Raw genomic sequence first — 144,179 nt, 5'->3', positions numbered from 1 at the left:
AATTCTCCAGTCTAATGAGTGGAATATTGAGAAGATTGTCTTTGAGAAATATTTGAACCCTAACCCTAACTAGCAAAACCCAAAGCTAGGGTTAGGGTTTTAATTCCCATACAATGTAGACAGTTTTTGATGGCATGGCTGTGTTTTAGGGCTGAAAAGATAGGTAGGAATATAGTCCTTTCAATGTTTTCTAAACATTTTTTTCTGACCTATATGGCTGTATACAGTGCTTTGCCCCAAAAAGGAATGGCGTCTAAATTGCGCAACAGGCAACAGTTCGAAAGAACCTGATTTAGCTTTCAAACTCTTGCCATGGACTTTGAAATCACAGGCATATTAACAAATAGAGCCAAAATGTATTAGTTGTTTCGGACTTTTAGGCCACTTGGGCCTTAAGAACATTCATTTAGCACTCCGTTCAACCCAAAATGTCCAATGAAAGAATAGCTTTCAACAATTAATTTGACCATTCCTGACACTCTTTTGGTTTTGGCAGTGTTGTATTGTCTTTTCAGACTCATATTTTGATTCAGAGAAGGAAATTTTCCAGTCTAATGAGTGGAATATTGAGAACATTGTCTTTGAGAAATATTTGAACCCTAACCCTAACTAGCAAAACCCGAAGCTAGTGTTAGGGTTTAAATTCCCATACAATGTAGACAGTTTTTGATGGCATGGCTGTGTTTTAGGGCTGAAAAGATACGTAGGAATATAGTCCTTTCAATGTTTTCTAAACATTTTTTTCTGACCTATATGGCTGTATACAGTGCTTTGCCCCAAAAAGGAATGGCGTCTGAATTGCCTGACAGGCAACAGTTCGAAAGAACCTGATTTAGCTTTCAAACTCTTCCCATGGGCTTTGAAATCACAGGCATATTAACAAATAGAGCCAAAATGTATTAGTTGTTTCAGACTTTTAGGCCACTTGAGCCTTAACGTACATTCATTTAGCACTCCGTTCAACCCAAAATGTCCAATGAAAGAATAGCTTTGAACAATTAATTTGACCATTCCTGACACTCTTTTGGTTTTGGCAGTGTTGTATTGTCTTTTCAGACTCATATTTTGATTCAGAGAAGGAAATTTTCCAGTCTAATGAGTGGAATATTTAGAAGATTGTCTTTGAGAAATATTTGAACCCTAACCCTAACTAGCAAAACCCGAAGCTAGGGTTAGGGTTTTAATTCCCATACAATGTAGACAGTTTTTGATGGCATAGCTGTGTTTTAGGGCTGAAAAGATACTTAGGAATGTAGTTCTTTCAATGTTTTCTAAACATTTTTTTCTGACCTATATGGCTGTATGCAGTGCTTTGCCCCAAAAGGAATGGCGTCTAAATTGCGCAACAGGCAACAGTTCGAAAGAACCTGATTTAGCTTTCAAACTCTTGCCATGGACTTTGAAATCACAGGCATATTAACAAATAGAGCCAAAATGTATTAGTTGTTTCGGACTTTTAGGCCACTTGAGCCTTAAGAACATTCATTTAGCACTCCGTTCAACCCAAAATGTCCAATGAAAGAATAGCTTTCAACAATTAATTTGACCATTCCTGACACACTCGTTTGGTTTTGGCAGTGTTGTATTGTCTTTTCAGACTCATATTTTGATTCAGAGAAGGAAATTTTCCAGTCTAATGAGTGGAATATTGAGAAAATTGTCTTTGAGAAATATTTGAACCCTAACCCTAACTAGCAAAACCCGAAGCTAGGGTTAGGGTTTTAATTCCCATACAATGTAGACAGTTTTTGATGGCATAGCTGTGTTTTAGGGCTGAAAAGATACTTAGGAATGTAGTTCTTTCAATGTTTTCTAAACATTTTTTTCTGACCTATATGGCTGTATACAGTGCATTGCCCCAAAAAGGAATGGCGTCTGAATTGCTCAACAGACAACAGTTTGAAAGAACCTGATTTAGCTTTCAAACTCTTGCCATGGGCTTTTAAATCACAGGCATATTAACAAATAGAGCCAAAATGTATTAGTTGTTTCGGACTTTTACCTTAACGTACATTCATTTAGCACTCCGTTCAACCCAAAATGTCCAATGAAAGAATAGCTTTCAACAATTAATTTGACCATTCCTGACACACTCTTTTGGTTTTGGCAGTGTTGTATTGTCTTTTCAGACTCATATTTTGATTCAGAGAAGGAAATTTTCCAGTCTAATGAGTGGAATATTTAGAACATTGTCTTTGAGAAATATTTGAACCCTAACCCTAACTAGCAAAACCCGAAGCTAGGGTTAGGGTTTTAATTCCCATACAATGTAGACAGTTTTTGATGGCATAGCTGTGTTTTAGGGCTGAAAAGATACTTAGGAATGTAGTTCTTTCAATGTTTTCTAAACATTTTTTTCTGACCTATATGGCTGTATGCAGTGTTTTGCCCCAAAAGGAATGGTGTCTAAATTGCGCAACAGGCAACAGTTCGAAAGAACCTGATTTAGCTTTCAAACTCTTGCCATGGACTTTGAAATCACAGGCATATTAACAAATAGAGCCAAAATGTATTAGTTGTTTCGGACTTTTAGGCCACTTGAGCCTTAAGAACATTCATTTAGCACTCCGTTCAACCCAAAATGTCCAATGAAAGAATAGCTTTCAACAATTAATTTGACCATTCCTGACACTCTTTTGGTTTTGGCAGTGTTGTATTGTCTTTTCAGACTCATATTTTGATTCAGAGAAGGAAATTTTCCAGTCTAATGAGTGGAATATTGAGAACATTGTCTTTGAGAAATATTTGAACCCTAACCCTAACTAGCAAAACCCGAAGCTAGGGTTAGGGTTTTAATTCCCATACAATGTAGACAGTTTTTGATGGCATGGCTGTGTTTTAGGGCTGAAAAGATACTTAGGAATATAGTCCTTTCAAAGATACTTAGGAATATAGTCCTTTCAATGTTTTCTAAACATTTGTTTCTGACCTATATGGATGTATACAGTGCTTTGCCCCAAAAAGGAATGGCGTCTGAATTGCTCAACAGCCAACAGTTCGAAAGAACCTGATTTAGCTTTCAAACTCTTGCCATGGGCTTTTAAATCTCAGGCATATTGACAAATAAAGACAAAATGTATTAGTTGTTTCAGACTTTTAGGCCACTTGAGCCTTAACGTACATTCATTTAGCACTCCGTTCAACCCAAAATGTCCAATGAAAGAATAGCTTTGAACAATTAATTTGACCATTCCTGACACTCTTTTGGTTTTGGCAGTGTTGTATTGTCTTTTCAGACTCATATTTTGATTCAGAGAAGGACATTTTCCAGTCTAATGAGTGGAATATTGAGAAGATTGTCTTTGAGAAATATTTGAACCCTAACCCTAACTAGCAAAACCCAAAGCTAGGGTTAGGGTTTTAATTCCCATACAATGTAGACAGTTTTTGATGGCATGGCTGTGTTTTAGGGCTGAAAAGATAGGTAGGAATATAGTCCTTTCAATGTTTTCTAAACATTTTTTTCTGACCTATATGGCTGTATACAGTGCTTTGCCCCAAAAAGGAATGGCGTCTGAATTGCCTGACAGGCAACAGTTCGAAAGAACCTGATTTAGCTTTCAAACTCTTGCCATGGGCTTTGAAATCACAGGCATATTAACAAATAGAGCCAAAATGTATTAGTTGTTTCAGACTTTTAGGCCATTTGAGCCTTAACGTACATTCATTTAGCACTCCGTTCAAGCCAAAATGTCCAATGAAAGAATAGCTTTGAACAATTAATTTGACCATTCCTGACACTCTTTTGGTTTTGGCAGTGTTGTATTGTCTTTTCAGACTCATATTTTGATTCAGAGAAGGAAATTTTCCAGTCTAATGAGTGGAATATTTAGAAGATTGTCTTTGAGAAATATTTGAACCCTAACCCTAACTAGCAAAACCCGAAGCTAGGGTTAGGGTTTTAATTCCCATACAATGTAGACAGTTTTTGATGGCATAGCTGTGTTTTAGGGCTGAAAAGATACTTAGGAATGTAGTTCTTTCAATGTTTTCTAAACATTTTTTTCTGACCTATATGGCTGTATGCAGTGCTTTGCCCCAAAAGGAATGGCGTCTAAATTGCGCAACAGGCAACAGTTCGAAAGAACCTGATTTAGCTTTCAAACTCTTGCCATGGACTTTGAAATCACAGGCATATTAACAAATAGAGCCAAAATGTATTAGTTGTTTCGGACTTTTAGGCCACTTGAGCCTTAAGAACATTCATTTAGCACTCCGTTCAACCCAAAATGTCCAATGAAAGAATAGCTTTCAACAATTAATTTGACCATTCCTGACACACTCGTTTGGTTTTGGCAGTGTTGTATTGTCTTTTCAGACTCATATTTTGATTCAGAGAAGGAAATTTTCCAGTCTAATGAGTGGAATATTGAGAAAATTGTCTTTGAGAAATATTTGAACCCTAACCCTAACTAGCAAAACCCGAAGCTAGGGTTAGGGTTTTAATTCCCATACAATGTAGACAGTTTTTGATGGCATAGCTGTGTTTTAGGGCTGAAAAGATACTTAGGAATGTAGTTCTTTCAATGTTTTCTAAACATTTTTTTCTGACCTATATGGCTGTATACAGTGCATTGCCCCAAAAAGGAATGGCGTCTGAATTGCTCAACAGACAACAGTTTGAAAGAACCTGATTTAGCTTTCAAACTCTTGCCATGGGCTTTTAAATCACAGGCATATTAACAAATAGAGCCAAAATGTATTAGTTGTTTCGGACTTTTACCTTAACGTACATTCATTTAGCACTCCGTTCAACCCAAAATGTCCAATGAAAGAATAGCTTTCAACAATTAATTTGACCATTCCTGACACACTCTTTTGGTTTTGGCAGTGTTGTATTGTCTTTTCAGACTCATATTTTGATTCAGAGAAGGAAATTTTCCAGTCTAATGAGTGGAATATTTAGAACATTGTCTTTGAGAAATATTTGAACCCTAACCCTAACTAGCAAAACCCGAAGCTAGGGTTAGGGTTTTAATTCCCATACAATGTAGACAGTTTTTGATGGCATAGCTGTGTTTTAGGGCTGAAAAGATACTTAGGAATGTAGTTCTTTCAATGTTTTCTAAACATTTTTTTCTGACCTATATGGCTGTATGCAGTGTTTTGCCCCAAAAGGAATGGTGTCTAAATTGCGCAACAGGCAACAGTTCGAAAGAACCTGATTTAGCTTTCAAACTCTTGCCATGGACTTTGAAATCACAGGCATATTAACAAATAGAGCCAAAATGTATTAGTTGTTTCGGACTTTTAGGCCACTTGAGCCTTAAGAACATTCATTTAGCACTCCGTTCAACCCAAAATGTCCAATGAAAGAATAGCTTTCAACAATTAATTTGACCATTCCTGACACTCTTTTGGTTTTGGCAGTGTTGTATTGTCTTTTCAGACTCATATTTTGATTCAGAGAAGGAAATTTTCCAGTCTAATGAGTGGAATATTGAGAACATTGTCTTTGAGAAATATTTGAACCCTAACCCTAACTAGCAAAACCCGAAGCTAGGGTTAGGGTTTTAATTCCCATACAATGTAGACAGTTTTTGATGGCATGGCTGTGTTTTAGGGCTGAAAAGATACTTAGGAATATAGTCCTTTCAAAGATACTTAGGAATATAGTCCTTTCAATGTTTTCTAAACATTTGTTTCTGACCTATATGGATGTATACAGTGCTTTGCCCCAAAAAGGAATGGCGTCTGAATTGCTCAACAGCCAACAGTTCGAAAGAACCTGATTTAGCTTTCAAACTCTTGCCATGGGCTTTTAAATCTCAGGCATATTGACAAATAAAGACAAAATGTATTAGTTGTTTCAGACTTTTAGGCCACTTGAGCCTTAACGTACATTCATTTAGCACTCCGTTCAACCCAAAATGTCCAATGAAAGAATAGCTTTGAACAATTAATTTGACCATTCCTGACACTCTTTTGGTTTTGGCAGTGTTGTATTGTCTTTTCAGACTCATATTTTGATTCAGAGAAGGACATTTTCCAGTCTAATGAGTGGAATATTGAGAAGATTGTCTTTGAGAAATATTTGAACCCTAACCCTAACTAGCAAAACCCAAAGCTAGGGTTAGGGTTTTAATTCCCATACAATGTAGACAGTTTTTGATGGCATGGCTGTGTTTTAGGGCTGAAAAGATAGGTAGGAATATAGTCCTTTCAATGTTTTCTAAACATTTTTTTCTGACCTATATGGCTGTATACAGTGCTTTGCCCCAAAAAGGAATGGCGTCTGAATTGCCTGACAGGCAACAGTTCGAAAGAACCTGATTTAGCTTTCAAACTCTTGCCATGGGCTTTGAAATCACAGGCATATTAACAAATAGAGCCAAAATGTATTAGTTGTTTCAGACTTTTAGGCCATTTGAGCCTTAACGTACATTCATTTAGCACTCCGTTCAAGCCAAAATGTCCAATGAAAGAATAGCTTTCAACAATTAATTTGACCATTCCTGACACACTCTCTTGGTTTTGGCAGTGTTGTATTGTCTTTTCAGACTCATATTTTGATTCAGAGAAGCAACTTTTCCAGTCTAATGAGTGGAATATTGAGAAGATTGTCTTTGAGAAATATTTGAACCCTAACCCTAACTAGCAAAACCCGAAGCTAGGGTTAGGGTTTTAATTCCCATACAATGTAGACAGTTTTTGATGGCATAGCTGTGTTTTAAGGGCTGAAAAGATACTTAGGAATGTAGTTCTTTCAATGTTTTCTAAACATTTTTTTCTGACCTATATGGCTGTATACAGTGCGTTGCCCCAAAAAGGAATGGCGTCTGAATTGCCTGACAGGCAACAGTTCGAAAGAACCTGATTTAGCTTTCAAACTCTTGCCATGGGCTTTGAAATCACAGGCATATTAACAAATAGAGCCAAAATGTATTAGTTGTTTCAGACTTTTAGGCCATTTGAGCCTTAACGTACATTCATTTAGCGCTCAGTTCAAGCCAAAATGTCCAATGAAAGAATAGCTTTCAACAATTAATTTGACCAATCCTGAAACACTCTCTTGGTTTTGGCAGTGTTGTATTGTCTTTTCAGACTCATATTTTGATTCAGAGAAGCAACTTTTCCAGTCTAATGAGTGGAATATTGAGAAGATTGTCTTTGAGAAATATTTGAACCCTAACCCTAACTAGCAAAACCCGAAGCTAGGGTTAGGGTTTTAATTCCAATACAATGTAGACAGTTTTTGATGGCATAGCTGTGTTTTAGGGCTGAAAAGATACTTAGGAATGTAGTTCTTTCAATGTTTTCTAAACATTTTTTTCTGACCTATATGGCTGTATACAGTGCTTTGCCCCAAAAAGGAATGGCGTCTGAATTGCGCAACAGACAATATTTCGAAAGAACCTGATTTAGCTTTCAAACTCTTGCCATGGGCTTTGAAATCACAGGCATATTAACAAATAGAGCCAAAATGTATTAGTTGTTTCGGACTTTTAGGCCACTTGACCCTTAAAGTACATTCATTTAGCACTCCGTTCAACCCAAAATGTCCAATGAAAGAATAGCGTTCAACAATTAATTTGATCATTCCCGACACTCTTTTGGTTTTGGCAGTGTTGTATTGTCTTTTCAGACTCATATTTTGATTCAGAGAAGGAAATTTTCCAGTCTAATGAGTGGAATATTTAGAAGATTGTATTTGAGAAATATTTGAACCCTAACCCTAACTAGCAAAACCCAAAGCTAGGGTTAGGGTTTTAATTCCCATACAATGTAGACAGTTTTTGATGGCATGGCTGTGTTTTAGGGCTGAAAAGATACGTAGGAATATAGTCCTTTCAATGTTTTCTAAACATTTTTTTCTGACCTATATGGATGTATACAGTGCTTTGCCCCAAAAAGGAACGGCGTCTAAATTGCGCAACAGGCAACAGTTCGAAAGAACCTGATTTAGCTTTCAAACTCTTGCCATGGACTTTGAAATCACAGGCATATTAACAAATAGAGCCAAAATGTATTAGTTGTTTCGGACTTTTAGGCCACTTGAGCCTTAAGAACATTCATTTAGCACTCCGTTCAACCCAAAATGTCCAATGAAAGAATAGCTTTCAACAATTAATTTGACCATTCCTGACACTCTTTTGGTTTTGGCAGTGTTGTATTGTCTTTTCAGACTCATATTTTGATTCAGAGAAGGAAATTTTCCAGTCTAATAAGTGGAATATTGAGAACATTGTCTTTGAGAAATATTTGAACCCTAACCCTAACTAGCAAAACCCAAAGCTAGGGTTAGGGTTTTAATTCCCATACAATGTAGACAGTTTTTGATGGCATAGCTGTGTTTTAGGGCTGAAAAGATACTTAGGAATATAGTCCTTTCAAAGATACTTAGGAATATAGTCCTTTCAATGTTTTCTAAACATTTTTTTCTGACCTATATGGCTGTATACAGTGCGTTGCCCCAAAAAGGAATGGCGTCTGAATTGCCTGACAGGCAACAGTTCGAAAGAACCTGATTTAGCTTTCAAACTCTTGCCATGGGCTTTTAAATCACAGGCATATTAACAAATAGAGCCAAAATGTATTAGTTGTTTCAGACTTTTAGGCCATTTGAGCCTTAACGTACATTCATTTAGCGCTCAGTTCAAGCCAAAATGTCCAATGAAAGAATAGCTTTCAACAATTAATTTGACCAATCCTGAAACACTCTCTTGGTTTTGGCAGTGTTGTATTGTCTTTTCAGACTCATATTTTGATTCAGAGAAGCAACTTTTCCAGTCTAATGAGTGGAATATTGAGAAGATTGTCTTTGAGAAATATTTGAACCCTAACCCTAACTAGCAAAACCCGAAGCTAGGGTTAGGGTTTTAATTCCAATACAATGTAGACAGTTTTTGATGGCATAGCTGTGTTTTAGGGCTGAAAAGATACTTAGGAATGTAGTTCTTTCAATGTTTTCTAAACATTTTTTTCTGACCTATATGGCTGTATACAGTGCTTTGCCCCAAAAAGGAATGGCGTCTGAATTGCGCAACAGACAATATTTCGAAAGAACCTGATTTAGCTTTCAAACTCTTGCCATGGGCTTTGAAATCACAGGCATATTAACAAATAGAGCCAAAATGTATTAGTTGTTTCGGACTTTTAGGCCACTTGACCCTTAAAGTACATTCATTTAGCACTCCGTTCAACCCAAAATGTCCAATGAAAGAATAGCGTTCAACAATTAATTTGATCATTCCCGACACTCTTTTGGTTTTGGCAGTGTTGTATTGTCTTTTCAGACTCATATTTTGATTCAGAGAAGGAAATTTTCCAGTCTAATGAGTGGAATATTTAGAAGATTGTATTTGAGAAATATTTGAACCCTAACCCTAACTAGCAAAACCCAAAGCTAGGGTTAGGGTTTTAATTCCCATACAATGTAGACAGTTTTTGATGGCATGGCTGTGTTTTAGGGCTGAAAAGATACGTAGGAATATAGTCCTTTCAATGTTTTCTAAACATTTTTTTCTGACCTATATGGATGTATACAGTGCTTTGCCCCAAAAAGGAATGGCGTCTAAATTGCGCAACAGGCAACAGTTCGAAAGAACCTGATTTAGCTTTCAAACTCTTGCCATGGACTTTGAAATCACAGGCATATTAACAAATAGAGCCAAAATGTATTAGTTGTTTCGGACTTTTAGGCCACTTGAGCCTTAAGAACATTCATTTAGCACTCCGTTCAACCCAAAATGTCCAATGAAAGAATAGCTTTCAACAATTAATTTGACCATTCCTGACACTCTTTTGGTTTTGGCAGTGTTGTATTGTCTTTTCAGACTCATATTTTGATTCAGAGAAGGAAATTTTCCAGTCTAATGAGTGGAATATTGAGAACATTGTCTTTGAGAAATATTTGAACCCTAACCCTAACTAGCAAAACCCAAAGCTAGGGTTAGGGTTTTAATTCCCATACAATGTAGACAGTTTTTGATGGCATGGCTGTGTTTTAGGGCTGAAAAGATACTTAGGAATATAGTCCTTTCAAAGATACTTAGGAATATAGTCCTTTCAATGTTTTCTAAACATTTTTTTCTGACCTATATGGATGTATACAGTGCTTTGCCCCAAAAAGGAATGGCGTCTGAATTGCTCTACAGCCAACAGTTCGAAAGAACCTGATTTAGCTTTCAAACTCTTGCCATGGGCTTTTAAATCATAGGCATATTAACAAATAGAGCCAAAATGTATTAGTTGTTTCAGACTTTTAGGCCACTTGAGCCTTAACGTACATTCATTTAGCACTCCGTTCAAGCCAAAATGTCCATTGAAAGAATAGCTTTCAACAATTAATTTGACCATTCCTGACACTCTTTTGGTTTTGGCAGTGTTGTATTGTCTTTTCAGACTCATGTTTTGATTCAGAGAAGGACATTTTCCAGTCTAATGAGTGGAATATTGAGAAGATTGTCTTTGAGAAATATTTGAACCCTAACCCTAACTAGCAAAACCCGAAGCTAGGGTTAGGGTTTAAATTCCCATACAATGTAGACAGTTTTTGATGGCATGGCTGTGTTTTAGGGCTGAAAAGATACGTAGGAATATAGTCCTTTCAATGTTTTCTAAATATTTTTTTCTGACCTATATGGCTATATACAGTGCTTTGCCCCAGAAAGGAATGGCGTCTAAATTGCGCAACAGACAACAGTTCGAAAGAACCTGATTTAGCTTTCAAACTCTTGCCATGGGCTTTGAAATCACAGGCATATTAACAAATAGAGCCAAAATGTATTAGTTGTTTCAGACTTTTAGGCCACTTGAGCCTTAACGTACATTCATTTAGCACTCCATTCAACCCAAAATGTCCAATGAAAGAATAGCTTTCAACATTTAATTTGACCATTCCTGACACACTTGTAGCGGTGAGGCTTATTAATAAGGCAGAATTAAGTGTTTCTGAGCTTTCCCAAATTAGGCCTAATTTCTCTGTTCATCTCTGTGGTGCAGCCACAGAGAAAGAATTCATGCAAGCTGATTTAAGATGTTTTCTTGTGATAAGAAACCAGCTCCCAAAGGGGGATGCACTTAGCTAAGCCTGGCTATCATGATCAATGGTCATCCATTGGCGCCTATCTGTTTAGGGAGTGCGAGTTGGACATCTGGATTGCATTCCTAAGTGTCAGGAGTAAGTGACTCATATCTCACCTTGATCAACCAATCAGGGACTGGTAGGGCCGAGTAACCCACGTGGGACTCTGATGCCCATGGAACTTTCAGCCAATCAATGAGCTGAAGTTCCTCCAGGTAAAAACAGGCAACACAGAGATTCAACAAGATTCAGAAGGGATTCTGGAGAGGATTCTGTGGACTGTTCTAAAGGGAATTCAAAGGAGAATTCCAGGGCAGGACGGCCCAGGAGCAGAAGGCTCCCAAGGGCAGGACATCCTCGCAGCGCGCCTCCTGACCATCCTGAGACTCAGCCCGGACAACCACGGAACGGCCAGTGTGTCCGAGTGCCAGAACTTTCCTTTGTTCTAAGAGTCTAGAGTGGAGGTTGCCAGAGAGTAACCAGCAGCAGGCCTCGTGAACAGGTCGGAATTGTGGACAGCTGAATCACTATTCAGAACTAGCTCTTCATCAGGAACGAACCAGTCCTCTTCCTGACTTGCTGGGACCCACAGTCATCTTTTCTCCTGTGCACAAACTTTGCTAGTTAAAGCCAACACTAACTAGCCGGTCAGTGAGCATCAGCAGCGCACCGTCGCAAGCCGCACAGCACAGCCAGGCACCGAGCCAGAGAGCGCGGATTGGACAGCAACAGCCTGCAACTGTTTCTTTGTGCCCGCAGGAGATCTGAATCCCCAAAGATTGGATGAGTATTCAACTTCAATGCATTACAGCTCAAGAATTCAATTGTTTCCCAACCAGTTGATATCAATTTAATTCCTAAGAGTTATGTACTTGTTTCGAGTATCTAATGTAGAAGTTATAACCAAGTTCATTTATGAAACGGTCTTAATGAATGATATACTGAACGTATGTCCTCTTGATATATGTAACACTTCGTAACTGATTGAATATATATCTTTTGTATTCTGATAACCCTCTCGATAAGATCTGTTAGTTTAAGGCATATTCTATGTATTAATAAATGTATCCTCGTGTATTAGTACCTGTGTGTGAGCGTTGTTTGAGTTATGTCGCATGGTTGGATTCTAAAGCCATCAAAAGAATCAACTTTGTGATTTACTGCTACAATTAATAATTGTCTCAGTAAATGCCCAAACCCTACAGAACTGGTGCCTTCAGAGAGCCAGTTTTCTTACATATTTGGCGTCCCTGAACGGCTATGAATCACTACACACTCTTTTGGTTTTGGCAGTGTTGTATTGTCTTTTCAGACTCATATTTTGATTCAGAGAAGGAAATTTTCCAGTCTAATGAGTGGAATATTTAGAAGATTGTCTTTGAGAAATATTTGAACCCTAACCCTAACTAGCAAAACCCGAAGCTAGGGTTAGGGTTTTAATTCCCATACAATGTAGACAGTTTTTGATGGCATAGCTGTGTTTTAGGGCTGAAAAGATACTTAGGAATGTAGTTCTTTCAATGTTTTCTAAACATTTTTTTCTGACCTATATGGCTGTATGCAGTGCTTTGCCCCAAAAGGAATGGCGTCTAAATTGCGCAACAGGCAATAGTTCGAAAGAACCTGATTTAGCTTTCAAACTCTTGCCATGGACTTTGAAATCACAGGCATATTAACAAATAGAGCCAAAATGTATTAGTTGTTTCGGAATTTTAGGCCACTTGAGCCTTAAGAACATTCATTTAGCACTCCGTTCAACCCAAAATGTCCAATGAAAGAATAGCTTTCAACAATTAATTTGACCATTCCTGACACACTCGTTTGGTTTTGGCAGTGTTGTATTGTCTTTTCAGACTCATATTTTGATTCAGAGAAGCAAATTTTCCAGTCTAATCAGTGGAATATTGAGAAAATTGTCTTTGAGAAATATTTGAACCCTAACCCTAACTAGCAAAACCCGAAGCTAGGGTTAGGGTTTTAATTCCCATACAATGTAGACAGTTTTTGATGGCATAGCTGTGTTTTAGGGCTGAAAAGATACTTAGGAATGTAGTTCTTTCAATGTTTTCTAAACATTTTTTTCTGACCTATATGGCTGTATACAGTGCTTTGCCCCAAAAAGGAATGGCGTCTAAATTGCGCAACAGGCAACAGTTCGAAAGAACCTGATTTAGCTTTCAAACTCTTGCCATGGGCTTTGAAATCACAGGCATATTAACAAATAGAGCCAAAATGTATTAGTTGTTTCAGACTTTTAGGCCACTTGAGCCTTAACGTACATTCATTTAGCACTCCGTTCAACCCAAAATCTCCAATGAAAGAATAGCTTTCAACAATTAATTTGACCATTCCTGACACACTTGTAGCGGTGAGGCTTATTAATAAGGCAGAATTAAGTGTTTCTGAGCTTTCCCAAATTAGGCCTAATTTCTCTGTTCATCTCTGTGGTGCAGCCACAGAGAAAGAATTCATGCAAGCTGATTTAAGATGTTTTCTTGTGATAAGAAACCAGCTCCCAAAGGGGGATGCACTTAGCTAAGCCTGGCTATCATGACCAATGGTCATCCATTGGCGCCTATCTGTCTAGGGAGTGCGAGTTGGACATCTGGATTGCATTCCTAAGTGTCAGGAGTAAGTGTCTCATATCTCACCTTGATCAACCAATCAGGGACTGGTAGGGCCGAGTAACCCACGTGGGACTCTGATGCCCATGGAACTTTCAGCCAATCAATGAGCTGAAGTTCCTCCAGGTAAAAACAGGCAACACAGAGATTCAACAAGATTCAGAAGGGATTCTGGAGAGGATTCTGTGGACTGTTCTAAAGGGAATTCAAAGGAGAATTCCAGGGCAGGACGGCCCAGGAGCAGAAGGCTCCCAAGGGCAGGACATCCTCGCAGCACGCCTCCTGACCATCCTGAGACTCAGCCCGGACAACCACGGAACGGCCAGTGTGTCCGAGTGCCAGAACTTTCCTTTGTTCTAAGAGTCTAGAGTGGAGGTTGCCAGAGAGTAACCAGCAGCAGGCCTCGTGAACAGGTCGGAATTGTGGACAGCTGAATCACTATTCAGAACTAGCTCTTCATCAGGAACGAACCAGTCCTCTTCCTGACTTGCTGGGACCCACAGTCATCTTTTCTCCTGTGCACAAACTTTGCTAGTTAAAGCCAACACTAACTAGCCGGTCAGTGAGCATCAGCAGCGCACCGTCGCAAGCCGCACAGCACAGCCTGGCACCGAGCCAGAGAGCGCGGATTGGACAGCAACAGCCTGCAACTGTTTCTTTGTGCCCGCAGGAGATCTGAATCCCCAAAGATTGGATGAGTATTCAACTTCAATGCATTACAGCTCAAGAATTCAATTGTTTCCCAACCAGTTGATATCAATTTAATTCCTAAGAGTTATGTACTTGTTTCGAGTATCTAATGTAGAAGTTATAACCAAGTTCATTTATGAAACGGTCTTAATGAATGATATACTGAACGTATGTCCTCTTGATATATGTAACACTTCGTAACTGATTGAATATATATCTTTTGTATTCTGATAACCCTCTCGATAAGATCTGTTAGTTTAAGGCATATTCTATGTATTAATAAATGTATCCTCGTGTATTAGTACCTGTGTGTGAGCGTTGTTTGAGTTATGTCGCATGGTTGGATTCTAAAGCCATCAAAAGAATCAACTTTGTGATTTACTGCTACAATTAATAATTGTCTCAGTAAATGCCCAAACCCTACAGAACTGGTGCCTTCAGAGAGCCAGTTTTCTTACATATTTGGCGTCCCTGAACGGCTATGAATCACTACACACTCTTTTGGTTTTGGCAGTGTTGTATTGTCTTTTCAGACTCATATTTTGATTCAGAGAAGGAAATTCTCCAGTCTAATGAGTGGAATATTGAGAAGATTGTCTTTGAGAAATATTTGAACCCTAACCCTAACTAGCAAAACCCAAAGCTAGGGTTAGGGTTTTAATTCCCATACAATGTAGACAGTTTTTGATGGCATGGCTGTGTTTTAGGGCTGAAAAGATAGGTAGGAATATAGTCCTTTCAATGTTTTCTAAACATTTTTTTCTGACCTATATGGCTGTATACAGTGCTTTGCCCCAAAAAGGAATGCCGTCTAAATTGCGCAACAGGCAACAGTTCGAAAGAACCTGATTTAGCTTTCAAACTCTTGCCATGGACTTTGAAATCACAGGCATATTAACAAATAGAGCCAAAATGTATTAGTTGTTTCGGACTTTTAGGCCACTTGGGCCTTAAGAACATTCATTTAGCACTCCATTCAACCCAAAATGTCCAATGAAAGAATAGCTTTCAACAATTAATTTGACCATTCCTGACACTCTTTTGGTTTTGGCAGTGTTGTATTGTCTTTTCAGACTCATATTTTGATTCAGAGAAGGAAATTTTCCAGTCTAATGAGTGGAATATTGAGAACATTGTCTTTGAGAAATATTTGAACCCTAACCCTAACTAGCAAAACCCGAAGCTAGTGTTAGGGTTTAAATTCCCATACAATGTAGACAGTTTTTGATGGCATGGCTGTGTTTTAGGGCTGAAAAGATACGTAGGAATATAGTCCTTTCAATGTTTTCTAAACATTTTTTTCTGACCTATATGGCTGTATACAGTGCTTCGCCCCAAAAAGGAATGGCGTCTGAATTGCCTGACAGGCAACAGTTCGAAAGAACCTGATTTAGCTTTCAAACTCTTGCCATGGGCTTTGAAATCACAGGCATATTAACAAATAGAGCCAAAATGTATTAGTTGTTTCAGACTTTTAGGCCACTTGAGCCTTAACGTACATTCATTTAGCACTCCGTTCAACCCAAAATGTCCAATGAAAGAATAGCTTTGAACAATTAATTTGACCATTCCTGACACTCTTTTGGTTTTGGCAGTGTTGTATTGTCTTTTCAGACTCATATTTTGATTCAGAGAAGGAAATTTTCCAGTCTAATGAGTGGAATATTTAGAAGATTGTCTTTGAGAAATATTTGAACCCTAACCCTAACTAGCAAAACCCGAAGCTAGGGTTAGGGTTTTAATTCCCATACAATGTAGACAGTTTTTGATGGCATAGCTGTGTTTTAGGGCTGAAAAGATACTTAGGAATGTAGTTCTTTCAATGTTTTCTAAACATTTTTTTCTGACCTATATGGCTGCATGCAGTGCTTTGCCCCAAAAGGAATGGCGTCTAAATTGCGCAACAGGCAACAGTTCGAAAGAACCTGATTTAGCTTTCAAACTCTTGCCATGGACTTTGAAATCACAGGCATATTAACAAATAGAGCCAAAATGTATTAGTTGTTTCGGACTTTTAGGCCACTTGAGCCTTAAGAACATTCATTTAGCACTCCGTTCAACCCAAAATGTCCAATGAAAGAATAGCTTTCAACAATTAATTTGACCATTCCTGACACACTCGTTTGGTTTTGGCAGTGTTGTATTGTCTTTTCAGACTCATATTTTGATTCAGAGAAGCAAATTTTCCAGTCTAATCAGTGGAATATTGAGAAAATTGTCTTTGAGAAATATTTGAACCCTAACCCTAACTAGCAAAACCCGAAGCTAGGGTTAGGGTTTTAATTCCCATACAATGTAGACAGTTTTTGATGGCATAGCTGTGTTTTAGGGCTGAAAAGATACTTAGGAATGTAGTTCTTTCAATGTTTTCTAAACATTTTTTTCTGACCTATATGGCTGTATACAGTGCATTGCCCCAAAAAGGAATGGCGTCTGAATTGCTCAACAGACAACAGTTTGAAAGAACCTGATTTAGCTTTCAAACTCTTGCCATGGGCTTTTAAATCACAGGCATATTAACAAATAGAGCCAAAATGTATTAGTTGTTTCGGACTTTTACCTTAACGTACATTCATTTAGCACTCCGTTCAACCCAAAATGTCCAATGAAAGAATAGCTTTCAACAATTAATTTGACCATTCCTGACACACTCTTTTGGTTTTGGCAGTGTTGTATTGTCTTTTCAGACTCATATTTTGATTCAGAGAAGGAAATTTTCCAGTCTAATGAGTGGAATATTTAGAACATTGTCTTTGAAAAATATTTGAACCCTAACACTAACTAGCAAAACCCAAAGCTAGGGTTAGGGTTTTAATTCCCATACAATGTAGACAATTTTTGATGGCATGGCTGTGTTTTAGGGCTGAAAAGATACTTAGGAATGTAGTTCTTTCAATGTTTTCTAAACATTTTTTTCTGACCTATATGGCTGTATACAGTGCTTTGCCCCAAAAAGGAATGGCGTCTAAATTGCGCAACAGGCAACAGTTCGAAAGAACCTGATTTAGCTTTCAAACTCTTGCCATGGGCTTTGAAATCACAGGCATATTAACAAATAGAGCCAAAATGTATTAGTTGTTTCAGACTTTTAGGCCACTTGAGCCTTAACGTACATTCATTTAGCACTCCGTTCAACCCAAAATCTCCAATGAAAGAATAGCTTTCAACAATTAATTTGACCATTCCTGACACACTTGTAGCGGTGAGGCTTATTAATAAGGCAGAATTAAGTGTTTCTGAGCTTTCCCAAATTAGGCCTAATTTCTCTGTTCATCTCTGTGGTGCAGCCACAGAGAAAGAATTCATGCAAGCTGATTTAAGATGTTTTCTTGTGATAAGAAACCAGCTCCCAAAGGGGGATGCACTTAGCTAAGCCTGGCTATCATGACCAATGGTCATCCATTGGCACCTATCTGTCTAGGGAGTGCGAGTTGGACATCTGGATTGCATTCCTAAGTGTCAGGAGTAAGTGTCTCATATCTCACCTTGATCAACCAATCAGGGACTGGTAGGGCCGAGTAACCCACGTGGGACTCTGATGCCCATGGAACTTTCAGCCAATCAATGAGCTGAAGTTCCTCCAGGTAAAAACAGGCAACACAGAGATTCAACAAGATTCAGAAGGGATTCTGGAGAGGATTCTGTGGACTGTTCTAAAGGGAATTCAAAGGAGAATTCCAGGGCAGGACGGCCCAGGAGCAGAAGGCTCCCAAGGGCAGGACATCCTCGCAGCACGCCTCCTGACCATCCTGAGACTCAGCCCGGACAACCACGGAACGGCCAGTGTGTCCGAGTGCCAGAACTTTCCTTTGTTCTAAGAGTCTAGAGTGGAGGTTGCCAGAGAGTAACCAGCAGCAGGCCTCGTGAACAGGTCGGAATTGTGGACAGCTGAATCACTATTCAGAACTAGCTCTTCATCAGGAACGAACCAGTCCTCTTCCTGACTTGCTGGGACCCACAGTCATCTTTTCTCCTGTGCACAAACTTTGCTAGTTAAAGCCAACACTAACTAGCCGGTCAGTGAGCATCAGCAGCGCACCGTCGCAAGCCGCACAGCACAGCCTGGCACCGAGCCAGAGAGCGCGGATTGGACAGCAACAGCCTGCAACTGTTTCTTTGTGCCCGCAGGAGATCTGAATCCCCAAAGATTGGATGAGTATTCAACTTCAATGCATTACAGCTCAAGAATTCAATTGTTTCCCAACCAGTTGATATCAATTTAATTCCTAAGAGTTATGTACTTGTTTCGAGTATCTAATGTAGAAGTTATAACCAAGTTCATTTATGAAACGGTCTTAATGAATGATATACTGAACGTATGTCCTCTTGATATATGTAACACTTCGTAACTGATTGAATATATATCTTTTGTATTCTGATAACCCTCTCGATAAGATCTGTTAGTTTAAGGCATATTCTATGTATTAATAAATGTATCCTCGTGTATTAGTACCTGTGTGTGAGCGTTGTTTGAGTTATGTCGCATGGTTGGATTCTAAAGCCATCAAAAGAATCAACTTTGTGATTTACTGCTACAATTAATAATTGTCTCAGTAAATGCCCAAACCCTACAGAACTGGTGCCTTCAGAGAGCCAGTTTTCTTACATATTTGGCGTCCCTGAACGGCTATGAATCACTACACACTCTTTTGGTTTTGGCAGTGTTGTATTGTCTTTTCAGACTCATATTTTGATTCAGAGAAGGAAATTCTCCAGTCTAATGAGTGGAATATTGAGAAGATTGTCTTTGAGAAATATTTGAACCCTAACCCTAACTAGCAAAACCCAAAGCTAGGGTTAGGGTTTTAATTCCCATACAATGTAGACAGTTTTTGATGGCATGGCTGTGTTTTAGGGCTGAAAAGATAGGTAGGAATATAGTCCTTTCAATGTTTTCTAAACATTTTTTTCTGACCTATATGGCTGTATACAGTGCTTTGCCCCAAAAAGGAATGCCGTCTAAATTGCGCAACAGGCAACAGTTCGAAAGAACCTGATTTAGCTTTCAAACTCTTGCCATGGACTTTGAAATCACAGGCATATTAACAAATAGAGCCAAAATGTATTAGTTGTTTCGGACTTTTAGGCCACTTGGGCCTTAAGAACATTCATTTAGCACTCCGTTCAACCCAAAATGTCCAATGAAAGAATAGCTTTCAACAATTAATTTGACCATTCCTGACACTCTTTTGGTTTTGGCAGTGTTGTATTGTCTTTTCAGACTCATATTTTGATTCAGAGAAGGAAATTTTCCAGTCTAATGAGTGGAATATTGAGAACATTGTCTTTGAGAAATATTTGAACCCTAACCCTAACTAGCAAAACCCGAAGCTAGTGTTAGGGTTTAAATTCCCATACAATGTAGACAGTTTTTGATGGCATGGCTGTGTTTTAGGGCTGAAAAGATACGTAGGAATATAGTCCTTTCAATGTTTTCTAAACATTTTTTTCTGACCTATATGGCTGTATACAGTGCTTCGCCCCAAAAAGGAATGGCGTCTGAATTGCCTGACAGGCAACAGTTCGAAAGAACCTGATTTAGCTTTCAAACTCTTGCCATGGGCTTTGAAATCACAGGCATATTAACAAATAGAGCCAAAATGTATTAGTTGTTTCAGACTTTTAGGCCACTTGAGCCTTAACGTACATTCATTTAGCACTCCGTTCAACCCAAAATGTCCAATGAAAGAATAGCTTTGAACAATTAATTTGACCATTCCTGACACTCTTTTGGTTTTGGCAGTGTTGTATTGTCTTTTCAGACTCATATTTTGATTCAGAGAAGGAAATTTTCCAGTCTAATGAGTGGAATATTTAGAAGATTGTCTTTGAGAAATATTTGAACCCTAACCCTAACTAGCAAAACCCGAAGCTAGGGTTAGGGTTTTAATTCCCATACAATGTAGACAGTTTTTGATGGCATAGCTGTGTTTTAGGGCTGAAAAGATACTTAGGAATGTAGTTCTTTCAATGTTTTCTAAACATTTTTTTCTGACCTATATGGCTGTATACAGTGCATTGCCCCAAAAAGGAATGGCGTCTGAATTGCTCAACAGACAACAGTTTGAAAGAACCTGATTTAGCTTTCAAACTCTTGCCATGGGCTTTTAAATCACAGGCATATTAACAAATAGAGCCAAAATGTATTAGTTGTTTCGGACTTTTACCTTAACGTACATTCATTTAGCACTCCGTTCAACCCAAAATGTCCAATGAAAGAATAGCTTTCAACAATTAATTTGACCATTCCTGACACACTCTTTTGGTTTTGGCAGTGTTGTATTGTCTTTTCAGACTCATATTTTGATTCAGAGAAGGAAATTTTCCAGTCTAATGAGTGGAATATTTAGAACATTGTCTTTGAAAAATATTTGAACCCTAACACTAACTAGCAAAACCCAAAGCTAGGGTTAGGGTTTTAATTCCCATACAATGTAGACAATTTTTGATGGCATGGCTGTGTTTTAGGGCTGAAAAGATACTTAGGAATGTAGTTCTTTCAATGTTTTCTAAACATTTTTTTCTGACCTATATGGCTGTATGCAGTGCTTTGCCCCAAAAGGAATGGCGTCTAAATTGCGCAACAGGCAACAGTTCGAAAGAACCTGATTTAGCTTTCAAACTCTTGCCATGGACTTTGAAATCACAGGCATATTAACAAATAGAGCCAAAATGTATTAGTTGTTTCGGACTTTTAGGCCACTTGAGCCTTAAGAACATTCATTTAGCACTCCGTTCAACCCAAAATGTCCAATGAAAGAATAGCTTTCAACAATTAATTTGACCATTCCTGACACACTCGTTTGGTTTTGGCAGTGTTGTATTGTCTTTTCAGACTCATATTTTGATTCAGAGAAGGAAATTTTCCAGTCTAATGAGTGGAATATTGAGAAAATTGTCTTTGAGAAATATTTGAACCCTAACCCTAACTAGCAAAACCCGAAGCTAGGGTTAGGGTTTTAATTCCCATACAATGTAGACAGTTTTTGATGGCATAGCTGTGTTTTAGGGCTGAAAAGATACTTAGGAATGTAGTTCTTTCAATGTTTTCTAAACATTTTTTTCTGACCTATATGGCTGTATACAGTGCATTGCCCCAAAAAGGAATGGCGTCTGAATTGCGCAACAGGCAACAGTTCGAAAGAACCTGATTTAGCTTTCAAACTCTTGCCATGGACTTTGAAATCACAGGCATATTAACAAATAGAGCCAAAATGTATTAGTTGTTTCGGACTTTTACCTTAACGTACATTCATTTAGCACTCCGTTCAACCCAAAATGTCCAATGAAAGAATAGCTTTCAACAATTAATTTGACCATTCCTGACACACTCTTTTGGTTTTGGCAGTGTTGTATTGTCTTTTCAGACTCATATTTTGATTCAGAGAAGGAAATTTTCCAGTCTAATGAGTGGAATATTTAGAACATTGTCTTTGAGAAATATTTGAACCCTAACCCTAACTAGCAAAACCCGAAGCTAGGGTTAGGGTTTTAATTCCCATACAATGTAGACAGTTTTTGATGGCATAGCTGTGTTTTAGGGCTGAAAAGATACTTAGGAATGTAGTTCTTTCAATGTTTTCTAAACATTTTTTTCTGACCTATATGGCTGTATGCAGTGTTTTGCCCCAAAAGGAATGGTGTCTAAATTGCGCAACAGGCAACAGTTCGAAAGAACCTGATTTAGCTTTCAAACTCTTGCCATGGACTTTGAAATCACAGGCATATTAACAAATAGAGCCAAAATGTATTAGTTGTTTCGGACTTTTAGGCCACTTGAGCCTTAAGAACATTCATTTAGCACTCCGTTCAACCCAAAATGTCCAATGAAAGAATAGCTTTCAACAATTAATTTGACCATTCCTGACACTCTTTTGGTTTTGGCAGTGTTGTATTGTCTTTTCAGACTCATATTTTGATTCAAAGAAGGAAATTTTCCAGTCTAATGAGTGGAATATTGAGAACATTGTCTTTGAGAAATATTTGAACCCTAACCCTAACTAGCAAAACCCAAAGCTAGGGTTAGGGTTTTAATTCCCATACAATGTAGACAGTTTTTGATGGCATGGCTGTGTTTTAGGGCTGAAAAGATACTTAGGAATATAGTCCTTTCAAAGATACTTAGGAATATAGTCCTTTCAATGTTTTCTAAACATTTGTTTCTGACCTATATGGATGTATACAGTGCTTTGCCCCAAAAAGGAATGGCGTCTGAATTGCTCAACAGCCAACAGTTCGAAAGAACCTGATTTAGCTTTCAAACTCTTGCCATGGGCTTTTAAATCTCAGGCATATTGACAAATAAAGACAAAATGTATTAGTTGTTTCAGACTTTTAGGCCACTTGAGCCTTAACGTACATTCATTTACAAGCTGATTTAAGATGTTTTCTTGTGATAAGAAACCAGCTCCCAAAGGGGGATGCACTTAGCTAAGCCTGGCTATCATGATCAATGGTCATCCATTGGCGCCTATCTGTCTAGGGAGTGCGAGTTGGACATCTGGATTGCATTCCTAAGTGTCAGGAGTAAGTGACTCATATCTCACCTTGATCAACCAATCAGGGACTGGTAGGGCCGAGTAACCCACGTGGGACTCTGATGCCCATGGAACTTTCAGCCAATCAATGAGCTGAAGTTCCTCCAGGTAAAAACAGGCAACACAGAGATTCAACAAGATTCAGAAGGGATTCTGGAGAGGATTCTGTGGACTGTTCTAAAGGGAATTCAAAGGAGAATTCCAGGGCAGGACGGCCAAGGAGCAGAAGGCTCCCAAGGGCAGGACATCCTCGCAGCGCGCCTCCTGACCATCCTGAGACTCAGCCCGGACAACCACGGAACGGCCAGTGTGTCCGAGTGCCAGAACTTTCCTTTGTTCTAAGAATCTAGAGTGGAGGTTGCCAGAGAGTAACCAGCAGCAGGCCTCGTGAACAGGTCGGAATTGTGGACAGCTGAATCACTATTCAGAACTAGCTCTTCATCAGGAACGAACCGGTCCTCTTCCTGACTTGCTGGGACCCACAGTCATCTTTTCTCCTGTGCACAAACTTTGCTAGTTAAAGCCAACACTAACTAGCCGGTCAGTGAGCATCAGCAGCGCACCGTCGCAAGCCGCACAGCACAGCCTGGCACCGAGCCAGAGAGCGCGGATTGGACAGCAACAGCCTGCAACTGTTTCTTTGTGCCCGCAGGAGATCTGAATCCCCAAAGATTGGATGAGTATTCAACTTCAATGCATTACAGCTCAAGAATTCAATTGTTATCCCAACCAGTTGATATCAATTTAATTCCTAAGAGTTATGTACTTGTTTCGAGTATCTAATGTAGAAGTTATAACCAAGTTCATTTATGAAACGGTCTTAATGAATGATATACTGAACGTATGTCCTCTTGATATATGTAACACTTCGTAACTGATTGAATATATATCTTTTGTATTCTGATAACCCTCTCGATAAGATCTGTTAGTTTAAGGCATATTCTATGTATTAATAAATGTATCCTCGTGTATTAGTACCTGTGTGTGAGCGTTGTTTGAGTTATGTCGCATGGTTGGATTCTAAAGCCATCAAAAGAATCAACTTTGTGATTTACTGCTACAATTAATAATTGTCTCAGTAAATGCCCAAACCCTACAGAACTGGTGCCTTCAGAGAGCCAGTTTTCTTACATATTTGGCGTCCCTGAACGGCTATGAATCACTACACACTCTTTTGGTTTTGGCAGTGTTGTATTGTCTTTTCAGACTCATATTTTGATTCAGAGAAGGAAATTCTCCAGTCTAATGAGTGGAATATTGAGAAGATTGTCTTTGAGAAATATTTGAACCCAAACCCTAACTAGCAAAACCCAAAGCTAGGGTTAGGGTTTTAATTCCCATACAATGTAGACAGTTTTTGATGGCATGGCTGTGTTTTAGGGCTGAAAAGATAGGTAGGAATATAGTCCTTTCAATGTTTTCTAAACATTTTTTTCTGACCTATATGGCTGTATACAGTGCTTTGCCCCAAAAAGGAATGGCGTCTAAATTGCGCAACAGGCAACAGTTCGAAAGAACCTGATTTAGCTTTCAAACTCTTGCCATGGACTTTGAAATCACAGGCATATTAACAAATAGAGCCAAAATGTATTAGTTGTTTCGGACTTTTAGGCCACTTGGGCCTTAAGAACATTCATTTAGCACTCCGTTCAACCCAAAATGTCCAATGAAAGAATAGCTTTCAACAATTAATTTGACCATTCCTGACACTCTTTTGGTTTTGGCAGTGTTGTATTGTCTTTTCAGACTCATATTTTGATTCAGAGAAGAAAATTTTCCAGTCTAATGAGTGGAATATTGAGAAGATTGTCTTTGAGAAATATTTGAACCCTAACCCTAACTAGCAAAACCCGAAGCTAGGGTTAGGGTTTTAATTCCCATACAATGTAGACAGTTTTTGATGGCATGGCTGTGTTTTAGGGCTGAAAAGATAGGTAGGAATATAGTCCTTTCAATGTTTTCTAAACATTTTTTTCTGACCTATATGGCTGTATACAGTGCTTTGCCCCAAAAAGGAATGGCGTCTAAATTGCGCAACAGGCAACAGTTCGAAAGAACCTGATTTAGCTTTCAAACTCTTGCCATGGACTTTGAAATCACAGGCATATTAACAAATAGAGCCAAAATGTATTAGTTGTTTCGGACTTTTAGGCCACTTGGGCCTTAAGAACATTCATTTAGCACTCCGTTCAACCCAAAATGTCCAATGAAAGAATAGCTTTCAACAATTAATTTGACCATTCCTGACACTCTTTTGGTTTTGGCAGTGTTGTATTGTCTTTTCAGACTCATATTTTGATTCAGAGAAGGAAATTTTCCAGTCTAATGAGTGGAATATTGAGAACATTGTCTTTGAGAAATATTTGAACCCTAACCCTAACTAGCAAAACCCGAAGCTAGTGTTAGGGTTTAAATTCCCATACAATGTAGACAGTTTTTGATGGCATGGCTGTGTTTTAGGGCTGAAAAGATACGTAGGAATATAGTCCTTTCAATGTTTTCTAAACATTTTTTTCTGACCTATATGGCTGTATACAGTGCTTTGCCCCAAAAAGGAATGGCGTCTGAATTGCCTGACAGGCAACAGTTCGAAAGAACCTGATTTAGCTTTCAAACTCTTGCCATGGGCTTTGAAATCACAGGCATATTAACAAATAGAGCCAAAATGTATTAGTTGTTTCAGACTTTTAGGCCACTTGAGCCTTAACGTACATTCATTTAGCACTCCGTTCAACCCAAAATGTCCAATGAAAGAATAGCTTTGAACAATTAATTTGACCATTCCTGACACTCTTTTGGTTTTGGCAGTGTTGTATTGTCTTTTCAGACTCATATTTTGATTCAGAGAAGGAAATTTTCCAGTCTAATGAGTGGAATATTTAGAAGATTGTCTTTGAGAAATATTTGAACCCTAACCCTAACTAGCAAAACCCGAAGCTAGGGTTAGGGTTTTAATTCCCATACAATGTAGACAGTTTTTGATGGCATAGCTGTGTTTTAGGGCTGAAAAGATACTTAGGAATGTAGTTCTTTCAATGTTTTCTAAACATTTTTTTCTGACCTATATGGCTGTATGCAGTGCTTTGCCCCAAAAGGAATGGCGTCTAAATTACGCAACAGGCAACAGTTCGAAAGAACCTGATTTAGCTTTCAAACTCTTGCCATGGACTTTGAAATCACAGGCATATTAACAAATAGAGCCAAAATGTATTAGTTGTTTCGGACTTTTAGGCCACTTGAGCCTTAAGAACATTCATTTAGCACTCCGTTCAACCCAAAATGTCCAATGAAAGAATAGCTTTCAACAATTAATTTGACCATTCCTGACACACTCGTTTGGTTTTGGCAGTGTTGTATTGTCTTTTCAGACTCATATTTTGATTCAGAGAAGGAAATTTTCCAGTCTAATGAGTGGAATATTGAGAAAATTGTCTTTGAGAAATATTTGAACCCTAACCCCAACTAGCAAAACCCGAAGCTAGGGTTAGGGTTTTAATTCCCATACAATGTAGACAGTTTTTGATGGCATAGCTGTGTTTTAGGGCTGAAAAGATACTTAGGAATGTAGTTCTTTCAATGTTTTCTAAACATTTTTTTCTGACCTATATGGCTGTATACAGTGCATTGCCCCAAAAAGGAATGGCGTCTGAATTGCTCAACAGACAACAGTTTGAAAGAACCTGATTTAGCTTTCAAACTCTTGCCATGGGCTTTTAAATCACAGGCATATTAACAAATAGAGCCAAAATGTATTAGTTGTTTCGGACTTTTAGGCCACTTGGGCCTTAAGAACATTCATTTAGCACTCCGTTCAACCCAAAATGTCCAATGAAAGAATAGCTTTCAACAATTAATTTGACCATTCCTGACACTCTTTTGGTTTTGGCAGTGTTGTATTGTCTTTTCAGACTCATATTTTGATTCAGAGAAGGAAATTTTCCAGTCTAATGAGTGGAATATTGAGAACATTGTCTTTGAGAAATATTTGAACCCTAACCCTAACTAGCAAAACCCGAAGCTAGTGTTAGGGTTTAAATTCCCATACAATGTAGACAGTTTTTGATGGCATGGCTGTGTTTTAGGGCTGAAAAGATACGTAGGAATATAGTCCTTTCAATGTTTTCTAAACATTTTTTTCTGACCTATATGGCTGTATACAGTGCTTTGCCCCAAAAAGGAATGGCGTCTGAATTGCCTGACAGGCAACAGTTCGAAAGAACCTGATTTAGCTTTCAAACTCTTGCCATGGGCTTTGAAATCACAGGCATATTAACAAATAGAGCCAAAATGTATTAGTTGTTTCAGACTTTTAGGCCACTTGAGCCTTAACGTACATTCATTTAGCACTCCGTTCAACCCAAAATGTCCAATGAAAGAATAGCTTTGAACAATTAATTTGACCATTCCTGACACTCTTTTGGTTTTGGCAGTGTTGTATTGTCTTTTCAGACTCATATTTTGATTCAGAGAAGGAAATTTTCCAGTCTAATGAGTGGAATATTTAGAAGATTGTCTTTGAGAAATATTTGAACCCTAACCCTAACTAGCAAAACCCGAAGCTAGGGTTAGGGTTTTAATTCCCATACAATGTAGACAGTTTTTGATGGCATAGCTGTGTTTTAGGGCTGAAAAGATACTTAGGAATGTAGTTCTTTCAATGTTTTCTAAACATTTTTTTCTGACCTATATGGCTGTATGCAGTGCTTTGCCCCAAAAGGAATGGCGTCTAAATTGCGCAACAGGCAACAGTTCGAAAGAACCTGATTTAGCTTTCAAACTCTTGCCATGGACTTTGAAATCACAGGCATATTAACAAATAGAGCCAAAATGTATTAGTTGTTTCGGACTTTTAGGCCACTTGAGCCTTAAGAACATTCATTTAGCACTCCGTTCAACCCAAAATGTCCAATGAAAGAATAGCTTTCAACAATTAATTTGACCATTCCTGACACACTCGTTTGGTTTTGGCAGTGTTGTATTGTCTTTTCAGACTCATATTTTGATTCAGAGAAGGAAATTTTCCAGTCTAATGAGTGGAATATTGAGAAAATTGTCTTTGAGAAATATTTGAACCCTAACCCTAACTAGCAAAACCCGAAGCTAGGGTTAGGGTTTTAATTCCCATACAATGTAGACAGTTTTTGATGGCATAGCTGTGTTTTAGGGCTGAAAAGATACTTAGGAATGTAGTTCTTTCAATGTTTTCTAAACATTTTTTTCTGACCTATATGGCTGTATACAGTGCATTGCCCCAAAAAGGAATGGCGTCTGAATTGCTCAACAGACAACAGTTTGAAAGAACCTGATTTAGCTTTCAAACTCTTGCCATGGGCTTTTAAATCACAGGCATATTAACAAATAGAGCCAAAATGTATTAGTTGTTTCGGACTTTTAGGCCACTTGAGCCTTAACGTACATTCATTTAGCACTCCGTTCAACCCAAAATGTCCAATGAAAGAATAGCTTTCAACAATTAATTTGACCATTCTTGACACTCTTTTGGTTTTGGCAGTGTTGTATTGTCTTTTCAGACTCATATTTTGATTCAGAGAAGCAAATTTTCCAGTCTAATGAGTGGAATATTTAGAACATTGTCTTTGAAAAATATTTGAACCCTAACCCTAACTAGCAAAACCCAAAGCTAGGGTTAGGGTTTTAATTCCCATACAATGTAGACAATTTTTGATGGCATGGCTGTTTTTTAGGGCTGAAAAGATACTTAGGAATGTAGTTCTTTCAATGTTTTCTAAACATTTTTTTCTGACCTATATGGCTGTATACAGTGCTTTGCCCCAAAAAGGAATGGCGTCTAAATTGCGCAACAGGCAACAGTTCGAAAGAACCTGATTTAGCTTTCAAACTCTTGCCATGGGCTTTGAAATCACAGGCATATTAACAAATAGAGCCAAAATGTATTAGTTGTTTCAGACTTTTCGGCCACTTGAGCCTTAACGTACATTCATTTAGCACTCCGTTCAACCCAAAATGTCCAATGAAAGAATAGCTTTCAACAATTAATTTGACCATTCCTGACACACTTGTAGCGGTGAGGCTTATTAATAAGGCAGAATTAAGTGTTTCTGAGCTTTCCCAAATTAGGCCTAATTTCTCTGTTCATCTCTGTGGTGCAGCCACAGAGAAAGAATTCATGCAAGCTGATTTAAGATGTTTTCTTGTGATAAGAAACCAGCTCCCAAAGGGGGATGCACTTAGCTAAGCCTGGCTATCATGACCAATGGTCATCCATTGGCGCCTATCTGTCTAGGGAGTGCGAGTTGGACATCTGGATTGCATTCCTAAGTGTCAGGAGTAAGTGTCTCATATCTCACCTTGATCAACCAATCAGGGACTGGTAGGGCCGAGTAACCCACGTGGGACTCTGATGCCCATGGAACTTTCAGCCAATCAATGAGCTGAAGTTCCTCCAGGTAAAAACAGGCAACACAGAGATTCAACAAGATTCAGAAGGGATTCTGGAGAGGATTCTGTGGACTGTTCTAAAGGGAATTCAAAGGAGAATTCCAGGGCAGGACGGCCAAGGAGCAGAAGGCTCCCAAGGGCAGGACATCCTCTCAGCACGCCTCCTGACCATCCTGAGACTCAGCCCGGACAACCACGGAACGGCCAGTGTGTCCGAGTGCCAGAACTTTCCTTTGTTCTAAGAGTCTAGAGTGGAGGTTGCCAGAAAGTAACCAGCAGCAGGCCTCGTGAACAGGTCGGAATTGTGGACAGCTGAATCACTATTCAGAACTAGCTCTTCATCAGGAACGAACCGGTCCTCTTCCTGACTTGCTGGGACCCACAGTCATCTTTTCTCCTGTGCACAAACTTTGCTAGTTAAAGCCAACACTAACTAGCCGGTCAGTGAGCATCAGCAGCGCACCGTCGCAAGCCGCACAGCACAGCCTGGCACCGAGCCAGAGAGCGCGGATTGGACAGCAACAGCCTGCAACTGTTTCTTTGTGCCCGCAGGAGATCTGAATCCCCAAAGATTGGATGAGTATTCAACTTCAATGCATTACATCTCAAGAATTCAATTGTTTCCCAACCAGTTGATATCAATTTAATTCCTAAGAGTTATGTACTTGTTTCGAGTATCTAATGTAGAAGTTATAACCAAGTTCATTTATGAAACGGTCTTAATGAATGATATACTGAACGTATGTCCTCTTGATATATGTAACACTTCGTAACTGATTGAATATATATCTTTTGTATTCTGATAACCCTCTCGATAAGATCTGTTAGTTTAAGGCATATTCTATGTATTAATAAATGTATCCTCGTGTATTAGTACCTGTGTGTGAGCGTTGTTTGAGTTATGTCGCATGGTTGGATTCTAAAGCCATCAAAAGAATCAACTTTGTGATTTACTGCTACAATTAATAATTGTCTCAGTAAATGCCCAAACCCTACAGAACTGGTGCCTTCAGAGAGCCAGTTTTCTTACATATTTGGCGTCCCTGAACGGCTATGAATCACTACACACTCTTTTGGTTTTGGCAGTGTTGTATTGTCTTTTCAGACTCATATTTTGATTCAGAGAAGGAAATTCTCCAGTCTAATGAGTGGAATATTGAGAAGATTGTCTTTGAGAAATATTTGAACCCTAACCCTAACTAGCAAAACCCAAAGCTAGGGTTAGGGTTTTAATTCCCATACAATGTAGACAGTTTTTGATGGCATGGCTGTGTTTTAGGGCTGAAAAGATAGGTAGGAATATAGTCCTTTCAATGTTTTCTAAACATTTTTTTCTGACCTATATGGCTGTATACAGTGCTTTGCCCCAAAAAGGAATGGCGTCTGAATTGCCTGACAGGCAACAGTTAGAAAGAATCTGATTTAGCTTTCAAACTCTTGCCATGGGCTTTTAAATCACAAGCATATTAACAAAAAAAGTCAAAATGTATTAGTTGTTTCGGACTTTTAGGCCACTTGAGCCTTAACGTACATTCATTTAGCACTCCGTTCAACCCAAAATGTCCAATGAATGAATAGCTTTCAACAATTAATTTGACCATTCCTGACACACTCTTTCGGTTTTGGCAGTGTTGTATTGTCTTTTCAGACTCATATTTTGATTCAGAGAAGCAAATTTTCCAGTCTAATCAGTGGAATATTGAGAAAATTGTCTTTGAGAAATATTTGAACCCTAACCCTAACTAGCAAAACCCGAAGCTAGGGTTAGGGTTTTAATTCCCATACAATGTAGACAGTTTTTGATGGCATGGCTGTGTTTTAGGGCTGAAAAGATACTTAGGAATATAGTCCTTTCAATGTTTTCTAAACATTTTTTTCTGACCTATATGGCTGTATACAGTGCTTTGCCCCAAAAAGGAATGGCGTCTGAATTGCCTGACAGGCAACAGTTCGATAGAATCTGATTTAGCTTTCAAACTCTTGCCATGGGCTTTTAAATCACAAGCATATTAACAAAAAAAGTCAAAATGTATTAGTTGTTTCGGACTTTTAGGCCACTTGAGCCTTAACGTACATTCATTTAGCACTCCGTTCAACCCAAAATGTCCAATGAAAGAATAGCTTTCAACAATTAATTTGACCATTCCTGACACACTCTTTCGGTTTTGGCAGTGTTGTATTGTCTTTTCAGACTCATATTTTGATTCAGAGAAGAATATTTTCCAGTCTAATCAGTGGAATATTGAGAAAATTGTCTTTGAGAAATATTTGAACCCTAACCCTAACTAGCAAAACCCGAAGCTAGGGTTAGGGTTTTAATTCCCATACAATGTAGACAGTTTTTGATGGCATGGCTGTGTTTTAGGGCTGAAAAGATAGGTAGGAATATAGTCCTTTCAATGTTTTCTAAACATTTTTTTCTGACCTATATGGCTGTATACAGTGCTTTGCCCCAAAAAGGAATGGCGTCTGAATTGCCTGACAGGCAACAGTTCGAAAGAATCTGATTTAGCTTTCAAACTCTTGCCATGGGCTTTTAAATCACAAGCATAGTAACAAAAAAAGTCAAAATGTATTAGTTGTTTCGGACTTTTAGGCCACTTGAGCCTTAACGTACATTCATTTAGCACTCCGTTCAACCCAAAATGTCCAATGAAAGAATAGCTTTCAACAATTAATTTGACCATTCTTGACACTCTTTTGGTTTTGGCAGTGTTGTATTGTCTTTTCAGACTCATATTTTGATTCAGAGAAGCAAATTTTCCAGTCTAATGAGTGGAATATTTAGAACATTGTCTTTGAAAAATATTTGAACCCTAACCCTAACTAGCAAAACCCAAACTAGGGTTAGGTTTTTAATTTCCATACAATGTAGACAGTTTTTGATGGTATTGCTGTGTTTTAGGGCTGAAAAGATACGTAGGAATATAGTCCTTTCAATGTTTTCTAAACATTTTTTTCTGACCTATATGGCTGTATACAGTGCTTTGCCCCAAAAAGGAATGGCGTCTGAATTGCTCAACAGACAACAGTTCGAAAGAACCTGATTTAGCTTTCAAACCCTTGCCATGGGCTTTTAAATCACAGGCATATTAACAAATAGAGCCAAAATGTATTAGTTGTTTCGGACGTTTAGGCCACTTGAGCCTTAACGTACATTCATTTAGCACTCCGTTCAACCCAAAATGTCCAATGGATGAATAGCTTTCAACAATTAATTTGACCATTCCTGACACACTCTTTTGGTTTTGGCAGTGTTGTATTGTCTTTTCAGACTCATATTTTGATTCAGAGAAGCAAATTTTCCAGTCTAATGAGTGGAATATTGAGAAAATTGTCTTTGAGAAATATATGAACCCTAACCCTAACTAGGAAAACCCGAAGCTAGGGTTAGGGTTTTAATTCCCATACAATGTAGACAGTTTTTGATGGCATAGCTGTGTTTTAGGGCTGAAAAGATACTTAGGAATGTAGTTCTTTCAATGTTTTCTAAACATTTTTTTCTGACCTATATGGCTGTATACAGTGCTTTGCCCCAAAAAGGAATGGCGTCTAAATTGCGCAACAGGCAACAGTTCGAAAGAACCTGATTTAGCTTTCAAACTCTTGCCATGGACTTTGAAATCACAGGCATATTAACAAATAGAGCCAAAATGTATTAGTTGTTTTGGACTTTTAGGCCACTTGAGCCTTAAGAACATTCATTTAGCACTCCGTTCAACCCAAAATGTCCAATGAAAGAATAGCTTTCAACAATTAATTTGACCATTCCTGACACTCTTTTGGTTTTGGCAGTGTTGTATTGTCTTTTCAGACTCATATTTTGATTCAGAGAAGGAAATTTTCCAGTCTAATGAGTGGAATATTTAGAAGATTGTCTTTGAGAAATATTTGAACCCTAACCCTAACTAGCAAAACCCGAAGCTAGGGTTAGGGTTTTAATTCCCATACAATGTAGACAATTTTTGATGGCATAGCTGTGTTTTAGGGCTGAAAAGATACTTAGGAATGTAGTTCTTTCAATGTTTTCTAAACATTTTTTTCTGACCTATATGGCTGTATACAGTGCTTTGCCCCAAAAAGGAATGGCGTCTGAATTGCTCAACAGACAACAGTTTGAAAGAACCTGATTTAGCTTTCAAACTCTTGCCATGGGCTTTTAAATCACAGGCATATTAACAAATAGAGCCAAAATGTATTAGTTGTTTCGGACTTTTACCTTAACGTACATTCATTTAGCACTCCGTTCAACCCAAAATGTCCAATGAAAGAATAGCTTTCAACAATTAATTTGACCATTCCTGACACACTCTTTTGGTTTTGGCAGTGTTGTATTGTCTTTTCAGACTCATATTTTGATTCAGAGAAGGAAATTTTCCAGTCTAATGAGTGGAATATTTAGAACATTGTCTTTGAAAAATATTTGAACCCTAACCCTAACTAGCAAAACCCAAAGCTAGGGTTAGGGTTTTAATTCCCATACAATGTAGACAATTTTTGATGGCATGGCTGTGTTTTAGGGCTGAAAAGATACTTAGGAATGTAGTTCTTTCAATGTTTTCTAAACATTTTTTTCTGACCTATATGGCTGTATACAGTGCTTTGCCCCAAAAAGGAATGGCGTCTAAATTGCGCAACAGGCAACAGTTCGAAAGAACCTGATTTAGCTTTCAAACTCTTGCCATGGGCTTTGAAATCACAGGCATATTAACAAATAGAGCCAAAATGTATTAGTTGTTTCAGACTTTTAGGCCACTTGAGCCTTAACGTACATTCATTTAGCACTCCGTTCAACCCAAAATCTCCAATGAAAGAATAGCTTTCAACAATTAATTTGACCATTCCTGACACACTTGTAGCGGTGAGGCTTATTAATAAGGCAGAATTAAGTGTTTCTGAGCTTTCCCAAATTAGGCCTAATTTCTCTGTTCATCTCTGTGGTGCAGCCACAGAGAAAGAATTCATGCAAGCTGATTTAAGATGTTTTCTTGTGATAAGAAACCAGCTCCCAAAGGGGGATGCACTTAGCTAAGCCTGGCTATCATGACCAATGGTCATCCATTGGCGCCTATCTGTCTAGGGAGTGCGAGTTGGACATCTGGATTGCATTCCTAAGTGTCAGGAGTAAGTGTCTCATATCTCACCTTGATCAACCAATCAGGGACTGGTAGGGCCGAGTAACCCACGTGGGACTCTGATGCCCATGGAACTTTCAGCCAATCAATGAGCTGAAGTTCCTCCAGGTAAAAACAGGCAACACAGAGATTCAACAAGATTCAGAAGGGATTCTGGAGAGGATTCTGTGGACTGTTCTAAAGGGAATTCAAAGGAGAATTCCAGGGCAGGACGGCCCAGGAGCAGAAGGCTCCCAAGGGCAGGACATCCTCGCAGCACGCCTCCTGACCATCCTGAGACTCAGCCCGGACAACCACGGAACGGCCAGTGTGTCCGAGTGCCAGAACTTTCCTTTGTTCTAAGAGTCTAGAGTGGAGGTTGCCAGAGAGTAACCAGCAGCAGGCCTCGTGAACAGGTCGGAATTGTGGACAGCTGAATCACTATTCAGAACTAGCTCTTCATCAGGAACGAACCGGTCCTCTTCCTGACTTGCTGGGACCCACAGTCATCTTTTCTCCTGTGCACAAACTTTGCTAGTTAAAGCCAACACTAACTAGCCGGTCAGTGAGCATCAGCAGCGCACCGTCGCAAGCCGCACAGCACAGCCTGGCACCGAGCCAGAGAGCGCGGATTGGACAGCAACAGCCTGCAACTGTTTCTTTGTGCCCGCAGGAGATCTGAATCCCCAAAGATTGGATGAGTATTCAACTTCAATGCATTACAGCTCAAGAATTCAATTGTTATCCCAACCAGTTGATATCAATTTAATTCCTAAGAGTTATGTACTTGTTTCGAGTATCTAATGTAGAAGTTATAACCAAGTTCATTTATGAAACGGTCTTAATGAATGATATACTGAACGTATGTCCTCTTGATATATGTAACACTTCGTAACTGATTGAATATATATCTTTTGTATTCTGATAACCCTCTCGATAAGATCTGTTAGTTTAAGGCATATTCTATGTATTAATAAATGTATCCTCGTGTATTAGTACCTGTGTGTGAGCGTTGTTTGAGTTATGTCGCATGGTTGGATTCTAAAGCCATCAAAAGAATCAACTTTGTGATTTACTGCTACAATTAATAATTGTCTCAGTAAATGCCCAAACCCTACAGAACTGGTGCCTTCAGAGAGCCAGTTTTCTTACATATTTGGCGTCCCTGAACGGCTATGAATCACTACACACTCTTTTGGTTTTGGCAGTGTTGTATTGTCTTTTCAGACTCATATTTTGATTCAGAGAAGGAAATTTTCCAGTCTAATGAGTGGAATATTTAGAAGATTGTCTTTGAGAAATATTTGAACCCTAACCCTAACTAGCAAAACCCGAAGCTAGGGTTAGGGTTTTAATTCCCATACAATGTAGACAATTTTTGATGGCATAGCTGTGTTTTAGGGCTGAAAAGATACTTAGGAATGTAGTTCTTTCAATGTTTTCTAAACATTTTTTTCTGACCTATATGGCTGTATACAGTGCTTTGCCCCAAAAAGGAATGGCGTCTGAATTGCTCAAAAGACAACAGTTTGAAAGAACCTGATTTAGCTTTCAAACTCTTGCCATGGGCTTTTAAATCACAGGCATATTAACAAATAGAGCCAAAATGTATAAGTTGTTTCGGACTTTTAGGCCACTTGAGCCTTAACGTACATTCATTTAGCACTCCGTTCAACCCAAAATGTCCAATGAAAGAATAGCTTTCAACAATTAATTTGACCATTCCTGACACACTCTTTTGGTTTTGGCAGTGTTGTATTGTCTTTTCAGACTCATATTTTGATTCAGAGAAGGAAATTTTCCAGTCTAATGAGTGGAATATTTAGAAGATTGTATTTGAGAAATATTTGAACCCTAACCCTAACTAGCAAAACCCGAAGCTAGGGTTAGGGTTTTAATTCCCATACAATGTAGACAGTTTTTGATGGCATAGCTGTGTTTTAGGGCTGAAAAGATACTTAGGAATGTAGTTCTTTCAATGTTTTCTAAACATTTTTTTCTGACCTATATGGCTGTATACAGTGCTTTGCCCCAAAAAGGAATGGCGTCTAAATTGCGCAACAGGCAACAGTTCGAAAGAACCTGATTTAGCTTTCAAACTCTTGCCATGGACTTTGAAATCACAGGCATATTAACAAATAGAGCCAAAATGTATTAGTTGTTTCGGACTTTTAGGCCACTTGAGCCTTAAGAACATTCATTTAGCACTCCGTTCAACCCAAAATGTCCAATGAAAGAATAGCTTTCAACAATTAATTTGACCATTCTTGACACTCTTTTGGTTTTGGCAGTGTTGTATTGTCTTTTCAGACTCATATTTTGATTCAGAGAAGCAAATTTTCCAGTCTAATGAGTGGAATATTTAGAACATTGTCTTTGAAAAATATTTGAACCCTAACCCTAACTAGCAAAACCCAAAGCTAGGGTTAGGTTTTTAATTTCCATACAATGTAGACAGTTTTTGATGGCATGGCTGTGTTTTAGGGCTGAAAAGATACGTAGGAATATAGTCCTTTCAATGTTTTCTAAACATTTTTTTCTGACCTATATTGCTGTATACAGTGCTTTGCCCCAAAAAGGAATGGCGTCTAAATTGCGCAACAGGCAACAGTTCGAAAGAACCTGATTTAGCTTTCAAACTCTTGCCATGGGCTTTGAAATCACAGGCATATTAACAAATAGAGCCAAAATGTATTAGTTGTTTCAGACTTTTAGGCCACTTGAGCCTTAACGTACATTCATTTAGCACTCCGTTCAACCCAAAATGTCCAATGAAAGAATAGCTTTGAACAATTAATTTGACCATTCCTGACACTCTTTTGGTTTTGGCAGTGTTGTATTGTCTTTTCAGACTCATATTTTGATTCAGAGAAGGACATTTTCCAGTCTAATGAGTGGAATATTTAGAAGATTGTCTTTGAGAAATATTTGAACCCTAACCCTAACTAGCAAAACCCGAAGCTAGGGTTAGGGTTTTAATTCCCATACAATGTAGACAGTTTTTGATGGCATAGCTGTGTTTTAGGGCTGAAAAGATACTTAGGAATGTAGTTCTTTCAATGTTTTCTAAACATTTTTTTCTGACCTATATGGCTGTATGCAGTGCTTTGCCCCAAAAGGAATGGCGTCTAAATTGCGCAAAAGGCAACAGTTCGAAAGAACCTGATTTAGCTTTCAAACTCTTGCCATGGGCTTTTAAATCACAGGCATATTAACAAATAGAGCCAAAATGTATTAGTTGTTTCGGACTTTTACCTTAACGTACATTCATTTAGCACTCCGTTCAACCCAAAATGTCCAATGAAAGAATAGCTTTCAACAATTAATTTGACCATTCCTGACACACTCTTTTGGTTTTGGCAGTGTTGTATTGTCTTTTCAGACTCATATTTTGATTCAGAGAAGGAAATTTTCCAGTCTAATGAGTGGAATATTTAGAACATTGTCTTTGAAAAATATTTGAACCCTAACACTAACTAGCAAAACCCAAAGCTAGGGTTAGGGTTTTAATTCCCATACAATGTAGACAATTTTTGATGGCATGGCTGTGTTTTAGGGCTGAAAAGATACTTAGGAATGTAGTTCTTTCAATGTTTTCTAAACATTTTTTTCTGACCTATATGGCTGTATACAGTGCTTTGCCCCAAAAAGGAATGGCGTCTAAATTGCGCAACAGGCAACAGTTCGAAAGAACCTGATTTAGCTTTCAAACTCTTGCCATGGGCTTTGAAATCACAGGCATATTAACAAATAGAGCCAAAATGTATTAGTTGTTTCAGACTTTTAGGCCACTTGAGCCTTAACGTACATTCATTTAGCACTCCGTTCAACCCAAAATCTCCAATGAAAGAATAGCTTTCAACAATTAATTTGACCATTCCTGACACACTTGTAGCGGTGAGGCTTATTAATAAGGCAGAATTAAGTGTTTCTGAGCTTTCCCAAATTAGGCCTAATTTCTCTGTTCATCTCTGTGGTGCAGCCACAGAGAAAGAATTCATGCAAGCTGATTTAAGATGTTTTCTTGTGATAAGAAACCAGCTCCCAAAGGGGGATGCACTTAGCTAAGCCTGGCTATCATGACCAATGGTCATCCATTGGCGCCTATCTGTCTAGGGAGTGCGAGTTGGACATCTGGATTGCATTCCTAAGTGTCAGGAGTAAGTGTCTCATATCTCACCTTGATCAACCAATCAGGGACTGGTAGGGCCGAGTAACCCACGTGGGACTCTGATGCCCATGGAACTTTCAGCCAATCAATGAGCTGAAGTTCCTCCAGGTAAAAACAGGCAACACAGAGATTCAACAAGATTCAGAAGGGATTCTGGAGAGGATTCTGTGGACTGTTCTAAAGGGAATTCAAAGGAGAATTCCAGGGCAGGACGGCCCAGGAGCAGAAGGCTCCCAAGGGCAGGACATCCTCGCAGCGCGCCTCCTGACCATCCTGAGACTCAGCCCGGACAACCACGGAACGGCCAGTGTGTCCGAGTGCCAGAACTTTCCTTTGTTCTAAGAGTCTAGAGTGGAGGTTGCCAGAGAGTAACCAGCAGCAGGCCTCGTGAACAGGTCGGAATTGTGGACAGCTGAATCACTATTCAGAACTAGCTCTTCATCAGGAACGAACCGGTCCTCTTCCTGACTTGCTGGGACCCACAGTCATCTTTTCTCCTGTGCACAAACTTTGCTAGTTAAAGCCAACACTAACTAGCCGGTCAGTGAGCATCAGCAGCGCACCGTCGCAAGCCGCACAGCACAGCCTGGCACCGGGCCAGAGAGCGCGGATTGGACAGCAACAGCCTGCAACTGTTTCTTTGTGCCCGCAGGAGATCTGAATCCCCAAAGATTGGATGAGTATTCAACTTCAATGCATTACAGCTCAAGAATTCAATTGTTATCCCAACCAGTTGATATCAATTTAATTCCTAAGAGTTATGTACTTGTTTCGAGTATCTAATGTAGAAGTTATAACCAAGTTCATTTATGAAACGGTCTTAATGAATGATATACTGAACGTATGTCCTCTTGATATATGTAACACTTCGTAACTGATTGAATATATATCTTTTGTATTCTGATAACCCTCTCGATAAGATCTGTTAGTTTAAGGCATATTCTATGTATTAATAAATGTATCCTCGTGTATTAGTACCTGTGTGTGAGCGTTGTTTGAGTTATGTCGCATGGTTGGATTCTAAAGCCATCAAAAGAATCAACTTTGTGATTTACTGCTACAATTAATAATTGTCTCAGTAAATGCCCAAACCCTACAGAACTGGTGCCTTCAGAGAGCCAGTTTTCTTACATATTTGGCGTCCCTGAACGGCTATGAATCACTACACACTCTTTTGGTTTTGGCAGTGTTGTATTGTCTTTTCAGACTCATATTTTGATTCAGAGAAGGAAATTTTCCAGTCTAATGAGTGGAATATTGAGAAGATTGTCTTTGAGAAATATTTGAACCCTAACCCTAACTAGCAAAACCCAAAGCTAGGGTTAGGGTTTTAATTCCCATACAATGTAGACAGTTTTTGATGGCATGGCTGTGTTTTAGGGCTGAAAAGATAGGTAGGAATATAGTCCTTTCAATGTTTTCTAAACATTTTTTTCTGACCTATATGGCTGTATACAGTGCTTTGCCCCTAAAAGGAATGGCGTCTGAATTGCCTGACAGGCAACAGTTCGAAAGAATCTGATTTAGCTTTCAAACTCTTGCCATGGGCTTTTAAATCACAAGCATATTAACAAAAAAAGTCAAAATGTATTAGTTGTTTCGGACTTTTAGGCCACTTGAGCCTTAACGTACATTCATTTAGCACTCCGTTCAACCCAAAATGTCCAATGAAAGAATAGCTTTCAACAATTAATTTGACCATTCCTGACACACTCTTTCGGTTTTGGCAGTGTTGTATTGTCTTTTCAGACTCATATTTTGATTCAGAGAAGCAAATTTTCCAGTCTAATGAGTGGAATATTGAGAAAATTGTCTTTGAGAAATATTTGAACCCTAACCCTAACTAGCAAAACCCGAAGCTAGGGTTAGGGTTTTAATTCCCATACAATGTAGACAGTTTTTGATGGCATAGCTGTGTTTTAGGGCTGAAAAGATACTTAGGAATGTAGTTCTTTCAATGTTTTCTAAACATTTTTTTCTGACCTATATGGCTGTATACAGTGCTTTGCCCCAAAAAGGAATGGCGTCTGAATTGCTCAACAGACAACAGTTTGAAAGAACCTGATTTAGCTTTCAAACTCTTGCCATGGGCTTTTAAATCACAGGCATATTAACAAATAGAGCCAAAATGTATTAGTTGTTTCGGACTTTTAGGCCACTTGAGCCTTAACGTACATTCATTTAGCACTCCGTTCAACCCAAAATGTCCAATGAAAGAATAGCTTTCAACAATTAATTTGACCATTCCTGACACACTCTTTTGGTTTTGGCAGTGTTGTATTGTCTTTTCAGACTCATATTTTGATTCAGAGAAGGTAATTTTCCAGTCTAATGAGTGGAATATTTAGAAGATTGTATTTGAGAAATATTTGAACCCTAACCCTAACTAGCAAAACCCGAAGCTAGGGTTAGGGTTTTAATTCCCATACAATGTAGACAGTTTTTGATGGCATAGCTGTGTTTTAGGGCTGAAAAGATACTTAGGAATGTAGTTCTTTCAATGTTTTCTAAACATTTTTTTCTGACCTATATGGCTGTATACAGTGCTTTGCCCCAAAAAGGAATGGCGTCTAAATTGCGCAACAGGCAACAGTTCGAAAGAACCTGATTTAGCTTTCAAACTCTTGCCATGGACTTTGAAATCACAGGCATATTAACAAATAGAGCCAAAATGTATTAGTTGTTTCGGACTTTTAGGCCACTTGAGCCTTAAGAACATTCATTTAGCACTCCGTTCAACCCAAAATGTCCAATGAAAGAATAGCTTTCAACAATTAATTTGACCATTCTTGACACTCTTTTGGTTTTGGCAGTGTTGTATTGTCTTTTCAGACTCATATTTTGATTCAGAGAAGCAAATTTTCCAGTCTAATGAGTGGAATATTTAGAACATTGTCTTTGAAAAATATTTGAACCCTAACCCTAACTAGCAAAACCCAAAGCTAGGGTTAGGTTTTTAACTTCCATACAATGTAGACAGTTTTTGATGGCATGGCTGTGTTTTAGGGCTGAAAAGATACGTAGGAATATAGTCCTTTCAATGTTTTCTAAACATTTTTTTCTGACCTATATGGCTGTATACAGTGCGTTGCCCCAAAAAGGAATGGCGTCTGAATTGCCTGACAGGCAACAGTTCGAAAGAACCTGATTTAGCTTTCAAACTCTTGCCATGGGCTTTGAAATCACAGGCATATTAACAAATAGAGCCAAAATGTATTAGTTGTTTCGGACGTTTAGGCCACTTGAGCCTTAACGTACATTCATTTAGCACTCCGTTCAACCCAAAATGTCCAATGAATGAATAGCTTTCAACAATTAATTTGACCATTCCTGACACACTCTTTTGGTTTTGGCAGTGTTGTATTGTCTTTTCAGACTCATATTTTGATTCAGAGAAGCAAATTTTCCAGTCTAATGAGTGGAATATTGAGAAAATTGTCTTTGAGAAATATATGAACCCTAACCCTAACTAGGAAAACCCGAAGCTAGGGTTAGGGTTTTAATTCCCATACAATGTAGACAGTTTTTGATGGCATAGCTGTGTTTTAGGGCTGAAAAGATACTTAGGAATGTAGTTCTTTCAATGTTTTCTAAACATTTTTTTCTGACCTATATGGCTGTATACAGTGCTTTGCCCCAAAAAGGAATGGCGTCTAAATTGCGCAACAGGCAACAGTTCGAAAGAACCTGATTTAGCTTTCAAACTCTTGCCATGCACTTTGAAATCACAGGCATATTAACAAATAGAGCCAAAATGTATTAGTTGTTTTGGACTTTTTGGCCACTTGAGCCTTAAGAACATTCATTTAGCACTCCGTTCAACCCAAAATGTCCAATGAACGAATAGCTTTCAACAATTAATTTGACCATTCCTGACACTCTTTTGGTTTTGGCAGTGTTGTATTGTCTTTTCAGACTCATATTTTGATTCAGAGAAGGAAATTTTCCAGTCTAATGAGTGGAATATTTAGAAGATTGTCTTCGAGAAATATTTGAACCCTAACCCTAACTAGCAAATCCTGAAGCTAGGGTTAGGATTTTATTGCCATACAACGTAGACAGTTTTTGATGGCATAGCTGTGTTTTAGGGCTGAAAAGATACGTAGGAATATAGTCCTTTCAATGTTTTCTAAACATTTTTTTCTGACCTATATGGCTGTATACAGTGCTTTGCCCCAAAAAGGAATGGCGTCTGAATTGCCCGACAAGCAACAGTTCGAAAGAACCTGATTTAACTTTCAAACTCTTGCCATGGGCTTTCAATTCACAGGCATATTAATTAGATACTGTATGTGTTTTGTGTATAGGAGAGAGGGCAAATTGAGACACTCGACACACCTAGACGTCCAGGCCAGGAGACTATGATGTGAATAAATGCAGAGCAAGCCACCCCAGTTCAACGCGCCTTGTCTGCACCCTGCACCTTACAAGCACTGGTTGAACACAGGACTTGAACACTCAGAGAAAAGAGAAAAAAGACAATTGCACTTTCCACAGTTCCATTCAAGCTTTTTTATCTTCTGGGGGAAAGGTGTTTTTTTGACACAATCCAATCCAACAATACAGCAAGGAAAACAAACATTACTAACAGAGAAGATGGCACAATAGTTGTTTTTTTACTTCTTTTAAGCTCATACAGTAGGTGTATACTCATGTATACTCTGCTGACAAGAAGACTACTGCATAAACAAGTCTCGCTGTCAAAGATGTAAGTTTGAAGAATATGCAGATCATGGCCAGGTCAGTCGTGTGCTGTAAGTGACCAGTAGTGTTGCCTGACTTGGTGTTTATTAATTAGGACATTGAAGCTGTTAATAACAGAAGCTTAGAATAGAACCGGTATGTGTATTCTCGATGTGGCGGTTAGGAAACCTCATTAGTGCACCCTGTATATGGATTATTTATATGTATAAATAATTTGTTTAGCATAGTTTCTGACCCAAGGTGATACAGATTAAAAATGAATAACCCCTACAAATGCTGGCAAAATACAGGAAGTGGAATAAATAAAAACAAACTGATTTGGACAATAATTCAACTTGCAATAATGCAATAACTTTTAAAAAACCATCCAAGTGCTCTTCTATGCCCACCCCCAAGGGAAAAAGACATATTTCCTATTATTTCTATTATTCCAGTGCCATTTCCTATTATTCTATTATTTCTGTTATTCCAGTGCTATATCCTTGAAGGCCCGAATATCTGTCATCCATACAACTACAACCACACAAGCTAACCAATGGGAACACTCTGCAAGAAAGAGGATAGGATTTTTATTGAATTCCCTCAACTATAACATACTATCACACGTGTAGTACATCTGGCCACGTGAGCCCTTTCTGCTACACTCAAGGACATTTTTTATGTGTGATCATATTGACCTTTAGTGTTCTTGGTTAAATAGTAGAAAGATCTGTATAAATCTTGTAAGGATATTGTTCTTGATGTTTTAAGTACCCCTAAAGAACTACATGCAGCACATAAATGTAGAGTGCTTAAAACGTCTGTGAGATTTGATCAATTCATTTAACTTCTAATCAAATTCTTTAAAAAAATGCCCTTGGAAAACTGGTTTACACAAATTTGGTTGCATAAATTCGATTATTTTTTGTGACCTAAAACGCAATGCTAAGATTTGGTTGTTCTTTTGATTCATTTTATGTTGGTTTTTTTATTACAATATATGTTGTATTACAATGTCAACTTATAATACAGTATGTACAGTACATGACCTTAACTATTGACTTTTCTTCTTCTGTATATGAAACAAAAAAATATTGGCACCAGTGTCCGGTAGAGGACGCACGCTGTGTTTAGCGCAGTCGGGTGTTATCTGTGGTGGTGCTGAAACAGGAAATTCAAAGCCGTTGTGGTGTTACTGTTTCCTTTAAAATGGAAGTCTGCTAAGAATCTTATTTTACTTCTTCCAACTCTAGAGCTACATTTTAAAATACCTGAATTAAATAAATAAAAAATACGTTTTAATCCGTGGTTTTCGAGTTTTGCCTCCCTACGGGCTGTTATTTGCCGATTCACTGGTTAAAAACAACAGCAAATTAGAGGGTAACCGCTTTAACATAATCCGAATGTACACGAAGATTTGTATAGATTGACAATAACAGGATTTGCAAAACCCAATAGCAGCGTATTCTCTTGAGAAGAAGATGGACTTAAACATCTCCGTTTCGTTGCTGAGAGACCAGCTGGGCTCCGTTATCGATCAGGCTGTCAGGACGGCAGTGGATACGGTTCTGGGCGAAATGGCGAATTTTGTGGGCTGCAAGCTAGAGGATGTGAAAAAAGAAATGACTGTCAAAGAAAAAGAAAACGAAAGCATGAAGGAAATGCTGGAAATCTCTAGGTGTCAGATGAAGACGCTTCGTAAATACATGAGTGCCGTCAGGAGTGGGAACGAGGAGCGCCGCGACAGGAGGGTTTGGATAGAGCAGGAATCAAATTTAAATTACTTTAATGCGAATGAAGTAGTCCCACTGGTAAAAAATGCCAGAACAGGCGAGTTTGTGACGGTCTTCTGCACGCAAGCGAAGGGTCAATCGACTGAGAACCACCCCTCCGTTCCTCACGGTTTAGCTGAAACCCAGCCCGGTTCGGACAGTATTTGTTTGTCAGATGTAACGCGGTGCATTGAACTTCTCAGAAATTCGGAAAACGCCCAGGATTTAGCCCATAAATCCGTCGTTGTTAAAACAGAAACGGATCTCCCATTCATTGCTTTAGATTGTGAAGCGACCGCATCACTGTCAACAGAATGGGCACCTGCCAAAGGTTTGTCAAAATATTACATTGGCTTTCCAGCTAGAAGGATACAAAGCAGTATACTCGGCGGTAGTATGCATGACGGTTTTTTTTTTATTACAACAAATTTACAGTAGTCTCCACCACACTGTGACGTTCTTAGGAGTAAATTGCAACTTCTCAGTTTTCAGAAAGCAACGTACTATTGAAAGATCAGTATAATCTAGTTTGGAATAATCCAGTTTTATGTCTTGCACTTTGTTGTAGAAATTGTATGAACGCAGCACAAAAGCTGTATGTTAAATGAACTTCTCAAACAGTATCTATGAATGCAGTTTGTACCCAGATTTAAGTATTTGAAATATTTTATCCTTGGTGTTGGAAATTGGTAAAACAGCAATAAACATTATGATGGTTACTTAGGTTTTTTTGGGGAAAATATTTCTGAGTCATGAAATTATACTAATGTATTTTTTATACTGCTATCATTAGTATGTGTACTGTGTCAAACTACACTTTACTATACTAAGTGTATCATGTTAACCCTGGAAGTGTGCCCAGGGACAATCCGAATCCAATTCACATAAATAAACGCATCCAGATTCAAATCCAGATCAGGGATTACCAATCAAAATATTCTAGCAATAAGAAATAAATTAAACCCATACATAACTGTTTGGCGTGTTTTAGTCCTGCCTTGACGTTTTTCCCCTAACCTCGGATCAACCATTTAATCTTTTGCTGCTGTCCTTCTTTACAGTGGAGAGCCGGGTTTCCCTAGATTTTGAGGAAGGAGCCCAAAGATCCCCCGGGAATCCGACTGAAGAACAGCTGGCACGCTGGGGTGGAGCTGTCCAAGTGAAAGAAGAGGTGGCCGAAATAAGAACTGCTCTCGTTAAAGAGGAACCTCTTGAAGGCCGGAAATTACCAGGCAGCTTCACTGTGGTGTGTGACCAGAATTGTGTGCCGGGATCTGTCAAGGATGAATGTTGCGTTCCTGGGACGGTGTATGGTGGAGAACTTAAAGAACCGACTGCTTCCGTTAGCTGCACTGCATGTAAGTACACCTCACTCCACAGCTGTCCTTAGTGAATTCTGCAGCAGACAAGAATAACATCTAACAGCAGTGTGCAGCATGGTAAATGTACTGCTGGGATATACTGTGTGTTATGAATTAAGGTATTTTGTTATGTATTTGCTTTCAGATGTACTAATTAAGAGTTAGTTCAGGTGGGGGGCTGTGTCAGCATGCGTAGGCTGTAAAGGAACAAGTAATAGGTTTATTCCAGGCTGAAAAAAAGAAGAAAGAGAACACAACGTTTCAGCCGTGGAGCCTTCTTCAGGTGTGAGAGAGACAAGGCAGTAGGCAAAAGAAATGTAGCGGGAGAACAAAGGCTGGGAGGGAGGAGGAGTGAGAGGCGGGAGCAGGGGACAGAAAGAGAGGCCAATCGAGAGGTGTGAAGTCAGAATGGGTGCAGAGAGGTGTGAAATGAAACTTCCAATGAATGGAGAAAATTTAAAAGAACAGTAGAGATTAGAGTGGTCGTGGCCGTCAGAGGTGAAATGAGAAACAATGGGCTTGGAGAGATCTTTAATCTTCACAGCCCTGACGTGTTCTCTAAAGCGGTCTCCGAGTCTCCTTCCTGTAACTAATTAGAGTTATAGTAGCTAACTCTGCTTTAGACTCACAGTATGAGAAAACTGAAACTGCTTTTTGCAGGACCTCAGTCCTCTTATGCTACTGTAGGAGTAGCAGCAACGAATGTAGCTCTGGAAGTAGGATGTTTTTCCTCGTGCGAATACCCTATAGGGGAGAAGGGTTTTAAAAGTAAATGTAAGAAACTAATTCACTAGGTAAGAGCAAAGCAGAACAGTGCTCATTTATCCTCAACACATGTAACCTTTCTCAGTGTGTATCGTAAGTTTCACCCAGTTTAATACTTATAGTAACCGCAAATACATTAGTTTCTCCTCTGAAAGAGACTCTCTCTGAAGAGAGTTACACGTGTATATTTTCAGAAAGATTTTAAAGTGCTATCTTTCCCAAAGGTTACTCAGTCATTTACCCCTTACAATTTCTAATGTACATATCTGCGCTTCACAGTTATAGAGCTTTCCTAGTACACTGTGGAGAAATCTCATCTTTGTAATATTGTTTTTAAAGAGATAACTACAGTAACAGCTCGGGGGATGCAAAGTTGTTAGTGGACAAAGGGATTACAGTGAAGAATATTGTGAATGGTCATGTAAAGGCTTCTGTATTTTTTTCAAGGAGTAAATACCTTACCAAAATGTCTTCTCCTTCTGTTTTTAAAGCTGTTGAAGAAGAGAGCCCACCAGCGGCTTCTCACCTCAAAATCACCTTTGATAGCAAGTTGACGGGAGAGACCAGCACTCAAAAGACTCCCCAGGAAAAAGATGAGCAGAATGCCAGCTCTGGATCTGTTCCTGAATCCCAAAGAGACACAAAAGGCCCCCCACAGTGTACGGAATGTGGTAAGGTTTTCAGGCATGCGGGATCCTTAAAAACGCACCTGCGGATCCACACAGGTGAGAAGCCATATTCTTGTCCGGAATGCGGTCGGAGTTTCAAACAGTCTGGAGACCTGAAGGTCCACCAGCGGATTCACAGCGGCGAGAAGCCGTATCACTGCACAGTGTGTGACAAGAGCTTCAACCGAAGAGGCTATCTGAAAACTCACCAGAGGACTCACACGGGCGAGAGCCCCTACAGCTGTGACAAATGTGACAAGAGCTTTGGGCGGATCGACATCCTGAAAGCCCACCAGCGCACTCACACCGGAGAGACCCCTTTTAGCTGCGCCGACTGTGGCAAAAGATTCAAGCAGTCCGGGGACCTCAAAATTCACCGGCGTATCCACACTGGGGAAAGACCGTATCACTGCCCTGAGTGCGGGAAGAGTTTCAGCCAGTTAACACACCTGAAAACCCACAGGAGGATTCACAGTGGGGAGAAGCCCTACCCCTGTCCCCAGTGCCGCAGGGGCTTCAGGGAACAAGGAGCAATGAGGAGGCACCAGCGCATTCACAAACACTTTTGACTTTGGACTCATTTGTGTTTGTGTGCGAATGTGCAACATTTCCCCCCCCAGCAAAATCACAAATCACCAGCATGTTTTTGTTGGCCACATGATTTTCCTGAGTGGAAAACCTAAAGTAACAGATTCCTGAAGTAAAAAGCGTTAAATCGACAAGCGTCAAATCGACAAATAAATCTAATGAGATTTATGTAAATTACATTTGCATTTAATGCATTTAGAATGAATTAAAAAATGGTAGCATTGAAGAGCATAAAAAAGTATGTGATTTGGGACAGATGCTTGTTTATTCTCACGTGTTTTATCCACATAATACAGGGTACTTCAAAACTTTATTGACTTTATCCCCCTGTGCATCTGCTGTAAAGAAAATGGTCAGTGTTTTTGCACCTCCGTGCAGGACAATCCTTGAGCATTTGTACTTTTTTCCCCTGTAGAACTGCCTGACACTTCATCTTGAACAGTCGGTGCTTCAAAAAAGTGAAAGATCTGAGAAATGTTAGTGAATGAATGGTGATGCTGGAAATTGTGTCGTTGTAAAGAACTCTCTCTCATCCTAGCGTTAATCCCGCACCAGCAGGGATCCGCTTGTCTCCATTTGGTGGTTTGAACCAAATCTTTGCGCTGACGTTGCCATTAAATGCGACAAGAATACTCCAACCGGCGCGTCGCTCCGCCTGCCGTCGGAGTGGGAAGGGGGGGAGGAGAACAAAGTAATGTAGCCAATTCATAGAGGGGGGGGGTTATTAGGAGGCAGAGGAAATTTGGCGAGGAAGCCGGGGTTACACCCCTACTCTTTTCGAGAAACGCCCTGGGATTTTTAATGACCACAGAGAGTCAGGACCTCGGTTTTACGTCTCATCCGAAAGACTGTGCTTGTTTACAGTATAGTGTCCCTGTCACTATACTGGGGCATTAGGACCCACATGGACCGCAGGGTGAGCGCCCCCTGCTGGCCCCACTAACACCTCTTCCAGCAGCAACCTTAGTTTTCCCCAGGAGGTCTCCCATCCAGGTACTGACCAGGCTCACACCTGCTGAGCTTCAGTGGGCTGCCAATTGTAAGTTGCAGAGTGACATAGCTGCTGGCCACGTGTAGTTGTAAAGAACTATTTTAATCTAATTCTGAACAGGTGTAAAACTTTATTTCAGAATGTTTTGTCCTAAAGCGAGATACTAATTCCTACTGAATATTTCTGCAGCTGCACTCAAATTTATACCATTTTGAAAACTATTACATGCTCAGTACTGACTCTGTATACTCATTTTCTTGATATACATTTTACTGTAAATTTGAACGGTCCTGACGTTTTGTATAGGAAAATGAAATGTCAAAACTCAGAAGTAAATGGTAAATTCACTTAACTTGAATTTATTGTAAAGGCAGTGCTACGCATACTGATGCTTTGTTGTGAAGTTAATAGAACAGGTCATTTGTGTTTAATGTGCCGTAAAGAATGAGTTTATTAAACGAAAACAGAACTCCCCTTTCTGTCACAGAAACCTCTAAGAACAACTTGCTTTTTTCATCCCCAACTCTAAGGAGGTTTGTTTCAAACAGCTTCAATTATATTAAAACAGTAATGTCTCTGTTCAGTATATTGTGGTAGTCTTCTATGTCAGCAGTAAATAAATATGCTAATTTTAACCTTGTAAGGTCTTGCTTTGCCCTTCAGGTTCTTATAAAACTTGCAATGTCTCTTTTGTTGGTGGCATGATGTCCAAAAGCTGAAAGCAATGATTAATAATAAGGTCTACCAATCCAGTCTTGCTACCATGCCTGTCCCAGAACCATCACTTACAAGTTCAGGATTCTGAGACCTTCAGTTCCTAATTACAGTATATATTTTCACATCTCTGTTGCAGCATAGTGACAGATTCCCACAGTGGTCCCTAGTTAAAAGAGTTAAGTTGAGCAGTGTTGTGCCTCGTCCCATATTTATTATTGTGCAATAGATATTATTTTGGAATAAAACTAATCCAAAACAGTATATATTATTTTAGCAAGTACATTAAACAAAAAATGTTACAGGAAACGAAAAACTCCATAAACTGTATTCCAATATTATTTTTATTTTCTGAGGACTACTGCTGAAGAAGACATTGCACTTCCAGCCAGAGAATGTAATCTCCATCCAATTTCCTGTCAATATATTAGGTTGCATAAGTGTATAATATATTTGTCTCACCTTTGATGTGTATGTCATCACATTTTGCTATTTATCCCAGCACAAATACATGTTCTTATACATCTTACAATTAAATGTCATGGTATGACAAGCTGTTAAGATGATCAGCTTCCAGCTAAGATTTGATCGCCATCTTTTGAGCATACTTCCAGCCCAGAGTCACACAAAACCCTCCAGCAGACCATTCTGCTACTTCAAAAGACTGAACTCCCACCAAGCAAAAATGCAACACTATTTGAACTTACTGTATGCCATAGTTTGTGTGAAAATGATGTCCGTCACTATTCTGTCACAATGTGGGATTTAAGAACATTATTATTTAATATGCTAGCAATGGGGAAGTGACTTGTGTCTGTTGTTGTCTGTTTTTGTTTATGGGTATCTTGGAGATGATATGTACTGTATCTTGGAAAATATTCTTAAATCCAGCTCAATGGACACATTGTTCTGGGGGTATTCATAAAATTGCTTTAGCAATTCAATTGCATGCATTATACAGTACCATTCATGCTTATCTGACATATTGTCTTTATCTGACAAAATGCCCTTTTAGACAATTACACGGCTCGTGCATCCATCACTGATAGGTGACTTCTGTAGATCAATTTCACTTGTTATATCAGTAGTGATACCTGTATGATACCTGCCAACCAATTTTTATTCCACGCCGAGTTCTTGACTTTAAGTTTTAGCCATTTGCCTACAATGGCCTTCTTTGGTAGGCAGTTACCTGGTAGTGGTTTTTAGAGACCTAAGAAACCTACTGTGGCTATCCGCGGGGGGCGTGTCCAGTGTGTCCTTGCTGGACGAGCCACAGCTGTGGGGGCTCTACAAAGGCACACTGGACACCCCCCCGAAGGGACGAGCAGGGACACCCCTGGAAGTTGAGTATCTTTTCACCAGCAGTCCCGGAGGGGACTGTACCCGACTTTATTTTTCTTTTTGCCTGTCATCCCGGCACATATCTCTACCGGGGCAGGCAGACATTTTCCACACACTGGGTTTCTCTTTTGTTTTGGCCTTACGTACCCTGCTTTGACCCTGTTAAAGTCCAGTCTGATCGCCCCCGTGCTAGCGGCTCTTCTTTTTTCCCCAGGCTGGACCCCGTTGTATAGGGCAAGCCCAGCCTGGATGTCACGATGCTCAGCGGCCCAACCCTCTTTTTGTTTTGTTTCGTTTTTCTGCCCTTCTGCGTGTTATTTCCGGTTCCTGCTCCCCTCACACCGGTGCTTCCGTTCCTCAGTGAGGGGCGTTGACTTTTTTATCGGTGCTTGCGGCTCCGCCCACTCCCTCACTGTTACGCTACGTATAGGATCTGACCTACTGTACGTATAGGATTACACGTGTATCCCTTCTTTTGCTTTTGCTCTTGCTGTTTTGCAGAGTGGTTGAAAACACGTTAGAAAAAGAACACCTTAATACAGTCTTAATGACCAGATGTTTTCCATTCCAGAATGGAGATTATTTGCATCCGCACTTGAGAGATCCCCAAACGAAATTCCAAGAATTCACCTTTATTGCAAAAAGGCATAAAACAACTAGTTGAAACAATGTTATTCATCGTCGGCCAGAACACAAAAATGCAAAAATACTTAGAAGCTATATTCTCTGCTTTGAACAAATTGTGAAGTTGGTATAATAACGAATCCAAAATTAGAAAAAATGTAAAGACTACAAAGACTTCTGTCTCTGCATCGGTCCTTTGGTCTTTAGCCATGTTGCCTATCAGCTTTCAGAATGGAAAATAGAATGGCGTACGTTTTTTTCAGTGCTGAGACAGAAGTTTGTTCCAAATCATATTTGCAAAACAAAAACAGTTAATATACATCAGATCTGCAGATAAAAGAAAGAAAATGTGATTTGCTTGAATGCCGATGCTTAAATGAAACTAGTTTTCATGGGTTGGTTGAGATAGTGGGGTACGTCTGTGCATGCAGATGTGGATCCTTCCACGGGCAGCAAGCAGAGTCTAACCATTGACAATCTTTTGGGAAATGGCACCAGGAAGAGTGTACAGGAGCAAAGCAATGAACAGAGCAGTTATCAACAGGACAAGGGCGATGATGATGTACTTCTTGTAATTCTTCCAGATCAAGTGGAAGAAGCACTTGAACGGATTCATAAACCAGGAAAATGATGTGTCTGGTCGGCTAGGAAAACAAAAAGACAAATAATCCAGTCAGGGAGTGAATTCGAATTGATGATTAATCTAGACACTGCAAGTTCTACATTACATTTGGATTTTAAGGGAAATTTCAAGATGAAAGACCTATAGTAATGCAAGAAATAACCCTGCACGCACTACGTAAGTCTATTTAGTGAATGGCTATACTAATATGAAACTAATGATAAATGAAAGAGTGCGATCTGTCTCATTAACATTCACATTATTTACGGCACTATTCACCGTATTACTCAAAAGGTTTTTGACTCGCCAGTAGTTGTTAATACTGTGTATGTGCTAAACTCCTTAAAGCAAAAGAAGGCTAGATTTCTATCTTTTTTGCTTTCCCAAAGCTAGTCATTATAGATCAGATAGAGGCCCATTAATTGAGTTTTCGTACAAAAATACTGCACTTACTTAGCAGACCAAGACACTACAGTCTATATTTAATACAGTCTACATTAATGTAGTGTATTGGTAACAGTGTAACACCAGACAAAGAGGAGAGAAAAACAAATCAAACTCCATAAGGAGAAGAATAATCTCTTGGGGTCCATAGCATGTTTGTCTGCCCTCCAGGCACTAGCTGTGAGTAGTGATATAGTCTGAACGTCAGCATGTGTGCTCCATGTTGGGAGAGGTTGTGTGTTTACCAAAAGCTTTTGATTGTTCAGGAAAACAATATTTAACTGCTGTTAAGACAAGCTTTGCAGTCAGCTTTTGAGAAAATGCAGACTGTGCAAGTGGAGCTGCTCTTACTTGGGTTTCTCCAAAGGCTCTGGCTCTTTCCGGGCTCTGCCGACAGGATACTTCTCCGCCTCCTCGGCGGTCACCAGATGGAATTCAGCTTCCACTTTTCCCTGGAATTAAATGGAAATGAAGATATTGAATGATGTTATTTAACAGAAGTTCGAGAGGCGGTCAAGTTCTAATGTCCTCTCCCCTATTCTCCTATGTATAAAATACTCGCTGACTACCCACAACCATGCACACATCTTTTCTAGCTCCACTCACTCCATCCCAACTTTACCATTGAAGCTGCCTCCCTGGTTCATTCCTCCTTCATTCTACTCCTTCAAATATGTCAGCTCGATTCATTAAAATTAGAATTTAACCAAACTACTGAAAATGAAGATTTTTATTAGTAGGAAAAGTGATGATGATGTTTTTCATCCTATTCTGTAGAGAAAGAGTATATTCTGTACCTGTATGGTATTGATTTAACTTTCTGAACCTGTACAACATTATATTTCTGTGGTACATAATGGCACTGAGCTCGTATGACTGTACATTATGTTCTGAGTCTATTGCTGCACTCTGGTGTGGCTCGAAAGCCCTGTCTCCCTGTGCATCTGCTGTTTTTTGTGACACTATTACTAAATCACTGCAGAAATCAGAAATCTTTCTAGCTTCATACTGTATATCACATATTTCTATTAATGGAAAAAACTGCTCATCTCTTACTTACTGTAAGTTCACTAGATTTAACAAAGGGCCACCAGCCTCTTGAACGTTTCTGCTGGAAAATTGAGATCTTCTCTGTGGTGTCCTTCAGCATGTCCAAAGTGCACCCTTTGGCAGACTTGGCTCCTCTTGGGAATCCATGTAGGTCCAGTTCAACGGTTCCTTCAAAAGTCATCCACCTTCAGTAACCTCATCAGCCTAATAGTAACTTTACTTTCATTCCCGAGCCTCAGTATTATTTGTCATTTCACACTCTTTTACAAATAGGACAGTTTCTTATTGGAAAGTCACATTAGGGGAGCAGTTAACATCTAAGCAGATGGATTGATCATGTGACAAAAATGTTGAGGAATGAATGAATGAAAAAGATTTGACCGCAACTCAATATCCCTGAGAAAACATCTACTAATGTTCCACAAATGGGTATTGTTTTTTTCTGGATTTGGTGTGTCTCGCACAAGATGTGTCCATTCACATTCTCGGTTTGATCGTCTCGAATAACTTCATGAGATTTCTGTTTGGCATTTGGCTCAGTCCCACTGAGAAACTGACTCTGCCATCTTACCCAAAAAGTCGTCAGAAGACAGTCTCTCGAAATCCCAGACCTGCAGCACAAGCTCGGCTGGAAGCTTGCGCTCGGTCTTGTCCAGGGAGAAGATGTTCTCTCTTTTGTTGACCACCAGCACCTTCTCGGCAGGCAAGTAGTTGAATGGGAACACAAAGCGCCAGTTGAAGTTGCCTTCTCCCGTCAGCGAATTGTAGTGAACGTCTGTCTCTTGTCGATCATCCTCAAGGCCTTTCAGCCACCTGAACCAAATGGGATAAATTGACTTCAGTACCCTTTTCTCTTAATTAATCATTTAGACACAACAGGTTTACCACTCTCTGTGGTTTCTCTGGCATATATGGGCTAATACACCAGGGTTTTGTGAATTCAACGTGAATTAAAGCAATGTTATATTTTAATAGAGAACAATATATAGGAATATATAGTATATAGGAATATATACAGTAGTATCACTGGAGTATTTAATATCTACAGGTAAACACCTTTAAGATACTCTATGCAACACCAAAGAGCAAGCGGTATGTATCTAAGCATAGTATGGTGCTAATCCCAATTTAAAAACTCACATATCCATAATGTCACTTGGTGCATCAGGAAATGATATACCACCTGGACAAATAGTACTAATGCAGAAAACAAAAACCTCCACTCTTTGATTGTAATGTTGAACTGTTACAGTAGGTATCTTTGAAAAAATATATTAACATACTTTAATGACGCATTTGATTAAATAGTTTAAAAGTCTAAATCAGTATGTGCAGTCATACCCCTACGCTTTTAATACTGTATATTTTGTGGTTACTGGGATAAGCATGTTTTGTCACAATTCTTTGGATCGATAACACTGGGCAGAGTGATGGCATAGTGGCTGTGTGAACCCAGTGAGTGTGCTGATGGTGGGTCTGGGGAGGAGATTATACAATTAACTTTCAGAAGAAAGACCTAAGTACTTTTACAGTATATCCTCCTGGTTTGGAAGGTGGGTGTGTGCCTTGACGCCGGATTCCCTTCTCACCTGAACCTTTCTCCATATTTCTTTTCAGGCACACTTAAGAGAGTAATTCCAGCTGTTGGCACTAACTGTAAGCACTAAATGGAAGGTAGTTTTCAATGAATGTCTTTTTCATAGTGCGCGTCTGTACATGAAACTTTTTGAAATCGTGATCAGCACAATACGTTATATTTCCAGGAACCTTTCAACCTCCGTCATGAGAGATGACTGTATTCTTTAATGTTTTAAGAGAATGTCATGCTTTTGAAAGAACCAGGCTACTATTTGGTGTTAATCTTTTTTTTAATGAAACGGCAGCCTTTTTTTAACGAACAGCTTTAGAAAAAGCGGGTCAAGATGCACTTACCCCTTGACATAAATATCACTAGACTGTTGACCTGTGATAAAATTTGTGTCCTCTAAAATCACATCTTCGGTGTTCCAGATTACAATTCGCAGCTCATACCTTTGCAAGATAAACAAAAGTAAATTCTCACTTTGGTGAAACATGAAAAACAGGAGTGCAGCATCATTGAACAAGAGGTGAAAGGTCATTATGCGCAGCTGTGTAAAAACAGAGGGAAACACAAAACTTTATCTGCATAGCACTTCTTTTCATTTCAGGTAAAACTGGAAGCAAGATTTTTGAAAAAATACAGCCCAGCTGACACCTCTTTGGAAAAGAATATAGGAAAGGATATGAAAACTATTGCAGATACGTTTTCCTTGATATCAGGCCTGGCCAGAGACAGTGAGATACAGTATATGTTTTTTACCCTTTTGGTTTCCGTGGAGATATGTCAACCGAAGGCCCGGGAGCAGGCATATCCATGGGAAACATATCTACCCACATCTGCAATTGACCCTACAAAGCACAGAAAAACAGTGACACTCATTAGCTGGAATATGTGTTTTAGCAAGGACTCTTCAGTGGAGTCTGTCCCACCCACCCCTCTGTCTCTAGAGTCAAGTGGCACTTTGCAGTAACCAGAATTATTAGACATCTGTAATCCTATTCAACTGTGAGCACAAATAAATCAATTCAATAAGTGAGAAAACCCAAGTACTGTATGGCAGAGATGAAAATCACAAATCTTCATGATTCATCAGGAGTGGAGTTGGTAAGTGTCTGAGACTCCAGGAGGTTGGAATGATTCATGAATAAACCCTGTATCAGAAGCACAGCAAGAAAGAGTGGTTGTATTCCAGGCAGACCCCTGACTCACTGACCAGCCTAACGGAAATTCAGAATGGCAAATGTTCTCCCAGAGATCAGCTGGGGTGATGAGGGTTAGGAACTGGGCACCGGTATAGTTATGGCTGCTGTCCTTGGAAATGTGAACTTTGGGCATTTGTCTGGAAGGTTGGAAGTACCCTTTCATACACAGCATCAAGTATTCAATAGGAAACTCCATTTCTCTATAGAAATCTGTAGAGAATTTACAGTTTCATTTCAAAACACCAAGCAGCACAAGTAATATAAAACACTGTGCTGTGGCTCAAACAAAGAAGCCATTGAAATTTTAAGAAAAGACATCATGTGAACCAGAAAGGCATTGCAAATACCCCCCCTGGTTTACAACACAGCTCAACAGGTGTTGTTACTGCAACACATCGTTCAATTTTGTCTGCTTAGGGAATCTCGTCATTTGTGCAGTTTTAGTTCGTTTTCATGTTCATCACTAATTATCTGGCCTTATCTACAGTTCATAATTCTGTTAGTATATTTGTTCTTATCATTTTTTATTTGATTGTAATAAATACAGCCTCAAGATGCATTTTGCAGTGTTACGTGTATACCATTGGTGGAACAAATTAGAAAGATCTGTATTTTCATTTTAATGATGATCCTAATTTTGTTAGTGAAATTAGAATTATTACTTCCTGTAGGTAACTAAACAATAAAGAGAAAAAGCTGTTACACTAGTAAAAAAGAACAGAAACCTTTGCTACATGTAGCTAAAACAACTTATAACAGGTTAAGAAAGGACAAATACATGTCAATGTTTATTAATATTATAAATTGATTCCAGTTACCTGATCCATTCCAGGCTTTTCTTTGTGATAGAGGACCCTAGTCTCGATATGTTCTGGGACCAGTTTACACCCAACTTCAGGGAATTCTGACCAGCGATGGAGAATCTTCAGCGCTAGGTGCTCATAGGATTCTACTGTTTGATCTGCACAAGAAGTAACAGATGTCAACATCCAACCTTGGTTGTTGAAGTATATTTCAAATCGCTATTGTGCCGTCATTTGAAGGTTTAGCTTCTTAACAGGATTTCCTGATTTATTAATGGGCAGAAAAAATGTAGCACAAAACACAAAATTGTTTTTTTTTCCTAACCATTACAAAATATTTTTTTCCCCAAAAAATATAGTTCCTTCCCTATAATGTGAAAAAACGTTTAAGCAATTGACATTTTATTTTGTTTTTTTATTTAGTGACATTGACAGAATGTCAATGTCATCAATACATCAGGATCCTTAATATACACATTAACCTGGCACTTTGTCTAGATTTAAAAACATGACCTTACATACAGTACCTTCATCTACAAAGACTGTTTTTCCAGTGAATACTTTGTCCCCTATGGTAATTCTCCCAGGCCTGAGGTGAGGTCCATCTAAGCGATGTTCTTTACAGAGCTTGGTCAGTAATTCAGTGGGTTTTATTGCATCTCTCCATGCATTGTAACCATCACTGTGAGGTGGACAACAGTTACTGAACTTGAGAAGGTTCCAAAATTTTACAAACAGAAGAAGGACACACTGGCTGGAGTACTTTGTGAGCATCAGCCGTCTGTTGAATGGCTTATTATCATCATTTTTTTACGCTGTAATCTTCACGCACGTTTCTTTAATAACAAAAGGCAAACGTTAATTCAATTTTTCTTCTTTCTAGTACGGAATTGCCCCAGGCTAAATGATTCTTTCTGCCTTACATTACTAAGCTGTCAGACTTGCCTTTTCAGAAAACAGAAATGAAATGGGATTTCGATCGAACACCTGAAAATGACATTCAAGGCCGCGAAACGATGCCCGTTGCGTAACTCACATGGCGTACTCATTCTGTATCCCACAGGTTGCCCTGTGTCGGCTGTAGAATCTGTTCTCTAGGTCAATCTTAGTTTCTCCAATCAGGTCATCTCCCCCTACCATGTCGTAGTCATATATTAATATGGACAGTAAGGATTCCATGGGAAAAGTAGCTTGGATCTCAAAAGATCTAAAAAACAAAAAGCCAAGTCAAATGAATATAATTGTCAAACTTTTGGGGGAAATATCATTTTCATTTGCCACAGTGATGAAGCGGTTAGCATTGTCGCCTCGTAGTGCCCTGGATGAATTTCAGACCCCAGGTGCTACTGTATATGTGTGGATTTTGTATGTTCTTCCCATGTTGGTTGTAGGTTTCACTTCCTATGGAAGCCCGTTTCTGCCAGGTAGTAAAAACAAAATGCGCTATGGTCTCTCAGAATTGCGACTTAGTAACTCAGAATTCCGACTTAGTCGCAATTCTGAGATACTGTACCATAGCGCGTTTTTTTTTTACTACCTGGCGGAAACGGGCTTCCATACCTTCCAGATGCTACAGCTTTCTCCCGAAGTCCAATAACACACTAAGAGGTTAATTGGCTTCTGGGAAAACTGGCCCAGGTGTGAGTGTGTGTGCCCTGCGATGCCTTGAGCTCCTTGCTAGCCAGGTCACTCCCCAGTGACCCTGTATTGGATAAAATAGTTACAAAAAAGGACGGAAGGATTATTCTCATTTGAACAGAAATGTGGCCAATCTTGCATAACAGGGAGTTTATCAGAACAAAAGTTGGTACAATGATAATGGACACTCAGTCGTCTCTAACAGTTTGCTTTTTAATTGGCAATGCACTCCCTTGTTTCAAACCTCAAGGTGTTGCTTCCCTGTATCGTTGGAAAGTAATGTCATGAAGCGACAAAGATGGAACACATGCCTCTTGTGGGGTCGGAGGGGAGTGAGCACAGGAGATGTCTGTGTAGTAATCATGAGTAAATCTCCTTCACACACCTTCCAAAGATGGGATTCAGCTGCTTTGGGATGTAATTATCCCGATCCTTGATCTCGGTTTTCCCCAGCCTTAGTACAATGTAAGGGTCTGATTTGCCATCTGGGTCTGCTGGGTGGAGATTGAATGCCTGAAAAATGCCAACCAGACTCAGTACAAAAAGAATTGAAATCTAAATTAAGGAATAAAAATGTAATATGAGCTTTTACTTAAACCTAAGGACCCTGCACTTTGCATGATGCTTGTCTAATCAGCCTAGGTCAATTAAAAAAGCTGACACAACCATTTGCAAACCTTTTTTCTAATCTTAGGAAATAACTGGCTGACGGGTGAAAGGAAGGAGGAATAAACGTACTGCCACTATGTAGACACGGATCAGGACTTTCACAGGGTGATTAGGTGGGACGGCCTGGGTGATCTTGAACTGACCAGGGTCATGGTCGATCTCGTCGTCATCTTCATCGGTGAGCTTGTATAAACAAAACCGGCCCTGTACCATTGCAAAAATAAAAAGAGCATTGTGAGAAGCAACCAAGCTAACAAGTATTATATTACATGTGTTATAGATTATCAGGACAAGTATTATATACGATCATAAGATTGACTGTGAAATACTTTGCATCATTTCCCAACTACTATTTTCAGCTACTAAAGTTTTAGAAAGATGGGAACATTTTTTGGCATTCATTCTATGTAGAGTTTGAGAACAACAGCCCAAGAACAGAATGATCTGAACTGTGTGGATACAGTATAAATAGCTGATAATGTTTCCAAATTGAGTAGGTTGTACTATAGTTATAGCAAGGTCAAAACGTATGAAATAAGGGGTAGTTTAATTAACAGTATCTTTTGGTTTCTAATGGCAATGCAAGTGACACAAAACTGTCAGGGTAAGATGAAGATGTGATGGTGTGCTGTATGTTTAGTGTCTCATGTGCCACAGGAGAGCTCAGATACTGGCAGTGATGAAGAAGGTTTGCTGATCAGATCTGTACCAAGCTAGAGGATACAACCACAGATCCTTTGGCAGAAATCAGATTGAAGCACACAGGCGAGGAAACACACTGTACATGAATGTCTGCACATTGACCATGGTTTCCTTTAAACGTTCACAAGTCCAAATGCCACCAAAAGCCACAAATGTCGAGGGCACCAACCTTAAATTTTCCCACCACTCTCTCGTCGCTCGTGCCTTCATCCTCACTGGCTTTCCCGCGATACAGTTCGAAGGTGTTCACCCAGTCATCAAACGGCCCAAACTCAGCTTCCAGCTCTTTATCGTATATCTGGCGGAAATTGAATTCTGAGTAAAATGTTTGTCGCAATGTGAACTCATGACTGCCAGATCGTGCTTTTACTCTCACCTGTAAGGTGGCCAGTTTAGGTTGATCCTGCGCTCCTTTGAACTTGACAATTTTTTTCTTCTTGTCTCCATCTCTTGAGGCCAAAGCATACTGTTCAGACTGTCCGCTCACTACAAACATCAAAGATCGATGTTATTCACTCTATGTATGCATGTAATCCTGAATATCTAAGGGGCATATTCTCAAGTGATGATTTTGATTCTCACAGGAAAACAAAAGAAAGTAGTGACGTAGTGATCTCAAACAAGTTTTGATTTCATAGTAGTACTTGGTGGGTTGTTAACTCATTAAGAGATTTTTTTAATTTGTACAGTATGCAGTAGCTTCTCCTTTCTCTATAATCAGTTGAGATTAAAACTAAAACAAAGCTAATTTTCTTCACTGCATACAAGGCGTCCCACCAAGGCTCTCTGTAAAGTGTAAAATATATTAATAGAAATAAAATAATCCAGCCCCTTTTCCTGTCATCTGGAATGCACAGAGTAGAAAAATATAGGTTATGCACTGTATATGGAACATTAAAAACAAGATCATTATGAAAAACATAGATGCTCACCATTTCAAACAAGGAAACATTTAACAATGATTTATTTAGAATTGTAATTTGTGTAAAAAAATAATCTTTTATTTTTTAATTTTGGTCCATGCAGTACCTTTCAAAAATATTTACCCCTAATATTTAGTATTTAGGGGCAAAAAAATATTTACTGCTTCCCAATGATACCCCATTTAAAAAAAATAGTGCATACACATTTTTTAAGGTGAAGACTTTTTGTCAAAACTTGAAAGCTGAAACTGAACACTCACAGGTGGAATGGGTAAAAAGTTAAATGTATGCCAAAACTACAAAGAAAAATCAGAATTTAACTTCTTCACTGCATACTGTAGGTATTCACCATCTTTGCTATGGAAAACCTAATTAGTTCAGGTACAAAAAATTGCTTTGACACAGCCGCATAATTAGCAGAGTGGCCTTAGTCTGTTTCTGATAAAAGTGGTTCAGATGATTTCAGAAAAAAAATACATCTCTCCGTAAGGTTCCCCTGTGAGTGAAGACAAGGGAAATCGGGTATAAATCTGTAAGAAATAAGAAACTCCCATCATTGGAAGGGAGTGATGAATTTAAATAGACAATGTACACAATATTTTAAACCATGAATGTCTCTGAATACTGTCAGACAAACACAAAGTTTTCTGAATATTTCTTCATAAACAAATTGTGTTTTTTTTTAATGAATGGTCTGTCCTGCATCACTGAGCTCTGAAGTTGGTTGCTAAGTAAAACAGAGATGTCTGGTAATTGGTTATCCCATATTTGTTTGACTTACTGGTTAATTAAGAGCTACTTTTCAGTTTGGACTGTTGTATGTGGCACGTTCTATAAACAAGGTCTTCTATAAGCACTATTAATTTCATGTTCAAAATTTGTGTTCTATTCACCCTGGCAAAGTTTTCTGTACATGTAAAGATGAGAGGCCTAAAATCTTTATATTCTTAAGGGAATATGTGTATATCCTTTACAGAATATGATGCTTTTTCTCAAGGTCAGTAATGACTGAAAACAAGAAATGACCGAGTTATGTAAGTGTGGAAAACACAAATATAACAGTCGACTGGCACAGACAGACGGTGAAAGACCAAACGATTCACCATTTAACAAATAAAGTGAGATTTGCTTAAAACAACGGGGGGCTGCTTCTCTCTTTATTCTTCGATTTAACATTCAACCCGTAATTTTTTTTTTCAGGCATGCTGATGTTTCTGCTTAGAAACATCCCAGTCTGATTCAGAAATCACCTTGTGTCAGTACTCAAAGCAAACCATGTCAGAATGTTTAGAGCAGCAGAATGTGCCGTATAAACCATCGCAGACATACAGCACCCACTGTATTTCTGTAAAAGAAGCCTCGTTAGACTCGTTAGAACCGATAAGCAATTTCAGAAGAGGCTTGTATTGTTATGCTCGCAGTTCAGCGGCCGGCGGCCACGCCTTTCGCTCGGCCTTGATCACCGTGGAGACAGCGATGTGATTCAGAGCACCTGGCTATAGTCACAGCGGTAACTGTAGCAGGTGCTCTGAGGGTATTTAATATAGGCTATTCAGCCTCTCCTTGGCGATCCATCCGGAATTGACGTCTACATTTCACTTCTGATCCAGCGTTTCGGCTTCCCAGCGGAGCCCTTCTTGTTCCTGGTTTCCAGTTTCCTCGGGCTCCTCGGTTCATGTCATGTCATGTCATGTGCCAAACCACTTTATACCATACTGTGTCGTGGGAATCCAGAGCCTACCCGGCAAGCAACGAGCGCAAGGCAGGGTACACCCTGGATGGGACGCCAGTCCATCGCAGGACAAGTACAAGCCATTCATACATGGGGACAATTTGGAGGCCACGGTAAAGGCCGAGGGTGGAAATTTGGCCCGGACACCGGGATAACTCCCTACTCTTATGGAGAAATGCCCAGGGATCTTTAATGACCACTGAGAGACAGAACCTTGGTTTAATGTCTCATCCGAAAGATGGTGCCCACTGCAGTATAGTGTCCCCGCCACTATACCAGGGCATTAGGACCCACACAGTCCGCTGGGTGGCCGCCAGCCGCTGGTCCCACTAATACTAATACCAGCAGCAACCATAGCTTCCCAGGAGGTCTCCCATCCAGGTACTGACCAGGCTTAACCCTGCTGAGCTTCAGTGGGCTGCCAGTTAAGACCTGCAGGGTGATATAACTGCAGGCGGGCTTCGAGGTTCAGAAGTAAAATGCAAACGTCGATGCCGGATCGCCAACGAGAGGCTGAATAGGGTTCAAATCCACTCAGCGCCAGCCACTGAACTGCGACTGCTGTGGAGCGGAGGGGTGAGTGTAACAAGTACTGTATATCCTACAAATAAAATGCCACACATTATGGAAAGTGATGCTCTCCACCAGTGAAAATCCTGAAGACAATGATCAAACAATTTAAGTAAAGAAGACATTGTACAGTTCGGATTCTTACTTCTGCCTAGAAGTTAATTTCTGCTACAATAATTTATGTAGGAGTTTTCAAGGAATTACTCCAGATTTGTTCTACTTTCAGTTATTTCTGCTAAATATATGCAGTACATGAACAACATGTTATGGTCATGAACTATAGAATGAAGGAGTTAACACAACTTCGTACAAAACATTTTTGGATAATATATTTAATGCCAGGCCTTCAGGAAAAAAAACAATGCAGAATTTTGGAAGGACTACAGTATATAGAGCGTTTATGAATGGTACATAAGTGTGCATGCTGTAATATTTCTGACATGTTGCCCAAGTGTATCTTTCCAAGAAATGATACAGCTTGACGGGAATCTTTTCCTATCAGAATACACCCCAGAGGACAGGAATCTGAAAGTGGGAAACCAGAGCTATTCCTTACCCAGAGAGTCTACTCCGTCCGAAAGCAAGCTGTGCAGTGGAGATACTGCAGTACAAACATTGTTGTGAGCCGGGACATGAAGAAAAACACGTCAATACAGCCTTGATCAGAGTCTGCCACTCAATCTATCATAAGAATAAGTGAACCTTTTATTATGTACAGTAGCTCTGCTTTTTAAAATCAGCTTGGCTTGCCTAACGTCTGTATTATACAAAATCTCATCCTAAATTTCTTTAGTTAGGTGTAGCACATTAAAGGAGCCTGAAGGAGTATGTAATTAATTTACCAAGGAGCAAGACACTTGTATTCTTCATGTCAGAATGTGCACAGAGAAAATAAAGACCAGTAGCCTCTCACTGTATCTTCCACCTTTAACACGAGCACACAAGCCAATTTATAATGGCTTTATCAAGTGCTTCATGCTAGCATAGATGCAGCATGTTCTCAGGTAACACTCAAGCTACACATCTTCTTAAGAGACCAGAGTAATTGTGAGTTATTGCGAACATAGGCTCACCTGACCAATGAGTTTCGACCCTATTCTTAATCATGAAAAATGAACCTTACCATTGTCATATAAATTTAGCGTATCAGGTGCCTCCCTCTGTTTTGCCTTTTGAAAAAAGACAAGCAACCAAATTAATTAAATCAAGCTCACCATAAACAGCACAACTGAAGTAGACATTTTTGAAGACAATCCAAATACATAGTACAGTAAGGTTTATCACATTTACTGAGTCAACCAGGTGAAGGTGAAGTAAATATATATTTACGATTTTGTTCTAGTAAAAAGTAGTGTAGGAATGTATTAGAAAACCCCCATTTCTTTAGATGCTTATAACCATACCATAAAAATGATCAAAATGGACAAATTAACTACTTATATTTGAAGGGAAAATATCCACATTTGCAACCAGGCTAAAATAACAATAGAAAGAGGTTCACATAGCTATCTATTGTAAATTGCATGGGACATTTAAATATTTAATGGAATTATCTTATAACAATGTTATGTACTTTAAGAATGCTGGAAACAATTTTGAGTGTTTTGTGTTACGAAACTAATGGTTTCATCCTGGGGTTTTTTTTGGATTGCAATAACAATATCTCTGGCAGGTGGCCCACCAGCAAGCTTTTCATTGCTCTTTTGCAGAATTCAGAATTCCTTTCCTCCTTCCTGCTTGCTGCAACTTACAATACCTACAAAATTCTCCCAGGGCTCCGCCTCCACACTGGACACGCCCCCCTCCCATAATGCCACAGCTGCCTCCCCCTGCTATAAGATCTGAAGGGCAGGGACTCAGAGTAGAGATCACAGCTCAAAGCCAAGCAATAGTGGACATTGTGCTCTACGGTGACCTTACTTGTTTAAGTTTCTCCACTGATGCGTAGTATTTGGACCACCAGTCGATGACGTTTTCAGCACTTTCGTCGGCCACGGTGCGTTTTCGCCTCTTTGTCGACCGTCTAGTCGTCTTTCGTCCGGCCTAAAGAATTGAGAAGGTGCTGATGGGATAACCATTAACTTGCTCCAAAATTCAAAATGGCACTTGATCAAAAAATGCGCTGCCCTTCCACGAACTGCGGATGAGCAACCTAAGAGTTCTTTCAATAACCTCAAAGCGCTATGCAGAAGCGCACCCACACCAGGAAAAAAAGGAGAAAAATGAAAAAAGCACGGGAAATTGACTTAATAGAAACAATGGTAAAGCCAAGCTATACTGAAAGGATTCGTCTTAAAGTTTTAAAAAATGTTGACAAAGTGTCTGAAGGATCTTGGGTTTTGGGAATCAAAAGCCTGGGTTGGAAAGCTACAACATGGAGTACATTGCCTATAGAAAGTTTATACACCCTTCAAAAGTAACACTTTTGTGGCTGAAATGAAGACACATTAAATCAGATTTTTTTTACTTTTATTGTCACATTGTAACACACAACCTCCAGGTAAAACAACAAATGCTCAGACATTCAGAAAAAAAGTAACTACAAATAAAATCCTGAATGAAAAGCATTTCTTTTTCACTTGGATTTCATTTTATCTGTGACTCTGTACTGGATGAAGCAACTAGAAAATGGATGGATGTTCATAGTAAAAGGACATAGTGTCCAGTACTTTACTATGCCTCCTTCCTCTTCTTTTTTTTGTGGGAACATCTCTCATAATAGTAAGCCACTAGTAAGTCACAAGTAACTGGCCAATGTACCTTTTTTGCTGGGTCCACCTCTTTCTCCTGAGACTTTTCAGGTTTTGGTGCTGATTCTGGTTCAATGTTGATATAGACGCCCTCTGATGGAGAAACTTCAATTGCACTGCTCTCGGCGACAGGCACAGCTTTGACAAATACAAATATTTATTGTCACCTTAGGTCTAGATTTAGCCCCAGACTAAATCAACACCTCAGCCCCTCTTCTAAGATGTAACCTGCAATTGTATAAGACTAGATCTTCTAGCTGCAAAACATAGTAAGGCTGGACTGTTTACCAGAAAATCCATCCCTGGCTGACAAAATTCAACCATACCTTGGCCACACACAACTGGCTAGTCACATGGTCCCGGCCAGGACTAGCAACTTGAGGACCATGGGTATCAACCTGCTTTCTGAGCTTGGGCCTTTGCTTTTTTTGTCACTCAAGAGCTCAAATAATGTAATTCTAATATTAAATTCTTCAGTTAAGTGTTGAATAATTTGACCCTTACTTAATTTGAATTGTTTGTTTTTTCAAAATGTGATGAAGACTAGAAGAAATGTAGCAGCCAGACTAAAATTATTTATTTATTATTTTTTTTACCTTCTTGTGGCCTTTGTTCCTTCTTTAGGACTGCTGCTGGGGGCAGGCGTGGAGGTTTGTAGCTGAACTGTTTGAGACTGTTGATGACGTGGTTCCCTACCAGCGTACTCCGCCCGAACGCTCTCCAGTCTACCACGCTGATGCTGAGAGGAGGGTGCAGGAGCTCGTTTTCTGGAAGCTCCTGTTCATTGTGTGGAATAGCATTACCAGGTGGGTACAGACAAACATTTCTGAACAGCCTGTAATGAAAACTCAATCTTTCACTATGCTCTTAAGCTGTGACAGCGTTTATGGTTTCACTAAAAAGATAGTGACACGGAAAGGGTATTTAACACTCTACACTCAGTTAAAGCTTGTCCTGATGTCCTGGCCTGCCATGTAATTCTATAAAGGAGCCCACATATTGCAAGTTTGAATGCACGTTCTTCTTAAACCATCATTTCTGCCAATCAATTAACCTTCTTCTTCACAGTTTAAGAAGCAACAATGGAAGGTTATTGTGATTAATCTTGGAACAAACCATTTCTGGGTGCCAGAGAAGGAGGGCTTGAATGTTCCTTTTCCAGAAAGAACTCCCAGAGTTGCAGCTACTTGCATAAAGACACTTAATACACTATAGTCTTATTAATGCAGTGCAATTAAAAATAGATTAATCAATCAAGACAAACGCACCACGTCAAAAGCATCCACAAGCATTGTGAAGTTGGGGTTGCTCTTATAACTCTGAATCACTGAAGATCGGATTCCTTTCCCAGCACACTCGATAAAAACTTGAGGTCTGTCCACGGAGAGAAGCTGGACTTTCTTGAGTTCTCTCAAGCCCCAGAACAACACCTACATTGAAATCAAACATTACTCAAGATATTAGACTTCATTGTGCACTGTTCTCAGTCACTTCTCAGTTAGCTTTAAAACGGCTAGGAAACTGTTCTTTCCACACCACAATAAGAGTTTGACCTGAATTAAATCGGGAGTTTCCATGATTTCAAAAGACAGAAAAGTTATGAAAAGTGCCCTAATGGACTGGATCTTCAGATACAGTTTTTGAAAATGTCAGGAATTGTCCTGCCTGCAAAGATGGTAGTTAATCAACTGAACAAGATTTCATCAGTCCAACATCTCCGCTGCCAAAGAACCACAGTGTTTGACACAGATCAACTGCATTGACTCCAGAAAACTGTGGCATGGATCCAGCTTTTCGCAGCATTTAAAAAAAGTGTGGGTTTTAAAGAATATGAAATGCACAATGCTCATTCAGAAATGATACCTGATATCTGCAGGTGGCTTACCTCCAGTCTATACCTGCTCAACACTGGGCGGATATTTGCAGGGACTGGATATATATTTCCATCTGGCGCATCAATGGGAGGAACGGTTTCCTCACCAGATTCTGGGATCTGCATGGAAAGAAATTCTGGTTCTTGCGGTTACGGTGTCAACTTATTCAAGAGCCCTGCTTAGGTGTACAACATTCTTTCGTGGAACACACTGAACTATTAAATTGCAGTGAATGGGCTATTATCCTGCTTCACTCATATCTGTTATTTAGATTCATTTTTATCACCAACTGCAAATGTGCATATAATTATTTATCAGATTTAATAGTTTAAATGACATTTTGAGGGAGTCAACCATATAATGACGCATTAGACATGATTCCAATTATGATGGATGGATGTTTGCCCATTATGCCTTCCTGTAACATGAGTTTTTTTACGGAACAGGGTTGTTAGCCTTGTGCCCAACCTCCAACATGGAGGACTTGGCGCCCGATGTGGGACATGAACCTACTACCCTGTGATTAGGTTCCAATTATGGTGAATACAAACTTTATTCCAAAAAATTAAACAAATGAAGAAGAAAAAAATCAGCTAAGTGAGAGATTACTGCGTTTACTGGCAATTTCGGCGTATCGTTCTCGTATTGGAGAAAGGGTGGAAATTAACCAGGAAAACATCTGAGGACTGAACTGAAACAACTGTCATGATCGTAAACCCTCCTCTTAAGGGCGCTCCGGCTCTTTCACTTTGTAGTTGATTATGTGCAGCTGCCTTCTATCCAGCCCCTCTTTATTTAAGTCAGACACTCTCACTATTCTGGGCTCAGCACTGGTAGATGGACACCCAGAGGCCCGCCTACCAGCGGGTCCAGGAGAGACCCGACAGCATCGGCTTCACCCTGGCATCCTGACCATCTGGGTCCGGGGCTCGGAGCGCCTGGCATCATCATCGGGTTTTTATTCCCCATCCCTGCACCAGATCCCGCTCCGGTTTTTAAACCTTGTCTTGTCTTTGTTTTGGATGGATCACCCGGCTTTGGATTTTGGACTTCGCCATTGATTACCCCCTGGACTCCTCTGGACTTGTTCACCCTGGCCACGCACCCCCGAGCACCAGTGCACAGTCGTCACGCCCCCCTGTTCGTCAACCTGCCCAGTTCCTCATCATCTCCTCCCCTTGTCAGTTTCCACTTACTTCCGGATTTTACCATCTGCATAGGGTACCGACCAATGCATCGTTCCAGGTTTCCCAGGGCTAAACTGACATCTTGAACTGAAGGTTCCTCCTCACCTGAATTAGCTCAAAGGCTGCGAGCAGATCCCCTCCTGACTGACTGCCGCAGAACAGAGGGCAGTACTGGAGCTGTGGAGGGATGTAATTCTCTCCCGCGAGCTTAACACCAGGCACTGCCACCGTGGAGCCCAAGTACTCTGCCTTGCTCTGCAGATAGAGAGGTGTGAACAGCAAACAATAAGCCATCTACTTCTCTTTTTCTAACCCAGGAAGTGACCTTCAGCTCCCTCTCACCTCCAGACGTACACTATACATTCAAACACACTCTTTTGTTTGAAACTCTCCCGTACCATACGGTCTGTACGTGCCATTGAAACATTTGGTTTTGTACCCCAGGCCAGAGTGGGAAATCATTCTCTGCATCAGAGTTAAAAATCCTTCTCTGCTATGTGCGCCATTGAGGAAAATTAAAATGCACAGAAAATTTAGCAGCCGGTTTAAGAACCTGGCATATTCAGCATATACGTAGTACTTTTAGTAGGGGAATTGTAACCAAATAGTTTAACCTCAGAATATGTTGGAAATTGCAATTGAAAGTTTGATGTGTACAGAAAGGCACAGCCTCTTGCTCAATTCCCACGCAATTATTTCAATACAACGCAGGTGATCACGGATAAATGTCACGATTGTAGTCCCTCCCCCTTAAGGGCGCTCCAGCTCTTCCTTGTTTGCCTCATTTTCCGCACTTGTTCCTTGTTCCAGCCTCCTTCCTGTCCCACTTAAAAGCCAGGCGCTGACGTTAATCCGGGCTCTGCATCTGATCTCAGTATCATGCGAATCCGGGACCTGGAAGCGCCTGGTCCCGTTAAGGTTTTATTCTCTGTTCCCGTTCCCCTTCCGCCAGTTCCGACCCGGTTCCAGTTTTTTTCTTGTTTGTTCTCGGATGGACTTCCCGGCTTTGGACTTTGCTTGTGTTTGGATTTCCTATTTGGATTACTACTGGATTGTTTGCCCCGGACTCACCCCCCCTGAACACCAGCGCACCAAGGACACACACCCTTTTTTGATGCATGACTTTTCTCCCCAATGTTTCCTCACTACCCCAGATTGTGTCGTCCGCATAGGGTCTGGAAAGAACTTTTGTTACAATAAATACGCAATTCTATCACCAGTTCTTTCAGTGAATATCGCTTCCGTAGCGCGTTGGAAATGAACAGCCTAAGTTGTGGTGACCAGAGATGTTAAATCATTTGAGCTCACCAAGGCATCGTCGTCGTACAGCTCTATGACCACAATGGGAGGGTCCTCAGTGATATCTTTCAACTCTCCGTGAAGAGCGATGCTGTTAAAAAGCAACATCTGGTTCCAGGTAGGAGTCAACGTCTGATTGATAATCTGTAACGACAAAGAGGTAGGAGGAAGCTGTCTTTAGGAAACATTTTTACTGATGGTAAATCTTTTTAGTTAGCGTTTTAGTGATGTTTTTACACATGATCTGAAACTGTGTTTACCTGCACATAGAAAATGGTTACATCCATTTCATTACATGATGTTCTTCTCAATATGACTACATACATACAGTATGTAGATAATTGCAAAGTTTTACATTTTTAGTTCGTTAAGTGTATAATCTTCAGGCATTACAATACCCTGCTACCTCAAAAGTTTTGACGTGTACAGTACAGTATGTGTAACCCAACAAAAATCCAATATATACAGTGTACAAAACCAAAGTCTTCATTGTGTAGTTTTATAATTTACTCAAATATCCAAAACATTCAATGTAGCAGAAATAAGACAACAATGGGCAAAGGGTTCGGAACTTTTTTTAGAATTCTGTTGTTGAACATCTTCTTACACAGGACAACAGATCACTAACGTCAGTGCTGTATTTAAATATATTAATATATTAATCTATGAGTATACTGAGAAGTTGCAGATAGGGTGGAATTTCAAGTAAAATGGATAAAACCACAGGCTAGACATACCTAAGAATGTTAGACTGGGATCAAAGTAAAGTAAAAATATCTTACATACAGAACACTGATACTGTACACTGATATTTATGACAAGTACTGTACAGTACATATCTCTTATTTATGAAGGCTGCTTGTTTTAGGATGACATGAGTCTGTACACTGAATTGTACACTGCTGTGTCCTTTCCCTGATGTAGGTCTTTAAACCAGAAGATTACCATTGTCGTTTGACTCTGAGACACAAAGGACACTTTTGCAAAAGGATCAGACAATCCTGTACTGTCTGCAGCAATCAACCCTCTGGCCTGATACATATGCGCTCTGAGCTGGAATATGTTCTGAGCTGTGAAGTACAAAAAAAAGAAACAGAAAATTAAAATTACATGCTTTGCCCTCAAGAGTTCCACATTGCTGCTTTCATTGCATGGCTGAATTGAGACAATAAGAATTCTAGAGTGATGAGCAAAACCAGTTTTTATTTAATAAAACTGAAATAGAGCATAGGTCAGAAAAGGTAAATCACCTATAACCTATACAACCTATAACCAGAAGAACAAAATACAAATATGAGCAGGTGTTCATTGTGAGTCTGTTGTAAGCCTTTGTGCCTTAAAAAGGAAGTCATCCAGGAACATCAGTAAACTGTCCTGACACCTGACCACAGCCCTGAACATGCAGGCGATACAGAAACTATGCATAATCCCCCCCACAAAATACATGTTCCAACATCGAGATGATATTGAAACAAAATCATAGGCTGGGGCGAAAGCAAATGCCAATGTTTGATTTTGCTGTAAGAGCACAGAGATAGAAACAGCAAAGGACAAGTCTCACAAGAAGAGGAAGAATGGATCACTGTTGATCCAAGGAAACTCAGCTAGATGAGTGAAAAACAGCTAGATGGGATGAGTAGGTTCTGTCAGCCAGTGGCAGATATCAACTGAAAATGAAGTAAAGTTTTGTATAAACATACTTTTATAAACCAGGAAGTCGGGCAAGGGCATGGTGATGTGTTCGGAACTCGCAGTGAGACCTTCGGGTTCATATCCCTCTGGTAGGTTTTCCAGCATGACATGGGAATCCTTACAGCGTCCCAGCCACAGGAAAACATCTAACTTGGCCTGAACTGTCCAGCCAGTTACTCGTTTCCCTGGCATCTGGAAAAGAAAATACAAAGCACTTGTATAGGTCTTGTATTAAGACCTATGGACACAGATATTCACAGGACCAGATTAGGTGGAACACAAAAGACCAATTAAAAATTCAATACACAAAAGAGAAGCATCAATAAGGCGTCTGACACACCATACTCAGTTGCTTGTAATTTAAAGATTCAGAAACCTATTGGTGAATATTCGCATTGACTTGGCAGTTTCTTCTGTATAACCACAACCTTTTACATAAAAGACAGCCTCTTCTTTTTTATTAAATGTAGTTGCAAGCCATGACTTTTTAAAACTTCCAGTTATTTGTACAAGTCTGGGATGAGAGATTTGTACATCTTGGTCAAATCTACCTCAAGTTTGTTAAAAACAAAGCCAACACCCATTCGAGTTGTGAAGACACAACTCCAAGAATCTTTAAATGACAATAATAATGTTTCAACTACTGTACCTCAGTAGATTTAAGAGCCCGCATTCTTGTGTGCATTTTCTCATGATATGGTTTATAAATTTAAGTTTGTGGGGGTCACTCAAAAGCACTTCAGAATGGCTTACAGCACTAGACTGATTATATCACTCGCTCCAAACTCATTCTCCACTGGCAACAGAGGGTTCATTGAAATGTCAGTGTTTTAAATCAAATTTATTCTAATTAATGCTTCAAAGTAGAATTTGGTAGACTCAAATTTTGTCTTATTTCAACCTTGGAATTTCTGAAAGAAACACTGTGATTAAACTGAAATGGCAGGAGCTTAGAGGAGACAGCAGAGGAACCAGAGTTTGTTTGGCTCTGAGGATAGGCCTGGACACGAAGGGATTTACTTTGAGAAAAAGGGTTTTGATTTTTCCACAGTCCTTCCCCCTTTCGTTGTCGGACTCAGAGTAGACAAGGTCTCTGGCAGGGATACGAGCATAGGCCACTCTCTTGTTGTTGCTTAGCATCCAGACGAAAATGTCAGGGATCGTGTGCTGAGGCTGCAATGGGAGACACAAAAGCAGAAAAGATTGAAAGAACAATGATATACCAGCGATATTGATATACCAGCGACATAAAACTGTACTTAGGGTCACATGCAAAAACCTTTCCTCATCAGCAGTGTGATGTCTTCCATGAGAGACTCAAATAAATGGACATTGCCTTCTGTGTTAATAAATGTTCTTGGAATATACAACTCCAGACATAACAAATGTAAAGAATCAAGAAATATAATTAATAATTCAATTCTTTTTTCTTAGGCTAATTCCAGCTGTTAGCTTGAAACCGGGAAATATGTACTGTACCTCTTCCACAAGAAACGTAAGTCTTTGTGTGAATTTCTGTGCTTCTTGAATCATCTCTTTCAAAGTCAATCTTTTCCTTTTCTGCTCAGCGATGGACTGCACATCATTTGTCATACTTTCCTAAAACCAGACAGACATTTCAGCCATTTCAATAAGGCAACCAAGGCATTGACAGACTTATAGTTGGACAAAAAGCAAACTGACAGGGAAAGAGATGCTTAATGGTTTTATACCTGTAATGTAAGAATCTAATTTCTTACATTTCAGTTTCTTCATTTGTTCACAAATTTAAATGTTTGCTTTTCACCTAATCCATGTACTGGATGAGCACTGTTTTGAATTATTTATACACAGCACACACTGATGGTTAAAATAACAGGGCCACCTGGAAAACGTTTTTAAACATGACAAAGGAAAAAATAATGATTAACTATTAATCTGTATGACGATCTATCTACTGCCTCCACTAGTGTATGCAAATATGACTATATTCAAATATCTCACAATATCTGTTGGCAAACATTGCCCTAGCATAACACAATGCTCAGATGTACTATGGAGTGAATGGAGGTGTAGAATACATTACCTCCACCACATGAGTGCTGAGAACACAGTGGTAAAATGTCATATACAGTAGAAATGATAAAAATATGTAGTTTTTGTGAGGGGGCAGCCTCATTGGTAAAAAAGCCCTCATTTGTAAAGTAAGATGATTACTCTTTACTTCAGTGAAACTACAAAAACATAAGACAGGTTACAACAAAGAGGAAGCCATTAGGCCCATCTAGCCCATTTAGTTTTTAGTAGCAAATTGAACCAAGTCTTTCCTCTGGCTGTTTCTTGAGTAGCGGCTCAATAATATAGCTGGGAGGCTTGTTTCACTCCCACAATGCTTTGGGTAAAGAGGTTCCCCCAGTTCTTGGTTTTAAGTGCCATCAGATCAACATTTAAAACAGTAATTCCAAGAACTAATTAACTGGCAGCTTATTGCTCTTTAATTATGGAGTGTATATAATCTTCCATCCATCCATTTTCTGTTCAGAGGTGCAGATGACCCAGAGCCTATCCCAGCAAGCAATGAGCACTAATCAGGGCAGACCCTTGATGAGAAGCCAGGCCAGTCCATCACAGGACAGACAGCCACAAACACAGGTCAGTTTTCCCATGTACTTAATTAATATACCAGTTTTTGATGGGAGGAAACCAGAGAGCACAATTCATGCAGATACTGTAGCAGCCCAGGTCTGGTCTTGAACCCAGATGAGGCCTGGAATTGAACCCAGTGTCCCAGCACTGTGAGACAGTAATGCTACCACTACACCACTGTATCAGCCATGTTCTATATGCAATCTTTTTCTACCTATTTCAATTTAATCTTGCTCCAGGTCCTATATTTTGTGTATTATACTAAAATGAGTTTGTTGCTGTTGCTTTCATTTCTACTTCTTATTCTAGAAAACCCTTACAGCAAGACCTGCTGATTCAAATGTTTGGCACTGTGGCACTTCTGCGACCTGTGGACAGGTCTGACACCGTGTGTTACAGTTGGAGATTATTGCATGCTTACTGAATCATAAACTTGTGGTGGATGAATGATTGTGGATTAGTGATGTGCATGAATGTTAGCTTAATTTTTGGTAAAACGCAAACCTGACTTATTCTGCGTGTTACCTCAGCTGCACTGCAACACATGGCAGAATGAAGTTATTATTATCTGAAAACAGCCACGACAACACTTGAAATACACAATAGTTCATTCATCATACCAACTCCTGTTTACACAGCGTTAGCCTCTTCTTGTCCAGCATGGTTAAGTTGTTAGTTTTTGTTTTCTTCTCAGCAAAAGCAATGAAGTTTCTATTGGGAAACCATAAGGCATTTTAATAAAACTACATTTTCACAAACAATGGGGAATAAGAAAAAAAAATCCTTTTACTGGATTACTACTTTGTAAAAACAGCTAAGTAACATTCAAATTTTATAACACATTTCTATGACCAATGTGAAAAAGCAAGCTTTTTGAAAATGATACAATACAAACATAACAGGCAGTGCAAAAGGCTTGCTCTATTTTCAAGGTGGAAATTAAACAGTAAGTTCAAATTCTGAGGAACGTAGTATGGTGTGTATACAGTACTGTATTATTTACAGTGTAGAGTTTTAACTGGGGTTGGCCTGTGGGCTGTGGCCTTGAATCCTATGTGTGGTACTGTTGTTGTAACTTTTAACAAAGTACCTCACTCAAATTCCTTCTAACTGCAAATCACTTTTGAATAAAATCATCAACCAAATAACTTAGCTATACATTAGTTACAGTATCTGGAAACTTGGGTTGAGGGCAATAAGGTGACATATCATGTTCTGGACTCAGGCTTCTTCATCCATTCATTTTCTAACCACTTTATATGGTAATGTAATCATGCCTATCACAGCAAGCAACAGGCACAATGCAGGATACACACTGGATAGGACACCAGTCCATGACAGGGCTCTTATAGACATACGAAACTACATCCACACTTACACCAGGACCAGGCCTTTGGACTATGGGAGAAACCAACACAAACATGAGGAGGACATACAGACTCCACATAGATCACACCCAGCTAACCACTGTGCCATCATGACACCCTGGATTCAGGTTCCAGCAGGACAAATTAAATGTTGGACATAAACCAGAAAATAATGTGAAAAATAAACAACGTACCTGCTGCGACTGACAAATTCTTGAAGGACACTTAGCATTTGTTCATCTGCTTTAGGATCGGACAGCCTGTTCATTTCTTTCACCTCTTCTATGCCTTCTTCCTAATATAAAACAAGAACATTCCATTTCTGGGAAATGCTGTGACCATTAACCATGTACAGTACACCAGTGGGAAATAAAATGAATTATAATTTTAATCAAGAGAACTTACAAAAGCAACAGCAATATTCTCCAGCACGTTTGAGTAGTACAGACGAAATGTCTGATCCTCCCATTCACTGACAATATGTACACAGGGCTTCTTATTTAAGTGTGGCAGAAAGAAGTACTGTCTGTTGAAGGAAAACAGTGTTTATTGAGGCAGAATATCTTCTAATACATACATTTTCACATATGAATCTGCTCTCAGGATAGTGGCCCTAGCAATTACATAGGTCACATTTCCTTATTTTTAATAGCTGATATCTACTCCAGGCCTAGAAGAGATCTGCAGGAAAAACATAGCTTTGAAACCTGTTTCCCTCCATCAGCTGTGGCCTCTCTGGTACGGTTGTAGATTTGCAGGGTAGGGCTTCCAGATGTCGCTCAGGCTCTCTGGATGACAGGAGAGGAGATTTTTCTGGGTCTCCATGCTCCACAGCTTTCTTTCTCCCTGCGTGGATTGGAGAGGCTCCGTCGATGAAGTTTCCATAATTTCCTGGACCAAGAAAAGAAGCTTACTACCAACGTGGTATGAACATAACATCTAATCAGAAACAATTTAACAACACCCAAGTCATATTTAATTAATTTTGAATTGGAAATTATGATTCTTTTGGTGCCATGAGTTGACAAGAGGAAATTGATATATTAATTATCTGCATTTGATGTGTAAAATAGCCTTTCAATGTGCAATATTTCATAAAACATGAGAGGTATTTGGAAAAAGACACCCACTGTATAAAAGAAAATACTCAATTTAGCATATGTAATCGTGTTTTCAGTCTCTCCTGGGCTGTTTTGTCATTCAAAATTAGTATTATTTATGGAAAAAGATTCTGAAAACTGGAACAAATCTAACAAAAACCGATTTCTGGCATTGCTTTCAAGAATGAAATGTGAACACAAATTTAAAACAGTCAAACAGTAAACATCTGTTAAGACATTTGACATTTTAGGTTAGGAAAGAAACTTAGTTGTTCACAAATATGTTGAAATGTTTTTTAAAAATGTTTTTTTAAGATGTCCGCCACAAGTTAAAAAAGGAAAAATCTTTACCAACTGTAAACTCAAAGCTGATAGGCTTGTCCCCAATCTTCCTATCAATCATTGAAGCCTCAAATACAGACCCAAAGAGCAGGTAGCTTTCCATACTGTCTTTGTCAATCTGTGAAAGACATTATGTTAAATAAATAACATGAGTAAAGTACAATTACTGTTGCACTGCATAATGGCATGTCAGAAATACCAGCCATGATATTGAATTCCAAATCTGAAATTTGTCTTTTTGCCCTGTGAAGGTCACAAAAATGAAAAAGTAGAGCAAAATCAGTGCTTTGTCATTGAATTTCCCACTAGATGTAATGCCTGTTAGAGGAGGAGAGTTATCCCTGGTGTCCTGGCTACATGTCAATTTGGAATTTCTATAGTCTGCCCCCGCCTACATTTCTGACCTCACTGCACCTGATCTGTTGTATAGTGGAGCAGCTGGTGCAAAATGACTGCTGCAAATGACACAGTGGTTGGTGGATGAAGTGGGTCACCTTATCATGAGATGTGTTTTGGGACAGGATCCAATAGGATGAAACTCACCATACACATTCAGTCAATGAAAAGTAGGAGTGAGGGTGACATTATGCATTGAAATCAAGCACTCCTACACGATTGGGTGGTTAATAAAGAGAGGAATGGATAGACGTGCAGAGATTCTAAATCAGGCTAAATGGCTTGAGGTACAGTATGTTTTGCATGCAGTCATAATGTAGTCAGCAAAACTGGGCTTCCTGGATCACAGATTTAAGGGAAAGCTGAAGTGGAAACAGCTGATGTGTTTGAAAGTCTGATACTGATGCTCTTGACAATATCTGTAATCAGACTTCATATAAATCATCTGGCGCTGCTGCTTTAAGGTGCTATATAAAAGGGTGGGATGAATTTATTCACTACAAATTATTCAGAGCATGATACTGGAAGATGGCCAAAAGTCTTATTAATATATTTACATATTTCCACTTATCCCTCGTAATGAAGCAAAGAGACGTCAGAAGCTATATAATAGTGATAAAACATGTTTAAGTGCAGCAATTCAAACTATATTGTATTTACAGTATAAAAACACATTTCAGTTCATGAAGTGTGAGACTGACACTCCCCTAAAACAATATTACTTCCATTACATTACATTTTAGCTTCCTGTAAGATTTTAGGTTTTATACCAATCTTGCGAAACATACATAGTTTTTTACAGCATGAATGATTTCTATTGACCCATGTGCATTTACCCTTACCATTTGTTTGTTGCTTCAACAGATAAGGGAACAAATTAATATTTGTATCGATTTGATCTACATTTTGGAACCGTTTTCCAGAGGGCAGACATTGATAATCAGGATTAAGAATTTGAAAAGGGTCTGCTATATTTTGTTTCCACCTGTCTAATCATGGATAGTTCAAAGATTGTCTACAAGGAGGAGAGCTGCTTCACCCCCATAACCTTCACTGCTGTTTGGACAAGACAGGTGATAGTCATGTTATCGATGGCACATACTCGGACAGCCCCGCCCACAACTAACATTCACGAGGAGTAACAACACCCAAGAATTACGTGAACTGAAAGGATTATAGGGTGTTGAGTGAAAATTTGGCTGAACCCACTTGGCTGAAGGCCGACCTCCCGGCCAGACGACGAGGAGGTTGGGACCCCCACGCAGAGTGGGGGGTGACCAAGGGGCAGCTGCAGAGGTGGAGATGGAGTGGAGGTGGGCCAGAGATGGTATGCAAGGGAGAGAAGGGGATCACGTACAGTATTTATAGTGTTTAAGGAGAGGAAATGACATCAGGAGTGATTGCTATTTATTGACAGCTGTGTCTGATTGAACTTGGTTGTTGTCATCCCTCCAGAACTTTCGTTACAAACTCCATTCAGAGTCCTCTAAGAATCCAGATGGAAGCTCTGGCTCTGCTGACGTTCAATTGATGCCAATAGTTCACAAACTTGAAACTCACCTCAGCGGGCGATTCCACTGGAGTCACCTCCGCCCCCAGGGCTGTGCTCTTCTCTGTCGCCGCTTTCGTCTCCTCAGCCGTGGGCGGCGTTTTCTGCTCTTTCCCAGCTGCTTTCGGCGTTTTCGCCGCGAGCTTGAGGTCTTTGGCTATTTTGGACAGCTTGGACTCTGAGGCCGCGCCCGACAGGATCTCCACCGCCAGCTCTATGAACAGACGGCCCCTGAAGGACACCCCTTCTCCCACACCCTCGTTCAGCTCCTGAAAGTCGTCCATGAGGGTGAAGTTGCGGGCGGAGCCGTAAAGATTGATCCACGCGGGGCCAAACGTGGGTAGAAATCCTACAGTCAATGACAAACGGGAAAGCTCCTTCTCTATACTCTATACTCAATGTCTGCTTGGGAAAACACATTTACCCCAAGAAGAACATGACAAGGAAGATGTTGACATTTATCGGTAATTGTTGAGGTTTCTTATTACTGGCTTTACTAATAGTCCTTCATTCACAGATCAGGTTGGGCCATTCAATACAATGGGGCTAAGACACTAGGAAACTGTGTCTGAGATTTCTGAAGGAAGGGCATACAATTGGCTGCATACCATCGGGGCTGAGTGTGTTCAAAGTGATATCCGTGGTTTGCTGATCACTTGTGAGCATGCATTGTTAACACAGGGCACTTCATCAATACTCTAGCCAGTTCTTTAGCTCTGTAATTCTGAGTTCACTGTTGCCTTAAAGTATGAAAATAATGTCTTACAGTGCAAGAAGGATGTGCATACATCCAATTAGAGTTGGGCTAGTGTTTTACAACTGAATATACGGCTTTTCCCTATTATTAATTTATATGGCTGGTGCCTTTATCTCTAACAGTAGAAATGTATCCCCATTTACACAGTAAGCATTGTTGTTGGAGCAATGTAAAATTAAATAGTTTGCCTAAGGGTACACAGCAGAGTCACACTCGGGATTTGGGTTCACCACCTTTCAGAGTCCTATCCTCTCCTCCACGTTGCAGTACTTAAGATTTTGTTTTCAATACGCTGGGAAATATCCTTGCAACTAGTTTCCTCACAACTTGTTTCGTAGCAACAAGTACGCACCTACTGTATCTATAAAATTATTGTATTATAAAACACAAATGAAGATACAAATGTTGATATTCAAGAGAAAGGAAATTCTATTTTTTTTCTATGTTAAAGCAAAATGCAACAATACAGTTGCAATTCCAACCTGATAAGCAATGTACTGTAGATAACACTAAAGCATAGAATAAATCTGGGCTTTGTGAAAAAATGGGGCTTCCAAAGTAGATTTAGTGATGAAATTCACTGAACGGTGAATGAAATACAATCTAGTGATATTTTTATTTATAAGGTAAACCAGAGGAAGGAACGAGTAGACTGTTACCTTTGTCCCCATCTTGCTCGTTTGATATTTTCTTCAGATCAATATAGTGGGTTCCCACAGCCACATCGTTCATACTGCCCTCATCCCAGACCTGAATCTTGAGCCTCCTGCACAGAGGAGGAAACATCTCCTTGAAGACAATCTGCTCGTTCCACACGGGATCGGCAGAACTCTTCTGAGTGGACGTTCGGCCCTTTAAATACAGGGAAAAATAATGCAATAATCCCATGAGCCTTTGAGAAAGGCCTTCTTCAATTTTAATCTAGCAAGTCAAGTCGATTTTCCTCGTCTTAAAAAATAAATCAGTTCTAAAACACAAAGCTCTTCACTCATACTATGAACTTTGCGGCTAAATTATAAAAACAATGCCACCAGAGAAATGCAGGATCGAGATTTCTTAGGTCCCCATGTGTATATGGCTACAGGTATCTCAGACACTAGCTCTCATACTTTCAGTTACATAAAATCTGCCTAAAATGTGATGATGTACAGTAGTTAATTCCCTTTCATTCTAAAAAAAACACATACTGGAAACAACAGTGCTATAAAAGAGTTAAAGGGTTCAAAAAAGAATTCCTTTTTGGTAGTCTGTGGATTAAATCAGATGGTGGTAAATTCAAAACGATCAAACAGCCCCTCCATCTCAATAGCTCTCCGCGTCAATGTCAAAACAACCAGAAAAAAAACTGAAGGCTCAGATCGCAAAATCCAGAATTGTGCAGTCCAAACGAGGTGGAAAGCCCTCCTGAAAGCCCATTACTGTCAGGATATCTGAAAGGGCTGAGATTTTTTGCCCCTGTGCGAAGTTAATTAGGATAATTAGTTCCTGGATGAGCGTGTGTGGAATTTAGTACACGTTGGAATGCCAGGACGCTAACGGGAGAAGGCGTTTACGAGTCGTGACAATTACCATTTGGTTAAAAAACGTAACCACCACGTAGGGATCGATGAGGTCCTTATTTTCTCCGATGAAAGCCTTGGTCACGTTAGCCATGATGCTGGAATTCATTCTGGGAAGGCCTTCTGCCCTGTAGACTTTCACATAGAACCTGGCCCAGGGCCTCTCAGAGGGGAAGCCTTTAGGAACCAACAGGTTCCTGGGAACGGAGAAAGTAAAGCTTTATTACCTGTGGCGTTTGCTTCTACGTCAATGAGACCAAGTAGAACTGTGGGTATATATAGGAAGTTAAAGCACATACCTATAAGTACAGAGGCGGGTTGAGGACTAGGCTACCACAACATAAAACATGGGTTAACGGGACAACTTTTCTTTAAATGAAGGTGCTCCCATTTGGAATGCAAATAAGGGAGCAGGTACTTACTTTTCGATCTGCTCTTCTGCGTCACTGGCTTTCTGCGTGGGCTGCACTGTCTCTCCTTTCCCCGTCACACTAATATCACACTTCAGGTATCCTTTCACCCCTGTCTGGATGTCCACAGGGTCGGTGAGCATGGCCCACTTGTTGGAGAACTGATGACCTGAGGAATTGAGCGAATGAAGTGGAGTGGAGTGTCCAGAAAAGCTCTATATAAGTGTAAGCAATCAATATTATTATTACCATAGTTGTTAGTCCTTCAGGCTAACCGTGAAGACATGTACAGCCTTTGTGAGCTTCTTAGAGGAAGTACTGTCAGTGTTGTCTTCATCTGAATGAGGAGGGTTATCAAACTTCCAGAATAAGAAAACTAGAACACTCCTGTACTTGGGAGTGTAATGTGTACTACAGCGAAACCGTGGTCCAGGAGGTGTGTGTCAGTGTCCCAACTACTTTAAACACATTCTGTTGAAGGCCTCAACATTTTTTAAATTCCATCTCTGTCTACATTTCAGCCTTCCACCCTAGACATTCAGAAACCAAGACAAATGTATACTGGACCATTGATTCGTACCACATTTGATAAGGCAATATCTTACCTGGTTGGCTATAAACAGTTCCTACATCCAGTTTGAAAGATCCAATAGTGAAGCTTCGCATAATTTTGGAATGCATAACCTTGGTGAGGAACAAAATTATAATTATATTCTCAGCTGTTTTAGTTCTAGCAATAAGACATGCAATACAGTTCCTGTTATTTAATTCAATATAAAATACTGATTTTTTCCTCTCTGTTAATAAGCCCTCACTAATTTTAATCCTGTCTAATGCCATCACTCTATTTCTATAATCTCACTCTTTCTTAAATCCATGGAGTTCCCCTTTTATGTCATTTCAGTTCACTTCACAGTGCTGAGAAAATGATTTGCGAACTCCCCAGGCAAAAACCAAACACTGCCTTCCAAGAGAAGGACATCATCCTGTAGCTCAAGCATGATGGTGGGAGTTTCATGGTTTGGGGCTGCTTTGCTCCCACAGGACCTGGATGACTTGTCATCATTGACAGAACCAAGAATTTGGTGTTGTATCTGCAAATCCTGGAGTAGAATCCATTCATTCATGGGAGCAGAAACTGGGTCATGCATCAAGACAATGATCCTAAACATACTGTACAAGCAGATCTACAACAGAATGGAAGACAATTTGGGGGGTTTGGATTAGGTTAGTCAAAGTTTGGACCCAAGCCCCATTGAATTGAGACAGCAAGACCTGAAGCAAGCCATTCATGAAATAAAACCTTACAAGTCACAGCCTCTAAAGGGTTCTGTAGGGAAGAATCAGCCAAAATCCATAAAAGCAGAAGCCAGAGTCATTGCTGCTTAAAGAGGTTCCCCCTGTTACTGAATCATACTTATTCACATGAGGATATTTACTGTTCGATCACTTTGTTAATTAAATCCGAAATATATTTTGTCTTTGTGTTATACTGTTAATCAGGTCATCTTGTTCTTTTCTTATGACTTATATTAAAATCTAATTATATTATAGAACTAAAACATAAATAAATTCAGAAAAGCCTTGAGATTTTTATCAGCAGTGTAGAAGATTTATTCCTGTAAATTCAGGCTCTTTGTACTCAATGTGAAAAAAAGCCTGATTTTTAATTCAGTAATAGCACCTGTTTAACGTTGTACTTACTGAGAGCTTGACGACTTTGTCGAAAAATGTTTCTTGAGGGCCAAAGAAGTCAAACACGAAATACTGTTAAATAAAATTGTTATACAAAGGGATGGTTAAGTGACCAGTTAAATATGAAATGAGTTAGTTGCTTGTGGTAACTTTTATGTTTTCTAAGTATTTCACTCGACTAAAAGCACTGATGATTGAGATTTTAATTTTACAGGAGAAATTGTCGACGATTTCTACTGCATGTATTAAATATTGTGGAAAAAAACACACATCACTTGTTTAACAAAAGGGAAAAAGAGAACAATTACGATATTACATTGACAAACTCTAAAAAGCAGTTTTTAAAACTAACATTTATTGCAGTACTAAATTGTACTTTAATCTCATAATGTAATATTATGTCCTTATCTCAAAATAAACAAATGTTAAAGCTAGCTGCACAAGCTTGATAAACAGGTTAGACAACGTCAGGTCTAAATCACCAAGGACAGCGGTCCACAACTGTGTGTTTGGAAGACGTACTGTACTTGTTCAAAAGAGGTTATAAGTCGCAAAAATTACAACTAACACATACATGTATTGCTTTTCCGACTTTAATTGTCAGAACCCTGCAAAAACATTCACAAAATGTGGAGCCTTTTATGTCTGCATGGGAATGCTGATTCTCAAAAGGGCTCTGCTGTCGGTGTTCAATGTGCAATTAAAAAGGGATACAGTGGTTTCCCCGGAAATTAAATTTCGCTTACGCTAATAATGGTGTCATTATTAATGTCTCTGTAATTCAGAACCCGCTTGAGACCGGTCATACTCTTGTCTTTTGAAAAAGCTGGACGTGAGCTTTAGTCACTGACACCTTCACCTGAGACAGCAACAGAAAACCCCTGTGCCTGCTTCCTGCTCTCCTGGCCCACTGACATGAGTATTAATTCCCTCTGACAAGATAGCAACATTTTCTACCTCATTGTAAAATGGGGAGTTGGTCCCCTCTTTAACTGTCGTTTGCTTCTTTTCCTCTCCGACTTCAATCACTACACAGGGGTCGATGTTCTCTCCCACCAGCTGTCGAGCCTCTGTGATGTTAAAGGAAATCTAAAAGCGCAAATACAGACTCCGTTTAAACTTTCTCACAACAACCCCGGGCATGAATACGATGCAATATGTACAACATGCAACGTATGTAATTCATTTGCAGTGTAGTAAATGCTCATTCAATTTAGCACATCTGTCATTGGATTTACAGTGGCAGACTCTGTAAACTTCGTCTTAGAGGAAACTATGTAAGATAAGTACACACAGAACAGAGCGACAAACTGAGAAAATTAAATTGACAGGCAATGCGCTCTGCGTTGGGTTTAACAAGAAAGTACTGTGCATAATTTACAAAGAAAATCTGTTATGATTTAACACAGAAGGTGTTTTTGCATGAAGGAATTCATGAAAGCAGTATGGCATTCCTTTGCAGTGACTTTATACAGAGCTAATTTGTGTACATTATAACCAGAAATATGTGTTCAAACAATGAGCAAGCGTTATTTACAGTTGATTTTCTAGTGGTACGCTCAATTTACAGCTTAATTGTATGGTTAATTAACAGAAGGCCCTGCTAAAAAGATACATAAAAGGGAAAAAATATTGTCCCAATATTCACACTGTAAAAGAAAAAATTAAGTTGTTTGCTTTTTCTAGCACTTTACAGCCTTTAGTTTACAGATCTGACACAACAATATATGCAAGTATTAGAAGACCGTATCAGAAAAAGCTGTTGGAAACAGCTGTAGTGCAGTATTTTACATACGGAAACAATCTCTGTCATTTTCCGATTTGTTTAATATTCATTTACCTGGAATGACTGCGGTTTACTCTCACTGTCATGGATTTTGTTTACGGGCTTGGATCTGTTAGGGAGACACAAAAACAACATTTGTTTTGTTGCATAATTGGATTTTACTTTGCTATTGTTGATTGCAGACACATTCCACAAGTATCCAACCACACATTATGAGAACACCACTCACTTCTGTCAAACGTCGTGGCACAGGGTGCAACTTGGGACGGCCTGGGCACGGTGCCAGTCCATCACAGGGCATGCAAACACACACACAGGGACTAATTTAAGACACCAATTAACATAACCAGTGTGTCTTTGGATGGAGAAGGGGAGACCATGGCTCCTGCAGAAAGCCCACAAAGGCACATAGAGAACATGCAGACTCCACACCGAATGTGTCTCAAGCTGAACTTGACCCAATAACTGAGAGGCAGCAGCAGTAACCCTTATGGCGCTGTGTAACAATACATAAGTTGGTGTTTTAACATTAAGCACACTTGAGCACTGAATACCTTTTTCTGATTTTTGGTTTTCTGGGGGTTCCCGAAGGGCCAGCCAAACTGCCATCTTCTGTTTCACCTGCTCCAGCCAGCGCAGGGGTTTCTGGAGTGACGTCTGTTTCACTGCCATCTGTAAAGTGTACAATTTCCAATCAATACGTTGAAGCACCACCAATTCTGTACTCTTAACCACAGTCACTATAAATGGAAGTTTTTCACTGATGTTTGGGTGAGATATCATAGACAAGCCAATCACACACAGCTGTGCCTTAGGAACATCTCCACCAAACCAGCTACATAAACTGAACTCAAATACCTCCCTTCATCTTCCTCTCCTTTCTTTGAAACCCCTGAATCTGTGACGTTCTGTACTCTGAAACTTAGGATATTGGATTTGAAACACAGACGCCAACAATATCGACTGATTGGTATGACAATTTGTTTTGTTTTTACAGAACATCCTAAGGTACAGTATATGCTTTTTATTTTCAAAATTTACCACCCTCCCCCTGAAGCCTTAATAAGACATGTTTTCTTTAAAAAAAATAACAATTTCCTAGTGAACATAACGCATGTTTGCACACTATCATTACCGAACAACACAGAGTGTAAACAAATCTAACATCTTTATAACTGGAGAAGGTGCTTGGTAAACAGAGGGTGTGTTTGTTTTATAGGCCTTACCCAGAGCACCCTTATTTGCAAAGACTAAGCCCTTGTCAGCCTTTTTCTTTTTCTTCTTAATACCAAACATCCCTTTCCTGAAATAGAAAGAAAAAGTAAGATAGATGCCAACAGCATGTGAAATTCAGAGAAGTAAAATAACAGAGCTGTGATGAATTTTGACTTTCTCAGGCACCATGACCAACCATTATGTGACACAGAGTTCTAGAGTGTGGAAAGTATGAAGATGAAACAGAAATAGATGTCATTCCTTTATCTACAACTTAGAGCAAAATCAGAAACGCAGTCTCCTCAGTGTGGAAAGCAGACCTAGTGGGTTAAAATACATTTAAAAATTGTAAGCTGATTCAGTTAATGATACAAAAAACAGCGAAGGTTTGCTTCTTGCAGTTTTAATGCAGTTCAAAGCATTTCTATGCTGATTCTGAAAATGTCTGTTGGGTTGACTTTGTTTATGCTTTTGAATATTTTGAAGACTTGAAGGAGATGTCCTTGAAGTGATCTCTGCTCAAAACATAAAAAAGATTCTGATTTTTTTAGCCCTGAGAGTAAAGGACATTCCTTTCAGCATGAGAATATATCTGGCCACTCTTCTCTGGACTAGTGCCAGAGCAAAAAAAACTTTCTTGAATGATGTCCAAAATTGAACACAAAGAGACTGTGGTAGTATTGGGTCAAATGTAGCTCTGACATGTAAGCCTCAGTTAGTTTAGTATTTTTAAGGAGTTACACAATTGAAAAAGATAGACAAGATGCAGCACATTTTTTTCAGATCTGTGATATACTGTATCAGTGTGTTTTCTTTTATGCCTTGAGTTTAAATAGATTATATTGTCTGTTAATGTATCTAATATTATATTTCATTATTATATTAATTATTAATAATAGTAGTAATATTATAATATTATATTTATCTAATATTATATTAAAGTTCTAAGAATTCCACAATCCTGACATGTATTGTAAAATAAATTATAGAAAAATGTGAGTCTTTTTCTAGACAGTTAAATTGCCAGAGCTTTATTAGCATCACAAACATGATCAGAAATGAATGGTAGAACCTAAAAAAAATACCCAATGTCAAAACAAATGGCTTTTGTCTCTTACCGCTGTGTTGTTGGGGTAGACGTGTCCATCTTGACCAGTGGGTATTCCACCTGTGTCCCCTCACTCTAATGAAATGCCCAGAACCCCAGTGTCTGGAAGACGTTACAGTATCTGCATTCCTGTCTCATGCAATGAAGCTCTGACTTGTTAATCAGTAAAAGTGAATGAAGGGTAACTATGCTCCAAAACCATGGTTCTGAGCCAAGCCCTTACATATCTAATATAGTGGCACCTCCCTTACAGAAAACATTCCCTATTTGCCTGGAAAATACTGTATAAGCCCAGGTGACTTTTTCCTTTGTTTTTCTTTTGTTTGAGTCACATGTTACAGTACGTCTCCATTTTGACTTCTGATTTTGAAAAACCTGAATTGAGGTGAATGTAAAACAGTAAGTGCTGTCCTTGCCTCATTCTCACCTGGTGTGTGATGACACATGTGCGCCCCGCAAGTTAATCTTTTCTGCTTAGCTTAAATTACAGTAACAAGCCTGCTTTGCTGTCTATGTTTCCAAAATTGCAAACTCTGCTCATGGTTCCTTTTGTCTTACTATAAACTAACAATGGCCGATGGCACTTAAAGTTTCTTCTGGATTCTTTTTAATGATCAAATTAACTCATCTGCATTTAAGCAAACATGAAGTGTCTAGGGACAACAAAATAATGCCCAGCAGTCAGAAACCTGAAACTGGATGAGTGTAGCTCATGTTTGCAAAGGGACTTAAACACTGTCATGGCCTTTCTGGTTGTAAATATGTCATAGTAATAATAGTTACATTTGCTGCTGCATTGCCTCTGGCAAAGGTTCAATTCCGCTAGTCATTTATTTAGGGCAGTAAGAGGAATCTGTCGTAAAACATCAGTGGACAACTTTGCTTAGAATGTTCACCAGATCATGAGAAATCAGTTCTTCACAACCCAGAATATACCCCGGGAGCACAGGGTTCAATGCAGGACTATAACCCAGAGGGGACACCAGTTCAATGCAGGGGACACACACAAACATGTAGGTACAATGTTGAAACACCAATTAAACTAGCCATTATGCCTTTGGAGAGTGGGAGAAAAGCAGAAACAAATCATGCCAACACAAAGGGAACATGCAAACTCCACACAGAAAGTTCGACAGTCCCCAATCAATCCCAGAGCTAAGGAACAGCTGTGAGAATTATCAACTCGCATCGATAACACAGTTTCAATAGCAATGCTCTTTTGTTTTCAGTAAAGTTGTTATGCTGAGAGTTTCCTTTTTTAAGGAAACCTATTCTAGGCCTATTCTACATTGTGGCATTAAACTAGATACAGGTGATATTTTTCTATCATCACCTTGACACAGTTTTTTTCCCCTCAGTTTTCTGTGCACTTTCCTGTTTTTACTTTTGCTATCTGAGTGGAAATTCCACTTCCTGGCCTTCAGGTTAGTCAGCAGTTTCATTGATGTCTCTCACTGATGTCTGTCATATCAGCTCTTCTGTGGAACTGGGGCTTCCTTTGTGCCACATTCAAATTTTCATAATCATTTTAAAACAATCTACTGTAGGGGATACTATATATGTTTTCTGGTGAAAATAGTCTATTTTAATATTTATTTGCTGAACAATGGTCAGAAAAACAGCACAATAACAAAGTTAAGATAGCCTGGTATGCATGCAAGTCTGGAACAGATACTCAGTCATGTTGTTAAGCCCATAAACTGGCTTCTTTAAGAAATGACTGGATGAAAAACCTAATTAGCTGCCAAAAACCAGATAGAAAGTCCCCCCCATGTTCTGAATGGCCTCCTTTCTGAAACCTTTTGTATTTTCAACCTTTTCTCATGTTCTTATATAAATTATTGCTCTTTTCATTATACTGTATATTATTACCGTATAATTACCATATTACTCTTACAAACCACACTTTCATATGATATATGAAAGCAAGATTGGACTGACTCAATCTCTAATTTGAGTGAGCTGATCATGCAAATAATGCTAATTTTTACTGAATGTTACATTACTGTAGTGTACTATAGCTGCAAGTAGAATTGCTTCTATTTTAAGGTTACCAGCAAAGTGTCCTTTAAGCAGTTAAGTAATGCTGTTCATTAAGAATGTCTTTACCATTCAACCTCAAACCCAATATCAGAAACAGAGGTCTAATAACTGCATTCTAATGTTTTGCTGTATTGACTTACAGCAAACGGCTTTGTGTAGCCGTTGTCTTATATGACAACGGCTACACAAACTCCCAGGTTCGATTCCTTGCGGGGCAGTGTGGGGTTTGCGGTCATGTCCCTCTCACTTAGTTGGAATGAGTATAGTTAAAGTTGCTGTCCATTCATCCATTCATTGATCTCACAGACCTCTTTATCTTGGCTGAACCAGGCAGTCTTTTCTTCCTACAGTACCTGAGGTCTGTGGTAATTGCCTGCTATTTTGCTCAAATTCTCAAATTCATTCCACTGGATTTTTTGTCTCAGGATCACTAGCTGAGACTATGCAGAAGGCAGTTCATGTGAACCATTTGTTGTCTGAAAATACCTTAGGTGGAGCTTATACTGTATAGATTAATTCTTATAAGAGTATTGTACCAGCTTCACAGGTATAGTATCTGTGTTATGTAAATTAAAAAAGTAGTAAATATGAGTGCTGGAAAACCTGCAGTTAAAATAAACAGAAATAAGCACAAGGGCAGTAGCTAGCAATAACGTTTTAAAACAGAGGTTAACATCAAAACTGACATAAAAAATCCTTTACATTGTTAAAAGAAATATAAAAATGTCTTACCTTGCCTATTTTAAGGGATGAAATAAGACAATACAATCTGCTTCTGGCAATCCAAGATGCACATCACAGTCTTCTGCACAAGACGTAAGATCGTAGCATTTTTAATTAAAAAAGATGAGCTGATGTGCTAAAAACTCTTCTGCACCCTGCGAGTTCTTAATACTGTGTCACAACCAGAGGTGTCAGGTAAGGGATTCACAGTAAAAAAAAGTAAAAATAAATATATTCCTTAAAAAACAATTTCAGTGGCTGTAATTGTTTTTTATCTTCAGTGCTAATATTTGTTCTTAGGGCAGGAGATCTCATTGACCAGACTATAATCTCATGGCATATGGCTTCTGTTTCTTCAAACCAAATGTCCACCATCTGATAAAGCTTTCAGGTACAGTATCTGGTACAGTATCTGGTGACAATACCAGGAAGACATACTATCTCTGAAAATGGAGATATGATAATTTCACTAAAACCAGTTTCTTAAAAAATAGAGCTGGATAAAAAAACAAACCAACAGGACATGGTTCCTTGTTTGTTAAAAAAAAAAACTGGCCAGTAAATCTCAATTGGGATTTTTTTTTAAAGTTAGGAGAGTGATTTTCAGCTTTTGTTCATTAGTTGAATTAAAACTGGATTTGAAAACTGGCCTAATTTGTAACTTACACTGCAAAAATGTCAATAGATTGCTTTTACTTTATCAGCCCTAGGTGGAAATGTATTGTTAGACATTCAGAAATGAGTTTTTTCAACATTTAGTCATCTTTCACCCCCCAGAAAGCACATCTCACACGCCCAGGTTAAGAACCACTGCTCTAAGTCATTTTGTTATTCTCATTGTCTCTGTTTGTTTTTGCCACCCTGCATTTTTGACTACTGTAATCTACAATTTAACTAGGTAGCCATGCAAGATTTAATGACTATTTGTATCATAATCTACATCATGCCTGCAGCACAACACTGTGTACATCTGCCCAATTTGAAGTTGTGTTTCTTCCCAGATCATATGTAACACTGCAGCGTCATGTTAATAATAAAGAAATTATAAAACAAATTAAGGACCATAGTTTGTCAATTTCCAATTTACTATGTTGTTATCGTTCCTGAAAATAACACCTTAGCTGCCACTGAGAGACTCCTTCCCAATTACATGCAAAGGCTACCTACTGTTACACCCCTGTCTTATTCTGTAATGTTAATTACAACGATAACACTTCACTTTAATGATTCAAACCTAGAATGTCTGCTGAAACAGATTTGCATGTCGCATCGATTTTTTTTTTGTTTCTCATCACCTATCTACCAATCTTGAAACATAGTTTTTTTTTTCTTGCCAAGTTATGTGTTTACTTAACTTCTGGGAACAGGATGTAAGGTAACTGTGCAAATATACACCCCTGGTAAACAGGTGGTTCAAAAGTCCCTTGAAAGCGCCTGTCACACTGTTCTACTCTGTCACCATTAACAACAGGACAGAAGATAATACCTTCAAGCTTATCAAAGCTATCAATCAATAACAAACAATGGTGTCTACTACTTGAAGTGCTTTAAAAACAGGGATAAACCTCCATACAATAGAATAGATTATACAGAAACTGCAACGAGAAACCATAATTTGCAGCACTGTTATCAGAAGCTACAGAAGGCTTTGGCTTAGATCAGAAGCTATGCAAGCCTATGTTAATTCCAGTACTGGGGTGGGGGATCTCCAAGGCCATCCTGGTTATTGTTGTAATTGGTGCTGGTAGACCAGTAGGTGGCGCTCTAACCTCTGGATCAGAACTTCACGAAGATTTCCCCAGTGAGAAAGAAACCACAGACACACACAGTAGTGTAGGAGGTGCTCCCGAAATAGTCATTAAATCTTGCATGGCATCATTTGAAGAGTAAAGCTGTTATCCCTGGCTCTCTGGGCTAAATTTCATCCTGGAATTGCACATTCTGGTCTACCTAATGTTCCCCCTTAATTAAACTGGTGAAAGATCCTCACTTCACTACCTGATTTGTTCTGTACTGGGGCTGCTGGTGCAAAATGGCTAAATCACTTCACCCAGGTGGATGTTTTCACTTCAATAGTGGGTCCACTCTGTTATGTACAGTATTTTGGGATCCTTTGTAAAGAATAGCCCTAAATAACTCCAACAAATTATTAATTATTAATAAAGAAAATTGAATATTGTAATAATTAGTGTAATATTGCCAGCAGCCATATCACCCTTCAACTCACAACTGGCAGCCCACTGAAGCTCAGCAGGTGTGAGCCTGGTCAGTACCTGGATGGGAGACCTCCTGGGAAAAACTAAGGTTGCTGCTGGAAGTGGTGTTAGTGGGACCAGTAGGGGGCACTCACCCTGCTTTCTGTGTTGGTCCTAATAATGACAGGGACACTATACTGTAAAAAGGCGCCATCCTCCAGATGAAACATAAAACTGAGGTCCTGACTCTCTGTGGTCATTAAGAATCCCAGGGTGTTTCTCGAAAAGAGTGTAACCCCGGGGTCCTGGCAAATTTCCCATTGGCCCTCACCAATCATGGCCTCCTAATAATCCCCATCTATGAACTGGCTTCATCACTCTGCTCTCCTCCCCACTGAGAGCTGGTGTGTGGTGAGCATTCTGGCGCACTATGGCTGCTGTCACATCATCCAGGTGGGGCTGCACATTGGTGGTGGTGGAGGGGAGTCCCCATTACCTGTAAAGCGCTTTGAGTGGAGTGTCAAGAAAAGCGCTATATAATATAATAATAATAAACTTTATTTTATATAACACCTTTAAAGGTGGCTTCTCAAAGCACTTTACAGGATGACAATAACAATAAATAACAATAAAGATTTCACAAGATAAGACACAATTACAATTACAACAATAACAGTAGAGGAGACCGTGGAAGTTGTACTAAGAAGAGCAGAGGGGTGAAGAATGGAACCAGTTAAGTAAAGGCTTTTCTGAAAAAGAAGGTTTTGAGTCTGGATTTGAAGGAGTGTACATATATATAGGTGTAAGCAATTATTATTAATTATTATTAGAGATGGATAGGTGTCATAAAACGATTACTTTGTAATTATTGTGATGATAGAATCCCAAGTCAAAAGTTTTCTTTCTTGAAAGAGAAATAAAATATTTAAACCTTTTAAAGCACTGTCACCCCTGTCCAGCAGGTGTCAGTAATGAAGCCACGCAAGGGACCTTTAAGCGGGGTCACATGACAGGGGTTAACGTCCCCTCCTCCCGACCCCGTGATCTCCAGCACCATAACAACAACATTGGAAGATGGCGAGCGGGGAGGAGGTAGGAGCCGCGGTGGGTCGGGATCCCTTCATGTCCTCCTCGACGGACGCCTTGGAGGCTCTGTTCCCGGCCGGGGAGGCCGAGCGGGCGGCCGGGGACGGCAGCCCGGAGTTGCGGCGGCTCCGCGAACGTCTGCAGGGATTGCTGGCGCAGTACGAGCTCGCCGTGCTCTGGGTGCAGAGGCTGCTGGTGTGGGAGAGGCCACTGCACAGCATCGTCGTCGCCTGCACGCTGAATGGCGTGTTCTGGTAAAACATCTCATCCTTTAAAGGCTACCGGCCCTTTCTTGAAAGCCACGGACACCGTTATGCGGAACGGGGCGGGTCCAGCGCGTTTTAAACCCGTCCTGTTAGTCACGCCATGTAAGACTGCGAGTAACGGCACTGCGCACAAACGCATAAGCCGGGTGGTCGTTGCTCGGTTGTGATAAACGCCACTTTTAAAGGCAGAAACGGTGGAGTTCAGAGCCCGTCTTCTTTTTGTTTTGTTTTGTTTTGTTTTTTTTTAGTCGGGAAGGTCGTGCCTGCGTTTGTCGGCAAACCGTACTGTGAGAGAGAACCTGGGTTTAAAAAAAAATGTCTTGCAACTTGACAGCAGAAATGTCCATTGGCCTTCCTGTCTAAAACACGCCGCCCGGACATTTTAGAAAGAAAACTGCAGCGCATTTACTGAAAAAAGTCTGGTCCGTGAATGTATGGTCAGCTGCGAGTCTGAGAGAATGAAAATAGTGTTTATGACAGTCGCCTCAGTTTTTATCGCAGCTTAACAGGACAGAAGTGTTCACACACACACACCGGCGCGTTTGCTTAACTAAAATTAGATTGAAATACTTGAGTTTAAAAAATCCTGTGCACATTTCAATGCATCTTTGCTTCGTCTAGAAGCTGTTGGGGTGGCATTTTTATGAACCGCTTGGTTTTATTTGCGGTGCAAGTTTGTGGGTGGAAAGAGACTCGGAGACAGTAATGTCTTTGCTGTCACTCTCTCTTATTGACACTACAAGTTAATTGTTGTTTTTTTTAACTTGCTGACATCGATGCCTGTATGGGGTTTGTGGTAGAGAAACATGTTACCGTGTACAATGGGTTGGTTTGCTTGTAGGCAGCTGTATGCCAATCGAGAAGTTTTCCAACCAAAAGAAACTCAAAATATTGGGAGGGCTGTGCACCTTAATCATCTAACTTCATTGGGGGATTTGTGTCTCCATACCAAGAAAACGCTGATCTCAGGTAGGATAGTTGCAGATGTCCACAGTGTCATGACAGTCCCGTCCGGCTGTCGTTAATTACCTAGCTTCATAATTGAATTTGAGGTTAATTGCTCGCGTGAGCCAGCCAGTGCTTCCTGACCCCCAGCTGTGTCGTTTCAGCAGCGTGTTTCTAATCAATTAATTAGGCATCCGGAAAGAGAGCTCTTTTCTGAGGGGGGGGAGGCTTTTTCGTCGACTTGCATGCGGTTTTCCTGGTACAGACAGGAAGGTTTGTTTGGAGATTTTTTTGTCTTGTTTTTGAGTCCTCTGGATCGTGTAACTGTGATTCTTCGAAACAGCATGCATCCGCACATTGTCATGATAACCTATTATTTGGTGAAAGGATGTCATTTGTCAGCTTTCCTTTATTTTTTGTTCTTCCCTCTGTACAGGCTTCTGTCCTCCACGACCCTGAGACCCCTGTTCCTGCTAAGCCTGTCTCTGCTGGGGCTGGTGTTGCTGGAGAGGTGGAAAGACAAACTGCCTGCCATCACAGGTAAACTGGGACAGTCAAGCGTCTCGGAGCAGGGAAGGGTCAGAACCCTACCTGCTTTCAGCGTGCACAGAGGGGTAGTTTTACACACTGTTGGAGCACTCTTGATTCCTTAATGACCGGGATCCGTATATGTAATTTGTGGTAATAAACATTCCAGAAGCAGCTCTTAACTAATGGGTGGGACACAGTGTCGGACTGGAATGTGAGACGTTTGTGTGGTGCTCTTCTGTTTGTGTGTGAAGTTGTGTAGTTGAGAAAAAATGTGAGGAGCTCGTAGGAGGATGGTTAGGGATGGAAAGTGAATGAAAGCCTGAATTATAACGGGCTGGTTGTATTTTGTGTTTATATTGAAACTGTTCCTGATGGACAAGAAATAAAACTTTTTACTCAAACCCGGTATTTCAAGGGATTCTATCATCAATGATAGAGTGTCTATGATACCTATACATCTCTAATAATAATAATTACTAACACTTATATAGCACTTTTCTGGACACTCCACTCAAAGCGCTTTACAGATAATGGGGACTCCCCTCCACCACCACCAATGTGCAGCCCCACCTGGATGATGCGACGGCAGCAATAGTGGGCCAGAACGCTCACCACACACCAGCTATCAGTGGGGAGGAGTGCAGAGTATTGAAGCCAGTTCATAGATGGGGATTATTAGGAGGCCATATTTGGCCAGGACACTGGGGTTACACCCCTACTCTTTTCGAGAAACACCCTGGGATTTTTTATTACTACAGAGGGTCAGGACCTCGGTTTTATGTCTCATCTGAAGGACGGCGCCTGTTTAAAGCATAGTGTCCTGTCACTAAACTGGGGCATTAGGACCCAGTGAGCAGTGAGCGCCCCCTGCTGGCCCCACTAACACCTCTTCCAGCAGCAACCTTAGTTTTTCCCAGGAGGTCTCCCATCCAGGTACTGACCAGGCTCACACCTGCTGAGCTTCAGTGGGCTGACAGCTGGGAGCTGCAGGGTGATATGGCTGCTGGCTCTCTAAACCTTAGCTGTAGCTATTGACCAGAATATGGTTTTATATATCCTCATGTACAAAAATATTTTTTGTTGCGTTGTGACAGTGATAGTGAACCCTAAAAAAATTTAACAACTGCCCCCCAAATAAAGTTCAGATTTATTGAGTCTACAGAAATTCTGCTGAATTCTTATTTAGGAAAGAGCCCTTTGCTGACTTTGTGATAAAGTGGGGAAAAAAAGTACAATGCTTAAATGTTGGATTGGCTTCCATTTGGGATTGGAGTATTTTTCTCTGGCTTTTGGTCCGTGGTACCTAAGTGCTAATATGGCCCTCTGGAGGTTCAGGATGGTACTTCAACTTTCAATACCAAGCCTTGATACAGTACACCACCCTAGTTATGAGCTGCTGAATTATATTGTCTGCTGCTTATCCGCCCTTCATTGATCTCCCCTGATCAATTATCTGCCTTGAACAGGATGAGTCAGCCATACGAGGAGCTTAAACTGTATTTTTAGATACAACGTGAGCTGATTTGTTATTTTTGTTCCAGCACATTAATTGTGTGTTAAGCGAGCTGTTTGGTTTTGAAAAAGCTGTACCCCAAGAAGAAGCAATAAATGAATCGTGTCATTTTGTGTGATGGAAATAGGTCCTGCTGACCGATTTGACCTGACCCAGTTCTTTTTTGCTGTTGGGCTTTCAGCTGCCCATCTCAGTGTGGCTAGTTATTTGAAGTTACTCTTGCCTTTTGTTAACCAGTATTTAGTGGTGGTGGCAGCTGTTTCATATTAAGCAGCAAAATGTGTGGTGCAGGGCTCACTCTGTGTGTAGCAGCTTTCCAGGTGATGCTGTAAAAGTGTATTAATGAAACATGGCACTGACACGGTTATTAAATTTCTCCTCTCTTGACAATTTCCCATGATCTGAATATGCTTCTACTTAATTGTTCCAAAAATGACATCTGGCAGAAATCAAAGTAGAAGGCTAAACTGCTCAATATTTCTTTTTTTTTATAGGTGTAAGTGACTTGATTAAGTTTAAAGCACTGTTTTGTCTCATGTGTATTGAGATGAGTTCATTAACTTTAACATTTACATTATCCTGCATATCAAGTGGCTAGATACCATGCAATATGTTATTTTCAGCAGACACAGACATCGTGGTTTTCAAAAGAGGCAAAAATAACTGGGCTTCAAAATGATTTTCAAAACCTGGTTTATGGTGCCGAATATATTTCGGCCTTCTTCAGTTCAGCGAGTTCAAAGTTACTTTATTAAATAATGGGTTTAATTGATTTGTGATCAAGTTTTTTTTTCTTTGTTTGAATGTTCTTTTGTAACTATCCTGTCGCAAAGATTCAGTTTCCAATGCTGTACCTGCTATCAAATCATTCTGTGATACTGGGGAACATCTGCTATCAGTCCTTGAACAACAGAAGAGAGATCCTCATCAATTATGAAGTTGTACATGTAATGAAATGTAAAATATTAAAATTGATGGAAATGAGTCTGATTTAAACATACTTGTGCCAAAACACAGCAGTGACCGTTGGCTTGAATAATAAAAGACAAATACAAATTCTACACAAGATGCAATTTTGTTGTTTGTGGCACTGACATAAAAAAACAAGTATATCAGTCTGTGTTAATCTTTAGAAAATTCAGAAATAACATTTTGGAATTGAAAGGTTTTTGACATCTCTTTGATTAATCAATTGTTTCAACATTACCTGATCAGCGAGTAATTGGATGCAGGTGCTGAGGTGATTTAATAGGAATGTCAAGTAGGGTAAAAATACAAGAACAAAAATGCAGAAAGATACCAGTATACCCAGTTTGGATGTATACGCAGGCGAAAGAGCTGTGCATGTTACTTTTTGAAGTGACTAATACCTTATTTCACCTCAGTAGTCTTTTGAACATTTGCTGTGTTTTCTGGTCAGATATAATACTGAGGTAAAACTTGCACCATGTCATGGGAACTGTAGCTCCCAAATCTCCTTATCAACAGTATTGGTACGTACATGCAGTAAGGCACCATGACCCTAAAATTAGTCATCGCTAATAATATTACTGTAGAGCTTTTTTTTAAAAAAAGTATTAGTGAAGTATCCTTCTATCTATAGATGTCCTTCTAATATAACATTTAACATTTAATATTTTTCTTTTGCTTCTCCTGCTTGGGCTGCAGTTCGGTACCCAGAAGCCTCCGGAAGTGACACGTATGTACTCAACCAAAAAACATGTTCGCCACGTTCTCTTCAGAATGTCTTGAAGCACTTAATGTTACCTTTTTGAAGGCTGAGTAGGCCTGTAAATGGTGTGTAGTATGGCAGCGACAGTGGTTTTCATGTTTTGACAAATTGTTTGAACAAATCTGGAAACCATCATTGAGATGAGCGAGTGTTTGCATTTTCAATTTGTCGGGTTTTTCTTTTGAGTAGGACTTCTCAGTTTGTAAATTAATTTTAACTAAAGAAATCTGGGTACTTAAAATGAAACAAAGCACTATTTATATTGCATGTTGTAAATGACAAAAACAGTTACAGAAAAATAGGACTTCTTTGTACAAAGAAAAAACAACTAATAAACTTCAACAATTTGCTCCTAATACTAATACTTTTAGAAATTGTTAGTAGAAATGTACTGACATGTCTTGGCCTCCTATCTAATCTTTCTCCTACTGAAACACTCCTTGGTCATAAGGCCTCTAGCTAAATGTTTGAACCATTGAGTGACATCTGAAAACAAAGCTAGAAGCTATTAAAATATTTGACACATTTTTCCAAGCCTTGCCCCATTATTGTAGCATACATTGCATCCATTTTTTTGTCTATTTTTGTGTGTTTGGTGTTCTCTGCTGGGGAAAAAAATTCTCAATTGGAGTACTTTTGAAATGGGACTGGACTGTTTCTGTATCTTCAGAGAAAATATAGCAGTGCATCCCCGGCTCCTAAGTGTTCCAGAGCTTAGTCACCATCTGGCTGAGAGCTACCTGACCTGCAGCCTCTACATTCAAGAAATGCTGCAGTACAAACGGCTCAATCATGGCAAGGTAATATATCTCTCGTGATTAACATGATTGCATGATCAAGTGGATCGGGTCTTCATCTAAATAGATTTTTATCTAAAGTGATTGCTGGAGAACAAGCACTACATTTCCAGAATATATAGTTTAAACTTTGAAATGCCTAGTTCTACTTGTTTTGATATGTTCTAATGTATGGGATTTAAGATTTTGTCTGTACTCTTAATCTGTTTGTAGTGAAGATTGTTTTCATTCAACCAGAATCCATCCAGGGTATAACAGAATTTGTTCCAAAGCAGTAATACCTTATGTTTACTCCTTTATCATTGCTTTAACATTTTCCTTAATGTAAAAGAGTTCAACACAATATTTTGTAGATTTTAATATACAGTATGTTATACAGTATATAGTTCAGGGTCACAGGGGAGCCGGAACCTACTGTATGCAGCAAGCAGCAGACGTGAGGCAGGCTACACCCTGGATGGGACGCCCAGTCCATCTCAGGGCAGACACACAGACACAATCACAGACATGCACTCACTCACACCTAGGGTCTATTTTCCCAGGAGCCAGTTAACCTACCGGTATGTCTTTGGACTATGGTAGAAGACTGGTGCACCCAAAGGAAACCCCTCAAGAGCACAGGTAGAACATACAAACCAACACAGATGGCGGCCCAGGTCTAGAATAGAACCCAGAACCCCAGCGCTATGAGGCAGGAAAGTGAACCACTGCACCACTGTGCTATCCATATTATACATTATTTTAAATACATGTAAATATAATGCTTATTATCTGTCTTTTACCCTCTCTAACCATCTCTAAACATGGCATTACACTGCAGAAATTATTCATATTTCTACACGGATGAAAGTGATCTCTTTTTTTATCTTTAAGAGCCAAAACCCCTATTTTTGGAACTTATTCTTCTGTTTTATACATTATATTTGTTCTGGTTTACTCAAGCATGGGTGGATGGAAGATCACCTCAAGGAAAATCATGTTGCAGCTGGAAGTGGTGCAAGTGGACCAGCAGGTGGTGCTCTTCTTGACTAACGCTTCAATGTGGTGCAATCACTATGCAATAGGAAAATGCTGACCATCAAATCTGGTGTTAAACTGACACCTTCTCTACTGGTGGTTGTTAAAGATCATACAATACATATTTGTAAGAGCCTTAAATGTGCTCTTTTCATGAAGACTAGGTGTGTTAACCCCCACGTCCTGGCTAATTTCCACTTATTCGAACCCACCTTTATTTTACCAATAGCTGACCTTGATGGTTTTCTCACTTCATCACATTCATATGAATCGATTCCCATTCAATTTGTGAAGCTCTCGGCCTTCAGAATGATAGCTACTGTGTAAATACAAGGAATACTTGTATTAGGTGTAAGTGGTCTTATTCAGAATTAAGTATTGTGTTCTTTATTATGTTCTTTCAGTTCTGTGCGATGATGTGTGCAGGATGCTCAATTTTGGCTGTTGTTGGACATTACATCCCAGGAATAATGATCTCGTATATTATATGTAAGTAAATATGAGTGCATATCACTCTCTGACATTAATCCCACTTTTTAAATTGGTCATCTTATGGGAGGTCTCAAAACAAGATCAAGACAGTTTTTTTATTTCTGTTTCTCTGGTGTGTTCCGCAGTGCTGAGTGTACTGCTCTGGCCACTGGTGGTATACCATGAGCTGATTCAGAAGATGTACACTGGGCTAGAGCCCATCCTGATGAAACTCGACTACAGCATGAAGGGAGGCACGCAGCACCGCAAGCATGAGAAGAAAAGTAAGTCACTTTTAAAGAAAAGCAGCAGGGCAGCTGACAAAAGACAGAGCCAAAATAAACAGTCATTAATAGATTTAATGAAGGGCCTGTTTTATTGAATTGTTGATCCAATTTTATCCTAGTTTAATATTTACATTGACAGACTTTGTAACTATTTTGCATCAAAGGCACGGGCCATTGTTTGACTTAGGATCCTTGTAAACAGTGTATAGGGACTGAGAAAAGCCAAACAACTTTTCCCTTTTGGATTCCTCTAATTCTTCACTATTTTGGGCCATCAAAACGTATCAACAAGCAAAAGCTACAAAACTGTTAAATGTCAAATTTTCTAAAAATGACTGAGCTTTGCAGGCTTTCGTACCAATTCAGTGTGAGTAAATGGTAAATATATATTTCCAATCTGCATCTGTATTAAGCAGTTTTAGGTCTCCTCTTGCCCCCTTAGTCAGCAGCTCAGGAATCCTAGAATGGCTCAAACAGCTAATTAGTGGGTGTCTTTATTCTGTGTTGGTGAAATGCTTTTTTTTTAAGTAATACAGTAAATAAGGAGAGGGTGCAAGTCTCTGGTAGTGGATGTAAGGATATGAAAAACATATCTTGCATTTAAGAGCTGTGGTCTTATAAGAGTTAACATCTTGTGTAGAAATGAAAAAGGAGCCAGAAGGAAGTGAAGAGGCGCTGGCAGAGACCGAGAGTGAAAGTGAGGAGGAGCTTTCCTGTTTCTCTCCAACTGTAAGTACTCTTCCCATGGGTCTGCAAATAAGTAGGTCTTGTGTGCCACACTTCAGGATTCGCAGGCCTGTGTCTGTATCGGACTGGCCAGTGGCTTATTTATGTACTGCGGAAATAAAGGGCTGGAGTGCTGTTAATGTCTCTGCCAGGTGGACGTGAAGACGGCTGCTCTCGCCTTGGCCATCACAGACTCGGAGCTGTCTGACGAAGAGGCCTCAATTCTGGAGAGCGGTGGATTCTCTGTCTCCAGGGCAACAACACCACAGCTCACTGATGTGTCAGAAGGTAAACCCGTTTTGCTTCTCAGAAAAAAAAACATCCTGCACTTGTGTAGTGATTTCACAAAGGGTAGGTACTGTAAGTGAATTCATATGTCTGGGATCTTGAAGATCGTATAGCATTCACAGACTGAATGACAATGTCACTGGAATGACGGGTGTGATTCAGCAGGTTGGATGGTTTTTAGTCACAGGTTCTTGCACAAGGACTACAATTCCAAAATTCTGATTCTTTCATTCTCTAATGTTTGTGTCTTACTAAGAATCTTTTGGTTTGTAGAGACACAGTTTTTATTACACGTTTCACTTTAATAATGGCTTAAATAACGAGGTACTGTAACTGTAAGTTCGCCTGTGGAATTTGTGAATACCTTTTGAGATCCTGTCATTTTACCTTCAACTTCAAGGGTGATTTGAAAGACAAAAATTTCAAAAAGACGAATTTATTAAAAAATTGAGACCGTACGAAGAAATTCAACGTTTTGTAATGGCCAAGTCCAAGTGCAGACATAAACCTCATAGAAATGTTGTGGCAGGACCTGAAACAAACAGTTCCTGCTAGAAAACGTACAAATGTCACTAAGTTCAAACGGTTCATCGTGGAGGAATGGGCCAAAATTCCCACACAGTGATCTGAGGGACTGGTCACCAATTACAGGAAGCGTCTGTTTGCAGTTACTGAATCTAAGGGGGTGTTAACTTTTTCACACAGGGACAGTGGATATAAGATGACTTGTTTATGAAAACTTTGGTTTTCTTTATATTTCACTAGGACCCACTTGACCCCCATTTTGTCTAATGTCTAACACCTACATGGTCACGGAAGAGCCAGAGCCTGCTCCAGTAGGAACGGGTACAAGTCAGGGTACGCCCTGGATTGCATGCCAGTCCATCGCAGGGCACACACATGCACACCAGCACCAATTTTCCCAGAAGCCAATTAACCTGCCAGCATGTCTTTGGACTGTGAGAGGAAACTGGAATACCTGGAGGAATGCAGGGAGAACATGCAAACTCCATGCAGATAGCACCTCAGGAATTGCATACAGGGCCTCAGTGCTGTGAGGAAGCAATGCTACCCATTGTGCCACTGTGCCGCCTGCTCTGATAGCATCTCTGAAGATGTGCAGAGAGGTAGAAAATGTGTAAAGGGATGCATACATTTTATATATGCGTCTGTGGTTATCTTCCCCTTGTTTTATGTTTTTGCAGACTTGGACCAGCAGAGCATGAACAGTGAGCCAGAGGAAACCTTTTCCAAAGACTTGCCAGAGTTCCCCTCAGTGGACGAGTACACCTCGATCGAGCAGGGGTCCCCCCGAGGCTGCGTGGGCCAGCAGCTCGAGACCGCCCTGGCAGCCCCTCCGGGGCCCGGGGAGCAGAGCCCCGCAGGTTTCCTGATCCAGAGCCTGGCGTCCCCTCTGCATTTCGTCAACACGCACTTCAACGGGCACGGGAGGCCACCAGGGACTGGAGAGGAGGCTCAGGGCCAGGGGCTCTCCCTTGAGGCCCTGAGCGAGGAGATTGTCAGCACGGCCATTTCCACTGTGGTACAGAACACTCTGTCCGCCCTCCTGCGCTCCAGCGAGGCCAGCGAGGGCCCCTCTATAGCCGAATTCCTCCCTCCGGAGCCCCAGACGCCCCTGACTGAGACTGACCTGAAAGAGGAGACTGAAAGCCCTGCCCATGAGGCGACGGCACCTGGGGGCCTGGAGGAGGAAGATTTCGAGCTGCTGGACCAAAGAGAACTGGATCAGATGGACGCGGAGCTGGGCCTGAGCTCAGAGCCGAGGGAAGAAGAGCAGGAACTGACAGTGGCGCAGCCTACAGAGACACCCTCTTCCTGCCCGCAGACGGAAGACTCCTAGCTTTATCGCCAATTCGAAGATGCTTCTCCTGTTTCTAAATATAAGCATATAATTACGTACCAGGGTTTTGCTCAGTGAAATGTAGCCACATTCACAAGAAATTTAATTACAAATGTAATCGAGAGAGCGTGGTCATCGTAGCTGAAACTTTTACCATCGCAAAGAATTTGATTTGACCGGACCATGATTTATAGTATATTAGGTGGTAGGTTACTGAGAAAATTATGTTGGCAGTGTGCTGTGAAATGATTTGGTTTTCACAAACGTTTTAAACAAAGTTTGATTAAGGCTGTGTTTTCTGTCATGCCTGACAGATATGTTGACAGTGGACTAGTTTTATGTAAACATAACGGTAAGGTTATCTGTAATCTTTAGTAACCCGATGATGAATAATAAATTGTACATATACCTGAATTCATACATGTATACATGCCATGTACAGAGACACAAAATGGCATTTCTGGAGTAAGCAGCTTGTTAACATTTTTAGTCTTCTATTGAAACATTAATTGACAGTATGGCTGTCATTTTACAGAACAGGTCTTTACATTATGGAAACTGAATCAAGTTGCTTTATGGATTTGGAAATACAAAAATGTAACTTATTAAAAATAACATACATATATTTCCATCACTTGTATATACCTTAGTTTAGTGATGAGCGCAATGACATACACGAGTACACCATTTCCTTGTGAAATCATGTTGGTGACTTTCAGGATGGTATAAGGAAGTGATGTTTGTTCTGGGAAGGATAAGTAAATCTTGCCTGCCTGAGTACAGACTGCCTCATCGTTTGGCCATAGGCATGAACATATTGGTATTCTATCTGTGTACGCAGATAAAGAAATATTAGGAATCGGGGTTCCTGCGGTTTTGTAATGGTAAGCATCAATATTGTTTTTGCTGACCCAATTGAAATTGTCTGCAACATGCACGAGACTCTAGACCCATTCCTCAAAAGGTGGGCATTTTCTGTAGGTGTCATCTTGAATTGTGTTTTGTGAAATATGTCTGTTTTTTTTTTTTGCATGACTTTACCTCAAACCATAATAGGGATACATGGGAACAAGCTACCTTTGTCCTTGTGTAAGGAAGTGATCTTTCAGCTTCAGCTGATTCTGCGTTGGTGCACAACAGACAATGTATCTTGGGACAGGAGTACTTTGAGAACTCTTGGGTAATCTGAGATGTCTTCTCCCCCGTTGTGATGAAAATCACACCATTAAATGTTTAACATTTTCAAAAGGCCATGCCGGGCGTTCAGAAGCTCAATAGTTTTGTGTGTAGATGCTCTCTGATCTTAGGAGAACTTGAATTATGACATTTTTGGAAAGGGACATTTATTACTTAAAATGGTGACATTTTTCAAGTCTCCTTCTAGTCTTTTCACCACTATAGTAAAAAGAGACTTATCCATTGATATTGGTTTACAAACCAAAGTAAATATATTGAATCCTGTTATGGATTCAATATTAATACAGGCACATTCATACTATTAACTATTACTTATTTCTCCTGTTCTTTAAACTCCCTCATTTAAAAAACTCTAAGTTATCTGTTCGGCTTTGCACTACAATGGATAAAGATTACAAATCTAAATGATCAGATTTTTATATATATTCAGCCTACATAAATTTTAGTTATTGACTGAAAGTGGTGTTCCTCAGTTTCTGCCCTTGAGAGCCACAGTCTTCTAGGTTCCATCTGTTTATCCATTTTTTACAGTACTATAAAGCTTGCTGATCTGTTATCTTGGGCCAGAGTTGAAGAACAGAGCTACTTGAGCATTCCAAAATGACTATTCAGCTTTGGAACAAAAGTGTGACACCACAGTAGAGATGGCACTTTAAAATGTGGTCTGAGTATGTGTAGTTAGTTGTGCATCAGCTAAAGAAACAAATTAAGTGTGAAGTCTGGAGGGAGTAGAAGCTTAGTCTGCAAAACCTTAGGATCCTTGTGTTTTTACTTCCACTGAACAGTTTGTTTAATCTGAATGATTCAATCAGGCTTCATTTTTATCAATTGTTTTGTAAGAGAGGTAGAAGGGTTGAGGCTTCTAGGAATGCTGTTGCCTGTATGTTTCATTCTTCCCATATTCTTATACGATTGTGGATGTTATCTTTTAAAAAAGTAAGCATTTTACTTTGAGCTTGAAGATGAAACACATGCTTTGTGATCAAAAACACTGCTTTGTAACGTTTTTAGTAAGTCCGGGTATCATCCCCATCCATTAACTACGTGGAAGCCCATTCAAAACAGGAGGTACATATGTACGCAAAGGGGTGTAGGAGGATGCAACAAGCTCGCTACCCAATCATCTTGTTGAATCCAGTACCCTGAGATCCATGGATGACTAGCTATTGCCAAATGGCCTCCTCTCGTTTGTAACCTTTTGTAGATTATACTCTTATTTTTCAAACCAAAGTTAATTTAAATTAATCTAAATACGAAGTTATCAGGAAGGTGCTACCTGCTCTTCTTCTGACTGGTTGTGCTTTTATTTCAGTGGCCCCAGCATAGAGACTAAAGTGAATTAAGTATAATCTGCCACGATACCTGTTGTAAATGAAAACAACTTGATCCTGTCAAATCTTAAGAGTTTAGAAAAAGGGAAAATCCAAAATATAGCAGGGTATTGCAGATTTTTTTCTGTTCAAATTATTGATTGAATTGTGATTTGCGAAGTGTCAATTTTAAAATCTGCGATGTTTGTAAGAATTTGAGTTTGGCTGAAAGGAGCATGGCAATTTTTTATGTTTTCTAAATGAAAATAGTTATTGTGACTATATATGCAGCCTTGCATAGTATTTTGGCAAACCAAAAATCGGTTACTTACAGTAGTATTACGGATTAAACTTGGTAAGGAGTGGGAGTTTTTATTGCAAGCATAGTTTTAGTCCTTCCAGTTCTTTTTCCTACTTGTGTGGTGTATACCGGTTCCTTGATAGAGATCGGACTTTTTTTTTCTTAGATTCCTCAGTTTCCTTTGTATCTTCTCATTTCAAGAGCGCTCACATAGCCTCTTTTTAAAATTTCTCTTCAGATAGCCCTGTTGATTAATCATGGTCAGGAGGACTCCAGTGGAGGGGACAGAACTTCTTTCCTAACATTTGACGCATGGAATGGACCTTGTCTTGTGGGAATCTGGAAAAGTTGTATGAATTCAATGTTTGAAAAGGTTTGCCAGTAGTCGTTATTAAATCACTTTAATTTAATATTCAAAAACCTGTAAAAATTACTTTGTACACGACCTATAGTGCTTCTATTGCAAACGTAAAAGGCAGAGCAGTGCAGCCAGGAAGAATTGCCTCTACATCACTACTTGTTATAAAGACACAGTGGTAGTAAATCACCCTTTTGAAGCTTTCTAAGTGTTAGTACATTAATGTTCTTTACCTGCAGACCTTTTGTAATGATATTGTTTCCATCTTGCCAGAAGGCTTGCTACAAGTACCCATTGGTTGTTATCTGCAATTAAAAGATCTCAGTTTTTCAGAGTGATTTCTGATTTAATTGTCTGGGCATTGTTCACATTCTATGTAAGCTGATGTACAGTTTTGACAGTTTCACACATTGGCTAAAAAAAAATCAATTTATATGCCTGAAAGAAGAATATCTCATCATACGTCAGGATCTTATAGGGTCCTGGGAAGCCATGAAGGTCTTGTAGGTCACCTGTGTGATGTGTCATTTGTGTTTTTTAGCACAAGGAAACTCAATTGGGTTTTAGATCTTTACAAATTGATGTTTTAAAGGTGACTTTTACGCCTTCTCCAGAACCTGTAGTCCAATATATAGCTCCAGTTATACAGTATATAGTATTTTAGTAATGCATAGTATGTAAGAAACGGGCTCTGAGCATGCATCAAGGAATTGTTGCTGTAATGATCATCATGAAGTAATCTGGGGAAAGATGAATGTTTTGCCTCCGTTGTATAGTCTTGTAAACAGTCTTACAATTGTAACACAATAACAGATGAGAATTAAAGTAATAACGTACTGTACTCCGCAGTGAAATGTTTTTTTTTTATTAAACTCATTCTTCCATTGCCTTTTCTTTTACTAAATTCAGTTTTTCCAACAGCATCATCATTTTTAGTAGAGACGTAAATAGATCTGGGTCATTAATGGTGATGATTATTTGCCAAGGCAATTAAGAAAGTACACTGCACTGTTATGAGCAGTTGATAATAGCAGATTATTTTTTTAATGAAGATGCTGTTCTGAGACAATGTCAGTTTGGGCAAGTATCCTTTTTTTTTTAGATGTAGTGTATTTTGTTTAAAACAAATTTGTGCTAACTTACGTGGACAGCTCCGATTATACCTTCCTAATTTCTAAACGTTCCTTGTAACAAGTTCTCTGCTAAATCATGTCAGCTGTGAGTGAAACCATGAAACTACTACAGACCTTTGCACGTTCAGTAATATCACAAAGATGTTTTGTATTCAGTCTGTTTGATCGTATTGATACTTTGTAAACAGTTATACCTTTGTAAATGTAATTGCTGCTTGTGTTTCATACTGTATGTAAAAAGGAACCAAAATTCGGTACTTCCATACATGATAAGAAAATCATGAACTGAATCAGGCGTGCTGCTTTGTGGTTGTAAATATGACATTTTACCAGCACACATTTGTGCCAGTGATTAACATCATATTAATAAATATAATAATATAATATATTAATGTACAGTAGCATGCTTAATATAAATATAGATCTGTAATGAACCTGTTTCATTATTTGAAAATGGAAGATGGGGCAAGTTTCAAAGCACTATTTACTGGATTCATAATTTAAACATTTTCATCTAGAAAACGTCTACTTTCCTTGAGCCATTGGAAAAAGGCAATAGGGTAGATGTATTATTAGGCAGTTCTCCTATACACAGAAATAACATGCCTTTTTGTAGTGGTACATTTGAGTATACTTGACATTTTAGATTTCTTCGTGTCTTATTCATACCTAACCATGATGCATTTGGACAAAATGAAGTAATTAGGGTCCAGTACATTATTTTATGAAAGCCTAAAATGGTACTTAAGGTACTGTTTTTAGGTATCTAAACTTTTGGTAATCATCCTGTGCCTATCTGAGTAAGTTCCAATTGTATTGTATTCTACTTCCGAATTTCATTTCACTGTTTATTTGTAGTTTTTCCTCCTGCATGAATCTCACTTTCTGTGTTTCTGCTTAGTGCACTTCCACTTCTTACACATCGCTTTTAAAAAAGGCCCTGAAAATGCAATACAAAATATTGATGGTAGGCGATAGTACAGATATCTTGTATCAATGAAACTGAACCTACAACAGCAAAAAAGAAAAGAATGAGCATAAAACAAACAATAAACCAGTCAAGGAACTCACCCTCAGGATCCATGCAATTCTGAGGTCATTACAAAGTGCATTAGTAGTGCGAACATCCAGATGTCCACATATTTACCTTCACGCCTTTTTATAGATAATGCCTGTTGTTAACGCAAGTTGTTTCTGAGCATCAAAAGAAAGGGTATAACTGCAACAACTTCAGAAATAGTCATCTTCAGGGGGCATCCTGTGAAAGTCACGAGCGAATAGCCATCATCAGAAACAATATAACTTCTACACAATCTGCCCCCCTTAAAGTTCCCCTTTAGTTCCATTGTTACTCCATCTGATCTCCTGTGTAGTGGGACTGCTATTGCAAAATGCATGTCATTGCCTCACCCGGGTGGATACTGAACTGCACTCATGGGTGATATAGGGTCTCTCCCATTCACAAAGTGAAGGAGCAGCTTGAGGTCTTGTGTCGTGCTTCCGGAATGCTGTAACGTCAGATTGAGCCTGTAGGAAGGGTGACTGGTGAGGTCCCAGGACATACAGTATTCAAAGCACCACTGTGAAGTCAAGTTGCCTTCAATCACAAAAAAATGAGCTTCTGTAGATAATTGATTACGTCAGCTGTTTTCTGTTCCAACTGAGCTCTAAAACACCAGAGCTGATTGATGCCTTTAATTGAACAGAGGCGCAGATCCTTAGCCACAGAGCCACCCACTTTAATTTATAATAATTTATAAAGCATTATTTGGCTGATGCTTTTATCCAAATCAGCATATGTTTGTATCCATTTTTACAGCTTGTATTTTATCATAACCATTCAGGTGCCACACCCTGCTCAAGGGGACAACAGCTGTGTCTCATTTGGGATTTGAACCTGTAACCTTCTAGTCCAGCACCCTAACCCCTGCTACCTCACTTTCTTACCCTAATTTCTGATTGAACAGCTCTTAAGTGGTTAGTGTATGCTGACCTGAAAGAGGTGAAATGAAGTTTATTTTTCACAATAAGCTTTCTTTTTCCTTCTGCAGGGGTCCATTTGGATACATTTCCAGCAACACACCTGAATGGGGGCAGTTCTGAAACGCACAAATTGGTGTGGGGTTGATACCAGTTACAAAACACATGTGACCTTTTAAGACCCTAAAGCAAATTTTAGAGGGACACAGAGGGACAAAATCATGATCAAACGATTAGACTTGGACCAACCCATCGATCTTACCGAGGAGACGTGGTTTTGGCTGCAAAGGTAACAGGTTAGAGATTCGTGGTTGTGAACACTCGAGATAGCGAGCGACTGTGCTGACAGCCTTCTTAGGCGTGTTGAGTTGCTTTTTTTACTTGATGTTCTGCAGTTTACCACTTACAGTATATGTCCGAGTTTTTCACGTTAAGCATGAGTGATCAGTTCATCAAAACGAGGTCAAAAATATTTAATCAATATCGAATGTGCGCATGCTTCATTTCGGATAAACATGGGTGAATGATGTATCTTTTGACGCTTAATAACTTATAATGGATTTGTTTCCGGTACTTATTTCTGATTCCGTATATAAAAGAAAAGAAGTGATCGGCATTTGTACTTTACTTACAATTTGTAAGTTGAAGTTCAATTAGACGGGTGTTGTCGCACACTGGAAAAGAGAGGCAAGCTCAGCAGAATATAATATAAAATCACTATTTCTGAAAGTTGACATAAGTTGATGACTATGACTCGAATTTGTTCTTACGTTGACCTTTTACAGTATCTAATTGTACATTAATAGAATATAAACAAATTTAATTGTATAAATTACCGCCTCAAAAGTGCGTGTATTTCAGAGTCGGCAGACGATAGTTTGAAATTAGGAATTAAAATTCAAGGGCAGTTAGACAGCACTCCTCTAATAAATTCATGTATTTGAAGTCACATGTACTGTACAGTAATGTGGTCAATTTAATTTTAAAAAAGGAAGTGATAGCGCTCAATCTGCAAGTTAGTCGTGTAGTACCAATACGGTCCATCAGGTGGCAGCAGACGAAACATTTTATTATCTGAACGCCCATTGTGGCGAAGACGTCACAGCAAATGCATTTGTGCTGTAATCTATTTCTCATTTGAATTTTAAATATGGAAATAATGATTCTGAAATTGATTATGTTCTTTTTCATATTCATTTGGTTTAAAATTTTAGAACTGGGACATTAATACGAAGACTTGTTAAACATAACACGATTTGAGAACAGACACCTGTGTGTACGTTAAATATTCCATGTAATAGAATATGGTATACATGTGCTAAAAACGTAGCTTATGTTATAAACACGTCAAGGCTCTAAGCAGAATCAGACTGTAAGTAATGTGGTAGTCATGTCAGAACAAGTCACCATCTTAGTGATGCAAATACTGTATATGACAAATTTGAAATGATGAAAATTGGTAACAATGTCAAAAGAAAGGCTTCAGGTTTTTAAAACCCTTAAACAGAGAAATCAAGAAGTATATAAAGGAATTGATATTTCGGTTTATTTTACTATTTTGGTATGAATTAACTTTCTTTTTTCAGTGTGCCAAAAGCTATGATATTCCTCCATTTTATATCTGAATGTCAGTTCCACCTTCTTTTTTCTTGATGATAAATTGTAGTGATTACCAAATTGATGTTTTTATAAAAAGGGAATGTGAAATGTACAGTTATTTATAATACACTGTACAGTATATAGCCAAAATAACAGTGTTTTATAGTTAAACTTGGTCCTACTCAAAAATGCTTTTAGAACTGCATTTGGGAAAACTAAAAATTAAGTCTTGTTGTGTTCAAAAGCAGGTATAAATGAACAAATTGAGAGAATTTAAAGTTTACTGTGTCACAACTGTAATCTGCATTGGAACCTTTCAGTATTTAGAATACTAAACTAAAGAAAGTTTAAGCTGAAGACCTCGATTTCGGCTACCTTCCAGCAGCAAACCTGCTAGTTTAGGTTCCTGCTAGTACCCTGGTAGTTTCACAAGTTAACGCCATTATTCCAAAACTTTGATCCGCAGTTCCCTGTTGAATCTGGCTGATATGCCTTAGATATTGCTGTCAAGAAAGATAAAGTTTCAGAATAAATTGTGTACTTTTTCAGATTACCAATACTTTTGACCTTGTAGCAGAAAACATTCATTAGCATCTTGGGAAAAGACTGAAAGTGATACTAATGGCAAAACTGAATTTATTTACAAGTTCCTTAGCAGGTAACATGAAAGCTGAGGTCACACATTTCAGTCCTTAATCCCAGCTGAAGCTCTCTATCTGGAACACTCTCTGCGTTTTGTACATGTACCTGTCAACTTGAATTTCTAACCTAATGTCTCTCTCATCCTGAGCTGTTACCCTGGTATCTTCCTGTATGTTTAAGGCATAACAAAGGTAATTGTCCATGCTAAGCTTCATTATTTTCTGACAGAATGAAGAACCAAATGGATTTGGCTCACAATCTTTGTGATGAAGAAATTTCAAATGGTCAAATTGCCAGACTTTCAGAGATCAGTTGTGTGTCTAGCACTAGCACAGATTCTGTACAAGATGGAAATCAATTTGTCACAAAAAAAATGCTCCTCTATCTTTGAGTGCAGGAGGAATTCCCAAGGGCTGGTGAGTGAAATAATGAATATTTAAGTTTCTTCATAGTATCATAGTATTATACACTGTGTGTACTTAAAACAAAACAAATGCTATTTGTTTCAATAGTCATTTGTTGTTTTGTATTGGCTCTTACTATAAAATAATTATACTGTAGATACTGATACTTCACAAACATAATTGTGTAAACGTATCTACTTGTTAAGACTGTATATTCTGTATTGTTTTTCTGAGTTGGACTTGTTTCCTAAAAATGAGGATACTGCTCTTCGTTAATGTACAGTGCTTTAGAGAGAGGGGAAAAAAAATCAAATCTCTCTTTTTCAGGAGCAAGACTTTTGATTTGTAGTCTTCGGTCTCTTACATCGGGTTACACAGTGCTGCACTGAAGACTGACCTCTGCTGTCTGAAAATTGTACCGCTAATTTGGTTCAGAATGTGCCGGAAACAATAGGCTCGATTCTGCTTCATCGAACAAAATGCCCATTGTTCTGGACTGGTAAATAAAAACACTAAAACGATTAGCAGATTATTCGGCCTGGAGGGTTGTACTGTGTTTGTCTCCCTCCGTCAGATGAGGAAATGGTTGTTCTGAAAACTGTAAACAGGGCTAGAACCCTGGATGTTTGACCAATATAAAAACCTGGGAATGTCGCATCTGATCTGTGAAATGATCTAGAGTTTAGAAATACTCCCAAGCAAACCAATTACGGATCGATTCTAATTTTCTTTTTGCAACAAAAAATGTCTTGACTACAGAGGTTGCAACAAAGTTAGACGCAGATTAATGGTGAGTAGCAGGAGCTACACCTGTCACACCTGAAGTCTTGAATACCTAAAGTTTTAATCCTGGATTTGTGTGTCCTTAACTTGTTTCCTCAGTACATTACATTCAGTTGCTGTGAGCAATAGCCTTAACTTCTAATAGAGGTGAAATTCACCTAAAGGTGTATGTTTATGTACATGGGTGCCCATGAACTTGTTGGAGCTTTCTTCCAGAAACAGAAGCCTGTATCAGAATATGAATAGTCAAATTCGTGAATGGTTAATCATAGTCAGGTGCCAACAAGATGATCGTCAAGCTCTTGTCTTCTTCTTAAGGAACCGAGCAACCCAAACAGCCATATTTGTTCAAACTCCTGAAGAAGTGCTTCCTTACATTGGTTAAAATGCTGATTTTCTTTTGAAAGAATCTTAACAAGGCATGTTCTGTTCCAATTTCTTGAAGTGCTACACTGATGTTGCCCTCAAACCTCTTGATAATTCTCCAAGTACACGCAGTTGTCAAGAAGTCACCTGGTTGTGGTGGTACTTGAACAAGACCTGCAGTTTTCCCGCTCCAGCAATATAGGCCAGTAAACTAAAGCTCGGTGTGTGTGTGTGTGTGTGTGTGTGTGTGTGTGTGTGTGTGTGTGTGTGTGTGTGTGTGTGTGTGTGTGTGTGTGTCTGCAAGTTGCCCTTCCTGCTAAGGGGAAACTGAAGGTGTTGCAATACTGTCTGTGAAAAGAACCCAAGCCCTTTTCTTCCTTCGCCAGCTGGAACAGAGCAAGGTCTCAGCTTGGGTGCTGAGGCTGACTCCTGTCAGCCTGTGAATCAAAGCCGGTTGTCAGTCGCAGCCAAAAAGCCCCGCCACTTACAAAAGGGCCCAGACAAACACGGCTAAACCTCCGCTTAGCCTCCACTCTCCCCTTAGCTGCCCCTGAAGGAGGTTTCAGAGGCTTTAAATAAATAAATAAAAGACTTATCCATTCCTTGTCACTAGGCGGGAATAATAATTTTTTTTTTTTAAAGCAGTTGGACAGACTTTAAAGAAAAGGGTTGAAAATGCCAGCTTTTGTGTGCAAGGTAGCCTGTGGAAGAGAGGTCACCCAGCCTGCCAGTCACGATTAAGGGCATTCGGCTTTTTTCTTTTGCATAAATGTAAACTGCGTTTACATGCAAAGACAAGGGTTTTTTTGTTTGTGTCTCCTGTATCCCCGTGCCAGGGTGAGATAGCCAGGGGTCCCACTCCACCCTACTTCCCAGAGAAAGAAACTTGTCCCCCCCTCACCCCCCCTTACTGTCTTTTGTTCTGCCTCTTTGCGTACGCTCAGACTTCAATGAATTTCAATTAACTTGTTGGAGGGCTGTTGCTCAGATCTGGGCGCTTAGATTTCTGACTGGTCTCGGATTCATATTTCTGTTACTAGGCATTGACCTTTTCATTCAGATGTTTAGGTCTGAAAAAGGATTTCCTTTAACATTGCCCTCACAGTGCAAGAAACCATTCTCGGAGGAGTAAAGGAAGAGAAATGCTCAACTCTTTAATGACCGATGTAATAAAAAGCTTCTGAATAGAGCTCGAGGATGGAAATACATTCACTAAGGGAATACAGCCAAGCCATCGTTTTGTTTCTTTGGTTCCTGGTACACAAAACGTACTTTTTTGACATTCCTATACCCTTTTGGTTTGAATCTGAATTGAAGGCATATAAAATTAAGGCATAGCTGGAAAAAGGTGATCTTCATTATAGCCATGGTCACATTCGGTTCCAGAAGCATTCCTTTCTGAATGGGGCTGCTCTTTCTCTCTGTGAGCTCTTTTTATTTCTTAATTGCTTATTTTGGTTTTTTTTTCTCCTGCAGCTTTTTGGGTGAGGGCATAAAAATAGATTCCTGCACTTCAGACAGAGTCTTTACATCTTTTTCCATCTTTTACCCAACATTTTAGGAAGTGAGTGATTGGTAAGGCCACGGATCTCCTCACTACTGTAGTTCAATGTCAAAAAGCTTCTCCTCGTGAGGGTGTACAGTATGAATGTACTGGTAATTCTTTTTGTATTTAAGCTAATTAGAATTCTTCAGATTTTGTTTTGTGTAAAAGTGGGAGCACTGATGTTTTTAAGGCACTAAAAAGAAACTGGAAACCCAAATCCAGTTCAGCAGGTGTTGTTCCGGATGATATCATACAGTGTGAATGGGGGGAAAAAAGTTTCATTTTGAAAAATCACTCTTGTAATGACTGGGTGCAGATTGGTACACTATACATTGGAAACTTGGAAATCACCTGTCCTCTGTACAGTACAATACATTACTGGCCTTTATTTCCAACTATTAAGTGATGAATTTGTTCCGTTTCCTATGGGATAGACAGTAGTGATTTACTATAAGTAAGAATGACTACTTAGCAGACTAAGCACAGCTGATTGTGTGCTAAACTTTCAACATGAAAGTTTTGACTGAAGTCTTTTAAACAGGCTCTGTGATATTTGAGGCTGGGGGGCTCTTCTTCATTTCAAAGTCTAATCCTTTCATCAATGCAAATGTCCCAGAAATATATTTCTTATATGTGTTAATCGATATCTTCAGCCTTTTGCAAACCTTTGCCCAGTCCTCTCTAAAATTATGCACTTAACAAAAATGTGCAGTGCCGTAGGTTTGTTTTAATTTCATGTCATTTTGTAATTTCGGTCTCTTTAATTCTGCTTGCTACTGTTGGCCTGTCATACCATGCGATTTTCTTGTCGTGACCTTGCATAACATTGTTTGTGATGCTTAAAAACTGTTCCATTAAAACTGATATAGCATATTAGTGCTGGACAATCTGTTTTTTTTTTAAACCTTGAAATCCTGTGATAGTGTATTGGCTGTATGTTTATTACTCTTCATTTCCCCCTATTCCAGATCATGAGAATTCTTTCTTGAAGTTGTTTCTCGGCTTTGTGTAATGCTAATTTACCCCCTCCACCCCCCCGTCCTGTAAGTTTCCTGGCAGCCAGCTTTCAAAAGTCTTGGTGGAGTTGTCGCGGCAACCCAGACAACACCTGCAGACAACAGCCATGTTTTTGTCACAATCCTACAATAATGCAACTGAACGATCGAAACATTGCCAAAGAAGGCTCCACGGCCGAAACGTTGTGTTTTCTGTCTTCTCTTTTCAGCATGGAATAAACCTATTACTTGTTTCTTATCAAACCATTGTACCTAAGACATGAATTACAAGAGCCGAAGGCTGTCTCGTATTGTCTGGCGACATTTAGTACTGAGAGTCACATGCACAAAATTGTGTCAATGCAGTCTGGGTGTTATTATCTGAGAGCTGTTGTGACCAGTGTCAGGCTCTTGTTTCTGAGACGGAGAGGTATTCCAATATTCTGTAACCTGGTTTATAACTGATTCTTTTATTAGAGATGTGTCAGTCGTACCACCTTGGCTCCGTTTTAATCTTTCGTGAGCTGGTACTTTAATACCGGGCTGGGGCTCGGCCTATTTAGTCAGAGGAAGAAAACCTTGTATAGAATCAATAAGCCTAAAGTAAGGCTATCCTCAAAGTAATCTGTGGGCTTTGCAGGTGAAATAATAATCCATATTACATTTTAGATGGCAGTCAAAGAAGATTCCACTGTTGTGCAATCCTCCGGAACACGAGGTGGCGTCAAAGGTGTTAAGGAGTGGCTGTTGGCAATAAAGGAAAGCAAAATTTCCTCTCTGCTCATGCCATTGATGCTCCGGTGGGCTCGAGGCTGACAAGGAGAGCATCTGGGGCATAACCTGCACATTATCTCGTGAGGAAGCCATTGTTAAACACTCAGCAAGAGGTGACGGTCTTGGGAAGAGCCCACAAGAACATGCCAGCAGCCGTATCACCCTGCAACTCTCAGCTGGCAGCCCACTGAAGCTCAGCAGGTGTGAGCCTGGTCAGTAGCTGGATGGGAGACCCCCTGGGAAAAACCTAAGGTTGCTGCTGGAAAAGGTGTTAGTAAGACCAGTAGGGGGCACTCAGCTTGCAGTCTGTATGGGTCCTAATGCCCAAGTATCGTGATGGGGGTGCTATATTGTGAAAAGGCGCCGTCCTTTGGATGAGATTTAAAACCAAGGTCCTGATTGTGGTCATTACAAATCCCAGGGTGTTTCCCGAAAAGAGCAGGGGTGTTATCCCGGCATCCTGGCCATGTTTCCCATTGGCCCTTACCAGTCGTGGCCTCCTAATAATCCCCATCTATGAATTGGCTTCATCACTCTGTTCTGTCCCTGCTGACAGCTGTTGTGTGGTGAGTAAACTGGCACACTATGGCTACCGTCGCATCATCCAGGTGGGGGCTTCGCGTCACTCAGTAAGTGAGGTTGCAAGTCTTGAATAATGTCTCATCATGCAGTGAGGTTGCTAACAATCCTTACAGCATGGTCCTCCCCATTGATCCAGTGATGTGTCATGACTCATGGTCTGGCAGACTGTGGCCTTCATTGGAGACTGTGCTTGCCTATAATGTCCAGCCAGGCTGCCTTCCTATGCAGATTTAGTCCGGCCTCCAAAATAGAAGGCTTATTTCTCCCTCCCTATATGACCTCACAATCAATAGACCCAATCCTCCCACGTTAATGAGGCGATTCTGTGCTTATACGACAAACTCAATAACATGATGAAAAAATCTTAAATTATCCAAACTATCCAACAGTCATATACTGACTTTCTATAAGCATCTTTTGATGCTTAGTATACTGTGTACAAATTCAGCAAACGAACCACGGACTCTGATGAATTTGTACTTCTAATCCAATTGACGTTACACCAAAGTGAAAGATTTATTGTAAGTTCCAAGGACAGTAGTTCTTGCAAAACTAAATTTCTATATTTATCTGGTGTGTGAGGGCGGTTGAACTACCTTAATTACTCTGTTGACCTGTTAAAAATGTTGTGGCAACTATAACAAATAGTTTCACTGTAAGGTTGTAAACATAAATACTTGAAAGGCTCACATTTAATTGGAGTTGTGTGGAGATAACTGACCTAATGGTTTTTGAGCTGGTGTAGTTTGTGTTACAAATGTCATTTTTCAGAGAAGTTGGGGATCTGGTGTGGGAGACAAAATGATCGTAGCAACACATCAGGTAGAAGGTGGTTTCAGTTCAGTCATTACAGCAGCTCCCACGAACAGGACAAAAGTAGTTTTAAATATGTGGTTCAGGCAAACCATTTTGGCTGAACTAGGCCCCCAGTTTTCATAATTAGTTATACATCCTTGCATTTATATAGTTCTTTTCTTTTCAGTCGAGCTCTCAAATGATAACCTTAATATATTATTATGTTGACTTGTTTATTTCTTTATTTTCCTGAACTAGATCACAAAACTATTTTTGGCAGGCACTTAGATCGAAGATGTTTTTTTGTTTGTCGGATAAGTGTTTATGGATAATTATAGAAAACCCAGATATGAACACATTGATGATAATGGGTTATAGATTAAGACTGATTCCGTTAAAAGAATGGAAAAGGAATGTAATTAAAATGTAGGACAAAAAGATAGTGGTTATCCAGGTTAACGCAGTTGGAGGGTAGAGTGAACATTAAAATAAAGCTGCCCGGTGTCCAGTTATCTGCAATATTATTTGGTAAATTGCTCTAATGTGCACATACATTTTTTGGTCACACAGTATGAGTAAAAGAAAAGGAGATCATTTTTTCTTACTTGTACTGCAAAATAATAATGAATTAAAAAAATCTAAATATGCATTTTATTTTCACTTTTTCATAAAAAGAACTTGTTTATAACCTTGCTCCACATATGTGTTTATCGCCGGGATAACATCGTTTGCACACCAGTTTATTTTACTAAGAAGCATGGAGCAGTAGAAAGATGCTGGGTTTTTGTCAGTAGTGAGACCGTAAACAACACAGGCAGAAGATAAAGAGTTTTGTGGGTTTGGAGACAGTGCTGTGAAAGAGATGTCCGATGCGAAGAGTTGTTTTTACTCTTTCTTGCTCTTATAATTCTAGGTTAGTGATCCACTGCGTGGTTGTAGTTGTAGTTGCTTTCATTTGCTGTAAGTGCTACTTATATGTGACTGTACAGGAACTGGTTGTCATGAGAAAATTCAGTAGGTAACTCCTGCAGATATTGTAGATCGACTTGCTCCATTTATTTCTAACTTGTAACAGCTGGCACATTTAATACTTACCTCAAGAAGAACTGCGAAAGTATTTGGGCACAATTGCTTTGGAACAGAAGCTAGTCTTTACTGTAAAACATTAATACAAATTGCTAGTCAGTAATTTCCAGCCCGTTGCCTTTGCAGATGTTTACAGTATTGTACTAGATTGCTTATTAATATTATGTGCGACTAAATGGGATTTGTTATGTACAACATTATTCCTGCCTGTTTTCATACTGCTTATTGCCATACTCGAAATGTTCCTGAAAGTTTGGTCACCCCTTTGTAGTACTGAGAACACACCTAGGGAAAATAGCTCAGCATTCAAAGCATTTTAGATCCCCTTGATATGTTAATGTTAAAAAAAAATCAAAACAAAGGCAGCATTTGATGTGAGTTCTAAGTTTTTCTTGGTGAGGTCTATCAGTACAGCCTAGTCTGGGGATATTTTGATGCTCAAAGGACAACAATTGAGGGATACTTTGATGGCAACTTCAAGGTAGTCATTAAGATTCTTGCTGTACATTTTCTTCAAGCTGTTGGACAGCAGATCTGGCGTGTATCTCTCTTTGAAGAAGTAGCACAGCAACAATAAACTTTTCTTGTTTGTTAATCAGGCAGTCATTAAGATACACAGCCTTGCCTTTTTTGTATGTGTTCAATGTTTATATTACGGGTTATAACATTAGGTCGTTGCTGAGAATCTGCTCATTAAATTAGACTTGGTAAAAGTTGCGAATATTGCTTCAGTTTTGTAGCAGAACTTTGGGATTATTGTACGAGTCGTAGCTGTAACAAGATAAACAAAAGAGGCTTTAATGATGACGGTCACAAAAAGTTAAAATTCCAGTTTGACACTGAAGAGGACAGGAATTTATATTAGGGTTTTTTACATTGTTTTGACATTCAGTGTTTATCACTGATTTCCATTATCTGAATTTTTTTCCTTTCTTAAAGTGGACTGTGTTCAGTCTGCTGTGTGCTTAATTGCTGTGAAATTGCATGTTAATTGCAGGATAATGTTAAAAAGCTTACTTACACTAAGAAAGACTGTTCACGCTAAACTGTTAAACATCCTTAAGTTTAACTGTAGATCACTATCTGCAAATACTAGTAATTGTCCACAGCACAAAGATCAAGATATGAATTAATGCCATGACATCCAAGTACAATAATCCATATATGCAACTCTTAAAATGTCAGTCATCAAACATATGAGACATAAAGAACAATATCATCTGTAGTTTCCAGAAAAGTAGTACAGTCACTCACCCCAAAAAATCAGAGTAAGTGTGCTTTTTGAATTTTTTGAAAATGTCAGAAAGTCTTATCTGGCTAATGATAATGTAATAATGTTTCTTTATTAGCCCTATACAATTTCTTGCATTAGGAATGTGTCTTTTTGCATACCCCAGCTTTTCTCTATGGAGACACAGACAGGGAGAAGCTTGGGGTCAGAGCACAGGGTCTGCCATTGTATGGCACCCCTGGAGCAGTTAGGGTTAAGGGCATTATCAGGTGCCCAACAGAGTAGGATTCCTCTGCCAGCCGTGGGATTTGAACCAGCAACCTTCCAGTCACATATCCTTAGCCACAGAGCCACCGCTCCGCTAGTGGAAATACAAATCATTTGAACATCTTCGTGTCATTTCTGCAAATATTCTAGACCACAGGGAGCCAGGTACCATACAACCCCAATATTTGAACATGCAGAACAGATTCTGAAGAGGAAACAGCCAGCAGGCGTATGACAGACCACAATTTTCATGTCCTTAACAGTGAGGGCAGCCATGCCTGCAAACAACATCTGATGATCTAATTGAAGCTGTACTAGACACATCCATTTGAAGTAATTTGTTTTTGAGTCTATTTTACTTTCCAGGAGGCTTGGAAAGCCACTCTGGAGGAAATTAAAACTGCACTCAGTGAACTCTTTTGGATTTATCCTGAAATGTTTATTTTAACCTTTAAGTAGACATTTATTTGTATCCATGTTAAAGACTATTCACTCATCTATGTAAGACAGATACAATTTTTTTAATTCTTCCCTTGCATCCTCTAATATAGTGCAATTTTTAAACTTGCCATTTTTCTTTCCTTTGGATTTTGTTCTTCTTCAGTAAAGGAACTAGAAGTCTAAATAAGCCTGCTTATGTTCTTAGCTCCTCTAGCCCTTTCATAGAAAGTATTTGAACTTCTTCCTTCATCTGTTGGTTCAATTCTCTCAGTCAAAAAGGCAAAATGCTGTCTGAAATCATGGGTGAGTCTTCAAAGGAGGCCAGCAGATCCTGAGGAAGACCTACAGCAACATATGAAGGACATGATGGGACTTCAGTCTTTAGAATTTTTGTCTTCAGGAAGATGTTTCCTGCTGTCCCCTTTGCAAGAAAAATAGAAGGAAATTTAGCTTTGTTCTAAAGTCCATCAGGCTTACAGCTAATAAGTATAAAAAAGTTTTATCACTATGATCTCTATTGCATAGTGCCCCCTCTACAAGTACGTACTTGAATACCTTCTTAAAGGGGAACTGCAGTCCCAGTTTCTCAGATCGGTTATTAAATCTTCTTAACAAATTAATTAATTGACATTATGGAAAAATATTCCAAATTCAGGATTAAGCACAAAATCGTGAACTTTGTGAAAGTACTGCCAGTTGCCATGTCGTCGCAAACTCGCATTCGAGTTCCCACGAATTGTGATGTAAAGCAGCCCTTCCTGCTCACTAGTCTCCGTAATGACTAATGAAATGCGATGTACGAGCGAATGAGTACAAGTTGTGCAGCAGACATTTCGCCACAGAAATGTTCCGACGTGATCTGCATGTAGAGTTAACAAGGAAGTAGTATTGGTTGGCGATTGGATTAAGCAGCAAGCGGTGCAACATACAACGTTTAAGTAATGTAGTTTCATTTGTAAGAAAAGAAATACACAAAAACCAGCATATGGACCATAAAAATGACGAAAGTAACAGTGAGCAATATTTAAGAAGGTGTTAAAGGGGAACTACAATGCTCTTTTTATATTTTGGGTTAGAAAGCATCCACATTGATGAGTGCATTTCAAACCACAACACAAGTTAAATGTACACAGTAACTTGTAAAACCTCCAATTTACATCACAAAACAGACCAAGTTTTTACAGGTCTGCACAGAGCCATGTTCTGGGATTCAGAACGAGGCAACAAAACTTCCTATGACTTCATCCGCCCTATTACATTGTAAACAAGCAGGCTTGTGAATACAGCTCTTTTAAATTGCCCCCTGTTAAAAAGAGGAGAAATGTTGAGAAATGTCCGAGGTTGTGCATGTGCCCCTGTCATGTCCTGATGGTTCCTTCCATATTACTTAAGGTCACAATCATCCTGTTCCTTTTCTGCTTTTTACAATATTTTAAACGGCTACGGGACACCTGGTACAAAGATTGACATGGTACTTCTAGGAATGCAGCAAAAAATGAATATTTAGTCATGTTTTCTTAGGTTAATTGAGGTCTCTCAGTCGTCTTTGTATACTATTGTGTTTGAGTACACTGTTAGAATAGGCCATAGTCTGTAACATAGACCCATAGTACTGTATGTGTCTCACTTTTCGACCTGTGGTTTCAGGATTTTGCGTTAAAAATGTCCCAGGAGTCCTTGGGAGTCTTGTTTTGGAAGAGAAAACACATACACATTGTTTTAAATGAACACCTCAAGCACAGCTCTGAACCTTTCTTCTAAGGACGCACATTTACAATCTGCCATACCAGGTGCTGTAGAGGGTTTATGAAAAACTCTATCAACTATATTATGCGACCATAAGAGCTATCAGCTCAAAAAGATGCTCAGTTAGCATTTACTTTGTTACAGTTTGATCCATGTTCTGGGAAGACATGCTAGTACAGAGTAAGATGAATATTAAGTGGACTCTAAAAGACAATATTAAACTATTACCTCTGGGTAACTATAATTTGTATAAATTAGAAGGATACACGAACAGATCCTTTGGGGTTTGTCTTTCATCACTGAAACCACACAAACAATGATGCTAGAACTTTGTTAAACTTCATTGTAAACTATTTCAGTAAGGGTATATTGTGATCTGTAGGTACAGCACCCTGGCACAGATAACAAAGATTTATATTGCTTAATGTCTCCTTAATTTTCTGACTTTCAAGAGATACTAACAGCTGGCTCCTTGGCTTAAAGTCCAATATTCCTTATTTTTTATACTGCAGAAGAAGCAGTTTTCACAGATATTCATAAAAACTATAGAAATAATATCAAAATATGGTTAAATGAAAACTGAGCATAGCTTACTTTGTAAGAATACAGCAATGGGAGGAATGATTGTTTGATCTGTATAAACTAGTCATAAATGTTAATTAAAAAGCAATAAAATATACTATTCCTTACTTTACCTCAATAACACACGTACCTTATTGCTTTATTTTTTACAATGCTTTTGTCTTCTCAGAAACTCAATGCATCTACTTCATAACAGATAATCCACAAAGAATACTTTGGCATCACAAGTTTGTGGATTATATAATGTGTCTAATATCTGCTTGTGTCATGCTATTCTGTAAGGTAGTGTGCTGCAAAACAAAATCAAATCACATATAAACCTTTACTGTATATTCTTTTCTCTTTTTAGCTCTGAGTGATCCTTCACATTTTGTTTGTGCATTATTTGTGCAGATGAAGGTTTATTTTAAGTTTTGAATTGCTACAGTATGCCATTTGTTTTTGTCCGTGAGCTCCACAGTGTCTTACAGGCGAGTTAGAATTAATTGGAAGAATGATACGTTGCTCACTGACATCACTGCAAGTTCGCAGGTGCCAGAATTCACCATTGCAAAATAAGCACCAAGGAAATGGTTTTTAACCATTAGTGCTGTCACGAACCGCATTCCTACGAGCACCTCTCGCCACCAACACCCGCGCACTAATTAATCAATTCTCATTCCTCATGCTCTTCCCTAGTTATACCCTCTCACTCCACTCAGTCCCTGCTCACTATTGAGAATAGCCTTGTGTGTTTAATACTCTCGACCTGATTTCTGGCTACCCGACCTTGTTTTTCAGCTGGCTTCAACTTTGTCTCAGCTCGTTTTGGATGTGGATGCTCTCGACCTGACTCTTGTGATACCCAACCTACTGTAGCTCTTCTACCTCGACTACGACTTTTGCCTTTTGCCCTTGGGATTTGGACACCAAAGACTAGCTGCCTAATGACTCAGCAACGCATAGGGTCCAACCAGGTGCTCTTAACGTCAACCCTGACATGTGCACTGGTACTTAAAGAATTCTTGTCACAGCTAATGACTAATGAAATGCCCTAGGCTTAAACCAGCCATGGATTAGATTACAATATACAGTTCCACCTCGACTTTAATAAGCTGCTTTTCTGATTGATTCACTTAGGAGTCATGGACATCAACTGTGCTTCCTTTTCAATCCCAAGAACAGTTGAGGAACAAAAGCTATGATGCACAAACCTAAATTAAAATGTATTGAGGAAGATCTGTGATCGCCCAGGCAAATATTTTGCCCAAACAAGTTATAACTGTATTTACTTACATTGGGAAACAGTAAGAGTAATTAGTTACTGTAAGTACTTTAGTTCCCATTTTGTTCAAGTAACTTGTAACCCTTGTGGGGTTCTTTCATAAAACTAAGAAAGTGTTTGCAGAAATCTGACTTAACCCACAATTCCCCAGTATACAAATGCGTTTCTGATCGTTTTATTTTGGTTTGGCTGCTTGACGGTTAAGATCAGTCTTTTAAAATTTAATGGGACATAACTTAACTGGTGTGAGATCAAATGAAAACCACTTCAAACAGCCAGCCAGCGGCCTCCTTTGAAGCTGCTTCCGATGACTCTCGCTGAAATCAAAGTGCACATAAAATTCCAAATTGCTCAAGGTAATGTCTTATGTGAATCTGTTTATTTTTATAAGCAGATCAGGTTAGCAGATTTTAATTTTCCAGAGGCATCTACTGGAATTTATTTTCTGATTATCCTGCGGTTGGATAATTTGGCTGTTTACCGTACATGAAGTCGTTATCATACTACTGCAGGGTAACACTGAAAACCCGGACACTGGCCTTAAGACCAATGGGAACTGGTGGAGTAGATGCCTGGCATGGTGGACTTGTTTGCACAGCCCCTTCTGATGCATCCTTTGGCATAATAGCTGCTCTGCCTTGTTGTTGTCACGCATTCTGCACGCACTCGCGCTGTCACGCATTCCACACGCTCTCGCAAACGCCGTCACATTCCCACGCTCACGCCACAACTAATCTTCCTATCGCCTTTCACTCCCGTCACTACTTTAACCCTCCTCTTTTCCTATACCATCGCTCACTATTTCGGATTCTCTTCGGAGCTCCCTAGTGCGTGTACCCTCCTTCTTTCGGTTTTGACCTCGTTGTTGCTTCCTGGATTCTCGCTTGTTTCTGCCTTTGCGATTTGGATTTGTAGTCCCGATTGAACTGTCCCTGCCCGGTTTTTTACCTTCGACCTGCCCACCGGTTTTTGAGTATAAGGACTTGCGTTTTTTGGAACATTTTCTATGAGGACTTCCTGCAACGGTGTGGGGATATCACCGACTCGAGCCCTGCAAAGGGTCTTTATTTTTTAGCATAACGATTGCAAAAAAGTTGTAGCCAACACCCTGACTTCTTTCAAGAAACAGTTGAATGAGATTCTTGGTTCAATTAACCACTATCGATCCAACAGGCTAGATGGGCCAAATGGCCTACTCTTGCTCATAGAGTAACTGTTCTTATGTTCTTAATGGGATTCCTCTGGGGATGGACGGATGTGGCCTCGAGTGCTGTGCTGTATCTTTTTGATTTACCTCTATATATCTGTAAAACGAAGATTACAAGATGGGTAGTTTTTCAATGTAGAATCCCATTCTTCTTTGGAATCTTACATTACATAAAGTTTGTACATTTGAAATATGTCTAAAAATAAATCCCACACACATACTGAAAGAGCCAAGTCCAGGGTAAATATTCAAGGATTTATGTTGTCGAGATGATCCCTGTGCTGATTATCTTCCTAAAGTTCTGTACTTTTAATTTCTGAAGAGCAGTCCTAAGTGCTTGCATAATTTGCTTTTGCGGTAGGGAAATGACAAAGTGTTGACAAGTTGTTTTTAGGTTTCGTGTGATGAAAACCGAGCTGCATGATTTGGATTGGGGGCACAGAATACATAGTTTGGGTCCCAGATGCTGTTTTGTTAGACTCTTATGTGTGCACTTTCCTGGAAAGAGTTTCAGCATTTCCAAAACACAAGGAATTTGTCCATGGACTATGACAGACATAAAAAATATCCAATTAACTGGTGTTTCACTGGTGGAACATTTTCATATCGGCCTGTCTCCTGGGACTGAAGTGGTTGTTTATTTTGTTATATTGATTCAGAAGTAAGGTTCTGAACTCCTACATTTCTTAAACATTTAAGGTTTGATAGTTAGAGGTAATAGTTGTCTCTAATAATGCAAAAGGCTCGCTTGACTGGAACCTCAATGCCTTTGAACACCCCCATATTTCTCACCCTTGAGGGGTGTGCTTTCCACTGTTTCCCGTTGCCCCAATCCTGTTAAAGACATAGGAGGGGGATCTAACAAGAGAGATGCCATATACGGAGAGGATTGGTGAGAAATGTTAGGTGAATCCGGAAACTGGGCCCAGAAAGCCTTAGAAAAGTGGTAAGACTACAAGAGACGGGTCACAGTCTCTTCCTCACAACTGCCTGTTCTTACTGTTCTTACACAGTGAGGGCTGGAAGTGAGGCCACTGTGGTACAAAAAGGTTCATACTGGGAAACAGTACTGGTATGTGCGGTTGACTACACTCCAGTCTTTGGGAATGTTGTACTAAAACTCCTACTAAAAACGTTTCCACACCTTGTCTTGTTTGGGCTGCTGTTAAAATGCCCTCGGTGGTCAACCTCTCTTTATGATGTGTGACAAGATCAGCCAGGTTTTGGAGGCGGATAATATCTCGGCGGTGAATGTGACCCATTGGATGAGATCTTGAATAAAGTTTCTAACTGTCCCATAAAGTGCAGGTCATGTGTCAGAAAATGAGATATCCGCTCCCATTGTAACACCTCCCTGCCTACCAAAAGACTGGAAAAATAGGTCCAGAGATACGACCCAGATACGAACCAGGAGCTGTCACAAAACCTCTCAGTACAGGGGTAAGGAAAAAACCAAGCAACTGAGACAGAATTCCTGAGACTGACCCCCCCCCCCATCCACACAAGGGTAGCTGTCTGTACTTTATTTCCCTCCTACGTCTTTCCTGCTTTACACCCTATAGATATGTAAGCATCACAAGAGTGAGGTACAGGTATAGTCCTTCCACTGTATAACTAATCATTTAGAACTGGCGATTTCTTCTACTAACTCACCATTTCCATCCCTTCTGTGAAGTGTGTGCTTGTCTGTGTCTGTGTATGTTCTGTGATGGACTGGCGTCCCATCAGGGGTATACTGTATTCTGCCTTGCACGTGTTACCTGCTGGGGTAGGCTCGGGCTCACCTCTGACCCTATATTGGATAAAGCAGTTAGAAAAGGAGAAAATGGTTAAATGATGGAAGGAGTATCTCATAAATCTGTTAACCAACTCAAAGGTACCTTAAAAAAGTTCCAGGACCTTTGATTTGCCCATCTCTGCCCTAGATTGCTGTCTTTTAAGGTTAAGTCTGGAAACAATATTTCTAGTACTCAACATTAATGCTCGTCAATGAACTACCAGTGAGATTGCTCTTTGAAATCTTTGGATTTATCTTGGATTGCATCTTAAGATGCATTGGAATCATCAGTGCTTCACACAATATTGGGGTGAGTTTGAACAATTATGATTGTACAAAAGTAAATAACATGGCAGGTAAATACTGACAGCAATGATGGCGCAAAGGATATACCATACTGTAGTAACACTGTCAGAAAACTCATGCGGTGTTGTATTTTCCTTACAATCCCCTTGGATCATCAAAAATAACTTTTCTGTTCAGGTGTTTTCAATGCAAAAATGATCCCTCTTATGTAATTGAAAAGAAGAGAAAGTTAACTGTTAAATATAAATTAAATGAATAATAACTTTTTAATTGATAAAGTTCCTTTCGAAACCAAGGAGGCTGTACATAATAATAAAAAAAACAAAAAAGTAGAATAAAAATAAAAGAACCGCATTCCTACGAGCACCTCTCGCCAACAACACCCGCGCACTAATTAATCAATTCTCATTCCTCATGCTCTTCCCTAGTTATACCCTCTCACTCCACTCAGTCCCTGCTCACTATTGAGAATGGCCTTTGGCTTTCTCCTGTGTGTGTTTAATACTCTCGACCTGATTTCTGGCTACCCGACCTTGTTTTTCAGCTGGTTTCAACTTTGTCTCAGCTCGTTTTGGATGTGGATGCTCTCGACCTGACTCTTGTGATACCCAACCTACTGTAGCTCTTCTACCTCGACTACGACTTTTGCCTTTTGCCCTTGGGATTTGGACACCAAAGACTAGCTGCCTAATGACTCAGCAACGCATAGGGTCCAACCAGGTGCTCTTAACGTCAACCCTGACATGTGCACTGGTACTTAAAGAATTCTTGTCACAGCTAATGACTAATGAAATGCCCTAGGCTTGAATAAAAATAAAAGAATGAACAAGTATAATGTGAACAAAATCAAAGATATTCTTTGATACGGTTTTCACATGTGAACACATTTCTGTAAGAACTGATATATAAGCGTCTTCTCAGATTTTCATTTTATAGAAAACAAAACACTGTGACTAGTTCCATTGCTTCACTGGTACACATTGACTGGTGCCGTTTCATTTCTTGTGAAATTAAGAAAACATTTAAAAGTTCAAACATTTAAAACAAACATGTAAAAGTAAACATTTAATAGCAGATCAACATTTTAGCCAGGCGTTACACATCCGCACACACAGACAATGATGACTTAATCAGTCCTGCAAAGCTCGTGTTTTTATTATGCTGTACGCCGCTTTAATGTGGCTTGAAAACCATACTTGTCAATTTCATTTTCTTCTTTAAGTGCTTCCTGAGGAAGTGACTAATGAGGAGCCTAGTGCCAAGTAAATTAATTGCTGTTTGTCCTGGCTCCTTCCCATCTTGTATGAGTAGTACGTTGTGCTGCAGGGAGATTCTCCATAGCTTTGACAGCTCATTTCCCTCCTTATTCCAATGGGGATACTTCTTTAACCCCTTTGGGTCTGGCCCACTGTGTAAGTATTGTCAAAGCACAGGAAAACTGGTTGGTAATCATATGGTGGGGTGCCAATTGTGTTAAATGCAGTTTCATTGTTGCCTTTTATGCATACCAGATCACCCTGGTTTTTGTAAAAGCTAAGCTTTTAAAATGTTTCATCCACTCATCTGTTTTCTAGCTGCTTCTTCCAATTCAGGGTTGCAGGGGAGCCAGAATCTATCCCAGCAAGCACACAGAACAGAGCCACACTCACACCAGGGCTAACTTTCCCAGAAGCCAGTTAAACTACCAGTACGGCTTTGAACTGTGGGGAGGAAACTGGAGAACCCAGAAGAACGGGGAGAACAGACAAACTCCATGCAGTTAGTACTCCAGGTCTGGAATTGAACTCGGAGCCCCAGTGATATGACACAGCAAGGCTAACCACTGCTCCACCCAGAAAATCTTTGATATGCCTTAAATTCTAGATTGATTAGAAGGAAAAGCTAAACATCTTATCTTTCTGGAAAAGAAGTTTACAATGAACGAACGTGTTGCAGTATACTTTGTTTCTTTGGATTGGATGTTTTTTACAAAAAACAGATATTGCCAATTTCTATAATGAAATAAATATATATGATGCATTATTCTATAACTATTATTCAGTATAACCACCAAAGTTGGATTCTACAAATAATTTTTGGTTCCTGACTGCATCTCCGTGGAGAAAATGAAATGTGTGACTGTGCTCCTCTCCTCTCTTTCGTTTTTTGTTCCACTCACATTTTTAATAACGGTGTAATTATTTAGTTAGCTTCTTAATTATAAGTAGTTCACGTAGGTAAGAAGCAAAGGAACAGGTAACGGGTTTATTCCATGCTGAAAAGACACACCTGAAGAAGGCTCCACAGCCGAAATGTTGTTTCCTTTCTTTTCTTTTCAGCATGGAATAAACCCGTTGCCTGTTCCTTTGCTTCTTAATTATAATATTTCTTACTCTGTACCCTTAATGAAGTGGAACACCTTGCATCTAATCCATTTGTAAAAGATCTCCTACATGTCTAATTTAGAAAATAACTGTTCATTGTTAAATTGTTAATTGTTAAAGACACAAGGATCTCCAGGAGCTGAGTTGCTCTTGGGAAACTGTGCTAGAAAATCTCTTACTATTCATTTATCCAACTATCCATCCATTTTCCAACTGCCTTATCCAAAGAGTACTAAAAAAGAGCCAAGATTTTAGTATTTATTTCTCTGGTAATTGTGACCGGGTACCTACAAGAACACATTTGCTAGAATCAAATGCTTAAGTGTGAGAATTAATCTCAAAGCAGTATGATTTTAGGACAGATGCTCAAATATGCATGTTTATGTCTAGACGTCTAGCATTTACGTGAGAAAATGGCACCCACCATTAACAAATGCTCACATGCCTTCGCATAAATTCTCCATCTTATCCATTCGGAGATGTGCACAGGCTAATCTTCAGTCTTAACAATCAGACAAGGGAAGATGCCACTTAACAGATCTAAAGCTGTGTTATCCAAACACAATTGCCTTCTCAAACATTCTTCAAAGCTTTTCTGAAGAATATGGCTCACCCCCTTGAAGGATTTCCTACTAAGAATTTTAATTATTTCTAAGTGTCTGCTTTGACCTTTTCTTCTTCTGCCTGGGCAGTTTTCCACCTGTTTTTATACACTTTTCTGAATCTGTCTTGAACTGTGCTTGTGAGAGAAGGGCAGTAGACACCTTTTTTTTTTTTTTTGGGCTGGTCCTCATCTTGCATTAGCTTTGCAAAGGAAAAAAAAAGTGCAGCACGCTAACAAGGCTGAGATGAAAGGGGAGAGAAATATTTAACATTTTCTTATAAGAAAGACGGAGGGTCATAAACGCTTCTTTTCAAAGGAATTACAAGGGGCTTTTGATGGTGGAAAATCAAAGTTGCTTGCCGGTGTGCTTGCAGGGATGCCTGCTGAGTCCTCATTGATCTTCTAACCGATTCACTGAGGTGCCTCTGAGCACTATCAGAGATGCAGGAGTCTGTCAGCCCCAGATGCTTATTTCTGCCACATGTGTATCTCACTCAGGCTTATGCACGAAATAGACATCGTAGCATCAAATCTCAGCATCAGCTGCCGGAATGTGGCCATCTTAGTGGGATCTCCAACTTCGGCACCTGCTGTCCACCTGTCTTACTCTTTTAAAATCGCTAATTAGGGTATAGCAAAGCAGACACTTTGTCCCTCCTCCACTCCTATTTTTTTAAAAAAACAATTTACAGGTCTTTGTGATCATCAAAATGTTGCTGGAGAACCATTTGTTCATCTCCATCGTGTAAAAAAAAACAAAACCCACCAGCTGCAGCGACTGCAAACCGTGGCATTGTGGGAAATTGCTGCGAGAAGATTAGTCTTGCTTGGCTTCTTATGAGGAATTTAACCTTCGCTCAAATGCTTTTCCATCTTGCTATTCTGTGTGATTGTTGGTCTTTTCTGGCGTAGGGATACTTTTTGCTTTGCCCCAGTGTCAGCCAATATTTAATTGAAGGGTCCAAATATCACCAGAAACCAAAATGAATGATCAATGAGTGGTTCCTGGTTTGGCCCCACCAGTAGAGCTACTTATCTGGAGGTCAGGAAATACATTGCAATCCCGACATTGCTGTCTGATTCTGGGTCATTAGTCTGCTGTGACTGGGACTCTCCATGTAATGGTGGCCAACTGTTCAAGGTGCTCTGAGATTGGATCTTTTTGACTTGACCAGGTTATCCATTGACTTGCAATGGCCACTCTCTGTGAGCTTGAAATTATGTCAGTGAAATGTTAAATCAGCTGTTGGCACTAGGGCACGGCATGACAGACACTTATACTTCATTTTTTGATGTGCTATATTATTTCTAGGTTCATATGGAAGATACTGTTGTCATCTAGATTCATAAACTGAATGATGGTCATTCATCACCTTACAGTTTTTATGTTATCCTCTGTACGGGGGGTTGTCTGTTATTTACGTGTGCAGTATATAATATAATGATTCTGAATGCTTGGCTACAAACATTGAGATTGCGATTCTGGGCAATTATCATTGGTAGACATAAGTACCATAAGTCTCCAAGAAAATTAAAGGGACAAATTAATAATGCCCATAAGGAGGTTTTTCATCTGTGTCATTTTATGTTGTCAACAGGTGTCTTTTTCCCTTTCATATTTGGCACTTGTTCCAGTTGACATTCCTTGTATATCGGTGTCATGTGCTAAACCACGGTACTTCATTTCTATTTAGGCATTCGTATCTGGCATCTCGCCCTTCTGAGGTCCTGAACTTCAGAAAAGAGGAAGGTGTTTTCACTGAGCTCACATGTGAGGAGCAGTTGTTTTTAGGACAAGTGAGTTGATTAAAAAAAGACTTAATTTTCTAATGAGACTGAAGTAGGGAGTGAAGTGTTAAACAGAGCAAGCTGCAGCGATTTGTGTAAACAAGATGTTCGGGTTCTTTTTCTCCCTGTACATTGGGTCCAGGTTACACGCAGATGGGTTGTTTAACCAGCCCATGATGGTTTAAATGTTTGCAGCCTTACTGGAGCATCTGGCTAACACCACAAGCCTGCTAAATGATGTGTGGTTTTGCTTATATTTGCTTATATTTTTTTGCTGATACGGGTCATTTTGTTTAGCTTTTTCTTTGCTTCAACAGAAAAAATGCGCCAGCCAGTTCAAACAACAACCTCACCACTTACACCCATACCGCAAGAGAATGAGAAAGATTTCATTTTGCGCTACGTGCCCACCAACCTCGCCATCGGACTGTGTCCTTTTTTCATTTAAAGATCCAGGGTGAAGTCCTCGAGGACACTGACCACATCAGCTCTGAAAAACAGCTGGGGGGGTCACTGAGGCTTTTTAGGCAAAAAAAAACTCAGATCCTTCCCCAACGTATGTACACACTGAAACCAAAGAACATCAAAACAAAAAGTGTGCTGTTGCAATTAAAACTCTGGTATATTTACTGCCAAGCACAAATAATTTGTTTCTCTTATGCAAACAAAGTAGGAAAATGTATATTGGAAAAGAAACATTACATGTATTGAATGCCATACCCTTTCTAAGAAGCAATTCCTTTATGTTCTCTGTTCTAATATAATAATGGGGACAGGATTTGTTTTTAAAAAGCAAGGAATTCCGGTTTGAAATGTTCAAAAGCTGATCACCTTTTCCTTTGCGCGGCTCTCCTCGAGCCATTCGTGTCTCATCTGGCTGCAGACGTCTCCTTCTCGCCCCTCAAAATCTGATTTGGATTAGTTAATGAACCAAAGGCCGAGGTTAGACGGGAGAGGACAGAGAAGCGGTTGAACGGCGCATCTAAAAAAAAAATCGCCCCAAAAAACGCACTTCAAAAGCCACGATGCCTCTCCTGCCTTTTGAAGTGAGGAGAACGCAGATGAAAGAGTTTTAGAATATGAGCCGCATTGTTCCAGATCTTCTCCAGCAGCAGAGAGCTCTCTGACTTGAAGTAACGTGGGCCCAGGCTTGGGCCTTGCAAGAGCTGCAATTGCTGTCTGGCTGTCTAGTCTTAATTTACCACTTAATCGTACGATTAAGAAGTGACTGGAGCGGGTCATCTGATTTGTACGGAGCCGACTAGAAAACTGAATGTGGCCAGGACGTCCGGCCATCTGTTATTTCCTCACCCCAGGGTAGCTACGCTGGTGTCGTTGCACTTCAATGAACCCCATGTGCGTGGAACAAGAGCCCTGCCAGGCTCCACATCCCCAAACGGGGGAGACATGTCTTTAATTCGGCAACCTCGGTAGCCCTGACCACAGTGTCTGAAGCCCTGCTACACTGAGCTACGTCAGTGCCAGGCAGTTAGTCAGTGAAACAGTGCAACACATATCCGAGGATTCAAGTAGAAATTGCATGTGGAAGCGCAGTAAAAACCGAGACCAGCTTTGACCGAAAGGGTTGCGATAGTATGAAACAAGCTCTGTTTTTGTGAAGCCAATACCTTCGTTTCTTCCCAGAAAAGGCTGGGTAAGATCCTTGGATCAGTTAACTACTACCTTAATGGGCTAGATGGGCCAAATGTCCTCCTCTTGCTTGTAATTATTCCTGTGTTCTTTTTCCTGCCCCCAAACCCTGCACTGATTTATGTGAGGAAAACAAAATGTTTAAGGTGGTTTTTCAGACTATATTTTAACATAATTACCTCCTCCCTGTAAATCACTAAAAGGAAAATACTGTTACCTTAAAAAAATGGCAACTTGATTGTGCAACACAGCCCTGTCATGTTTAAAATCCTAGTAAATGAAACGGGATTATTTGTAATTTCCTTTGGTGGGGAAAAACAACAGTGACTGAAAACAGCGATATATCAGTATAGCGAATATCATTTCTCTACCTTGTTATTTTTTAAATGTTATTCACTTATATTGGTCTATTTTCTGTTTTAATTTCCCCAGCTCATATGGCCAAATCCATAATTGTGTTTGCAAGCCTTGTCAGACAGTGTTGACTGTAGGGTTTCTAATGGCGATTGTTCTGGAAAAAAAATGTTTGAAGCCAGACAGTTCAAAGTGAAGTGCATTGTGCTAATATGAGCTTTTTACTTCATATTTGCAATCTTTTAACCTACCAAACCATCTGCATTTTATGTTGCATGGCCCACAGCAAATACTGTAACTGTGATATGCTGTTGGTGCATTCCAAGCAAGTTTGATTGAACTCAGTTTAATCTATTAATAGCTGACCATAGCATTTCACATAATGGGTGATAAAAGATCAATGTTTGTGTACAGTTACCTTTATCCCTCTAGTGCCAGTTTTTGTTTAATTGACCAGGGACTTTTTAAATTTGGGGAGTATCGTTCTTGCAGCATACTTTTGAAAAAGTAGATAGAGAAGACTCTGTATTAATGAAAGTATTCGGACAATGTGAGTTGTTTGTGCTCTTTGCTCAAATGCTGTCCCCTGTGTTCAGAGATCCAGAATGCGAAGTCCTCGGCTGAAATGTTTTTTTTTTTCCCTGCTACCAATCTTGGCTTCTTGTTTGTTTTGACCTTTTGACTTCTAAATGCAATCTTCTTGGAAATCTTTGTTTAATTAGGTATTGACTCTCAGCTTCCTTTTCAAATGAGTAGGAGAAGACTTGTGTTTCTTGGTCAATACTGCAGATAAGCAGTGTCAGTAAAAAAAAGCCTAAAGCAGGACAATGACTTCCTGTCCTACAGCATTGAGATATGCCCCCAGTGCTTAGCAGTTGAGGAATTCATGTGAAATTCCCCATTATTGCTCTTTTAAACACACTCTTTTGCTGTTGCTGATTAAGTTTGCCTCAAAAATCAATAGCTTTCACAAGGAAAGATTGGTGCTGATTTTGAGATAAAAGTATTGTCATTTGTAACCTTGGAGAAGTATAGAAAAAGAATCTTCTCTTTATCCCCAGCATATCACCAACTCAAAATTTCGAGCAATTATAACTTGCCCCAGGTAAGGTAATTATAGGCATTTTAATTAGAAATCATTTATCTCACGTGCATTATTATGAAGCCAGGAATGGTCTCCTGTGTTTCCACCTGTCCATTTTCAGTAATAAGATTGTCACTCTGGCTGTGATGAAACTGTTCCTTCAAGATGGTGAAGAGACACAGCCACACAATGAAATGCCCCTGTGCCCCCAGCGGAGTCAGATTTTCCTACAAATATCTATGAGCTCCAAACGGTTTCAACAACAAAAAATAAAACTATGCCTTTTATTGTGCAGAAGAAAAAAAATTAAGGCTTAACCTTGTGATGGGGAAAAAAAACTAAATGAAGTTAATATATTTAGAAAAAAAACTGCTTGCAATTTTTCTTGCAGTTTTTTAGTAGCGTTTAATAAAATCCACTCCGGCTCGGATACAATTGTGTCATTTTCATAAATCTACAGAGTAGGTCTGCAGTTTCCCTCACGGGATCAATAAAGTATCTATCTACAGTATCTTTACCAAGAAGAGAAGCAGCTAAAAGAGAAGTAAAAAGGCTACTGTAGACTCACCAAGTGGCTGTCTTTCATTTGCAACCTTTCTTATTGTTCCAATAATTTATACAATTTAATTATCTACTGTGGACCAGACTTGAGAAGTTCTAGAACTTTGCCTCAATAATTTTTCTGCTATAATTCAGATCTAATTCCCATAATGGATGGGAGACCTTCTGGGAAAAACTAAGGTTGCTGCTGGAAGAGGTGTTAGTGGGGCCAGCAGGGGGCACTCACCCTGCGGTCCATGTGGGTCCTAATGCCCCAGTAAAGTGACGGGGAAACTATACTGTAAACAGGCGCCGTCCTTCGGATGAGACGTAAAACCGAGGTCCTGATTCTCTGTGGTCATTAAAAATCCCAGGGTGTTTCTCGAAAAGAGTAGGGGTGTAACCCCGGCGTCCCGGCCAAATTTCCCATTGGCCCTTACCAATTATGGCCCCCTAATAATCCCCATCTATGAATTGGCTTCATCACTCTGCTCTCCTCCCCACTGAGAGCTGGTGTGTGGGGAGAGTACTGGTGCACTATGGCTGCCGTCGCATCATCCAGGTGGGACTGCACACTGGTGGTGGTGGAGGGGATCCCCACCTGTAAAGCGCTTTGAGTGGAATGTCCAGAAAAGCGCTATATAAGTGTAAGCAATTAATAATAATAATAATATAATATTATAAATGTGTGTTTTTTTTAAAGTTGAATGCACTCATGTTCTATTACCTAACTTGTTCAGAGGAATACTGCGGTTCTGTTGTCTGACAATGAGGCCCTAAGTCAGTTGTTCATCAAGATGCCTCAATGTCCTTTGAAGAGACTGTTTCTGAGTATTTCTTTCTGGTGGCTATTGGTTAGAACAGAGGGCAGTGGGAAAGCTTATTTTTCATTACCACATTGCCTCACGCATTATATGTATGTAAAACCTTGTATGCTGTATATGCAAAATATAGAATCAAAAAACACAGTAATCACAGTAATCCTGCAAAATTAAGCTTCAGTGGTTACAGAATGATAGTTGTGGTAGCTGGGATCTGATGGGATTTCTGTGTCATCTGGGAAATGCACATTAGTTTTCTTAGTTGAAAACAAGCTGCTAAAGTTAGCTACAGCACGAAATATTTACATTTGTTTCCATAGCCTTCTTAGAATGATATGGAGCGAAAACCCAGTGTTGGCTTTCGTGAAAAGATTTGGCATGCAGTACAGTAAATAGATTCTGTAGCAGTCTTGGACTCGACTGTATTTGTCAGTTTTGTAATTGATAAAAACGTATGATTTGCCTGGTACTGAATTACTATGGGATACTACGATACTGCCCCTGAAATATCAGGTGTTACTCTTGGAAGATTTCAAATTGGCAACAGCTGGGTTAAGACTGATTTGAACAATTTGGATGAATTGCTGCAAAGAATTACAGGCTGATGAGAGGAGACAGGCATAAAACAAGATTAGCATAGGCAAAGACAATGCTGTGCCACAACAAAAAGTATCAGTATTAGTAATTTAATTACACATAAAGAAATGCATAATTTCCCGTAGAAATAATCCCAAATCATTTTGTCATGATGTATTCTGGGGATATTCATATGACTTATTCGTCTCCCTATTAAATAAACATGAAGAGATGCTTATTTTGGAGTGTCACTGGCAAAGCCAGTACTGTAGGTTAGTGACAACGATTCAAGTGACGTTAATTATAGTACATGAGGTGGGAGAATTAAAATACGTCACCTGCACAGTAAACATGATGCTGATCTCCAACTAAAAATTAGTAAAAGGCTCTTGTCACATTCAAGTGACCAAGCTATGACATCAGACTGGCTGTAAAGGAACCATTATAAGCGAATTCCATGCTGAAAAGTAGGAAGTGGACAAAATATAGTATTTTCTTACCAGAAGAAGAGTGGAATTACCCTCTACAAACGTCTGTTGAATTGGCACAGTAAGTTAATTCCTTTGCAATCTATTGCGAGCTTGTATCATCAGGTCAGTCAGTTTCTATTTTATGGAACAGTATATAGCTTCATTGCACTCCAAAGACCTTTAAAATGGGATGTTATAAAACATTCCAAAACAGCGAAAGAATTATTCATAATATCCTTCTAAAGTGTCTTCATATAGTAATTAGTGCATGAAGATTTAGCTTTTAACAGGTACTTCTTTTTCTTAAAATAATACTGGAAAAATTGCATTGCAAATTCAAAGTTATAGGCAACATGTTCTTCTACATTTTTAAGACATGTTTGCATCTTTTTCCCCTTATTGGCAGAAATTGGGGTGTTAAATTCTTTTAAAATGCAGATCCTGCATTTTAAGCTTACTGTAACTGTAACACACGAGAAGATACTTTACAATCCAAACTATAACTCATTGGCTATGAGGTTTGAATGCTTGTGAAATGCCGGGGAACAGATGATAGAAGGTGATAGATTGATATGTGAAATTTCAAAAGCAAATAAACCACATTTAAGCGCTTTAGATCTGTAATTTCCCAGAGAAAAAAAGCTATTTGTGGGGATACAAAAGTAGGGCGTGATGTTAAAAATGCGTGCCACGTCAGCCACCAATATCATGTCTTTCCATGGGGGGGTGTTTGTAAGAAATTTGAATTCATTTTTACAAAGCTCACCACAACTCTTTCAACGTGATGAATATGGCAAGATCAACGGAATCCTACATTTTTTTAAACGCACATTTCAACTTGACAGCTGTAGCTTTCGTGCCTTTGTGGTTTAAATAATAAAATGCTAAATAAGTTATTTTGGTAACAGTCCCAGAACTAAGTATCCACATCCTCCATCCCCAACAGCGGTGGATATGCTTTTCAGATGAATAAAGGGTAATAGTGTTTGTTAAAGTTATTTTCAAATGCGAAAATACATAAAAAATATATGTAATTGGTCAAAAGCTCAATCCATGTACATGACGTAATGTTAGAATGAATCATTTGTAACACAGGTAATAGTTACTGTAGAAACCCCAAGAGCTGAGAAGAGCATTTTCCACACACAATCAATGCTAAAGAGACTGAGTTATCACATCCTGGACTTAGGACGTTTCTACTGTGTAAGCAGGTTGAAAGCTCCTACAATTTAAATTGGACTAAAATTGCACTGTCTGGTCGATTTTCGTTTTGTGCAGCTAGGTTTTCCTGAGGTGAAAAACAAAGGCTCATTTCTAAGAAGCTCCCATTTTAAACCTCACTGTATTACACTGAACAAATTACCCAACCTGTTTTTGCCCTAACCTCCCAGTGAGATGTAAGGCACTGTTGCCAGTGACTGTAGCTGCAATAGAGCTGTATTCCAAGTTCCAACCAACTTGATGTTAAATAAAGTATTTGGCTAAATGACTAAATGTTGGCTAAAAGTAACATATGCACTAGTAATAGACCAGCCATGCTGCCTGTGACGGCCCATTGAATTAGACCAGGCAGTTTCCAGGAAGTGGCAAAATAAGTGACATCTGGTTGGTCCTTTTTTGTTTCAGCAGAAAGATGTTGCCAGGAGATACAGACGTTGTAAGGTTGCCTTAATACTGTATGTGTAATATGATATATGTCTGAAAGACATAGTATTAATATTGATGTGCACTGCAAATGATACACACAATGAACAACATGAATAATTAACGTCACTGATTATTTTTAAAGTCCTTATAAATATAATTGCCTTATTGAAAGTCAAATCCGGATCAATCTTTAAAAATGGAAATTAAATATTACATAACCAGGACTGAGTGCTCTCCCTGTGACCTGTGACCTGCTCTCTCTGGTTAAACTGAGAAGTGTATACATTTGGTCGACTTTAAATTTGGTTCCATCTACAGTGCACGCAGTATCTATTTGCAATTTTTTCTGCTCCTCTTGAAGTTTGAGCTGCATCACTCATTCTCTGTTCCGTGGAAATTTAACAATATACAACAGAAGTAATTCTCCTTCTGGTCCATCAGATCTTTAGATGACATTTAATCCAAATGTCTGTTCTACCTGACTCTGCGGCAGTAGCTGCTGATGCAGATTTCAACCTGTAGTCTCTGCTAGCTGCTTATACAGTAGCAAACACCTGCTAAATTCCAGGGCTAGAATTACACCCACTGAGCTTCCTCTCTGTCCCATCTTAAAACATAAGAGATATCAGGTGACTTTATTCAGCAGCAGAAAATTAATGAGATTTGTAGTTTGGGGATCAGTGTAAGATATATAGAGAGACGTAGGTTTTATCTATAATTTACACATAATCGTTTATTAGAACTGAGTGCAATTGTGTGATTATGATGTATTTATATATACTGTAGGCTAGAAGTATTAAAAAAACAAATATTTTAAGTAGAAGCCACTGCACTAGAAGGCAACATGTTCGGGAATTATGATCTCCCACACCCTTAAATGGGACATGAAAAGTATCGCAAAAAACGCACAGCAGAAAATGCATTTTTTCTGCCAGCTGAAAACTGTTGGTGTCTCTTGACCAATTCTGATACAGTTTTACAGAGCCATTTTTGAAAGCATTCAGACTGCCTCTCTGTTTGGTTTGGCAATGTGTCTTCCAACTCCAAATGCAAGGTACAGGTGTTCACCAGCTTGCTTTCTCCTCTTCCCCATTACATGCATTCTACTTGTTGTGTAAATTAGCCTTTAGGCTGAGATTATGTCTGGAGGTCTAAAATGTCTCACTTCTCCGACCGCATTTGCTGATGCATGATTCAGGGAAAGTCCTTGGACGTGAAGCTGATGCAGGAGATGGTGCCCAGGCTGGCCCCCTCCCTGTCAGGGATCGATGTCAGCTGGAACCCTGGGAATTTCAGCCTTTGGATCTCTGCAGGAGACTATCATATCAGCTGCCCCCCTCCAAAAAAACAAACAAAAAACAAAACAGGTTTATTAGCCTGCTTTATAATGGCTCTCACAGAGCTTAAGCTATAATTGGCAGGTTTTGAAGCTATAAAGATGCCCTAAGGTCCCCCAAAACCAGGCAAAATGAGTTTGCAGCACCCAGAGAGTTGTTCTGTGCTCAGGGTCTCACCTGTTTGAGATTCTGCAGGGATGACTTCCAGATTTATTCTGTATGTACTGTTTATTATTACTTACTGTACAGTTGTTTTACAGCTCTCCTGTGTTTAGGAACACTTTTGCATTCGGAGGGCAGGATTGAATGATTTTCAAAAATGCCTTTATGAACTCTAGATGGTTTTCTTCAGCTATGTGTGTCTAGGAACCAAGAGATCTGCTTGTTCAGACCTCTTACCTCAGAACGCTTACACCAGTTGTTATTGGTTTTAGCATGGAGTTACAGTAACCTGCAGCTTTTAAAACTATAGAATGGAAATGTAATCTCAATGCTGATTAATCATATAATTAATTTCTAATTTCTGACTTGAGAAATGCAATGTTTCAAGGTTCTATAACCTATAACACTACTGTAAATAGTAACTTTTCTCAGATTTCTTCAATCTCGGGTCACAGAGGCATGAGAACTAAATGAATAGAATCCATTACTTGCCTACGCTTAATCTATGCTTTGGCCAGAAGATAAAATCACCTATTGACAGTAACATCAAGGATGCAATATCTCAGACTTCTTTCAATTGCTGTTAAGGATCTTGATTTTTAATTAAATTGAACTTGTGTCCTTTTGCCAAATGAAAGGTTGTCTTAACTTGTCTGTTGGTAAACCAGCAATTTTGTTGGACTGACTCCAGTATTAAGAAACACTAAGATGTCTGTGCAGTATGTTTTGGGCTTCTAATGTAGGTTTGGTGCTATTTATGAATAGTCCTTCAAGGACACTTTCAGATCTGACATGTGCTCTCAATCTGCTTGTGACATATGTGACTCAGTTTGCACCAGAGAAACAAGTGTCATATTGGCGTCTTTTAGAGAGTTTTCTGTATAGCAATT

At 39.4% G+C, this 144,179-nt stretch overlaps 3 protein-coding genes and 1 long non-coding RNA gene across 6 annotated transcripts; 3 read left to right on the top strand and 1 right to left on the bottom strand.

Annotated features, from left to right (window-relative positions):
* The first annotated feature begins 44,446 nt into the window (after nt 1-44,446).
* On the top strand, nt 44,447-50,053 carry LOC148648758 (uncharacterized). Its single transcript, XM_088606638.1, has 3 exons — nt 44,447-45,368; nt 46,099-46,395; nt 47,655-50,053. The coding sequence occupies exons 1-3, from the start codon at nt 44,747-44,749 to the stop codon at nt 48,398-48,400; spliced, it is 1,665 nt and encodes a 554-aa protein (XP_088462764.1). The 5' UTR covers nt 44,447-44,746; the 3' UTR covers nt 48,401-50,053.
* Nucleotides 50,054-52,084: 2,031 nt separating this feature from the next.
* Nucleotides 52,085-91,867, bottom strand: fer1l6 (fer-1 like family member 6). Of its 3 annotated transcripts, none has more exons than XM_088606636.1 (42): nt 91,516-91,867; nt 87,644-87,720; nt 86,972-87,089; nt 86,472-86,526; nt 85,589-85,720; nt 84,641-84,703; nt 83,542-83,620; nt 82,949-83,105; nt 82,537-82,723; nt 81,627-81,819; nt 80,222-80,559; nt 78,275-78,383; nt 77,531-77,714; nt 77,229-77,349; nt 77,018-77,118; nt 76,077-76,167; nt 74,311-74,430; nt 73,852-74,004; nt 72,840-73,023; nt 72,085-72,209; nt 71,149-71,283; nt 69,946-70,095; nt 68,665-68,772; nt 68,048-68,209; nt 67,376-67,556; nt 66,790-66,917; nt 65,950-66,072; nt 65,153-65,198; nt 64,586-64,630; nt 61,181-61,290; nt 60,974-61,102; nt 60,172-60,306; nt 59,819-59,946; nt 58,832-59,002; nt 58,323-58,477; nt 57,811-57,953; nt 56,550-56,638; nt 56,141-56,239; nt 54,780-55,021; nt 54,219-54,376; nt 53,510-53,610; nt 52,085-52,736 (listed from the first exon to the last, which is right to left on the bottom strand). In XM_088606636.1, the coding sequence occupies exons 2-42, from the start codon at nt 87,711-87,713 to the stop codon at nt 52,556-52,558; spliced, it is 5,499 nt and encodes a 1,832-aa protein (XP_088462762.1). In that variant the 5' UTR covers nt 87,714-87,720; nt 91,516-91,867; the 3' UTR covers nt 52,085-52,555. The 3 variants fall into 3 exon arrangements, with proteins under 3 accessions (XP_088462762.1, XP_088462761.1, XP_088462763.1); XM_088606635.1 differs by lacking the exon at nt 91,516-91,867 and adding an exon at nt 88,751-88,984; XM_088606637.1 differs by lacking the exons at nt 64,586-64,630; nt 91,516-91,867 and adding an exon at nt 88,751-88,984.
* Nucleotides 91,868-94,737: 2,870 nt separating this feature from the next.
* Nucleotides 94,738-109,228, top strand: retreg2 (reticulophagy regulator family member 2). Its single transcript, XM_088606632.1, has 9 exons — nt 94,738-95,041; nt 96,435-96,538; nt 99,711-99,741; nt 100,445-100,574; nt 101,993-102,077; nt 102,206-102,343; nt 102,987-103,075; nt 103,225-103,360; nt 104,566-109,228. The coding sequence occupies exons 1-9, from the start codon at nt 94,776-94,778 to the stop codon at nt 105,219-105,221; spliced, it is 1,635 nt and encodes a 544-aa protein (XP_088462758.1). The 5' UTR covers nt 94,738-94,775; the 3' UTR covers nt 105,222-109,228.
* A 2,374-nt stretch (nt 109,229-111,602) lies between these two features.
* On the top strand, nt 111,603-115,558 carry LOC148648755 (uncharacterized). The gene is made up of 3 exons (XR_015926455.1): nt 111,603-111,789; nt 113,970-114,157; nt 114,473-115,558. It is a non-coding gene; the product is annotated as an uncharacterized LOC148648755 (long non-coding RNA).
* The last annotated feature ends 28,621 nt before the right edge of the window (nt 115,559-144,179 follow it).

Source organism: Lepisosteus platostomus, chromosome 14 (assembly GCF_059453375.1).
Source record: "Lepisosteus platostomus isolate fLepPlt1 chromosome 14, fLepPlt1.hap1, whole genome shotgun sequence".
Taxonomy (NCBI): domain Eukaryota; kingdom Metazoa; phylum Chordata; class Actinopteri; order Semionotiformes; family Lepisosteidae; genus Lepisosteus; species Lepisosteus platostomus.
Note: the sequence above shows the minus strand (reverse complement) of the source record. Positions and strands in the feature narration are given on the sequence as shown.

What these genes read in the sequence shown, in the direction of transcription:
- LOC148648758 (XM_088606638.1), top strand. Translation starts at nt 44,747, where the DNA reads ATGGACTTAAACATCTCCGTTTCGTTGCTGAGAGACCAGCTGGGCTCC. An exon ending in AGAATGGGCACCTGCCAAAG is followed by an intron (nt 45,369 to 46,098) that starts GTTTGTCAAAAT and finishes CCTTCTTTACAG; the next exon opens with TGGAGAGCCGGGTTTCCCTA. An exon ending in TTCCGTTAGCTGCACTGCAT is followed by an intron (nt 46,396 to 47,654) that starts GTAAGTACACCT and finishes CTGTTTTTAAAG; the next exon opens with CTGTTGAAGAAGAGAGCCCA.
- fer1l6 (XM_088606635.1), bottom strand. Translation starts at nt 88,779, where the DNA reads ATGGACACGTCTACCCCAACAACACAGCG. An exon ending in TCTACCCCAACAACACAGCG is followed by an intron (nt 87,721 to 88,750) that starts GTAAGAGACAAA and finishes TTTCTATTTCAG; the next exon opens with GAAAGGGATGTTTGGTATTA. An exon ending in GTCTTCTGACGACTTTTTGG is followed by an intron (nt 54,377 to 54,779) that starts GTAAGATGGCAG and finishes TGACTTTTGAAG; the next exon opens with GAACCGTTGAACTGGACCTA.
- retreg2 (XM_088606632.1), top strand. Translation starts at nt 94,776, where the DNA reads ATGGCGAGCGGGGAGGAGGTAGGAGCCGCGGTGGGTCGGGATCCCTTC. An exon ending in ACGCTGAATGGCGTGTTCTG is followed by an intron (nt 95,042 to 96,434) that starts GTAAAACATCTC and finishes CCCTCTGTACAG; the next exon opens with GCTTCTGTCCTCCACGACCC. An exon ending in CCGCAAGCATGAGAAGAAAA is followed by an intron (nt 102,344 to 102,986) that starts GTAAGTCACTTT and finishes CATCTTGTGTAG; the next exon opens with AAATGAAAAAGGAGCCAGAA.